General features: G+C 40.2%; 1 long non-coding RNA gene and 8 pseudogenes across 1 annotated transcript, besides 2 other annotated features; 7 read left to right on the forward strand and 2 right to left on the reverse strand.

The window, feature by feature from the left end:
* The first annotated feature begins 2,690 nt into the window (after positions 1 to 2,690).
* ANKRD20A4-ANKRD20A20P (ANKRD20A4-ANKRD20A20P readthrough) lies at positions 2,691 to 102,539 on the forward strand. The gene is made up of 25 exons (NR_146419.1): positions 2,691 to 3,174; positions 6,484 to 6,598; positions 6,761 to 6,934; positions 10,818 to 10,924; positions 11,971 to 12,108; positions 14,701 to 14,756; positions 21,301 to 21,331; positions 24,014 to 24,083; positions 28,038 to 28,119; positions 30,854 to 30,882; positions 30,974 to 31,046; positions 37,014 to 37,084; positions 41,142 to 41,305; positions 42,732 to 42,927; positions 44,081 to 45,004; positions 46,547 to 46,696; positions 53,514 to 53,643; positions 60,907 to 61,188; positions 61,785 to 61,996; positions 63,906 to 64,128; positions 67,556 to 67,601; positions 68,768 to 68,821; positions 69,622 to 69,740; positions 71,275 to 71,445; positions 102,254 to 102,539. It is a non-coding gene; the product is annotated as an ANKRD20A4-ANKRD20A20P readthrough (long non-coding RNA).
* Positions 13,491 to 13,597, forward strand: RNU6-1193P (RNA, U6 small nuclear 1193, pseudogene; annotated as a pseudogene).
* On the forward strand, positions 51,407 to 69,456 carry ANKRD20A20P (ankyrin repeat domain 20 family member A20, pseudogene; annotated as a pseudogene).
* SNX18P9 (sorting nexin 18 pseudogene 9) lies at positions 72,329 to 73,448 on the forward strand (annotated as a pseudogene).
* On the forward strand, positions 97,926 to 98,248 carry CYP4F45P (cytochrome P450 family 4 subfamily F member 45, pseudogene; annotated as a pseudogene).
* Positions 98,773 to 99,055, forward strand: CYP4F25P (cytochrome P450 family 4 subfamily F member 25, pseudogene; annotated as a pseudogene).
* LOC100419691 (zinc finger protein 114 pseudogene) lies at positions 106,334 to 107,043 on the reverse strand (annotated as a pseudogene).
* Positions 112,043 to 112,569: an enhancer, noted in NCBI's record as "OCT4-NANOG-H3K27ac-H3K4me1 hESC enhancer chr9:69491164-69491690 (GRCh37/hg19 assembly coordinates)". NCBI's record gives its function as "activates a minimal SCP1, AML or CMV promoter by ChIP-STARR-seq in naive H9 embryonic stem cells {active_cell/tissue: H9 hESC(naive)}" and the evidence as "EXISTENCE:reporter gene assay evidence [ECO:0000049][PMID:30033119]".
* CNN2P3 (calponin 2 pseudogene 3) lies at positions 119,264 to 120,404 on the reverse strand (annotated as a pseudogene).
* Positions 121,832 to 123,282, forward strand: GXYLT1P6 (GXYLT1 pseudogene 6; annotated as a pseudogene).
* Positions 131,536 to 132,493: an enhancer, noted in NCBI's record as "H3K4me1 hESC enhancer chr9:69510657-69511614 (GRCh37/hg19 assembly coordinates)". NCBI's record gives its function as "activates a minimal SCP1, AML or CMV promoter by ChIP-STARR-seq in primed H9 embryonic stem cells {active_cell/tissue: H9 hESC(primed)}" and the evidence as "EXISTENCE:reporter gene assay evidence [ECO:0000049][PMID:30033119]".

The following is a 144,179-nucleotide window of genomic DNA, read 5'->3' on the forward strand; positions in this document are numbered from 1 at the left end:
GGCATGTGCCACCATGCTCAGCTAATTTTTTATTTTTAGTAGAGTTGGGGTTTCTCCACGTTGGTCAGGCTGGTCTCGAACTCCCAACCTCAGGTGATCCACCCGCTTCGGCCTCTTGAAGTGCTGGGATTACAGGTGTGAGCCACCATGCCCAGCCAGAAAGTTTTAAGGCTATGATTATTAGACCATCACACACACACAAAGTACTTAAAAAGTCTCAGGAATGCTGTCCCTCATTGGCCTGGTATGACAAAGATAAGAAGTCGGTCGTGAAAATTTCTGAATGTGGTTTAGGACAAGGAACCCCAGTAAGAATCAGAGACAACCTAGAAAATTGAAAGAAAATTTTACTACTGAAATCATCCTTCTATAAAAAATAATAGAAGATGTCAAATATGAAAATAAAACTGTCCTCTGGGCCCTCAATTTTCTGTGTTATGGGAGAAGGCAGACAGCTACTCAGCAGTTATATCCCATAAGAATGGATAATACTAAAACAACTGACAGCATCAAGTATTGGTTAGAAAGTGGAACTGATTCTCTCATTTTCATTGTAGTTTAAGATGGCATAACCACTTAGGAAAATGTCTCCCCATTTCATACAATGCCAAATATATACTTATTTTATAACCCAGAAAATCCACTCTTATGTACTTAAACTCAAGAAAAGTGAAAATATTATTACAGAAAAAAATATGTATATCTGATTTGTTCGTAGCAGGTTTATTCATGATAGCCTCAAATCGGAAACTGCTTTTGTGTCTATCAATAGTGGAATGGATTAAAAACAAAACAAGCAAAGGCCTCAAACCTGTGGTACAGTCATAAAATTGAATATTACAAAATAATGAATAATCAGTAGGAGCAAAATGATGTGTCACAAGCATGTTTAGTGAGTGAACATAAAAATTATATAATTTATAGTTTCACTTACATAAATGGTGAAAACAGACAAAACTAACCTTTTGTGGAAAGAATCAAAACCGTGGAAGCCTCTGTGTTCAAATACTGACTGGAAATGGGCAGGAGAAAACATGTTTCTGCCAGATCTTCTATATGCCTGATGTGCATTCACTCGATGTATTTTGCGTATACTATTTTTGCAAATAAAACTGAGATAAAGGCAAAATAACTCAAGAGAAAATAGGTAGAAATAGGTAGAGTTGGGATAGAAGCCTTGGAAGCTACCCCCGTACCTTGCCCACCTGGCACAGGCCGAGGAAGTCCTGGGACAATGCTGTGAGCGACCTGAGGGCCGTCCAGGGGAGCCCCGCCAGCCCATGCTGGCGCCCGAGCTGCCCGCCGCCATCTGAATATGTTGCAAAGACAGTGCTGGCCTGGCAACCGGTGACGCTCCACGCCCCACCTCGACCCCCACTTCTACCCAAGTAGTGGCAACGCTAGAGACAGATGCCTGGGCGGCAGCGGTTAAGTCTGGCAGTTGGCCAGGCGGCCAAAGGACGGGAACTGGCTGTTCACCCCATCCCAGTTCCACAGAGAACTCAACCACTATGGCCCCTGAGCGGACCTTCAGGCCTGGTGGGCTGTGCTCTGTGCCCGCAAACTTGACGCCATCCAGGGGAGCTCCGCCTTCCCGCGCCAGCGCCTCAGCTGCTGCAGAAAACTGCAAAACTGCAAGTTGCACACGGGCAGAGATGACGGAGCAACCCCCGACCCTCCGCGCCACTCACCCTACCTGCACACCTGCCGCGCGGACCCTGGGGCGGGTGCCTGGGCGCCCAAGTCAGGCAGTCCGCAGAGCAGTGGCACCAGGGTGAAAACCTGCTGCTCGGTACCATCCCGGTTACCACGAAGAGCCAGTCCCGGCGGCCCCTGCGTTCTTGAAGGAGGACAAGTCAGAGCAACCTCTCAAGTGGGAGGGCGATGCACTTGACCCTGAGGACATCAGGTACCAGGCCCGCCAGCTCACGCCGGCATCGGAGCCGCAGCTGCAGTCTAGACGTGGTGCACCGGCAGCAAGTGACTGGACACTCCAGACCAGGCCCGCCCCGCAGTAGCGTGGATCCTGAGGCCAGACCCCCAGGCAGCAAAATCAGGCAACCGGCCCCGCCAGCAGCCGCTGTTTCATCCGTGTGGACACAGAGTGCCCAGCGCCAGGGCCCAGGATCCAGAAAGATGTCCAAGAGGAGCGGACCTTGAGGCCAGGTGGGCTGTGCGCTCTGCGGCCCTGAGGCCATCCAAAGGAAGCTCCGCCATCCTGCGCCAGTGCCAGATCTGCAGCTGCAAACCGCGCGTGTGGCACTGGCAGCAGTGAGGGCGGGTGGGGGAAGGAGCAGCCCCTGACTCTGCCTCCATCCCTCTCCAGCTACCTGACACTAGCCACACAGACTTCAGGGCCAGAGCCTCAGCGTTCAGCCAATCCGCGAAGCCACTCAGGTGGCCGCGGAGTGCCCTTGCCAGCACCGTATCTCCCTTCCGAGGAGGAGCGGGGCGGGCTGCAAGGCCAGACAGGCCCTCCTTCTCAGGCCGGGCTGGCTGCGCGCCTGCGATCCTGGGGCCGCCCGGGCGATCCCAGGAGAACCGGCGAGCCCATCGGCGCACGCCCAGAGCTGCAGCCCCACCTGCTGGCGCGCGCCGCTAGGGAGCGTCTTCCGGGAGCCCGGCAGCAACCGCGGTGCAGGCGCGCGCCGCCAGGGAGCGTCTTCTGGGAGCCCGGCAGCAACTGCCGTGCAGGCGCGCGCCCAACGGCTTTGCGAGGCTCACTCGGTCTGAGAGGTCGGAGGCTGCGAGTGTCGCTGCTGAAGGCTGTGGTGGACCGGGCTGGATCGCGGATTGTGGAGTAGATTATAGATTTGAAATAGCGGAGTTGGGGTTGGATCGGGGCTTTGGGGTTGGATAGGGGATTTGGGGCTGGGTCGGCCGGGGTCGGGGAGGGGGGTGGTGAAAAGGTGACAGGGAGCTGCCCTCGCTCAAGAGCCGGTGGTTGGGGGTCTGAGAAGAAGTCACCAATATGAAGTTATTCGGCTTCGGGAGCCGCAGGGGCCAGACGGCCCAGGGCTCCATAGACCACGTCTACACGGGTTCCGGATACCGAATCCGGGACTCCGAACTGCAGAAGATCCACAGGGCAGCTGTCAAAGGCGACGCCGCGGAGGTGGAGCGCTGCTTGGCGCGCAGGAGCGGAGAACTGGACGCCCTGGACAAGCAGCACAGGTAGCGGGGGCTCAGCCCGGGGTGGGAGGGGGCCCCCAGGCCCGGCTTCCCCGCAGACCCTGGGACGGGGCCGTGCAGGGCGCCGGGCACCCTCGGAGCGGCGGAGCCAAACGGACTCTCAGCTGTTTTCCATCCCTCATAATTCCCTGGCTGGAGCAGTTGGAGAATTTGAGTGATTTAACTCACAAAGTTAAGCATATACAGCGTTGTTATTTTTAACGTACACGTTTAAAATATGGTTTATATACATTATAGGAGGTGCCTAATGAGAGTACTTGTTCCCCTATCAAAAATAACCGTGAGTTGTTTCAGTGGGCGAAAAGTTCTCAGATAAGAGAGCTTACTTGAAAAATATTTACTATATTATATATATATATATATTTTCAGATGAAAAGTATGTTTTCATTTTATAGGGAATTCATTATATTCTTTTTTTTTTTTTTGAGTCGGAGTCTCGCTTCTTTGCCCAGGCTGGTGTCCAATGGCACAATCTTGGCTCACTGCAACCTCTGCCTGCCGGGTTCAAGCAATTTTCCTACCTCAGCCTCCCAAGTAGCTGGGATTGCAGGCAGGTGCCAGCATGCCTGGCTAATTTTTGTATAGTTTCACCACGTTGGCCAGGCTGGTCTCGAACTCCTGACCTCAAGTCATCTGCCCGCCTCCGCCTCCCAAAGCGCTGGGATTACAGGTGTGAGCCACCGCGCCTGGCCTATGTTGTTTATTATATATCATAAGATATATATATATTACTGATATGTATACATATATAACACATATAATATGTTATATATATCAGTTATATATACACATTAGATGAAAAGTACCTCTTCATTTTACAGGAAATTCTTTCAAATCAAATCATCAAACACTCTAAAAGTGGGCAAAGTACCTTTTTCCAGATCTACAAGTTACTTATATACATAGGAAAAAATCCTTCGCATTTCTGGTATAAGAATTTAAACTAAAAGAGGAATGAAACAGTTTTCTATCCACAATATTTGTGAGGATGTTTTATACTGCTGCTTAAAGTTGCTGATTACTTTTCAAAGTACTCATTTGAAAATGGTAAGTACTACATTTAAAAAATGTGTATGCCCTTTACCCACCAATTCCATTATACTAAAATACCCTTAGGAAATAAAGATACATGCACTTTATTTTTCACAGTACTTACTTTAAAGAGAACCCATAGAATGGATCCTATAAATAAATTTCAGTTGCATCCATAGGATGGAATAATATGTGACCACTGAAGGTGGCAGTAGATACAGAAGTACGTTGATGTGCAAAGATGTATTTTGTTATAGCTAGCAAGGAGAAAAAATTAGTTAAATTATACATACACAAACATACTATGGTCTTGTTTTAGCAAAAATATGTACAAAATATAAAATTTGTAATTTCTGAGCATTTGTATTTTAAGTAAAGTTTTTTTCCTTTTTCTTATCTGTGATTGCTGCAGTGAGTACAAAACTTCTAGTAAAAGTTTATTATTAATGGACTAATCCTTGGGAAGAGAGGAATATGAATCTTGCGCTGATGAAAATAATTTCTCACTTTCTATTTTTTGTCATTATTGTGTGTGTTGTTATCTTCTTTGAGCTTTTAGCCTCTTCAGAAGTAAAAAAGGAATGTTTTTATCTGTTTCCAGATTTTATTATCTATATATTTTATTATGTACATATGTTTTGCTTATATACTCATTCCATTTATGCAAACATAATCATTTCATTTTAATTGTGTTCTTTAAAAATAAAACAACACATATAAATAATTACTATTGCAAAAATATTGCTTTATAGGAGTTTATTTAAAAATAATGAACTCCCCAACTGTATTTATCCATTCTTTCATTCCATTTATGGATCAAGCATAACCTGAGTACCTGCTATGTAGCAGACATATTCTATCATCTCTCAGGACCCGTCCATCCTTAAACACTTCATGTTTACCTGCCCTGCCTGCACAAGCTGAGAGATTTAAAATAGGAATATTGGGACTTAATCTCCTTGAAACTTTATCTCCCACCTTTCAAACAAAAGCATTTCTGAAGTTAGAAAATAGTAGAAGATAACCTTTAACTGCTCTTTCGAAAGTTTATCAGTCTTAAATACTAATATTAATCATTGGAAAGTCTTATTTGCATATATTTTCTAAGTATAAATATTGAATACAATGAGCCATATGTATTCATTTGAATCATGAGTTTCCTTTGGTTTCAAGTTGTTTGAAAATCAAAGAATTAATTTGTTTAAAAAATGCATTATTGTTATTTCAGTGCTCTTTCCCCATAGTACCTTTAAGAACTAAAATGTATTTAAGTTTCAGTTACATGCCTAGAACTGCCCTAGACCTGCTGAGTATACCATATTCTACTTAATGTAAGGTCTCATGGATTGCGTGATGCCCCGATATTTTATATATCAATAAGATAATTTTTAAAATGCTACCAATTATAGTTATAACAAATCATGAATTATAAGTGGCATTCCAATGTCAGAGGTGTTAAAATGTGACCTACTCGTTAAGTCATCTTGCAAAGTAGGTATAATTGTATCATTCTACCTAATTAAAATGGTTTTGTTAAGTAGTAGTAATAGTAATAATTATAATATCTGGCTGGGTGCAGTGGCTCACACCTGTAATCCCAGAACTTTGGGAGGCTGGGGTGAGAGGATTGCTTGATGCCAGGAGTTTGAGACCAGCCTGGGCAACAAAGTGAGATTCTTACTCTACAAAAATTTTTAAATAAATAGCTGGGCATGCTGGTGCTCATCTGTAGTCCCAGCTACTCAGGAGGCTGGGGATGGAGGATCATTTGACCCAGGAGTTCCAGGTATAGTTACACCATTGCACTCCAGCCTGGGCAAAAGAGTGAGACTTTGTCTCAAAAAACAAAAATCTTACAATTATTGAGTTGTCGTAGGAACTGTTCTACATACTTTACATAGCTTCTCATTTAAGCATCACGATGGTGTCCTATGAGATAGCTACTATTGTCATCTTTATTAATGAGGAAGTTGAGGTACAGAAAGGCTAAGCAATAGTTGGTAAGTGTCAAGGCTTAAAGTAGGACTCAAGCCCTAGTTGAACCGAATCCAAAGACTGAGCTCTTTCTACTCAAATAGGCTGCTGTTTTCATTAAGGCAGTGAGCAATAAGAGCTAGTAAGTATTGTACTTTCTTCAAAAAATTTATTTGTTTTGAAGGCAGAGGAAAAACATGCTATTCAGTTTTTACATTACATGAATGATTGTATGTTTTGAGATATTGTACTACAGTTTCTTAAAAAATCCTCTTACTCTCATAGAACTGCTCTACACTTGGCCTGTGCCAGTGGCCATGTGCAAGTGGTCACTCTCCTGGTTAACAGAAAATGCCAGATTGATGTCTGTGACAAAGAAAACAGAACGCCTTTGATACAGGTATATTAGAGCCAACTCTTTTAGCATGACATGGATTTGATTTACATATATAGAATTAAAATAAATTGATCTCATTTACATATAACTAGTTGGTGAAACCTGTGGAATGTGTATTTTGAATTCTTGGAATTTACAGTCTGTTTCTTGGTCTAACACGGACAGGCTGTCCATTGCCAGGAAGAGGCTTGTGCCGTTATTCTGCTGGAACATGGCGCCAATCCAAACCTTAAGGATATCTACGGCAACACTGCTCTCCATTATGCCGTGTATAGTGAGAGCACCTCACTGGCAGAAAAACTGCTTTCCCATGGTGCACATATTGAAGCACTGGACAAGGTATAGGTCAATCAACTTTCTTTCCAAAATATTTGTTTTAACATTGACATAGGTAAGGGTCAATTTTTTATATTTGGAAGCTCAACCATTCCCTGAATGCAAATACAAATTAAGTTATTTTGAAATAACTTAATTGTCTAAGATTTTATTTTAAATATTGATATTTTTAAAGAAGCATTAAAGGGCACAGCTTTATAAAATGCACTTTGGAAAATATTTGTGAATTTGTTAAAGGTAAAACCTTTTCAACTTTTTTTCTACACAGGCTTATTCTTTTTTTTTTTTTTTTTTCTTAATTAATGTAAAACAACACAGGAAAGAAAATATTCCCCGGAATTAGGCTTTATCTTAAAACTCAAACAAAACTAAAGCAACTTACAATAAAGGGACATGTTGCTGTTGCTGCTAATTTTCTGAAAAACTGATGTATCATCTTTCAGTGGCAAGGCTTAAGAGGGAAAAATGGGAGGGGAGAAAGAGAGCAATCAGAAATATGCAGGTCACTTGGATATTAGATAATGAGGGAAAATGCCAGGAAGACTTTTTTTTTGTTTTAAAGTTTGTTTTATGTGTTGAGACAAGGTGCTGTTTAGCTTTGGGTCTAATAATTTTTGGTTTGAAAAAGAATGAATTGCAACTTGCCTAGAGATGAATTTTAGGAGGACTCTGAGGAAACCAGATTGGCAGTGAATATGTGGTGACGAAGTGAGAAACACTTCAGCAGAAGGTGGAACAAATTATTAACTGACTTATTGCTCATCCTGGCAGAAACAGCCACTTAGATAAGAACCTAAAGCCTCCTCTCAAATCTAGAATGTCTTAGTGGGAAGGTGGGAGATAAGGAGCTTGTAAATAGCAAAATCAAGTGGGATTTTGAGTTTACTTGTCCCTGTTCTACCCATAGCCAGGAAACTTAACTGGAGTTTTAATAAATGACACTATCTCTTACTCTTTTCTCTTTTTGGCCACATCTCCAACTGATAAAGGAATTAGCCATGTGGGTGAGAGGTGAGACTGAAGTGATTGTCTGCTGCACTGATTCTCAGAATTGTGCATTACAGTGACCTGAGGACATTTTGTTAAAAATCTACAATTGTAGGCTTTCCCCTGAAGATTTTGATGTAATAGACCTATTAAGGCCTGAACGTGTTTAAAAATGTTTTCTTGAAGCTGGGCACAGTGGTGTATTCCTGTAGTCCCAGCTTGAGCCTAAGAGTTTGAATCCAGCTTGAGCAACATAGTGAGACTCTTGTCTCTAACAACAATAATAGCCAAAAAAAAAAACCCACAAAAAAACAAAAAACCTTCAAGGTTGGGATACACTCTTGATTAAAAACCCCAGAATAGATAAGTGCAATATATAAATTTCTGTATCTCAAAAATGTAAGAAATCTCTAGAAGAGTTGGCATTTGATAGTTGCCACTTCCTTCAGAGTTCTCCTTTTCAATTATATTAGCCTGACTTATCTGTCTTTCTCTACATCTGTGACTGGGAAGTGAAAGGAAATATCATTGGCAATATCTCTCAGCTTACAGAATAACATGTTTTGCTTCCCACCATGAATCATTCACTACCATTCAGAGAGTCTTCAGAAATTTGCTTATGAGTAATCTTTCAATAGGTAGAGGCTGACCCTTTCATGATTTCATGTCCCTTTGTCACCACGCAGGTGATTATGTGTCAACAAATGTTCATTACAAGTTTGGCTTTCTCAATTAGAATAGCAAATCCTAAACTATTTTTTTTAGTTGAAGTTTTATTATGAACTATCTCAGTATGTTTGTTAAGTTTATAGAACTTTAGCATACCCAAAATGTCAGTTTTAAACACTGAAATCCATGAAGTTAATAAGAATATAGATAGGAATTCTTTTAATAATTTAGTTTTAGCAGTCTTGTGAACCAATTATCTATTTGGTTAATAATCTGGGAAAATTATATACAAACATATTTTAAATGAATACATGTTGGAAAAATTCTTGAAGCAGGTATTGTGAGTCTTTTTAGCAATTTTTATTATATATGAGAGCCTGATTTTTTGGTAGAACATATGATACCAGAGAAAGAAAATATTTTACATGCAAATACTTGGATTATACACAACCATTTAGTAACACATTAATAGCGAATATAAAAAAAACAAGGGCTATATTCTAATGTGGTACACAGATTTGTTTGTTTGCCTCTATAAGTTGAATCAACATGTAAAATTTAGAAGACTCGTGAAGAAATGTGGACTTCAGGCATATCCTAAAAAGTCAAATCTGGTGTCCCCTGAGTTTCTATCATTCTTTGGTCTGCTGTGCAGAAGTTGCCCCTTTATAGAAGGCAGGTATTCTCCAGTTTGCTACTGTGCCCACCTTAGTACTTCCCTTACTCAGGCAACCTTCCTTTGTCCTTGTAAGTATCTGAGTTTACAACTCCTATGTTATAGTATATTTTGATAAAAATTTCAAGGTTTTTAAGTCAGCATGTATTTGTTTATAATATATAGTCTATAGAGTATATAAATCCCTCAGTTATGGAGTTGAATTTTAGAGTTTAGAAGTTTTTAACTCTTTTCTTTATATATACCACAAATAATTCTCTGCCCATAAGAATGCCTAGAAGCCTTTTTAGGTTATTCCTGGTTATAGTTGGATAATTTATGAATATTGCAGACAGTACATCTTTCTCCTCAGTGCTCTTCCTTAAGGATGCAAGTGACTTATTGGCTTGTATTATGCCAGAAATAATCCATATGGATCAGTATGAGAACTTCTATTGATAAGCCATTATGTTTTTATTTCCGATTTATATTTTGTCTAAAATAAAAAATAATTTTAAGTAGCCATTTAAGTGGAAGCCAGTAAAAATGGATTTAAAAAGTAGAGCTGCACTAGGGTCCCGGGATTACCATTATAATTGAGAATAGTATTTCTTACTGAGTTTTGGTTTTTAAAATATTTCCTCTTAAGTTTTTTAAACCTATCTCTCTTACACAGAATATACTGAGCTTTCTAACAGTAAAGATAAAAATCTCTTCTCTTGTATTAGGGGAAAAACCCATGGACTATTTAATAATAAGGAAAATAAATGCATTTGAAGCCAATCTGTCTTAATTCAAAGCTCATTTCCATGGTGACCCATTTGGAGCAGGAGTGCCTGACATTGGCATCTGGGATCCTGACACCATTGATAGAAGTGAATCAAGCAAGTTTGTACCACCCAGAGGGAACTGCCACCTGTATTGGGAAGCTCTGGCAACTGTATCTCTGAAACTCTTAATTCCTCAAATGTTAATGTTTGCCACAAATAGTATTGTGAAAGGGGATTAGGTGAAATTAAAGAGATTTCTTGATTATTGGACATAAAATACAGTTTTGTAATACTTCTCAAATACAGATGGTCATGGAGTCTTTCTCTTGCGGTATAATACTTCTGATAAAGCAAATATTCTTTGGAATATAGTTTAAGAGACACTGCTTTAGAGATAGTAATTTAGATCATTAATTAATGTAAAAAACTTAAAATATTTGCTACTGTGTCTTAGGGTTTTAGGCCCTTGCCTCAAGAAGCTCTTGGTTTCAGTGGGAAACAGTGAAATGACTACAATGTACCATGATAAGTGCTGTGATCAAAGCAAGGATTCTTGGGACTAGTAAATGTTTAAAGTGAGTTTTGGCAATGACCACAGTTAATCCGGGGAGACAGAGGAGGGTTGTTTGCAAGGCAAAGCACAGCATATCAGAAAGCACAGAGGAGTGAGAATGAAGGGACTGCTTTTCATTTACTTCCTTTCTGTATTGTATGTTGAAGTTCAAAGCATCCTAGAGAAGATTTTCAGTTCAGTTGAGAAATATGTAATTTTGTGAATTATTAATTTTTTTCTGCTGTTTTATAGGACAATAATACCCCACTTTTATTTGCTATAATTTGCAAGAAAGAGAAAATGGTGGAATTTTTATTGAAAAAGAAAGCAAGTTCACATGCCGTTGATAGGCTGAGACGGTACAGTAGTTCTTTTTTTAAAAATAAAACCTGAGTATTCTAGAGTGGTCACTCAAGTCAGAAATATTAATAAGAAGATTAACATAATTATTGGCATATAATGAAAAATATCACCATGAATAATCAGGTAGACCAGCCAATATTTGGACTGAGTAACATAAAGAATAGTATATAGTAGGATTCATCTTCTCTTATAATATACAGAGTTTGGTATTTATAATCAGATGTTTTTGGTACTGTAATCTTTTATTAGCTAAAGGGTTTTGTATTAGTTTTATTAATTTTTTTTTTTTTTGAGATGGAGTCTTGCTCTGTTGCCAGGCTGGAGTGCAGTGGTGTGATCTCAGCTCACTGCATTCTCCACCTCCCAGGTTCAAGCGATTCTCCTGCCTCGGCCTCCCAAGTAGCTGGGACTACAGGTGCACGCCACCATGCCCAGCTAATTTTTGTATTTTTAGTAGAGATGGGATTTCACCATGTTGGCCAGGATGGTCTTGATCTCTTGACCTCGTGATCTGCTCTCCTTGGCTTCCCAAAGTGCTGGGATTACAGGCATGAGACACTGCACCTGACAAGTTTTATTCATTTTTAAAGTGTGGACTTTTAGTTTATGACTACTAGCATTGTCATTATTATTGTTGTTGTTGTTGTTGTTTTCAGCCTGCAGATAACTCTTATCTGACCCCTAGCTGATTTGACTAGGAAAGCAACGGGGAAATCTTCATCTAAATCTTTGCCTACTTTAGATAAGTGACCTCAGCACAGTTTCTTGGCCATCAAAGGACTATAAGTTAGCAACTTGTATTATGTCTTACCCCAGTGGGACAAGAGGCTTCCCTGTTGTCCCTTTCTTTTAGCCTTGGTGACAATTTACAAAGATGAACACTTGAGCACCCTAGATGCTTATAGACCCAAGCTAGTACATGCAAATGGTTATTACATCTATACTGACAGGCGGATATTAAACTGGTAAAGTGTATCAAACTAGCTTTTTAAAAAAGTCTTTATTAAAGTTCTTGAGTGGAGTTATTTCTTTGTTGTTTTAGGTCAGCTCTCATGCTTGCTGTATACTATGACTCACCAGGTATTGTCAATATCCTTCTTAAGCAAAATATTGATGTCTTCGCTCAAGACATGTGTGGACGAGATGCAGAAGATTATGCTATTTCTCATCATTTGACAAAGTAAGTGTTTATGTTAAAAGGCCAGTTAATGCTAAATTGAAGTTTAAAATAATTGCAACTACTCCATCTTATACATTAGGTGAGAGTTCATAGTTTGGTTCAGATAGTTTGAAATAGCGAAGAGTTAGTCTACCTTTTAGCCAGAAATCAAGCAGAAGTCTAGATTAGTTAGAAGTAGAGTGCGAGATTTTTTCTGGATTTTTGAGACATTTATCCCTAGGGATCTCAATGTTATTCATTTTATTCTAAGTATAATCCCCATGCATGGGATAAAAAGAGCCATGTCTTTGATTTCTTTTCCTTTCCTTTCCTTTTTTTTTTTTTTTTTTTGTAGAGACAAGGTCTCACTCTGTTGCCCTGGCTGGTCTTGAACTTTTGAGGTCAAGTAATCCCCCTGCCTCGGCCTCTGAAAGTGCTAGCCACCATGCCTGGCCTGACTTTTCTAATTAGTTATTGAGTCTTGTAATGTCCAGTTTAACAGAAAATCTTGTATTGTCCCCTGGGGCTCTCTCCTGTGTCTTCCTTCTTTGAATTTTCCAAGAAGCTAAGGGGTTTCCTAAGTCCAAGGAAGGCAATCTTTCTTTACAAGTCAGAAGAAGGGGAAAAAAGGCCATTCTAATCATTCTGTTGTTTCCATGGACTCACTTGCTGTATTATTGCCATTATAACCGGTCCTGCAATCTGATAATGATTGACCTTTGCCACCAGGATGCCTTCACTGATTCAGACCCCTCAGTTTTCATGGTGATTCATATATAGAGGTCAAAGCTACGGTGTTTATTAGTTTATGTACTTGTGCTCAGTCATTGTTCCCAGCACCCTGCTCTGGCAGCTAGGCCTCCTAGCTTTATCCACACAAATATTGAGCAAGTTGATGCTCACCCTACACTAAAAACCTTATTTGGAGCCCACGTCTTAGCTAGACTTTGCCTAGGCCTTCATGGTATGTTATCCTTTGAGAGCCATGTTTGTCTTTCCTTTAACCAATATTAGTTGGGATTGTTCTCAATAGTCAGGGATGTTCAAATAATGTTGCAGGAAGAGATCAGAGTTCCCTGTCTCTTTTGCTATCAGATCTGTACCTTGAGGCTTTTTTATATCCTGTGCAGCAGCTTTGGTTAGATAGCGGAATGTTCCATGTTATCTTTCCACTGAGTAGTGGGAACCAGCTTGCAGTTGGCCCCTCAAGTAATGTGTCTCTATAATCATGAAAATCTCCTGGGCTACTTGCAGCTCTTCCTCAAGTTTTCAATATATTTTAAAATTCTACCTCACAGGAAGCCATTCAATAAAATTCTCTGAATCTGAAGTAAGTGAGTTGGATTTAATAGAGCTAAGCCTCATCCATGACTCATGAATATCCATGTATCAAACAGGGCTTTGTACTTATTTCAACAGCACATATTTTAAAATTGGATCAATACAGAGCAGATAAGCATGGCTACTGCCTAGGGATGGCACACAAATTCAGAAAACATTCCATATTTTGCCTAGTCCCAGGAAGGCCATTTGACTATTTGTTGAGTAGCTCCAAGGAAGCAGTGTGAGCAAAACCAAAACAGGTGACACACAATATTGAAATTGTGATTATTGCTATGAAACTATTGATGTATGGTGATCTCTGAAATGGGAACAGAGCTGAGTAATAAGGGGATGTTACATGTTGTTAGTACATGTCTTGGAAATGAGAAAATGTCAACTTGTATTTCCTTCATGGAACTGAAAAACAATCAAAGCAGGGTTTTGTCTTGTCTGTTAGTTGGAGAGGACCATGGAGATCCAGCAGCCAAGCACAGATCTGCTGGCTCAGAGTTTGAGGAGGTAGAGAAGGAGTGGTAGTTGTCCAAGCCAGGTTTTGACACCTATTAGTTTTCTGCCCTTGGTGTGATTGATGAGCTCAGTGATGAGCTCACTAAATTTATATATATAGAAATTTAGTAATAAGTTATGAATTAGGTAAAATGCCCTGAATTACAAGCCACAATGAATACAAGTAATAACCAAAATTAGCACTTAATAACATTTTCTGAAAACTGCAACATTTGAGTATTAGAACTTACAGAAAAACACACACCGAGCATTATTTGGGATTCCAAAATGGTTTCAGCAATAAAGTTCAAGAATAAATTATTCCATTGCTTTACTATTTCTCTGAACATATAAACATGTAATCTCATTACATCTTCCAAACAACCTAGTGAAGTAAGGTAGCAGAATCCTTGTTTTTTAGAAGAAACCATGGAGCCTAAGAGAAGCAACTTGTCTGAAGACAAAATACCTACAGAGCGAGGTATTTTGGTTACAGAGCAAGGACTTACTCTGAGTGCAGGACACTTTGCATGATATCCAGCTAACTAGAGTTCATTTACTGAGCTGTGCTTCCTCCATTTATGAGTACTTCACTTTCTTTTCTTCTTTAATTATAAGCTTAATAAGCTTGTAAGGTTTACAAATTTGAAGTGTATGGGACATTAAAATTCTGAGATTAGGTCTGATATTGCTTGAAAGTGTTTTGGAATTTAATATGTTTGGTGAATATTTTTTATTTCATTATAAAAATGGCAATTTTATTTATTACTTTTGTATACATAGAATTCAACAACAAATTTTGGAACATAAAAAGAAGATACTTAAAAAGGAGAAATCAGGTAAGACTTCTGATTGTGAATTTCTTACTTGTCTTGGTGGTCCTACTCTTGATAAGAAAATACAAAGTAAGATGTAAGATTAAGGTAGTTTCAGTCAAAAAAGACCAGTTTAAAAATATGTGTAAATTGAATGTGTATATATGTATATACATATGTAAATTAATTTTTAAAATTTAACTTCTTTAGTTTGAAATTCAGATTTATTTAAGAAGGTAGTTGTAGCTAATTTACAATCTCAAACATTATTGTCTGAAAACATTCATTTATTTAATTATGATCCCTAAAATCCTATATAATATTTTTGCATAAATAAGAAAAAAGATTTTTAAGTTAGTATGTTGTATGTTTCCTCTATAGTCACATTATAACAAATTGGACTTGTTATACAAATGGATCTTCAATTTCATTTTTATAATAAATTGTTTATATTTAGTAAACAAATAACTACAGTTGACCCATGAATAATGTGGGGGTGAGGGACTCTGATCCCTGTGCAGTTGAAAATCTGAGTATAACTTTTGATTCCTTCACCTTAGCTACTAATAGCCCACAATTGACTGGAAGCCTTCCTGATAACATAAACAGTTGATGAACACCTATTTTGTTTGTGCTGCATTATTATATACTGTTCGTACAATAAAATAAGCTAGAGAAATGAAGCTGTTAGAAAGGAAATCATCAGGAGAAACATATTGACTTTTCATAAAGCATAAGTAGTCCTGACAAAGGTCTTCATGATCTTCAGGTTGATTAGGCTGAGGAGGAAGAGGAGAGGTGGATCTTGCTGTCTCTCTGTTGCAGAGGCAGAAGAAAATCTGCATATAAGTGAATCCCTGCAGTTGAAACCCTTGCTGTTCAAGGGTGAACTGTATTACATATTGATTTGTGTCACTAAGAAAGTAACTATCTTTAGAACCAGGAACTCAGCAATCCCTTTCTGGTACCATAAATAAATGGCAATAAGAACTGTAGAACTGAACCAGTGTGCACCCATACAAATAGGAGATTATTTTTTGAAGACAGCTACTGAGCACAGGAGACGGAAAAGCAATTCCTTTGTGAGAAGCACAAGTTATATTACATATTCGTACACAAGCAAAATGATTTTATCTGTCATAGTTTACATACATACACATACACACGTGCACATGTGCACACACCTGTGCACACAGACACAAAGTTAAAAGTCCTGCTGATTCTTAATGACCAAATCCAACTGTTCACAGAGAGCGGTGGATAACGCATCCTACTGTTTGGATGCAATTCTTTTGACTTTTTGACTTGTTTTGTGATGAACTGCCTTTAATGGGTTTAAATCATGTTTTCAGTTTTATGAGAAATGAAGAAAAAGATTAGAAGCAAGTAAACAGGAACTCTATGGTCAGTAGTAGACTATAATAGTATATTCAATAGTCATATGTTTTTCTCCAGTTACACAATTTACTTGAATGATGCACAATTAATCAATTATTATTATCATAGGAGATGGGGTCTCTCTATGTTGCCTAGGCTAGAATACAGTGTCTATTCATTGGTGCAATCATAGCTCACTGTAGCCTTGAACTCCTGGGCTCAAGCAGTCCTCCTACTTCATCCTCCTGAGTAGCTGGGACTACAGTTTTGTGTGGTTACATCTGGCCTGATACACAATTATTTATTTGTTTATTTATTTTTAATACAGGGTCTCCCTCTGTTGTCAGTACTGGTGTGCAGTGGTGCCATCTTGGCTCACTGCAACTTCTGCTTGCTGGCCTTAAATGATCCTTTCACCTTAGCCTCCCAAGTAGCTTGGACTACAGGCATGCACTACCACACTTGGCTAATTTTCTTTTTAAGGGATTTTTGTTTGTTTGTTTGTTTAATAGATGAGGTCTCACTATATTGCCGAGGCCGGTCTGGAACTTCCGGGCTCAAGTGATCCTCCTGCCTCAACCTCCCAAAATGCTCAGATTTACAAGTGTGAGCCACTGCACCTGGCCTTCAAAATTATTATAAAAAGGAATGAAGCCCAGTTGAGTTGCAGAAAATTGACCACTTTTTCATTTTTTTTCTAGAAACATTCATATTGTAGAACATATTGTCAATCACCCAGATTCTCTATTTTTTATTCAGATAAAAGAGGATTGCTGCTCATTTCACATTATTTTCTGACATTATTTTTTCATTTATTCCTTCTATGGCTTTATTCAATTGGATAGATATAGAAATACAAGAATCTCCAAGTCAAATATCAAGACAAAAAAAGAAAAGAAAAACAGATTAGGTAAAGTTATTCTGTGAAATAACCATCTGATTACAGTTACACGTATCATATCAACTTAATACAAATCTTACACAATGAATTTGTGTCAAGGTTTCCCAAGACCACCCCAGGTTTGGTGGTTCATTAGAAGGACTCACAGGACTCAACAAATAGTCATACTCAGATCTTTAATTGATAACAAGGAAGGGGACAAGCAAAATTAGTAGAGGAAAAAGGTGCATGTGGTCAATTCTGGAGGAAACAAGGCACAAGCCTCCAGGAGTTCTGTCCTGTGGAGTTCCCGGGATCTGCTTAATTCTCCCAGGCTCACATTTTGACAACATATGTGCAGTGATGTCTACCAGTACCAGAGTTTCATTAGAGACTAAGTGCCCAAGTTTTTCTATGGAGGTTACTCTCCCTCACATGTACCCAAATTCCAGACTCTTACAAGGAAAGCAGCTGTTTAGAGTAAATACACTGTTTCTATAAGCACTTTAGACACAGTGAGCCACTCTTCTCAGGGAATGGTGGAAACCCTCCCATTTCCAATTTCCTAAACACCAGCCAAGGGCCAGCCTTGCATGCAGGCCTTTCTAAGGATGGCAGCCTCTTGCCTGCTATATGAAATCTTTTCTGCACAACACTTGTAACCCCAACTTAATTTTTGGTGTTGTTTTAAAATTTCATTTTAATAACATAATATTATAAGATAAGGTAACTTGGTACTAATTTCTGTTGTATGATCCATCTTAAGTTGCAGTGCTTGTTACTTTTTTGACTTTTGGTGATGAACAGCTATTTGTATATAAGTTACCATAGCAATGTTAGGTAATTATAATCTGTCCTATTTATCTCATTAACCTTTCAGTAAAATTGTTAAATTAAATAAGCAAAATAATTTCTGAGTTAACATTAGAATAAAAATTGTCTTTTATTTTGATTACATGAATAGTCTAGTTTTCATATTGTGTTAAATCCCTGTTTAGAATTATGAAATAAGATAAAATATTCAATTATTTTTATCAATATTTTCTTATCTAAGCATGCAATTAAATTTATTTATTTTATATATTTTATATAGTTCAATTTGAGAAGTAATGACCACATGTTGTTACTTTGGTCTTCAATGATCTCTAATTTTTAGGGTCACCGTGTCTTGCTTAAATATATCATAGTAACAGGTTCAGTGAATATCTTTATTTTTTATTTTATTTACTTATTTTTTTGAGACGGAGTTTTGCTCTTGTTGCCCAGGCTGCAGTACAATGACATAATCTTGGCTCATTGCAACTTCCACCTCCCAGTTTCAAATGATTCTCCTGCCTCAGCCTCCTAGGTACCTGGAACTACAGGCATGCACAATCATGCCTGGCTAATTTTTTGTATTTAGTAGAGATGGGGTTTCACCATGTTAGTCAGGCTGGTCTCGAACTCCTGACCTCAGGTGATCCACCTACCTCGGCCTCTCAAAGTGCTGGGATTACAGGCATGAGCCACTGCCCCCAGCCATTTATTTATTTATTTATTTATTTATTTATTTATTGTAATTGTTCTGGAGATCCTGGGATGCATAGACAGTGAATATCTTTTTGTTTTTTGAGATGGAGTCTCACTCTGTCTCCCAGGCTGCAGTGCAGTGGTGCGATCTCAGTTAACTGCAACCTCCACCTTCTAGGCTCAAGCGATTCTCCTGCCTCAGCCTCCTGAGTAGCTGAAATTACAGGTGCCAGCCACCATGCCCAGCTAATTTTTGTATTTTTATTAGAGACGAGGTTTTGCCATGTTGGCCAGGCCGGTCTTGAACTCCTGACCTCAGGTGATCCACCCATCTTTGCCTCCCAAAGTGCTGAGATGACAGGCATGAGCCACTGAGCCCAGCTGAATATCTTTTTTTAAATCAATAACCTTATTTCTTAGAGCAGTTTTAGGTTCACAGCAAAATTGAGAGGAAGGTACAGAGATTTCTCATATATCCCATGCCTCCCACACATGCATAGCCTCCCCCATTATTACTATTTTCCACCAGAGAGTGGTACATTTGTTACAACTGATGAACTTACATTGACACATTATAATCATTCAAAGTTCATAGTTTACATCAGGCTTCACTCTTGATGCTGTACGTTCTGTGAATTTGGACAAGTGTATAATGACATGACATGTATCTATTACTGTAATATTATCGACAGAACAGTTTCACAGCCCGAAAAATTCTCTGTGCTATGCCTGTTCATCTTTCCCTTTCTCCCTAGTAACTCGTGGCAACCATTGATGTTTACTCTGTCTTCATAGTTTTACTTTTTTCAGAAGAGTCACATAGTTGGAATAATACAGTGGATATCTTTTTGAATAGTTAAAAAATTAAAGCTCCATGGCAGTTGAATGTAGTCATTTAAGATGTTCTTTGTCCTTTTGTTTTTCTTTTGCTTCTTTATCATTGTAAAGAATGATATATTCTGATGACATATGCTTTACATACTTAGAAAACATGATTTGTATAGATATGTGGCACATAATAGAAAGGGTTGAGGAAAAGGACACCATGCTGTACCACACAGCACAAACTGGAGCATCTTGCTCTGTGAGGTGGGTCCAGATAGATTCTCTAGCAATGGAAGGGGACAAGTGCAAGGGGTTGTACTTTATAAAACTGGAATCACAAAGTCTTTCATACTTACCTTCGGTTGGAAATAAGACCAGACAGTGAATGCTATAGGTAAGTACATAGGTTCCTCACTGATCCTCTTCCTTTGAGGGATGAGGTTGACAACAGCCTGTATTATGATGATGTGACTCACCTACAACTAGATTCTGTCATGAGGGATAGCAAGAGAGTTTTGCTTTCTGTGAGGTGAAAAAGAATTTTTTTCCCCTACTAGGGAGAAGGGCAAGCACTGGAACATTCCGGTAGTAAAAGGGCATTGATGGTTTTCTTTCTATATATTTTTCACATCATATAGTACTGTCCAGCAGCCTGCCACACCTCCCTGGTGTTTCTTCAGCTTCTCTGAATGTGAGGTGTGGTTCCTAGCGTATAAGCTCTTAAAGGAGTGATCTTTCCAGTGGTTTTTCTGTGGGAGGTAAAATGGCAGGTGAATTTGGGCCTTGCTATATGTAGGGCAGAGCAAATAGCTACAACTAAGTAAACCACCCAGCACCTTCCCCAAAGAGTAGTAGCCAGAGTAATACATTGATCTCTTTTGAGCTCTTTTCCACTAGCGGCTGGAAAGTCTTTGCAAGGATTCCTGTTTCTGGTCTGATTCCTATGTTTTGCTGACATCTGGTGTTAGGGTGTTTTATTCTAAACTGAGCAGTTTGAACTGAAGAGCTAGAGAGGCTGTGTTGTGTTATAACAAAATAAGTGCAGTAGCTCCCCCTTAACTGTGGGAGATACATTCCAAGACCCCCAAGTGGATGCATGAAACCATGAATAGTACTGAATCACAAACTGTTTTTCCCTATACATACATATGTATGCTAAAGTTTAATTTATAAATTAAATTGAATCTGATGTTACCAGCAGATAAGGTGTGAGAATTGAATTGTGTCATCAGCAGGAATGATTGCTTGCTTGTTGGTGGGGAAAAACCCTCCACACATTTGGTCACAGAAGCCTTCTTTGTTGATGATTGTTGCTGTGGTGTGACAGCAGAGAAAAATGTGTCAAGTATGTCTTTCTGCACGTATAGTGGATAAGGGGTACTACTGTGTACTCTGTTTTAATGGCGCCTCATATTTTGGTCCAGAAATCATGCTCTTTGACACTGTTGACTCATCACACCTGTTCTGCTAACAATACCATTTTTACTCAACCTCATAGGGTTTGGCTAAGATGACTTGCATACTGCAGTTCACTTGTAGATACCAAATTTTAATAAATTTATTCTTCTTTGCATCTAATAAATACAAAGGGAAGAGTTCTTACTGCATTAATTACCTACCAATATGTATAACGAATGTTAATTCTAATAAGGTCCCAGGCATGCTCCCAAAGGAATGCTTTGTAACAAAGCATCAGTCTTATGCTTTAAAAAACCAAACCAAACCAAAACAAAAACAACAACAACAACAAACAGGATCTAAAGCATACATACAAGTGTGCACAATTTTTTTATGAAGGTAGAGTCTTACTATGTTTCCCAAGCTGGTCTCAAACTTCTGGGCTCCTCAAGTGATCCTCCTGCCTCAGCCTCCCAAGTAGTTTGGATTAGAGGGATGCATCACTGTGCATTCTTATGCTTTTAATATTCTGTACATTTGTTATTGATTTAAAATGCATTTTACCTTTTTCTTTAATAGATGTTGGAAGTTCTGATGAATCTGCAGTCAGGTAGGATTTTATAGATTTAAAAAATTATGTTAACTAAGAAAATATAGATGGAAGAAATGAGTATCTGTTGAGTGTTGTATTCTGGGCTAGACATCCTAATATGTTCTATGCATATATCATCTCATAAAGCCATCACAACATCTGTGTTCCTATAACCTACTGTTTATTAAATAAACAACTATGGATTAGAGCTGATTAATTGCCTCATGATCCCATAGTTAACAAAGTAGCTGGCCTACAGTTTGACCATCAGCCTGCCTGCCTTCCAAATCCTGTCTCTTGCTCCTCAGCATAGATTGACAGATATCTGTGCAGCCCTTGGATCAAGGTATAGGTCTGAATCAGATTAGTCAGATTGATTAATTTGATTAATGTCTAAATTAATGAGAGTTTAAATACCTTGAACTCTCATTTAAGTTTATCATTAGAATGTGGTTAGTCCAAGAGTTTGTCCTAATAAATTTGACAATTTCAGTGGTAACCAGTATCTTATTTTTACCATCAAAGGCTCTAGGGCAGATCTTACTTAGCTTTGCCATAGGGGTGTAAGTTTTACAAAAGCAAGTTTAGGCAAGTCTTAGAGACAAATTATTTGACTTCCCAGTTTGGTTTTCCATTTAGGCAAGTATTTCTGCTTACTTCCATAATACATTTTTTAGTCTTGTTGCTTTTTCCGTGACTTTTCTATAATCTTGCCTTCATTTTTTAAAACTTTCTTCTCTGCTTTTCTTGGTATTTCTTTTGTTCTATTATTTTTTCAAACTCTGCTGGCTATGTATTCTAAGTTTTTCTATAGACAGAATCAAGAGGACATAGAATTACAGAATTTTAAGGAATCTTGGAATGAATTAAAATACCTTCTAGTATTTTTACCTGTGTTGAACATTCTGGTCAAATGATTCTCTAGATAGAGAATGTGAGGCTCAAAGAGTTTAGGATGCTTTTTTTTAGACATAGGAATTGGCAGAAATGAGATTTGAACTCATGTTAAAGCCCAGTACTCTTGCTTCTTTTTATATCCTATTGGCGTGTGTTTTAATAATACAAACGGGAGTGAGTCTGTGGGTAGAATGAGAATGGAATTAGCCGGGGAACCCAATGGAAGTAGATAAGAATGGAATGAGCAGGGGAAGTCCAAGTTTGAAGATAAACAACACTGGATTGGATAGGAGTACAGACTCTTCTATAAGAGATCAAAATATTGGGGTTTATGACAAGTTTGATAAAGATAAATTATAAAAATGAAGGACACAAGATGTTGGGAATTATCTACGAAGGCACATTAAAATAGAAGGTTCAAGGGAGCTCTAAAAAGTTTGCTGCTTTTTTTTAAATCAAGGACTGACAAACTTGAAGATTTTTACTGAAAGATGCTAAAACATTTTGAGACACTGGGAGGAGCGTCTGCAGCAGATAGAAATGTGGTGTCATCTGCTTCCATCCTGACTTAGAAAGGGGTGGCTTAGAGCCCCTGGAGTACTAAGGGGCTGGAGATTGCTGAACTACATAGATCTGTGGCCCAGTACAGGTGTCTCCTCACCTCTGCCTCTTTTCCCGATTCACTGATGTCCTTCCCATGTCCATGTGGGCTGGGTCAGGGGCATGATTGGCTGGCAAATCAGTCATGGAGTTCAGTTGGGTAGTTGGTAGTGTGTCTAGCTGGGGGCAGGTGATGGAGACTCCAGTTAGCTTGTTTTTCAGGAGCAGGGATATAGAGAGCTCCTAGTCCTGGTCATTTGAGGCCATCCTTTCAGGAATCTGTGCTTTCATAGACTGAAGATTTAAAGATTGGAGACTTCTGTGGAGCCCTGCAGAAGTGGAATCTGGAAGTGGGAGCCCATAGGAAGACAGATACTTAGAGAGTACTTAGGGAAATAGAGGTACACCTACCAGGACTCTGTTTTTTTCTGACAGTCTCTCTCCTTGGGTGTCTGAGTGCCTATGAAAAGTTTTAAGGGCTTGCTAGTTTATGTGGACCTGAATAAGGTAGGACCTATAGGTTGAAAATAATGGGATTTTATAATTGTTAATATTTCAATCTTTCTGGGAAAAGTATTCTCAATAAGAACATACACCTTTGTTATTTGACTTCTGTACATTTAGCTTTCATACATTTCAAATATTGTAGGGGCTTTCCTGTACTGATTTAGGGCAAAGGAAAGCAATAGGACCTTCCTAAGTGGGTTCCATGCTGAGGAATCAAGACTGTCATATTGAAGTGATGCAGATTAGTCTTTTATCCAGAGACAGATCATGGAAAAGAGACAGTGGATCTTTCTACCTTGTTTTAGGTTATTAGTTTTCTTCCAGTTTAGGTAACAAAATTTATGTCATCCATTAATTGAATTTTAAGTTCAGCTTCAGGACAGATAATTTGTGAGGGCAAATCATTGTCAGGCTCTGCCAATTTATTGACTGTCACTATTTGTTATAAAGCTCAAGGTTAGTTTTCATTGAATATTTTATAGATTTAGACAAGTGGAGGCAGAAATAGGTAACTAAAATCTATTTTTAGAAGAGGACATATTTTAATTATATCAAGAATCACTAATATATAGATTGCTGACCTTTCCCTAGATTATGGTTTCTTTTTTTGAGGGGGAAGCTGGATATAAACTGGCAGTTAAAAAAATTGTAAAGAAATCAACTTGCTCATTTTCGTTGTGTGTTTTTGCTCTCAAGCATTTTCCATGAACTGCGTGTGGATTCATTGCCTGCATCGGATGACAAAGACTTGAATGTTGCTACTAAGGTAAAGTGGTCTCTTGTAAAATTAATTTTCTCACTCTGAATGTACTTTTGCGTAGTATTTACTTTTCAAATTTAGCAGTGGTTTACCTATCATTGTTTTATGGTGGTAATGGAAAGTTGGTCAGAGAAAAACATACATATGGCTAGTTGATTCAAAAAATGTGTTTAACTTTGGTAACTAACAAAGATTGATAAGTACTGTGACAGGGTGGGAGCTGAAAAAAAATGAACTGGAAAATTAGTAGTGACAGGAAAATCACATTAGGAAATGCTTTCTCCAATAGAGGAAATATGAAATTTGCTTAAGGTTTATTTGGATAAATACTAATACTTTGACTTTTAAATCATACGAGTGTGACTTTCTTAATATTTATGCCTGTATAAATCTTCAGTGGATCAAATTATTTGCAGTAATCATGGGATCCTCCTGGTGATTTTTAGTGGCAAGAATATTCAGCACATAGCATATAGCTTTTGTTCTTGGAAACTTATTATTTTGGTATCATATTGTTTTTACGAGAGATTGTTTTTCTACTTATATTATTGGTTCTGTAGTGAGACAAAAAAAATAAAAATTGTAGAAAAATAACTGAGTGTGGTGGTGTACACCTGTAGTCCCTGCTACTTGGGAATTTGAGGCAGGAAGATTGCTTGAACCCAGGAGTTTGAGAACAGCCTGGGCAACATCGTATCTGATTTAAAAATATAAATTGTGGAAATATAGAAATTTAAATTTATGTTCTCAAAATGTGTATTGCAAAGGAATTTTTGTGTGGTTTATGAGTTGTCCATGAAGAGTTTATATAAGGCACTTCATCTAATTGAATAACATGTATTTTGCTGCAAATAACCAGTTCTAGAAGCAGAGACTCTTAATACCAATGGATGGTAAGACTTTATCATCATAATTTTGTCATTGTAGTTTATTTAAAATATTTACTTCACCAGGCGTGGAGACTCACCTGTAATCCCAGCAGTTTTGGAGGCCGAGGTCGGTAGATCACCTGAGGTCAGGAGTTCAAGATCAGCCTGGCCAACGTGGTGAAACCCTGTCTCTAAAAAAAACCAAAACCAAAACAAAACAAAACAAAACAAAACAAAAGCAGAAAAATTAACCAGGCGTGATGGTGCATGCCTGTAATCCCAGCTGCTCAGGAGGCCAAGGTGGGAGAATCGCTTGAACCCGGGAGGCGGAGGTTGCAGTGAGCCAAGATCGCACCATTGCACTCCAGCCTGGGTGACAGAGCAAGACTACATCTTAAAAAATAAAATAGCCACTCAAAGTCCTCATATCATATTCTGAAATTTTGAATTTCAGAAGGTTTTCTATTTAGTTGTTTAAATAATCATTGGAAGCTCCTGCATACCGTAAGCTACTGGAGGTCAGTAAACATATTTGTGTGTATCCTGGAGTACCTAGAATACAGTCTTCCATGTAAGAAGCATTCTAGTTGTTGTTTTTTGAGATGGGGTTTCACTCTGTCCCCCAGGCTGGAGGGCACTGGTGAGATCTTGGCTCACTCCAATCTCCATTTCCTGGGCTCAGGTGATCCTCACACCTCAGCCATCCAAGTAGTTTAAACAATAGAGCTATGTCACCATAGACCTGTGTCACCATGCTCAGCTGAGTTTTGTAGAGACAGGGTTTTGCCTTGTTGCCCAGGCTGGTCTTTAACTGTTGGGCTCAAGTGTTCTGCCTGCCTCAGCCTCTCAAAGTGCTGGGTTACAGGCATAAGACATTCAGCCTTAATAGTTGTTTAATCTGAATAAATAGACAAATGAATTTTTATATAATGGAATGTTATAAGTAATATAATAAACCTAATGTATCTAATAATTAAATATTGTATTTAAAATATTGCTTACATTGTATTTTTTAATATTTAAGGGTGTATAAGTTTTGATATGTTATGTTGAGAAATTATGCCATAATTAAAAAGGAAATAAAATAGAAATAGGTCATCAGTAGCAAATAGGGTTACAATATATTTTCTAGTATCATTCAACTGGAATCTTAACATTGAGATTTTAGATTAACATTTCTTAAGCTTTTTATTAGCTCTAACTCATGTTCTATTAAATATATGTTTTCAAGCCATACATTACTCTTTATTATTCTTATACTGTAAGTTCTAGGGTACATGTGCACAATGTGTGGGTTTGTTACATGTGTATACACGTGCCATGTTGGTGTGCTGCACCCATTAACTCATCATTTACATTAGGTATATCTCCTAATGCTATCCCTCCCCCCTTGTCCGCCCCACGACAGGCCCCAGTGTGTGATGTTCCCCATCCTGTGTCCAAGTGTTCTCATTGTTCAATTTCCACCTATGAGTGAGAACATGCAGTGTTTGGTTTTTTGTCCTTGCGATAGTTTGCTCAGAATGATGGTTTCCAGCTTCATCCATGTCCCTACAAAGGACATGAACTCATCCTTTTTTATGGCTGCATAGTATTCCATGGTGTATATGTGCCACATTGTCTTAATCCAGTCTATCATTGATGGACATTTGGGTTGGTTCCAAGTCTTTGCTATTGTAAATAGTGCCGCAATAAACATACGTGTGCATGTGTCTTTATAGCAGCATGACTTATAATCCTTTGGGTATATACCCAGTAATGGGATGGCTGGGTCAAATGGTATTTCTAGTTCTAGATCCTTGAGGAATCACCATACTGTCTTCCTCAAAGGATGAACTAGTTTACAGTCCCACCAACAGTGTAAAAGTACTCCTATTTCTCCACATCCTCTCCAGCACCTGTGGGTTCCTGACTTTTTAATGATCGTCATTGTAACTGGTGTGAGATGGTATCTCATTGTGGTTTTGATTTGCATTTCTCTGATGGCCAGTGATGATGAGCATTTTTTCATGTGTCTGCCATACGTTACTCTTTAGAATTCTGGTGACCAATTTTTTTCTGGGTGGAAAGTTGATTGAAAGTTCTAGTTTTCTCTCTGTGTTATAATAATGTTCTTTCAGGTAGTGGTCGATGACCATATTTAGCTAATTGAATGTCTTATAGTAATAAACTGTATCACAGAAGTACTTACAAAAAACTAATTGTAGCATAAATATTAATTAGTATTATCAGGGATATGAAAGAGCAAAAGGCTCTGTTATAGATCTATTTCCCCATGTACTTTATTGTACTTCATGTTGTTTCTTTTCTTTCTTGGCTTAAGCTCATATTTCATTGACCAATTAGGCTTGTTTTTTGTTTGTATCTCTCTTCATTCTCATATTTTAAATTGAAATTTTTGGGGAGTCAGGGTCTTGCTCTGTTGCCCATGCTGCAGTGTAGTGGCATGATCTTGGCTCACTGCAGTATCCACCTCTCAGGCTCAAGTGATCCTCCCACATCAGCTTCCCAAGCAGCTGGGACTACAGGCGCACACCATCATGCCTGACTCCTTTTGGTATTTTTTGAGTAGAGATGTGTTCTCATTATGTTGCCCAGGCTGGTCTCAAACTCCTGAACTCAAGCAATCCACCCACCTTGGCCTTGCAAAGGGCTGAGATTACAGGTGTGAGCCACCATGCCTGGGCAACATTGAGATTGATTTAAAGAAATTGATTAGGGCTGGGTGTGGTGGTGCACACTGCTTATCTCAACACTTTGGGGGGCAGAAGTGGAAGATTTACTTGAGCCCAGGAGTTTGAGACCAGCCTGGGCAGTATAATGAGGCCTTGTCTCTGCAAAGATAACAATAAAAACATTAGCATGGCATGAAGGGACGCACCTGTAGTTCCAGCTATTCAGGAAGTTGAGGTGGGAAGATTGCTTGAGGTCAGGAGTTTGAGACAACAGTGAGCCATAATCAGGCCCCTGCATTCTAGCCCTGGGTTGACAGAGTGAGACCCAGTTTCATAAAAAGAGATTGATAAGAAACTCTTGATGCAACTCATTATAATTTTAAAATGGAAACTAATTCTTGATATTACCTTAGCAGTGTGTCCCCGAGAAAGTGTCAGAGCCTTTACCTGGATCTTCGCATGAAAAAGGAAACAGAATAGTCAATGGACAAGGAGAAGGTGAGAACCGTATTTTATTTAAAAAGTCTTTTGATGGAGGCCGGGTGCGGTGGCTCACGCCTGTAATCCCAGCACTTTGGGAGGCCGAGGCGGGCGGATCACGAGGTCAGGAGATCCAGACCATCCTGGATAACATGGTGAAACCCCATCTCTACTAAAAATACAAAAAACTAGCCAGGTGTTGTTGTGGGCACCTGTAGTCCCAGCTACTCAGGAGGCTGAGGCAGGAGAATGGCTTGAACCCGGGAGGCGGAGCTTGCAGTGAGCGGAGATACCACCACTGCATTCCACCTTGGGTGACAGAGCGAGACTCCGTCTCAGAAAAAACAAAACAAAAAAAGTCATTTGATGGAATGTTTCTTTGAAAATATGAGCTAAAGAAAGTGTCCTATTTCTTTAGCTAAAATAGCTAAAGAAAGTGTCCTATTAACTGTATAATAAGTAAAGGAGAAGTGAAATGGTGATAAGTTGTGTCTCTAACCAAGGGTCAGCAGTTGATTCTATTGGGAGTACCACTAAAGGAGCTGAGTTGTGAGTTCCATTTTAAGATACTCTAAGACCTGAGGCAAGTCAGGAGAGAGGGAAGAGGAAATGAATAAAGAGAAAGAAAGAATGAGGAGAGCGGATTGTACATGGAATAAATAAAAAAGCATATGCAGAGGTAAGTAAGAGAGGATAGTAAAGGCAAATTGATCTGTAGAAGAAGGAAGAACATGGTGTTAGAAACAGGAAAGAAGATAAAGTGAGCTTCCAGTACCAAAATGTGTCAGAGAATTACAGTAACATTTTCCTTCTCTTGCTGTCATCCTCACTACTGGGGAGGCATTAAGGATTGAGGCACCTCACCACACAGACCTGTGTTTTATCTACCATAGATGAACATCACCAAAGATGGTCAGCCATGTATGGCTATAATTTGTTTTTATAGAAAATGTTGTAACCTCATAGGATAGTATCATATAGGCCAAATTAACATAATTGAATAGTGTTGGGTGATTTATGGAGAAGAAATTAATTCAAGAAGTTATTGCCTGATTAAAAGTTCATTAGAAACATTATGGCTTATAATGTAGTATTAAATTGAGGGACATAATAGGGAAGAAATTGAGGCTAGGCCAAAAGGGCAATTAGGGGAAACCAATATGGAAGCACATCAGTGTAGAACAGGGCATTCAAATTGTCATGAATGAGTTGAAGAGCTTCTGGAAGGTGCACATTCTGATTCAGCAGGTATGGGAGTCTGCATTTCTCATGAGTACTCAGGTGATTTTTGGTGCTGGTCCTTGGACACAGCTCTGAATAGCAAGGGAATAGCCTTCCTTTAGAGAACTCTGGAAAAAGAACCATTGGAGAGCAATTTAAAAAATAACAGAATCCAGGGAAAGCATTAATTTCCTTTTATTTCTGAGCATGATTCTAGCCACAGGGGAAGGAGAATGAGATGAAAACAGAGAGATTACAGGTGTATACTACTGCTGAATACAGATGAAAAAAGTGGTCACAATTATCCATAAAAAGCAGTTAGGAAGGGAAGCATCAGGATGACAGTTCTAAAAATCACTTTTTCAAAGGAAGAGGGATTGTGAAAGGACACGGAGGGAGGAAAGAAAGACATTTGCTGGGGTCTTGGGAGTTGAAGCCAAGTAAACTTGAGACAACTCACTTCCAGTTGCTTCAGCATATGCCCAGTCTCACAAAAGAGGTTATTGCTGTGGAGAGTACTGGAGGCAGGAGGGAGTGCTAGAGTTGGGGTAAACCACAGCAGCTCATTTCACTTGATAACTGTCAGGCCTCAGAGAGAGAAGTTTCACTGACATGAGTGAATAAGATGTGATTAAGTTGCATATAGATGCTTTGGCTAATTTTTTTTGATATTACAAAATTCATTCGGTGAATACCAAAATTCTCTTTTTCAATAAATACTGCACTGATTTTGAAATATAAATATGTATTCATATCCAGCAAGTCTGTGGTAATTCAGTGTTTTCTTTTTTGATAAATATTTTGATATCGGAAGCTTATTCGACATGGTTTATTTTATGTGTTTTATGGACCGCCTTGCATGAGTGGATCAAGGAGCTCTAACTCAAGGCCAAATGAGGGGATAGGAGAAATGTAGGTGCTGCAGTAGCCCATGTGATCATGGGAAAAATGAGTAGTTTGATTAGCTGTCATTTCATAAGTGTGTATACTAGCTGATCAATGTAGAACACTTTCTTTGATGAGAGGTGAATCACACTTTCACCTGAACTGTCATCCCAACTGTGTATTTCCTCAGTGACAAGACGAGGGGAATTTGTTTGTGGCATGCTGGCAGCAATGCCTCTGCTGTGTTGAGTTAAAATACTCTGTACATTCACCATCAGCTTTGACGTCGATTCCCTCAGGTTTGATTTGCTCCTCTGTTTAATGGTCCCTTTTCTCCTCATCAGTCCACGTGTTCACGGTGATATCCATGCTTTTCTATTTTAGGTATAGGCATTTGAAACATAATCTCACTACTGAAATGTAAACTGTGCATTTTAGGAATCCTATATTCCTATTTTCCTCATTATGTTTCTGTCATGTTGCCGTCCTAGGCAATGAAAAGATGCCAAGAAGAACCCTCAAAACCTTAAGTAATTATTTTTATAGCCAGGCATGAGAATTCAGCTCGATAGTACCACTGCATGAATGTTTGGTTGGCCCTGTCATACTTACATATAATTGATGACATATCCCCTTTGCTTTGTAGGGCCTCCTGCAAAACATCCTTCCTTGAAGGTAATTAATTATGTATATTTTTGAATCACTAACTCCATGTTGTATAAAATATATATGATTTATGAATCATTTTCTTTTAAAACCCATTCAGCCTAGCACTGAAGTGGAAGATCCTGCTGTGAAAGGAGCAGTACAAAGAAAGAATGTACAGACATTGAGAGCAGGTACATTTAATGGAATACTGGAAATAAGTACATTCAATGATTGGAAGTACTCACATTATTCTTATTCCTAATTCTATTTGTTCAAAATTGAATGGAAGGCATTGACATAAATGTTATTGTTGGTATCCATATTTGAATAAAAATAAATTTAGAAGCATAAAAAAGATTTTAAAAATGTAAGCTTTAACTCAGATGTTTCTCTTTTAATGTTTTTGAATAGCATGAAGTTTTCAGTATAAAATTTTTATACCTGTCAGGGATTCAAAGAAGTGAATTTTGAGACTCTGAGATATTTCCAATGAGTTAAGTGCTACTTGGAGTTCTGAACTTTACCTAGAGGAAAGCTTTACTTATTAACATGTCAGATTCTGTTTTAACTTTAGAGGCTTGCTGCTAGTGTTATTACACTGATGATCTGAAGCCAATCAGATGTTCTAATGAGCAAGACTGTGTGTGTAGGTGTATATATAGCTGTGTGTATGTGTGTGTTTGTGGTATCTTTGACTATTAAAAATGAGGAAAGTAATGATTCATTTATAACTGGTAGACACAGTCTTTTAAAATGGTGATTTTGAGACTTTTTGGTGTTAAGGTTTTTAAAACATGATTGCATAGAGGCTACCGACATCATAAGTTGGTTGTTTTTCATTTCAATGCCCTTTTGAAATCTTTAACTATATTGTGATGCTCAGAAATAATATGCAGAATTTTTTATTTGTGTCCCAAAATGGTATGTGAGTGGTTATACACTTTACATACCTTTCTGCCACTTTCTTTGGTGTATTTTGTATTATATTTTCCAGATGTATCCACATTGATATGATTATCTCTGGTTTAATTCATTTTACACTTTTCATTGTATTCCCTTATACCACTTTACCACATTTAGTTAGACTCTCCTGTTGCTGATAAATGAAGAAAGAAAGAAAAAGAAAAATAATGTCAGATTAAGTGGGCTTTTCTTTAATCAGTTTGTATCTATTAATATTTACTATATGAGAGTTTAAAGTTGAAAAGTTCAGAATACAAGCATGCACCACCATATTTTATAAATGCCCTTAGAACTGTGACTCATGAGCCTTTAGCCTATGAAGTTAGGACAATTCATTTCTCTGAAGAAGTTTGTTGTGCTGTTCTCAGAAAAGAAAACTGAAAATAGCAAATGATATTGTCTTATTTGACCTCTTGGACATCTTTGAATGAAACTGCAACTCCAGGGATACTCAGATCAAAATTCAGAACTAATGTTTTGAACAATATAGTTTGTGAATGTCCAGTGGATCATGAGCCCTTGATGGGAAAATGACCTTTCAAGTTTCACTTTTGCATTTTTTTGCTCTTTTCCTTGACTTGTCTTAAAAGCTTAAATTCAACCGTTTTATTTTTACAGAAACCGGGAATATAACTTTTAAAATTTATGTCTGTCCTGTCTCACGGTGTTGTGTACTCTTCAGATCTTGTGTGAATATAGACTTATGTGGGAACAATTAGGTGTTTTGTTTGTTTGTGTTTTTGAGACAGAGTCTTGCTCTGTCACCAAGGCTGCAGTGCAGTGGCTCGGTCTTGACTCATTACCACCTCTGCCTCTCGGGTTCAAGCAATTCTCCTGCCTCAGCCCCTCGAGTAGCTGATACTACCTGCATGTGCTACCATACCCTGCTAAATTCTCTATTTTTAGTAGAGATGGGGTTTCACCATGTTGGCCAGGCTGCTCTCAAACTCCTGATCTCAGGTGATCTGCCTGCCTCAGCTTGCCAGTATGCTGGGATTACAGGCAGGAGCCACTGTGCCAGGTACAAATAAGATTTTTAAGGCTATTATATTTTATACAATTCTTTGGTCTATGTGAATTCTGAAGGTATTCATGCATTGAGGGAAGATCATCTCAGTTTAATGAAAGCAGTTTTTAATGTATATTCATTAAAAATTTTTTTGAAGTTTTTGTCTCTAGTACACAGAAACACACAATATTGTCATGGGTATTTGACCTTAATGTGTTTATGCACAAACTTAGTTATTCAAATATTTTCTTATCCCTGAAGAATCCTAATTATTAATAAAAAAATTTCTCATGGAAAACAACATATATAATAGAGATTATTGAGTGATAAAGTAAATTGTAGTAAATAACAGAAGCTTAGAACAAGTTAAGTAAACTTGTCTGAGTTAATAGCAATTACAGGACTTTTAAGATACATTAGACCATGAGGGAGTAGTGTGTTTGTGGGGTAGAGGACATCATGGTCCTGCTTCAGTGAAGAAAGAACTTTTACACCTTATTACAATTTGTATTACTATTTACATTCTAATAAAAACTTTATTTTCAGATATTTTAGATTATGTTTCTACTAGTTGAACCATCAATAGTAAGACTTTTCAAAGATTTGGGAAGTTGTGAGTTGATGATAAATATCTGTATCACCATTCGTGATCAAAAATCAGACAGCAACTACAAGACTTTGGACACACGAACTTCATAGTTAAAGAAAGGATTAATCTTGGAGCTGTGTTTTTATCAGGGAATTATACTCTTCATTACCTCTGTGAATCGCACTTATTAGAGTAGAAAGAGAGCAAAGAAGGGAAACAAACATAGAAAATTTTATTCTAGATTACCTCAGTTGGCTTCATGCTACCATAGTTCTGGCTTTTAAAAAGTCATCTTGTGGTCAAATGTACTTTGGTTTACTCCCTTTATGCAGCCTACAACCAAACAAAATGCTTCTTAGCAAGGCATTTGTATTCTTCCCTTAAGGAAAGCAACATATAAATAACAAAGAGAATGAGGAGAAAGAGTAATTTCATTGAAGTTGGTATTTAACATAAATTTGTGTGCGGGTACCATGATTATATTTAGAATTTTGGGCCTGGAATAGAAAACCAGCTAGACGTCTACAGATTTCCTACTCAAACACAATGTGCCTTTGTTTTATTTTTACATCTGTAATTTTGCAATTATTAGGTACAACTGTATGCAGTGTCACTAAAAATACCTTCCAAAACCAAATATTAAATAATGCCTATGGTTTTCTGTATTATAATGTTGATTTCCCCAATATTAATGGGAACCATTGAGCATTTGCCTTGGGGTGTCTCCTCAGCTGTATTCACACATTCCATCACCTTGTCTTAATGGATAATCATGCACTATGAGTATGGGTTTTCAGAAGAGCTGTATCATTTAAAGATAACACAGGAGCATCAAATTTAATTCTGCTAGAATACTTGGTCTATTGATTAACTGCAGCTAATATGGGGTCTACTTCACATACAAGTTAAATTCAGTGCCCTTAATCAGTCATATGGTCAGGTCAACAGTAATAAATTATGCAATATTTTTTCACCCCTATAGTTTTAATTTCTCTTTCCCCTTATGTCTAGAATTAACATTTTATTTTACAAAACATGATGATAATCTTCTAGAGTAGTGATGACAAAGTATAAATCCAAAGTTTCTTACCTATGCAAATGACGTGTTTGCTTCTATTTTCTCATGAGCTTGGTAGATCCAGGAAACAGAACTTTTAAAACAAAATCCCCATATGTGGCTGGGCGCGGTGGCTCGTGCCTGTAATCCCAGCACTTTGGGAGGCTGAGGCGGGCAGATAACCTGAGGTTGGGAGTTTGAGACCAGCCTGACCAACATGGAGAAACACATCTCTACTAAAAACACAAAATTAGCTGGGCATGGTGGCACATACCTGTAATTCCAGCTACTCGGGAGGCTGAGGCAGGAGAATCACTTGAACCTGGGAGGCAGCAGTTGCGGTGAGCTGAGATTGCACCACTGCACTTCAGCCTGGGCAGCAAGAGTGAAACTCCATCTCAAACAACAACAACAACAACAACAACAACAGCAACAGCAACAACCACCACAAAACCCAAATGCATTTCCTTGGCACAGTAAAACTGAAACAGAAAAAGTGTAAAGTAAATACAAGTAACTGAAACAGTTTATGTATATTATTTTACTTCTCATTTGATAAAATTTGTAAAGTAATGAGCAGAGTGTATTTCTCCAGGGACCCAGATATATACATTTATTCATTCAATAAAAATTCATGCTTACAATGGCCACTGATACTTATGTCCTAAATATTTCTGAAAACATCTCCTCAGGCCTGCATCATCTTTGCAACACTGCCTTATATTTTATCTTTGTTCATTGATTTATATGCCTCAGAATTTTATGCTCCTCACAATAATTAGAGTTAATTATCTCTAATGCAAATAGAACTGTGAACCACTCCTGAATACCTATGTCCAAGCATCTTAAAGTTTTATATAAGGATTTCAGAAACTGATTTCTGGGTTGGGCATGGTGGCTCGTGTCTATAATCCCAGCACTTTGGGACGCTGAGGCAGGTGGATCATTTGAGGTCAGGAGTTCAAGACCAGCCTGGCCAACAAGGTGAAACCCCATCTCTAATAGAATACAAAAATTAGCAGGTGGTAATGGCACATGCCTGTAATCTCAGCTACTTGGGAGGCTGAGGCAGGAGAATTACTTGAACCTGGGAGGCCGGGTTGCAGTGAGCCAAGATCATGCCACTGCACTCCAGTCTGGGAGACAGAGTAAGACCTTGTCCCAAAAAAAGAAAAGAAAAGGAAACTGATTTCTGCCCAAATCTCCATCTGTAGCCCTTTCCCCATCTGCCTTTTTCTCTGGAATTACTGAGCTGCTGGTAATGGCCCCCTCACCATTCCTCTTTTGCAGAGAAATATATACTCTCTTGGAGGCTTCTCTCCCTCTCTTGTTGCTGCCTGGCATGTGCTCACCCTTTCCTGCCCTCTGCCTCACTTAATCTGGCTAACCTTACTCTCTAAGTCTCAGCTCATGCATGATCTTTAGGAAAGCCATCCCTGACAGCTTTTATTTTCCTTCCTTATACCCCAGTGCCTAACACTTAGCAGGAACTCAATAAGTAATTATTTAGCAAAATTAAGACTGTTTATACAAAGATGATTCAAAAGATTGTCCTCTACAGTCTAACAGCAAAGGGGATCAACATGTAAAGACATGATGTGCAGTTCAGGTGGTAAAGTGACGCTGGAAAATTTGACAAAGTACTAAGGGACTCCAATGAAGCAGACACCTGTGTGTGTGGAGAAAGACAGCTAGAATCAAGGAAGACTTCACACAGCATTCTGAGCCTTTTTTTTTTCTTTTTCTGTTGTTGGAGACAAGTTCTTACTCTGTCACCCAGGGTGGAGTGCAATGGTGTGATCGAGACTCACTGCAACCTCAAACTCCTGGGCTCGAGGGATCTTCTCACCTAAGCTTCTTGAGTAGCTGGGACTACAGGCACATATCACCATACCTGTCCAATTTTTTGTAGAGTCAAGGTTATCTATGGTTCCCAGGCTGGTCTTAAACTCCTGGCCTTGAACAATTCCCCCATTTTGGCCTTCCAAAGTGCTGGGATTACAGATGTGAGCTATTATGCCCAGCCTACTTTCTGAGTCTTAAAAGATGAAAATAAATTTTTCAGAATAGTAGGGGAAAACATTTGCGATGTAAAAAATGGGGTGCACACTAATTAAGGTATAAACAACAATAATTTTGCAAATTATTAGTAACTGCCAACTCAATTAGTGTCTTGTTAAAAAGATACTGTTATGAAGTAAAGTGTTACATTGTATATTTTGACTGTATTTCAAAATTTTGTTTTGTTTCTAACAGTTTTGTTGATTTATGTTGGGTGGAACAATTTGTGAGTGACCCTGAGATTTCATATGGCTTGAACCTGGTGATTTCTAATGTCTCCCCAAGTGGTTTGTTGAAGTTTTGGATGATTAGAAGTATTTCTTAAAGAACTAAATATTTCAGTAAACATTAAGCTTCATTGAAACTCTCAAAATATAAAATACAAAGAAATGTTATTCTCTATTTATTTTTATATAGATTATAGTCTTTATCTAACTGTTCTTAGTTCATTTGAACTAAACCAATGAATTTGTCAACAGAACAAGCCTTACCAGTGGCTTCAGAGGAAGAGCAACAAAGGCATGAAAGAAGTGAAAAGAAGCAACCACAGGTATATGAAAATTTAAGTTTCTTGTTTAATATTGGGTTTTGTTTTTTTGCTTCAGTAACAAAGCATAGTCCAAATGACATGACCTTTTAGACTATACCTTTAGAATCCAATAGCTCATAATTTTATATTTAATTTTTAAAACATTTTAACCAGTTATGAAACTTAAGATATTCTTACTATCTCTAGTAACTATTAGTTATTCTGGTAATTCTTACTATCTCTAGTAACTCATAGCTGTCTTTACCCTTGGAATTGAGGCAAGACATTTTCAGAATTATCTTGCTCTTTTATTGTTATAACCTTACTCATAATACAGAAGGTAACATGAAATATTGGGTCATATTATTAAGGAATAGAAATTGTGAACAATTTAACAATGATGGCCACTGAGTTAAACTAGTGTTAAAGGAGTCATCATTGCCAGTGGTTCAAATGTTGCAGTTTTACATTGCTGGTCATCAGTGCCGAGGTTAAAGATTTATTCTGTTTTGTGGTCACGATTTGACTTCTGTGTCTGTGTTCAGGGAGTGAATGGGGTCATAAAAGTCAACCCAGTTGCCTATTAAGAGAATCCTACCTTGTGGAATGGGACCTTTGGTGTCAGGGTACAAACAATAACTTTATTTTGACATAAATACATAGTAAATGTTACTAAAATTTAAAAAATCCATCCACTATCACTAGTGGAACTTAAAATATATTAGAAGTGGATATAAGCAGATAATCCATCTAGATACATAACACTATCATAGTATATTATTTGAATTAGAATTTAAAATTTTGCTTCCCTTTCTTATTGGTGTTCAGTTTGGCTCTTAATAATTCAGTGTTTGCCTAGTCTGTAGTTAATCTTCAGAAATATACACGTACTGTAGGGGCTCACTTTTTCTGGTATGATGAGGTAAAATCTTTGTAAGAGAGGAAGATTTTATAATACTACCTATCAGCTTTGAATTCATTTCTGGTAGATTTTACACATAATGCATTAAGTTTAATCCAAACAAATGCTAAGAGTTCAGCTTGCCAGTTCATATTTCTGTCCTATGTTAAGCCAAGGCAAATTATTTTTCACTTTTTAGTTACAATCCCATAATTTAAGAGTGGCAACACATAGATTAAGTTTCACAGTTAAATTTTAATTATTTTCTAGTATTTTTGTTTATACTTGATTAAAGCTAATTTTAAAACATGCACTCTGACAGAAAAGGCATCTGAGAAACAAAACAAGCAAATTTGTTTTCCATTTTGCACCTGCCCAAAAAAAAAAAAAAGTCTCAAGAACCAGAACTGGGTAAGAATTGTGATAAAGGGAATAATCTGTCTGTATATTCACGACTTTCTTTAAAATTCATTACAAACAAGTTCAAGCTGAATATTGGTGAAAGTTTTGAAAACTCCAGAATTACTGCTTGCCCTGAGGAAGAGCTCCTACATAGTAACTCTAAAGAGGGATGAACAAAAAAGGAGTGCCCTCTAATCTGATGAATCAGGTCCCTGATTGTGAGGAGGAAGATGCATCTGGAGGGTCTAACTCTGTGGCATTCCAGGCAGCGCCTGAACAGAGGAAGCCCATGTCAAATGTCTTTTTATTCCATTCATACTCCAGGTCCCTGAAATACAGTTACCAGTCATCTTCTAAGCTTCATTTAAATGAAAATAAATCAGACTATAAAAATGATAGCAAACCAGACACATAGCTTGTTTCTAACACAGATGATGAAAATTTTTGTAATGATACTGAAACCAAAAAATTAAGGAACCCAGTAATTATGATTGAAATGAAAGATGATTAAGAGTTTGACATGCAAATGGCAAAAAATGTAAACCCAGATACCACTAATTGGAAATTGGACATTAGGCATTGGCCTCAGTCTAGAGATCCAGAAAGTCTTTTTGATTTGTTGTTTACCCACCCCAAAGAAATGAAGCATATGATTCAGATAGAAAGCCACAGTATTTCTGCTGCTACAGATACTTATAAAAACAGAAAACCAATACAGCGTTTATTCCAGCAGCCACTATATGGCAATCCCAGTGCTAACAACTACAGAAGCATGAATCTTGAATTATAAAATGTGAGTTATTCTTTGCCACATAGTGAGAGAACATCAAAAATATAGCTAGAAGACTTATGGGAAGATATTCCAAGGTCACCAACATGGCACATGAATAGATATGTAACAAACCTGCATGTTGTGCACATGTACCAGAACTTAAAGTATAATAATAATTAAAAAAAAGAATGAGGTAGGCATGTTACAAGTTGAGTTCCTGGCTTTGGAGAAAAGCAAGTCCAACTTCAAAAAGACAGAGGTTCACTTGCTGCTTCTTTTTCCTCTTTATCAATTATTTGATTTAGTCAAATTTTCTATTCAAGAAAATCTCATGTGTACAGTTACAGTGGGGTTATCTAAATGTGTAATTATGTGTCAAAGTAGATTAGTTCTGCTATCTAAATAATGGTTCTGGAGAATGTTCTCATAATGTTTGTTCATTAATCAACCTATGTCTCACTATCAGTCTTCCAAGTGGCGTATGAGCTGGGAAACTAATTAAGCCACATACCATGTGACCTTCTGAACCAGATCAACATAAAGAAATTGCTAAAGAAACAAGCTCTAGATTCTAGATTCTTTTTTCTTGTATTCATTTAGAGATGATTTACATTTATTTAATGATAGAATGGGAATACAATGGGAGGGAAGCAATGACTGAGACAAGCCACAAAAACACGTCTAGCCTTGAGAGTTGCAACGAATATTCCCAGCCAAATGAGTCTGTTTAATGTGTTTTCATGCATGCAAGTTTATCTGCTTAGCTCGAACTGTTTGAACTTACAGTCCCATCATGGTTATTTCCAATATTTTTGAAAACAAACATATACTTACACATATTTTAAAAAATCACCACTCTGCAATATTTCTGTTGTATCAGACCTTACGTTATGTTGTTTAATAAAGTATGGTAAGTTTTGGCATGTATGATTTTTATCATATAAGAAGCATAATTTCTTAGCCAAAAATTTAGCCTTTGACTCTAGTAGAAAGTTGAGTTCTGTACATTGTGTTCTAAAGATAGACAAAAATCTAGAGATTTTCTTCTTTCAAAGTAAAAGCAGATGAGGCCTTTTTCCACCCTCTGAGGCATTAAATTGCTTTGCTCAAGTTAGACTTTTAATATATCTAATTTGATAAATTTATCTGGTAATTTATGTAATTCAGCAATATGGAATTGTATCATGTTATATGGTGCCATGAAATGCTAGTGAATGCCACCTCAAGAGCTCTGGATGAAACATTTAATATGTCTTGGTTGGTTTGACTCCCATTATCAGTAGATAATGGGGTTAAAGTAGGTAACTGTACCATATGTTTTCCACCTATAAACTTTTGTGGTAATTGAATGTGAAATCTGGGAAGCATCTCATTTTCCAGAATTCTGCACTAGAAACTCAGCAGTTTCACTCTGCTTCTTTTGTTGTGGCAAACGTTGGTTCCCATAATTCAAAGAGAACCTTTACTTTTTTGATATCACAGGATTCAAAAAAAAAAAAAGAGAGATAAAAGGCAGTGGGGAAAAGAGTAGCTCAGTACAGAAAAGGGAAAACTTCTTTACTGTTCCTGAAGGCCTACAAGGTCACATCCTCTTAATCTGGCTATTTCATGTAAAATCCAGGTAGTAAAGACAGAAGACATATGTTATGCCTGTGTCCTTTTATTTCTCTGTTTCTGCCAGCCAGATAGCATAAAAATTTATACCAGATAGCAAAGAGTGGATGGGAATAAAAGCACAAAATGGAGAAGAGCCCTTTTTGAAATTTTAGAAAATGCTTCTATTCCCTCAAACAGAAATGAGCAGATTTGACAAAAATTTCGATGATAAAATAAAAGTATCTTATAATGATAATAATTATGTATAATGATAAAATTAAAGTAAGCACAAAATACTTTTATCATTAAAGTGGTGATAGTTAACCTGAATCAAGTAAAAAAAATCAGGGAAAAAGTTCTTTTTATTGAATAAAATAATAACAATTATTATTCATCTTTTATTAAAGGTCAAAGAAGGAAATAATACAAACAAAAGTGAAAAAATACAACTTTCAGAAAATATATGTGATAGTACATCTTCTGCTGCTGCTGGCAGATTAACCCAACAAAGAAAGATTGGGAAAACGTATCCTCAGCAATTTCCCAAGAAGCTGAAGGAAGAGCATGATAGGTAAGCCTATAGCAGTGTTTTTTTTTTGTTTGTTTGGTTTTGGGTTTTTTTTGTTTGTTTTTGTTTTTTTGAGATGGAGTTTCTCTCTTGTTGCCCAAGCTGGAGTTCAATGGTGTGATCTCAGCTCACTGCAACCTCTGCCTCCTGGGTTCAAGCGATTCTCCTGACTCAGTCTCCCTAGTAGCTGGGATTACAGGCATGTGCCACCATGCCCGGCTAATTTTTTGTATTTTTAGTAAAAATAGGATTTCACCATGTTAGCCAAGCTCGTCTCGAACTCCTGACTTCAGGTGTTCTGCCCACCTCGGCCTCCCAAAGTGCTGGGTTTACAGGAGTGAGCCACCGTGCCTGGCCGCCTATAGCAGTATTTCACAGGAGATAATTGTCATTGTGCTATAAACTAATTGAAAATTGGACTAATATTCCTTATGATTAACAAGTTTTATATTTTTACCAGGGGTATTTAGCCCTGCCTGGTAATCAGAAAAATGCAAATTAACATAAAATAAGATATATTTTGTAAAGTCATGCTGATATTTAAAAAGTAATTATTAGTGTTGGCAAATGTGAGGAAAAAGGCATTCTCATACACTGTTGGTATAGGAAATTAGTAAATTATTTCTGAAGGGTAACTTAGTGCTGTGTATCAAAATTTCAAATAGCCTGACATCCCTTTAACTCAACAACTCCACTTCTGGGGCTAGATTTCACAGGAAAACATAACTGGTGTGAACATACACACACTTATTAATATATAATTAACATGCATTAATTATATATTACACATAATGAACAATAGGTTAATGAATATATAAAATATATGTAATAAGAAGGTGAATTGAAAGTATTAAGAAAGAAATATAAAAAGTGTGGGGAAACAGATGTTAGACTCTTTAGCCTAGTTTTGGATGACAGTCATCTGCAGATATAGTTTGTGTGAGAGACATCTGAAGGTGTCATCTCACTCTGTAAATCATTTGGAGAAACACCTGCAATATTTCATAAAGATGAAAATTTATTTCTAGTGAACTTATATGCTTGTCAATAAATAGTAACTTTAAAAATTTAGTTGATTGTAAATGATCTTTTCTAATTAGGGAGTAATTATGACTGTGTGATTTAAAAAGGTAATTTTGAACCTGTAACTTTACTGAATTATCTCTGGTATCCTTTTTTATAATGTATATTAGAGTGACTAGTAACAAAAGCTTTAGCAGAATATTCTTTCCTTACTACTTTTCAAGTATATGCATTCATTTGAAGATGTTGAAGTGAGAAATTAAATATCTGAGAACTGCAAAGGAAAAATAATCCAGAACATAGAAATTTTGTTAAGATAATAAACAACATCTGCAGAGGTAGATAACAGGATGAACTCCTTATTTTTTAACAAAATGAATTTTAAGATAAATGTCTTTATCTGCAGATGCACCTTAAAACAAGAAAATGAAGAAAAAACAAATGTTAATATGCTGTACAAAAAAAATAGAGAAGAATTAGAAAGGAAAGAGAAACAATATAAGAAAGAAGTTGAAGCAAAACAACTTGAACCAACTGTTCAGTCACTAGAGATGAAATCAAAGACTGCAAGAAATACTCCAAATTGGGTAAATCAATCTTTGGTAAAAATTCTATATTTTAAACTTTATCTTATCACTGTTACTTATAATATCCACTTGATTTAATATATATTGTTTAGGTCTAAAACCATAAATGTTATCTCATTTTTAAAAATGAATGATGACACTTACAGGTACAATTATTAATATTTATTATAAATCTTGGCATCCACATAGGATATTATTTTATTACAAAGAGCTTTTGAAAACAATAATATGCCATAATTTATACTTAGTGATAACCTATTGATAAAAATTTTGTTCCAGGTAAAATTTTTCCTTGTACTTTCCCCTATTTCATATTGATTACTGCACCTAATATTATAAAGAGGAAACAGAAATTATTGCAATCGCAAATAATCTCATGATATTCTAAGAAGAGCTCTATAAATTTTATCTTATTTACTATTGGCGTTTTGAAATAAAAGTTTTCTTTCGTATTGATGTATTTACACCACAGAAGTAACTGTGATCTGTTGGAGAACTAGAAGTAGAGTCAGAAGTCCTGGGGAAAATCCTGTAGCTTGCTTATATTTTTAACATTTCTTTTTCAAAATTGTGGTAACTAGATGAGTTCATCAATGAATGTATATAGGAGTGACTAGTATAATGTCTAGTTTATGATTTAGTGAATGTAATTCTTATAACTGACTATAAAAGTGTTAAAAGAGTCAAACTGAAATAGAATGTTATCAGTGAAACAGAACTGTAATAACTCTGGGAAATTTTATCTGTCCAAATACGTGTGAACAAAAGTTCTTACTGTAGGGTGGTGTATGGGTTAGATATCAAAGTGTAAATGCAATTTTTTGATATATCTTAATTTAGCCAAATTTGTTAATGCTTTAATTTATGCTTTTGAGTTTGTTGTAATTCAGGGAAAGGCTTTTCCAATTCTGATATTCTTAAAAATTCTCTGGGGTGTGTGTGTGTGTTTACTTTTATAAATTCATTGACTCTAAATACATTTCTGAACTTTCTGGAATTTATGCTCTATAAGGTTCAAAGTTTTGCTTCAACTTTTTCTCCAGGTGGATATCCACTTATGGTAAACTTTTTAGTGGTACGGATGTGCAGGTTATTCTTTAACTTCAGAGGTAATCATGATATGTTATTTTATTGAGTACTAGCTAAAACTTTCTTTTGTTTTATTTAGGATTTTCATAATCATGAAGAAATGAAAGGTCTGATGGATGAAAATTGCATTTTGAAGGCAGATATTGCTATACTCAGACAGGAAATATGTACAATGAAAAATGACAACTTGGAAAAAGAAAATAAATATCTTAAGGACATTAAAATTGTTAAAGAAACAAATGCTGCCCTTGAAAAGTATATAAAACTCAATGAGGAAATGATAACAGAAACAGCATTCCGGTATCAACAAGAGCTTAATGATCTCAAGGCTGAGAATACAAGGCTCAATGCCGAACTGTTGAAGGAAAAAGAAAGCAAGAAAAGACTGGAAGCTGACATTGAATCTTATCAGTCTAGACTGGCTGCTGCTATAAGCAAACACAGTGAAAGTGTGAAAACAGAAAGAAACCTAAAACTTGCTTTAGAGAGAACACAAGATGTTTCTGTACAAGTAGAAATGAGTTCTGCTATTTCCAAAGTAAAAGATGAGAATGAGTTTCTTACTGAACAACTTTCTGAAACACAAATTAAATTCAATGCCTTAAAAGATAAGTTCCGTAAGACAAGAGATAGTCTCAGAAAAAAGTCATTGGCTTTAGAAACTGTACAAAACAACCTAAGCCAAACACAGCAGCAAACACAGGAAATGAAAGAGATGTATCAAAATGCAGAAGCTAAAGTGAATAATTCCACTGGAAAGTGGAACTGTGTAGAAGAGAGGATATGTCACCTCCAACGTGAAAATGCGTGGCTTGTACAGCAACTAGATGACGTTCATCAGAAAGAGGATCATAAAGAGATAGTAACTAATATCCAAAGAGGCTTTATTGAGAGTGGAAAGAAAGACTTCGTGCTAGAAGAGAAAAGTAAGAAGCTAATGAATGAATGTGATCATTTAAAAGAAAGTCTCTTTCAGTATGAGAGAGAGAAAACAGAAGTAGTAGTAAGTATCAAGGAAGATAAATATTTTCAAACTTCTAGAAAGAAAATTTAAACATTTGGTTCTGGATACATGTTGAACTTAGTTGAATATAAAAATCTAGATTAAAAGTGTGTTTACCATACTGTATAATTCCATTTACATGAAGCATCCAGAAAAGATAAATGTATAGGGACAAAAAGTAGATTCATGTTTGCAAGGGGCTGGGGCTGGAAGCTGGTAGTGACTGCTAATGGGCATGAGGAATCTTACAGTGATGGAAATGCTCTAAAGTTGGATTGTAGAGATGGCTGCACAACTCAGTAAATGTACTAAAAATCTTTTAACTTTAAGTTAAAACAGATACATTCTATAGTATGTAAATTATATTTCAACAAAGCTGTTTTAATAAAAAAAGGAAAAATGTGTTTACTATATCGGCTTAGAAACATGCCTCATTTCTAGGAAATAAAAGATAGAGGTGAGAGATGATTTACTTTGAGAAAAGACATTGTGTCACCTATGAAATTTTATTAGGCACAGAGTCATATTTTAAGGTAGATAGTTCTGTACTGCTGAAATAGTAATTTTAATGTCTTTATGTTGCCACATGTTAAGACCATAATGTAGTTATAAATGGAAATGTTTACACCTGAAGTGAGTATTTTCAAATTAAAATTTAATTAAGTGATTTTCTTCGACACTTAATTCTAGATTCCCCAGATGAATTGAAGTGTATTGCTGTGTCTTGTAATACCTTGCTTTAACTAGCTTTTTATGTATTTTAGTTGGTATAGCTTTGTTATTATTCATATTAACAAATCTGAAAATATGTCAAATTACGTATTTTTATGACCACGTAATGTTTTAAAGGCACCTACTGGTTATAAAATCATAATTTAGGATAAATGTGGTAAAACTTAGCAAAACTATATTTGGTTTAGTTTTCCCACTGGTATTTATAGTTTACTTTGAATATTTATATTAATAATTAGCTCATAATTTTTATTGCAAGGCTCAATGACTGTCATTGGAATATAATTTTGTTCAGTACAAAGATACTTGTAGCTGTCTGTGATTTACGAGTTAGGCACTACATCTCCATTTTCAGACTGAGGGGTGGCAGGCTTCACATACAGTGGGAATGGAGTAATTACAGGAGGGAGTTGTAGGAGCTTTGAAGTCAGAGAGGGAGGTAGAGGCCTTTTTACCTAGGGCATCAAAGGCCATTGGAATTTTACTTTTATTCTGAGATAGGAATCTGTTGGAAGGATTTGAACAGGTGATTGAATATGTTAGGAACTTTGAGGCTGAGTTGAGCTTCTGAGATGATTGAATGTTGGAATGAATCTGTTGTGTAAAAGAGAATACCAATTTGGCAGGAAGAGAACATATTCTGCATCCCTCACTGAATTCAGTAATAAATAAAAATGTGTACATGTGATTAAAAGAAGGTGAATTGATATGTGTGGTGATAATTTTCAAAGTAGATATGTTAGAATTAAACATTATTAACATAATTTAATAAGGCAGTTTATAAAATCAGTAACAAAAATATTTTATCAGGTGGTTGTGAGACAACTTCAACAAGAAGTGGCTGACAGCGTAAAAAAATTAACGACGTTAGAGTCTCCACTGGAAGGTATATCACGTTGTCACATTAATTTGGATGAGACACAGGCCTCAAATAAGAAATTATTTCAAGTGAAAAGTCAAGTATGTATGGAATTTAACATGTCAACAGTTATTCTGTAGCTAGTTGAATTATATAACGTGTTTTAGGATACTAATTTTGGCAGAAGCTTGATTTTTTATTTTCATTATAATGAATGATTTCCATTTTACTATCTTTATAATGTACTTATTTTTTTATATTGTGACTTTCATTCTACCATTTTGAAAAACCATTGCATACCTTTTCTCTTACAATATGTACCCTTGGAAAAGTTGAGAATTATACATCATTCCTCATAGAAAATTGACTTTTTTCCTGTTAAACAGTATTTTTAAGTAATTTTTGTATTGCTCTGATGAGGCAGGCCAGATTAAATCAGAGGAGAATGTTTCATGGAATGTTCCAGAAAATTGTCTTATTTCTTCACTTTTGTGAATGGACACAGAATCTGTGTCTATTTGTTTCACAGATTCTAGGTTAACTTGTACAGAAAGGCCATTATACTATTCTTTGAAATGTGCATGTTTTAGGTTAATTTACAAACTATTTGAAAAGTTAGGCATTTTCTTTATCTATCTTTTATTTAAAATATACTGTAAAACTGTAGAAATATTTAGATTTTATATAGCATGTACATCAAAAATTAAGAGTTGAGAAAATTATCTTGATCCTGCCTTTGGATTTTAAAAAGATTCACTGAGATGTCATTCACATATCAGGCAGTTCAACCATTTAAAATGTACAACTCAGTGTCTATTAGTATGTTCACAGCATTTTCGTCACCCTGAAAAGTGACCCCACATCTCCTAGGCATGACTGCAGCCTTCCTCCATGTCCCTCCACCTACCCCTGTTGTAGGCAACCACCATCTACTTTTGTCTCCATATGTTTGCCTGTTCTGCATATTTCATATACATAGAGTTATACAATATGTAGTCCTTTGTGACTGGCTTTTTCACTTAGCATAATGTTTTCAGAATTCATGCATGTTTTAGCACACATTCGTAGTTTATTTCTTCTTATAGTTAAATGATATTCTATTCCATGGCTATACTGGTTTTCCATTCGTTCATCAGTTGATGGACCTTTAGGTTAGTTTCCACTTTTTAGCTATTATGAAAAATGCTGCTGTGAACATTCACTTACAGGTTATTATGTGGACACGGGTTTTTATTTCCCTGCCATTGGACTTTATCCTCAGAGTTAATTGGGCAGATTTCAGCACTTGTCTTGCTCATGCTATTCTTTCTGCCTTCTCAGTTTCTGTTCATCTAGCCTCATTCATTCAGACCTGGCAGACAATTTTTTTGTTTTCATGAAGCTTTCTCTGACTGTTCTGTCATTGACCTTATGTGTTAGCAATCGTTGTCTAGTCTGTGCTGAAAAACTTAGTCCTTAATTTTACATGGCTTTTATTTTTTTATGGAAGATAATTTTCTCTCATTATAAATTTGCTTAATGGGGGAATAATATATAATGTGTATGCCACCTATCCTTGCATACATTGAAAATATTTTAGCTTAGAAGTTTGTAGCATACAATTCAATCATTTATACCATACCAATTATTTCTTCCTTGAGACCTTGACACAGTAAGGTTATATTCTAAATATAGTTTTAGCAATTAAATATCAAATCTAACCCAATTAGTCTAACACAGGAGATGCGTTCAATCACGTGTTTATGTTTTTCTCTCTATGAAAAAGAATATAAATTGGCCTTTTTTCACTATGCAGCCATTACTGTGTTTCTGGACTGCTCCCAGTCTGTCAGCTGAACAGTTCTGGTTGCAGCTTGTCTGATGAAGGATAGCACAGCCCCTCAATCTGAGTGCTCAGCAGAGTGCTTGTGAAGGCAGCACCACAGCAACAGTTGCTCAGAGGGAACGGATTCAGGAGCCTTGACTTAGCAATAGAGTCCAGGGTTTTCAGCTCAGTGTCTTTAGCCTGTCTCTGCTGGTCATGTCAGTTACGTACTATTCCATCCAGGAGGTGCTATTTACATTGTAGTACATACACAGTCATTGCCTAATGAGTCATACAGAGAGAAAAGTAAGTTATAAATTATGTCCCCCATTTGCTGCAACTCTCAGTGTTAAGAATGATTCAGTGCAGCTATAGGAGACTACTTCCATTGGCATGCCACCTGCGTAAAATACACAATTTTGTTAAGATATACAATAAAATTATTATGCTAATAGCAAATATTTTATGTAGCTCACTATGTTCCATGTAGTCTTCTAAGTGCTTCATGTTAGTCCCCAGTTAAACACCTGGTTTTGGAAGGCTGAGGCAGGAGGATTGCTTGAGCCCAGGAGTTTGAGACCAGCCAGAGCAATATAGTGAGACTCTGTCTCTAAAAAAAAAAAATTTTTTTTAAACACTTAGCTGAGGCATGGTGGTGCATGCCTGTAGTCCCAGCTACATTGGGAGGCTGTGGTAGGAGGGTCGTTTGAGCTTGGAATATTGAGGCTGCAGTGAGCAGTGATCAAGCCACTGCACTCCAGCCTAGGTAGCAGAAGGAGACTCTGTCTCATAAATAAAACATGTTGTATAGATTCCCATAGAAGTGAGTTAGACATCAGGCATAGAATTATTAGCCGCTTTGATGTCTGCCTTGGGAGTAAAACACATAATAAGGGGCAGCTTTAAACCATCTCAATCAATAGCCTCTAACTTCTCCAGAAGGTTCTTATTTCATGAATTTCTAAGCAAGGGACTACCTGGATTAAGACATTTGGTAGACACCATTTTGAGATGAAGAATCTTGAATGGGAAGAAGGGAGATCTCTACTTACTGAAGCTTCCCGATGACATAGTTGAGTGTCCCCCAAAAGGAACTTTAGAACAAGATGTTCATCATGCCATATCTCTATGGAAAAGGAAATTATTTAAAAGAAAACAAAGGCAAACAATTGATAATCTGATTTTCATGGGAAAGTTTTCATTATCAAAGAAAAAGAGGGCTGGGTTCCATGGCTCACATCTGTAATCCCAACACTTTGGGAGGCTGAGAGGGGTGGATAACCTGAGGTCAGGAGTTCAAAAACAGCCTGGCCAACATGGTGAAACCCTGTCTCTACTGAAAATACAAAAATTAGCCAGGCGTGGTGGTGTGCACCTGTAGTCCCAGCTACTTGCGAGGCAGAGGCAGGAGAATCACTTGAACCCAGGAGGTAGAAGTTGCAGTAAGCTGAGATGGCTTACTGCATCCAGCCTGGATGACACAGTGTGACTCCATCTCAAAAAAAGAAAAGGACAAAGTATATTGGTCCAAAAAAGAAGAAAGAATGAAAAAAAGGACAAAGTATACTGGTTAGTATCGTAACAGTGAGATAGTCCCCCTTTGAGATTAGAAAATAACAGTATACTCAAAGTAACATCAATAAGAACCAACATAAAATAGACAAGATTCACTATCTACAAAAGTAATCTGCACCAAGTAGCAATGTATGAGCATGTGGTGGAGAATATTGTCTATAATATGTGTACTAGAAGGAAGAGACCTCAAGAAAAAGGTCAGAGCTGGAAATGTAGATTAGGGAATCTAGGTCAAAGTTTTGAGATTTTAGGAGTCCTGAGAGAATTTAAAAAGCGAAATAGCCGCCGGGCGTGGTGGCCACACCCGTAATCCCAGCACTTTGGGAGGCCAAGGCAGGCAGATCATGAGGTCAGGAGTTCAAGACCAGTCTGACCAACATAGTGAAACCCCGTCTCTACTAAGAATACAAAAAATTAGCTGGGTGTGGTAGCACATGCCTGTAATCCTAGCTACTTGGGAGGCTGAGGCAGGAGAATCGCTTGAATCCAGGAGGTGGAGGTTGCGGTGAGCCGAGATCATGCCACTGCACTCCAACCTGGGTGACAGTGGGAGACTCCATCTCAAAACAAAAAACAAAAACAAAACAAAAAACCAGAAAAGTATAGGGCTGAAGAACAGAGGTTGCTGCATTTAGAAAGGAGGCGGGGTCAGAGGAGCAGAGGGAGCATTTGGTCACTGCTCTGCTGAGTAAAGCAGGGTAAAGTCCTTCATGACCGTTGGACTTTTTTATTGGAATTATTAAAAATCAGATTTCAGTATAAAAAACACAATAATTGATGAAAAAAGATTTCTGAATGAGACCATGTGTCATAGAGTCCAATGGAAGGGGAGAAACAGGATAATAGAAAAGCCACAAAAAGTAGACGAAAGTTGTTTTTGTTTATTGTAGAAAAGATAAACTTTATTTAAAGAGAAATGGTTAAGAGAAAGGGAAAAACTGAAACCTGTGGGTGAATACTTAGAATGACAGTATTTAGCTCAGCCTGAAGACAGATGAGGATGAAAAATGTAATGGGAACTAGATAAGAGTTTTCTAAAATTTGTCTTAGTAAGATGTAATTTAAGAAAACTTGGAATATCTTAAACTGTTAAAAACAATATTTCTAGAGCATCTTTAAAAACTAAAATGTAAATATAACTACTCTTTTTTTTAAACTAACCCTTAGTATTTTGTGTGTAAAAACCCTCATTTGTAACAAACATTGTTGGCAGTTTAAATTTCAGAAAAGATAATGATGAAAATTTGAATCATTTTTAGCAGTTTTAAGAAAAGTGACTATTATTGAAATCTGACCTTATTGGCGTCAGGTTTATAAAATGCACTTTATACACCTGCATAAATACGTATTACTAATCCACTTATGAGAAATAATATTTTTGAGATGAGGGTTTCCAGATTTTACAAAAATAATTTTAAACACTTTTTTTAAGCCTAAAAAAGAAAATGAAGAATTAAGAAAACTTTTTGAGTTAATATCATCACTGAAATATAATGTGAATCGAATAAGAAAGAAAAATGATGAATTAGAAGAAGAGGCAACTGGGTATGGTTTTCATATTGTAGAACATGTTAGCCATTTATTAATTGATTTAACTCTAATTTTACTTGACTAAAACCTAGATACAAATTCATTTTATGTTTGCATTTTCATAATTAAATGAATTCTATTTTAAAATGTATTTCAGAAACTCACAGCACAACTTTTTAGACGTGTGTCATGGGGGTGGGAGTCAGCTGAGCTGCTGGGGCAAGGTGAAATTTTTTTTGAATGCCAAAATATTCTTTTTTTTTTTTTTTTTTGAGAAAAAGTCTGGCTTTGTTTCCCAGACTGGAGTACAATGGCGCGGTCTTGGCTCACTGCAACCTATGCCTCCAAGCAATTTTCCTGCCTCAGCCTCCTGAGTAGCTGGCATTACAGGCATGTGCCACCACACCCGGCTAATTTTTGTATTTTTATTAGAGACGGGGTTTTGCCAAGTTGGTCAGGCTGGTCTCGAATTCCTGACCTCGTGATCTGCCCGCCTCGGCCTCCCAAAGTGACATGAGCCACCATGCCCGGCCACTTATTCTTTAATGATTTTGAAAACAATGACCACGCCTTGGACATATACTGTCCAGTGCACTCTTCATTATCTGGTTTGAATTTTTATTTCTGAAGATATTTTTTGCTGTCTGTGGTCATTTTTTCTTCCTTTTTTAGTATCCTCTGCTGCATTCAAATTGTTTAAAGAAGACCTGTTTGTGTCATTCTTTAACATCAAATTTATCTTGATATGTAGCTTATATTTTGTTTCTGCTTTTTCTTTTAGATATAAAACGTGGAAATTTACTCATTGTACATGAGTACCTCTGTTGTATACATGAAGTATACATGTTATTAAACTTGTTTTACATAAATAAATTTCATATATATAAAAATATATGTATAACTTAAAGAAAAAGTAAAATGAACATTCATGTTTTGATCACAGATTTTTTTTAAAACAATGGAATCTGTCTTTGAAGCCCTGAACACAGCTACTTTTCTATTTATTTACTGAGCACTTAATTTGGTTTTCTGATTAGAATCAACATTTTTCTGTCATTGCTTTTCTCTACATGGTTTTGTATCTCTTTCATTTTGTTGACATTATGTCAGCAAAGATGTCTAGATCTCTTCTTCAAAGTCTCTAAATTGTCACACATCTCTCTGCCCCTTTCCTTTTTTCTAAAACTGCCTGTATCCTTTTTCTCCTCAACTCAGATATTAAAGATGTTTTCTTCTCTTTTTCTACATTGAATGATCTCCTTGATGCTTTTTGTGTGTACTTTTTTTTCTTCTGATAGACTGTGGTCAGTGGGTATCAAAATGTACTTTTGTGTCTTTTTAAATGTATGTGTTTTACTTTTTTATCTTGGTTACTCATCTCTGGGTTATGGCTTATATTTAGTAACACGTTATTTTACTTAGCATACCAACATGGATATGAGTAGTTTATTTACAAAAAGTGTATGGTTAGGCCAGGTGTGGTGGCTCACACCTGTAATCCCAGCACTTTGGGAGGCCAATGTGGGTGGATCATTTGAGGTCAAGAGTTCAAGACCAGTCTGACCAGTGAAACCCCGTCTCTACTAAAAATACAAAATGAGCCAGGCATGGTGGTACACACCTGTAATCCCAGCCACTTGGGAGGCTGAGACAGGTGAATCACTTGAGTCCAGGAGGCAGAGGTTGCAGTGAGCTGAGACCACACCATTGCACTTTGGCCTGGGCAACAAGAGTGAAATTCCATCTCAAAACAAAACAAAAAACAAAACAAAAACACTGTATGGCTATAATATCACTTTACCTGCCCTATATTCCATAAAATTATTCTTCATATTATTTATCTAAGATTATAATTTCATATAGAATGCTTTCAAACTATGTTCAGTTGAAACTGAAAGTAACATAGTTTATAGATTTGTTTCTTTGATATGCCATAACAGATGTTTAAACAATTATTAAATATTTACTCTTAAAAATACTTGACTTACTAATTCTGTACATTTCTGCAGATATAAGAAACTCCTGGAAATGACAATAAATATGTTAAATGTATTTGGAAATGAAGACTTTGATTGCCATGGAGACTTAAAAACAGATCAACTGAAAATGGATATTCTGATTAAGAAGCTAAAACAGAAGGTAATTTAAAAAAAATATTTTATCTTAAGGTCTAGATTACATGTGTGAGACGTGCAGGTTTGTTATATAGGTAAACGTGTGTCATGTTGGTTTGCTGCACCTATCAATCCATCACCTAGATATTAAGCCCTGCAGGCATTAGCTATTGATCTTGATGCTCTCCCTCCTGATCCTAACAGGCCCCAGTGTTTGTTGTTCCCCTCCCCGAGTCCATGTGTTCTCATCATTCAGCTCCCACTTCTAAGTGAGAAGATGCAGTGTTTGTTTTTTTCTTCCTGCATTAGTTTGCTGAAGATATCAGCTTTGAGCTCATCCATATCCCTGCAAAAACATGATCTCATTCATTTTTATGGCTCCATAGTATTCCATGGTGTATATGTACCACATTTTCTTTATCCCGTCTATCACTGATGGACATCTGGGTTGATTCCATGGCTTTACTGTTGTGAATAGTGCTGCAATGAACATACAAATGCATGTATCTTTATAATAGAATAATTTATATTCCAACGTATGGTAATTTTAGATCAGTTTTGGTATTAAAAATCATGTAATTTTGGAAAATATTGATAATGGAAAAACCCAAATTCTGCCAAAATATGTTGAGAAAATAGAGGGTAAATATATCTTTTCAGACTTTAAATGCCTCAGGCTCTTAGTTAATCTTCCCCAGATCTGGGAAGAACTAGAAGGGGAGAGATTGGGCTACGTTAATGAGGGCCATTTCAATCTCTTGGCCCTGCAGCAGCCATTTCAAAATATGACAAAAAAATATATTTGGGGGTAAAATATTTTGATTTCCTTCAGCTTCTTCTCTCTGTGATGCTGCACCAGAATCAGGTTAGAAAGGAAGCCACATTATAAGAGTTAATAAAACCCATCTGATGAGATTTGATAGTTTGAAGGGTGTGATTCCCAGACCCTTTAGATAGAAATTGGGGCCAAGGAAAACAAGGTCTTATTCCTCAATATAAATCTGTCAGTGCTTTAAGCAGTGAAAGATTTTTCATTTAATTTTACAGACTTGAAACTAATGAAAAGGATAGCTTTTAAAATATCAATCTCTTTTTCTATGAAAAGGACATGCTGTTGATTCTCTTAGGCCTTGAACCCTGGCCAGTGATCTGAAACCAAGCAGTACCTGTCTCCAGATCACTACTACCAAAATCACTAGTACCAAATTAATTTGGGGTGGGGGTAACAGGTTTATTGAGAAATAATGAACACACCATGCAATTCACTCATTTAAAATATACAATTTATTAACTTCAGTATTTTCAGAGAGTTATGCAGTCATCATTACAATCAATTGTAGAACATTTTCATCACCCTAAAAACAAACCCCACATCATTTAGCTATCTTCACTAGTTTTCCCTTCCTCCCTCAGCCCTAGGTAACCACCCACCTTCTTTTATAGATTTGCCTATAAGCCTCTGAAATGAAAAGCAAGTGGTCTACTGTGACTGGCTCATTTCACTTAGCATAATTTTCCATGCTGCATCTGTGCTGCAGCAGGTATTGATGCAGGGTTTTTGCTCCTTAGTTCAGCTCAATCTGGGTTCTTCTCTCATGACCAGGAAAAATTAAGCACACAGACACATTGAAGGGTGAGGAGGACAGAATTTATTAAGTGAAAGGAAAGCTCTCAGCAAAGAGGGGCGTCCTGCAAACAGGTTTCCACCTCTCAACTGAATACCAGGAGCACAGGAGCTGAAGCGGCCAGGCTCCTGCTCTGCATAAGGCGTGAATTCCTGGTGACTCCACCCCATCTCCCCAGTGCTTGTGGGCCTCGGGTCTGCTGCCGGCATGTCCAGGCAAGACAAGTCCAGGTTCCCTTATCTGCACATAACGTCTGGTGTAAACACTTGTGAGGCTTGTTGGGGATTCTCCGGGGACCCTTCCTTATCTGCCTAGGCATTTTGCTGTCTCCTCCTAATACAGTATCAGTACTTAGTTTCTTCTTATTGCTGAGTGATATTCCATTGTATGGATACATCAAACAGTTTATTTATCCATTCACCAGGTGATGGACCTTTGGGTTCTTTCCCACCCAAAGGTGATGGACATTTTGGTTCTTTCCACTTTTCACTCTTACTAATAATGCTGCTGTAAACATTTATGTATGAATTTTTGTGCTTGCATATGTTTTTGATTTTCTGGAGTATATACTCATGACTGGAATTTCTGGGTCGTGTGGTAACTTCATGCTTAACCTTTTGAGGAGCTGCCAGTTTGTTTTCCAAAGTGGCTGCACCACTTTACATCCCCAGCAGCATTGGATAAGGGCTTTAATTTCTTTACATTTTTCCTAACACTTATTTTCTCTTTTTTATTGAATAAAGGTTTCATCCTGTGGTGTGAAGTGATACCACACGTGGTTTTGATTTACTTTTTCCTAATGACTAATTACATTAAGCATCTATTAATGTGCTTATTATCCATCTTTATATCTTCTTTGCAAATATATCTATTCAAAATCTTTGCCCATTTTTTAAATTGGGTTATCTTGTTATTTATGAATTGCAAAGGTTCTTTATATATCCTACATATGTAAGTCCCTTATCAGATACATGCTTTTCAAATACTTTCTTCTACTCAGTATCTTACCTTTTCACTTCTTGATACTGTCTTCTCAAGCACAGCAGTTTTCAATTTTGAAGTTCATTGAATCCATTTTTCCTTTGGAGTCATAGCTAAGAAAACACTGCCAAATGCAGTCACAAAGATTTATGCCAGGGTTTTCTTCGTACTTTATTTATTTTTTGCATGTGGATATCCAGTTGTCGCAGCACCATTTGTTGAAAAGACTATTCTTTTCCCATTCTGTTCTTTTGTTAACCTTGTATAAAATCAATTGACTGTAAATGTGCAGGTTTATTTGTAGATTATCAATTCTTAGTTTGTTTATATCTATTCTTATGCCAAGGCCAAATTGAATTTAATGAGAAGATTTTTTCAAGCATGTTGCATATTACCAGTTGTCTTATATCATAATAAAAATTAAATTTAGTGGAATATCTTTAACTTCACCTTTTGTGCCTCAAAGGAATCTCTGGCCAGCTTATACCTTACTTACTCTAAGACATGATGGCAAGTCAGGCTTACAAGACACTCTTTCTTTTTTTCTCTATTCAAACCTTTAGTCTCTTTTCCATTGCCTCCCTCTATAGTTATATTTTCAGTAAGTTTTCATCACAGGATCTGCTGATGTAGTCTAATATTTAGTGTATTATGTTTTGTTAACTCATTATAATTCATAGAATCTTCCATAGATGTTTACCATCCAGGAAGGAGAAGTCTGAGCTGCCAGCTTTCCTCAGTGGAAATCATGTGAAATCATCATGTTGTAGTTCGCAGATCCTCTCCACCTGGTAGCTGGTTCTCTTGGGTAGCTCTGCATCTAATCCTTTACTTGGTGCAGATCTTGCATTCTCAGAAACCACAGTTCCCTGTATTGACCTCCTTTTACTGAAACAGAGATGCACAGCTCTGCTTTCTAGCTCAGTAGAGGATTCTTGGGATATAAAGTTTAACTCATTCCAAGAAAAAGTCTTAGGAGTGCAGCACTTCAAAATCAGGTAATGTTCAGGCAATTTATCAGAGACAAATAGTAGATTAGTATTTTGACTTTTGAAATTTCGGAGCCAAGTTGTGTGCTGTAGAGAAGCATTGTGGTATAATACAGAGATGGGATGGTCTTAACTTCTCCATACAAACAAGCTTGAAGTAAGATAAAGGAGAAATTGCATTTGATGTCTTAACACTCAAAGCATATTGTGCTTATTTTACTTCTGTGAAGACTAAAAATCATTCCATAATGTTCTCCTTATTTCCTCATTGAGAAAAGGAAAATGAAAATTGAATACTAGATTGATTAATAAATACTCAAAGCTTATTCTTTTAGAATTTTCATTAACTGAAATCAGGCAAATGTCTGATTTTGGTTATCTAACCAAGTATTTCTAGTTGTTTTTCAAATCATACTTCTTCTTTCTTTGCAGTCTTATTTCCTAACTTGAGGGGAAATTGTAAGGAGACACCCTTGTCTTGTTATCAGAGTTCATAATTGAAGGGGGTTTTAGGAAATGTTCCTCCTCAGCAGCTTATGTCTCTCTCCTGGTTATCTACTGCTTCTCAATAATGTTTGTCATCAATAAATTAATCTCAACATTTATTAGATCCTACTTTAAAGGAGACTCTTTTCTCTGCATAAGTTATGTTTCCTGTTGTCTCTTTTTAAAACTTATTTTTCTAACAATTATCCAGGGTTTTGTGGCTTAAAAGAAAAACATTTATTTTGTTCATGAACCTGTGGTTTGAAAAAAGCTTAGCCAGGACAGGTCATCTCTGCTCCCCTCAGCTTCCCTAGGAATAGCTTATCAGTTGGGGAAATGGAATCCTCTGAAGCTTTGCTCACCCATGTGTTTGATGGTTGATGCTGGCCATTGGCTGGAACCTTGGTTGGAGCAGGCAGCATGAATATTGACACTGACACTCCCAGGCTGTCTCTCTGGCCTGATCTCACTCACAATCTGGGGGCTGAGTTCAAAGGGAAAGCAGTCTGAGATAGGGAAGCCACATGATATCCCTTTTACTGCATTCTATTCATTAGAAGGAAGTCAGTAAGGATTGCCCATATTCTGTTTTTTTAATGGGATAAATATAGCTTCTCTTTTGTTTTAATTGACATGTATATACATAATTTTGGCCAATAGAGTGATATTTTGATACATATATATATAGTGTGTAATGATCGAGCTAACTAGCACATTTACTACTTCAACCATTTTTCATTTTTTGAATTGTGAACATTCAAAATCTTCTGCCTTTTTAAAAATATACAATAAATCATAGTTAACCATATTCACCCTACAATGCCACAGAACACCAGAACTCATTCCTCTTATCTAACTGTAATTCGGTATCCATTAACATCCTCCCCTCCCCTACCTCTGTGAGCTTTTTTGTTGTTGTTAAGAGACAGGGCCTTGCTAGTCCAGTCTGGGCTCTGGGCATCTGTAGTCACCCAGACTAGAGACAGTGGCTTGATCATAGCTCACTGCAGCCTCAAACTCTTGGGCTCATGTGATCCTCTGACCTCACCCTCCTGAGCAGCTAGGATTATGGGCATGCACCATTGCACCTGTCTGATTTTTGACTTTGTAGAGCTATCTACCTATGTTGTCCAGGGTGCTCTGGAACTTTGGCCTCAAGTGATTCTCCTGCCTTGGTCTTTCAAAGTGCTAGGAAATTACAGGCAATAGCCATGTTGCCCAGCCCTCAGTTTTTCTTTAGCTCCCACATATGAGTGAGAATGTGCAGTGTTTATCTTTCTGTGTCTGCACTTAACATACCATCCCTCAGACTGATCCACATGGCCACGAATAACAGGATTGAATTCCTTTATACGGTGAATAGTATTCTACTGTGTTTGTGTGCCACAGTTTTTTGTCCATTCATTTGGTTATGGACATGCAGGTTGATTCCATACATCAGCTATTGTGAATAGTGCTACAATAAACATACGAGTACAGGTATCTTTTTGATCTATTGTTTTCTTTTCTATTGCCTGAATACCCAATAGTGGGTTTGCCGGATCCCTTGGCAGTCCCATTATTAGCTTTTTGAGAAAACCTCATGTTGTTTTCTATAGTGGCTGCACTAATTTACCTTCCCACCAACAGCATGTTAGAGTTTACTGTTCTCTGGAACCTCACCAGCATATGTTATTTTTTTGTCTTTTCAATGATAGCAATTTATTCAAATTGAAGCAAGATTGTATCACATTGAAGATTTGATTTTTATTTCCCTGAGGATTAGTGATACTGAGCGTTTTTAAATTTATTTATTGGCTATTTGTATTTCTTTTTTCTAAAGAAAAGTATAGTTAGATATTTTGCCCAATTTTGAACTCAGATTTTTTTTTACTGTCAAGTTTTTTGAGTTTCTTGTATATTTTGGATACTAGTCCCTTATTAGATGAATAGTTGACAATATTTTCTCCCATTCCACTGGTTTTCTCTTCACTCAGTTTGCTGGGCAGAAGCTCTTTATCTTAATGTAATACCATTTGTCTATCACTTGGTTTTTGCCTATGCTTCTGATGTCTTACCCATAAAAATCTTTGTGCAGACTAATGTCCTCAAGCATTTTTCCTCCATTTACTTAGAGTGGTTTCATAATTTTAGGCCTTAAATGTCAGTCTTCAATCAATTCTGAGTTTATTTCATTATGTGCTGTTACATAGGAAGCTAGTATCATTCTTCTCCATATGGATATTTAGTTTTCCCAGTGCCATTCATTTGAAGAGACTGTCCTTTCCCCAGTGTATGTTCTTGGCACCTTTGTCCAAAATCAGTTGGCTGTAAATATGTGGATTTATTTCTGGGTGTGTATTCTATGGCCTTTACCCCAAGAATCATTACTTCTTAAAATGCAATTCAAATTAGCATGAAACATTTGCAGTTTAAGGAAAGGCTTATGGCATCAGAATCCTTATTTACAGGATTCATTATTTTGTGTTTTTTTGAGATATGGTCTTTGTCTGTCATCCAGGCAGAAGTGCGGTGATGTGGTCATAATTCACTGCAGCCCTGAACTCTGGGTACAAGCCATCCTTTTGCCTCAGTCTCCCAACTAGCTGGGTCTACAGGCATGAGCCACCATGCCCAGCTAATTTAAAAAAAAAATTTTGTAGACATGGGGGTCTCACTATGTTGCTCTGGCTGATCTCAAATTCTGGCCTCAAGTGATCATTCTGGCACAGGCTTTTAAATTGCTACAATTACAGGAATGAGCCACCATGCCTAGTATAGAGTGTTATATTATTTTCAAAGTCTTATTCTGAGAGCCATTTATTGACTTTGGCCTAAATAACTCAATATGATATCTCTGAAACTTTTTTTTTGACATATTATGGGGAATGATAATGAGGGAAGGTGGTTAGACACTTTTTACTAAGAGATAACTTAGTGCCATCTAAGGAGGAACAAAAATGAATTATCAGAAAAATAAAAGTAAGATGAAGTGCAAAAGTTCTGTGGCAAAGATGATGATAGCAAATAATATATTTTTGTGACTCATGGTAGCTTTAACTTTGTTCTTAAAATTCTGAGTAATTTAAGGGTTCACATTTGAAGAATCCACTGCATTACAGATAACATTTTATTGCAAGTAAATGCATTTCAAAATTTGCTATTGGTTTTGTATTAGATTATTCTCAGCCTACTTCATTATCAAGCTATATTATTTTATTCATGCAGTTTGATGATCTTACAGCACAGAAGGAAGCTTTATCTTCAAAATGTGTCAATTTGGCTAAAGACAATCAAGTTCTTCAACAGGAGTTTTTATCTATGAAAAAAGTACAACAGCAATGTGAAAAACTTGAGGAGGATAAAAAGATGTTGAAAGAAGAAATATTAAATCTTAAGACACATATGGAAAACAATAGGGTAGAAATTAGTAAACTACAAGAATATAAATTGGAGCTAGATGAAAAGGCAATGCAGGCAGTAGAAAAATTAGAAGAAATCCATTTACAGGTTAGTTTTTTAAATCAGGTAAGTTTATCTGTAATGTGCTTTCATTTATTTCACCACAAATTATATTTTGGATATGTATATATTATGTTTCCTCTGCCTCTCTTGTAGCAATTTGCTTTGTAGAGTTCTAGAAAAAAAATGGCATCTGTTTTTTCTTTTAAATATTTACATTTCCATTATTATTATAACAAAATCAATCTTTCAGAGTAATGATTCTCACTGTGGAGTCATTTGATGATTAAGATCAGTTGGCATAAGAAACAATTGTGATTTCAAAATTATGTGATACTTTTGAATTGGTCTTAAGCTACATTGTTCATTAATCACTTTTTAAAATTATGAATGGATTCTATTACTTTTTATATGACCAGATTACATTAATACTAACATAATTATGATTTCAAATTTTTATAAATCAGACAATTCTAAATTCAGTTATTAGTTTTGATCTTGCTGATAAATATTTTAAGCTTCAGCCTCTTTTACTAACATATTCACAATTGCTCTTTGAATCACTGACTCAAAATGAAAGGCAACAAACATATAATAATTAGGTTATAATTGTTTTAAAAGTGTATTCTTTTCCTTTGTTTTAGGAACAAGCACAATATGAAAAACAATTAGAGCAGTTAAACAAGGATAATATGGCTTCACTAAATAAAAAGGAACTCACACTTAAAGATGTGGAATGTAAATTCTCAGAAATGAAAACTGCTTATGAAGAGGTTACAACCGAATTAGAAGAATATAAGGAAGCCTTTGCAGCAGCATTGAAAGCTAACAATTCCATGTCAAAAAAGTTAACAAAGTAAGTCGAAACATACACTCATAGAAAATGAATTAAGCTCATTAATTTGTTTTGAAAGCATAATTTTTAGTGAGATGGCTTCAGGAGATTAGTAGGAAGTGAATGCTAATCTAATAATGTAATTTCAGAAAATAATGTTAGTAAATAATCTTACCTTTAAAATGTTAGTCAAGGATAGTTTCTGTCCCATTTCTTTCTCTCTCTCTCTCTTTTTTTTTTTGCTTTTGTATGACTTTTTTCCCCTGAAAAGTCTCATGTAGTTAACCTGATCTGTTAGTTTTTGTCACTAAGTACTTTCGAAGCTTTATAATTAATAATGTGATCTTGTTATAAAATTGCTTGTCAGAATTTTCCTAAATAGAAATATTAATGAGTTTAATTTATTTTTTGGTAGATCACAACCTAAACCCAAAGTTTCAAGTGGTACTGCTACTCTGGGCACAATCATTTTTGATTGTGATCTTTAGTATTATCACTAGAGGGTGCCTCAAGAAAGACTATTTGTGTAACATTTTCAAGATGTTACAGAAAGGCATCCTTGTGAAATAGGGAATAATTATCAAGGAATTTAAAGAAGTGTAATTCACAAAGTGGTTAAAACATAACTAGAAATACCATTTGACCCAGCAATCCCATTACTGGGTGTATACCCAAAGGATTATAAACCATGCTGCTATAAAGACACATGCACACGTATGTTTATTGCAGCACTATTCACAATAGCAAAGACTTGGAAGCAACACAAATATCCAATAATGATAGACTGGATTAAGGAAATGTGGCACATATACACCATGGAATACTATGCAGCCATAACAAATAATGAGTTCATGTCCTTTGTAGGGACATGGATGGAGCTGGAAACCATCATTCTCAGCAAACTATCGCAAGGACAAAAAACCAAACACTGTATGTTCTCACTCATAGGTGGGAATTGAACAATGAGAACACATGGACACAGGAAGGGGGGAACATCACACACCGGGGGGCCTGTCGTGGGGTGGGGGGATGGGGGAGGGATAACATTTGGAGATATACCTAATGTTAAATGATGAGTTACTGGGTGCAGCACACCAACATGGCACAGGCATACATATGTAACTAACCTGCACGTTGTGCACATGTACCCTAAAACTTAAAGTATAAAAAAAAAAAAACTTGTTCAGCCTGAAGGGGTGTGTGGAAGGCAGAAGGAAAAAGCCCCACCTCCAGTGCCTTGGTCACAGTGCTGGGGGCTAATTGCCTTCAGACATGCTTTAGTTCTTTTTGATCACCAACCAGCCAATCTAGTTCTCCCCCAGGAGTTGTTGTTCTGAATTATTCCTCAGTGCCAAATGCTTAATTGTTCCTAGATAATGGGTGAAATGCACAAGGGTGAAACCTAAAATTTGTTTGCTAAACACAAGTATTCCTAAATTTTTTTGTTGTTGTTCATTTTAGTTTTCTTAACCTACATTAAGGAGTACAACATGATGTTTTGATACAATTATTTCTAGTGAAGTGGTTCTTATAATCAAGCAAATCAACATATTCTTTTCTCACATTGTTACCCTTTAAATATGAGTATTTCTAATGGAATCTTCAGAATCTCACAAGTAGAGCCCTTTTAGAAGGCAGCAAGTGTTACCTGTCGAGCCATATATCGCTGATAGCCATTTCTCTTCCCTGTCTACTTTGTTTGTGCTGCTTGTTCAGTATAAATCACCTTAGAAACACAGGTGCTTCTTTAGAATGATTTTAAAATTATACTTGCTTACAACAGGTATGCTCTCACACATCTTCAGTGTGAAAACACTGTTTAGTGGATAATTTGGTTTGCTCTCAGGGCAAGTTTTTAAAAACTGTAAGTCATTAAGAATCATTAGAGGAAAAATGAAATACTAAGCGTGTGTTTTTGCTATCTTTACAGATCAAATAAGAAAATAGCAGTGATTAGCATGAAGCTCCTCATGGAGAAAGAGCAGATGAAATATTTTCTCAGTGCTCTTCCTACAAGGCGAGACCCAGAGTCACCTTGTGTTGAAAATCTTACTAGTATAGGACTCAACAGAAAATATATTCCCCAAACACCCATAAGAATTCCTATTTCAAGCCCACAGACTTCAAATAACTGCAAGAACTCCTAGACTGTGGTTAGTTACATGACCATTTCTCTTTTGGGTTTCATTTCTCTAATATAATTCTTGTTTTTAATTTGGTGAAATACTGAATTCTGTTGACTTATGCATGTTTAGTAAAGATCATAATTAGCTGTGTTAACACAGAAAGGAAATGGGAACTTTACATTTTTTAATTCCCTGGAGCTCTCATTTTCAAGAGATACCCGTTTACTAACTTTATTCCATAAATGTGACTAAACTGACACATTTAAAATGTCTTTAAAAGCTGCATTTAAGTTAGGTTTTAGAAATTGCATATTATTGCCTGATAACTGATGATATAGTTTGAGATGCTTTGGCTTACTCTCTAATTGATTATAGTTTAGCTGTGGTTCATACTGCCCCCCTTTTTTTTTAATTGAGACAGTGTTTCACTCTATTGCCCAGGCTGGAGTGTTGTGGCACCATCTTGGCTCACTGCAACCTCCACCTCCCAGGTTCAAGCGATTTTCCTGCCTCAGCCTCCCAAGTAGCTGAGACTACAGGCACCTGCCATTACACCCAGCTAATGTTTGTATTTTTAGTAGAGACAGGGTTTCACCATATTGGCCAGGCTGTTCTCAAACTCCTGACCTTGTGATCTGCCTGCCTCAGCCTCCCAAAGTGCTGGGATAACAGGCATGAGCTACCACGTCCAGCCCATGTCACTTTTAAAGTTTCTTTGCACCAGCCAGGTGTGGTGGCTCATGTCTGTAATCCCAGCACTTCGGGAGGCTGAGGCAGGTGTGTCACAATGTCAGGAGTTCAAGACCAGCCTGGCCAAGATGGTGAAAGTACAAAAAGTAGAAAAAAAAAATTAGCCAGGTGTGGTGGAGAGCACCTGTAATCCCAGCTACTAGGGAGGCTGAGGCAGAGAATTGCTTGAACCCAGGAGGCGGAGGTTGCAGTGAGCCGAGATCGTGCCACTGAACTCCAGCCTGAGTGACAGGGTGAGACTTCATCTTGAATATAAAAAATTTAAAAAAAAGTTTATTTGCACCATCTCAACTCTTCCCACCCATAATCACAACTGAATGATTGGCATCCAAACAGTTTGCCACATATAGATGTTTATTATTTAGTAGAATCCAAAATAATTGCATTTTATGAATTAAACAAAACACTAAAATGTTCATTTCCATTTTTATGTTCAAAGCTTTGTGCTTGGCCAGGTGCCGTGGCTCACACTTACAATCCCAACATTTTGGGAGGCCGAGGCAGGTGGATCACCTGAGGTCAGGAGTTTGAGACCAGCCTGGCCAACATGATGAAACCCATCTCTACTAAAAATACAAAAATTAGCAAGGCATGTTGGCAGGCATGTGTAATCTCAGATACTTGGGAGGCTGAGGCGGGAGAGTCACTTGAACCCAGGAGACAGAGGTTGCAGTGAACCAAGATCATACCACTGCACTATAGCCTATGTGATGGAGACTCTGTCTCAAAAAAAAAAAAAAAAAAAAAAGGTTTGTGCTTTTCTTACATAAGAGTACATCCTCTGACTATAAAAATCCTGGAAGAAAACCTAGGAAATACTCTTCTGGACTTCATACTTCTCAATTAATTTATGGCAAAGTCCTCAAAAGCAATTGCAAGAATAACAAAAATTGACAAGTATGATCTAATTAAGCTAAAGAGCTTCTGCACAGCATGAGAAACTATCACAGGATTAAACAGACAGCGTAGAGAATGGAAGAAAATATTCACAAACTATGGATACAGCAAACACCTATTATCCAGAATCCATAGGAGATCTAAACAAATCAACAAGCAAAAAATAAATAACACCATTAAAAATGGGAAAAGGACATGAACAGACACTTCTCAAAATAACACATGTAAGTGGCCAACAAACATATTAACAAATGCTTACCATTGTTAATCATCAGAAAAGTGCCAAACAAAACATCAGTGAGATACTATTTCACACCAGTCAGAATAACTTTTGTTGAAAAGTAAAAAGAAAAAAAAAAAGATGTTGGGGAAGCAGTGGAGAAAAGGGAACACACACCGTTTGTGGCAATGTAAATTAATTCAGCTACTATGGAGAGCAGTTTGGAAATTAAGAACTAAGGATGACCGTTGGATGCAGCAATCCCATTACTATACTAGGGGTATACCTAAAGGACAATAAATCATTTTAATAAAAAGATGCTTGCACATGTGTGTTCATTGCAGCACTATTCAAAGCAGCAAAGACATGGAGTCAATCCAGGTGCATCCAAAGCAGATTGAAAATCCAAGGTAGATTGGAATGTTCCATACATACCATGGAATACTATGCAGCCAAGAAAAGAACAAAATCATGTCCTTTGCAGCAACATGGATACAGCTGGAATCCACTATCCTAAGCAAACTAACACAGAAACAGAAACCAAATATCTCATGTTTTCACTTATGTGGGAGCTACACATTGGGTGCACATTGTCATAAACCTGGGAACAATAGACACTGGGAAATAAGAACAGGGAGGGACAGAGTGGGCCAGGGTTGGAAAACTACTTATTGGGTCCTATGCTTACTACCTGTGTGATGGGTTCCACTGTACTCCAAACCTTGGCATCCCTCAATATTCTCTTGGAAGAAGCCTACACAGGTACCACCTTAATTTAGAATACAAACTAGAAAAAAACAAACAAACAAAAAAAAAAACAAGAAAAATTTACTATTAAAAAAGTTTACTATAAGTAGAGAATAGAAATTTTAAGATAAAATTTATTGATGTAAAAAAATTGGATTAAACTTGTATAAAGGGCAGAGTTTTGCTAAGAATTTCAAAGCAATGCATTCATTGAAAAGATGACTTTAATTATTTAATTTTTTTTTTTTTTTTTTTGAGACAAGGTCTCACTGTATCACCAGGCTGGAGTGCAGTGGTGCAATCTTGGCTCACTGCAACCTCCACCTCCTGGCTTCAAGCAATTCTCCTGCCTTAGCCTCCTGAGTAGCTGGGACTACAATTGTGCACCACCATGCCCAGCTAATTTTTGTATTTTTAATAGAGACAGGGTTTCCCCATGTTGGCCAGGATGGTCTCGATCTCCTGACCTCATGATCTGCCTGCCTTGGCCTCCCCAAGTGCTGGGATTACAGGCATGAGTCACCACACCTGGCCATTGTTTAACCTTTGTACTAATAAAACACTACCTTTCTAAAATCATGTATATGCAGTAGACCAATATTAACTGTATTTTTGTCTGATTACTCTAAACAGCATTACACAGGTGTGTCCTCTGTTATCTAAACTTAAAATAAGTAGAAATTTTACTTTATTTATGTGATTATTTTTCTATTTAAGCAAACTTCAAGTTATGTCTAGTCACTAAAAATACTAAAGGTCACATTTTGTAAGTGATACATTATTTGCATGATAATGTTTCTTGTTTAACTTAAACATTATTATTATTTTTACTTATTTTAGATGGAGCTGGACTGTGTAGAACAAATAACTAGAGAAACAAAGAGAAGTATGTTGCCAAAATTTATTAATTACATTTAGGTTTATTTTAGAAATTAAGTGTAAATAACAAATGGCATTCCTTTTCATTGTTTGGTTAGTAGATACTATGTCAAGTATTTTTTTTCTTAGACACATTTAATGCAAGATGTGAAAACAAAAACTTTCACAGAGAAGACTGTACTTATGCACCATAAATTCATCATGTTCCATAGCTTAAAAAATTCCCAAGAAGTCTGTGCATCTGTTTTTTACTGGCTCTACACTTTCTTAAGTTTTGCCATCATCATGGAACTGTCAGCCAGCACACTGAAACAATTCTCAGAAAACAAAGGCATCACCAAGTTCTCAGGGTTTTGGTACAGATTGAAGGCCAACAGACCTCAGACTCATTTTGAAATCCTTAGCTGGGCAATAACCCTTCATAAGCAGTCACTTGACAGGTGACATTTTAAATCTCCTATCATTTACTGTGTCATTGGCTTACATCTGTTCTCAGGAAAAGTTCCAAAATTTTCACCATGAAATAAAAACACCCACGTCAATGTGATTCTTGTCAAGTTACTCAGCCTTGTTTTTTGCCACTTACCGCACTCTACCCTTTGCTCTAGCACCAAAGTGGAGGAGAGTAGAACTCCGCAGGGCTCTTCCTCACCTCAGGCTCTTTGCCTTCGCCTCTTCCCTCTATCTGGCAAGCTTTTCCTTGTCCTTCAGGTATCAACCTATGTTATCTCCTCCACCAGAAAGCCCATGATATTGACATAAAAGTGGGATAGATGTCCCTTTTGTGTGTTCCAGTAGTGCCCTGCTGTATACCTGTCATGGTATCTATGACACTATGTGGACATTGCCTACCTGTCTGTGTTTTTAGGTTATAGCATATGACTATTGGGAGGTGGACCATGCCATCTTCATCTTGGAATTCCAGTGCTGGTTCTAGTACCTTAGCACGTGGCTGTTGATTACATGAATGAAGAATGAAAAACCTCTGATATTTAAACACAATGGAATTAATGCCATGTGTAAATTATTTAATAGTAATTTTGTATTGTAAATGTACATAGATATTTCTCATTCTTACTAACTCTGATAAAGTTCTCAACTCTTTAGTATTTAAACTCACATTTAGTTAACTGAAATGTTTTAGGTAAAGAACATAATTCTTTCTCTTTCCAGTTGTTGCTGTGTTGAACACTTGCTCCCGTCTACTTACTTCTCTATAATCCACTGGTAAGCCACATCTAATGAAGAGAATGTTTAACCATAAAGTCTTAAGGAAAAATTTTATTATTTAAAAGATTATAAAACTTTATTACTGGGCTGTTTACACAACATTTTAATTGTTTCTCATAAAATATATAACATTACAATCTTTACTGAAGTAGGATGTTTTTGTATCACATGTGTGATGATAATTTATAGGGTAATTTAAATGATGTTTTTTAGCCTCCTTAAGTTTTAAGTGGATCTTGCAAATGAACACCAGTATTATTGAGTTTGACGTACTCAAATTGCCCAAATGCCAGCTGTTTAAACAGCCAAAGAACCAAGTCATCATTGATACTTTAGTAAAGGTCATCGAAGGCTTCTTTGCATTTTACAGCTTTTACTACTTAGGGGAGTTAAGGAGTACCTGCCAGGCTTGTCCATGCTAATGTGACAATTTTCTTTTTGTAGTTGAACCGTATTTTGTGGGGAGATACTTTGAGGCTCTGTAAATATCCAGTTACTCCCAGAACCCACTAGATTTAGCATTTCATGGATGACTTGTGTTTGAACAATTATTACTATGATGGTTTCCAGATGATTATTTTCTTCTCTTCTTTGCTGTACATGGAGAAGTAAAACCAATAAATAACTGAGAAGGGAAAGCTCATGATTCTGGTGCTCCAATTCCCCAAGATTAGGCCAGTGGTAGACATTTCAAGCTGACTTCTTGTCTTTTTTATTTGTCTTCGTTACTCTGTCAGCACTTTTTTAGTTTCAGGAACAAGATGTTCTAAGCTAATGTTGTATTTTCTCTGCTCCAGCCATGGAATGAGTGATTTTTCTTAGAAGCAGAGGTGGAGCCACTGAGGAAGCACAGGCGAGCCCTCCCCAGCACGTGATCACTGGTCCCCAACAGAACAACCGCTGCCGCATCCATGAGGTATCAAGAAACTAGCAAAGGGCCTTCTGGCTGTCTGGGCACAGTCCTCATGTGGTCCCTGGCTCAGCCTCAAGGGTCCTGCATTAGTCTTCCTGTAGCCTCTGTGCTGTGTCTGTAGATCGGGACTCTGTGGGAAGGGCCCTGGGATGCCCAACAGCACAAGATGTCTCATCTGCCAAATGTCCCTGCCTTCCTCCCACTCTGACACTCAGGAATAGGCTACATGGCATGTCCAGGCAGTGCCAGGCCACCTCACTATCTCCTTTGAGATTGGCCCAGAGGGCTTTTGGGGTGAGTGTGGAGCTGGGCACCTGGAGCCTGAGGCCAGCTGTCTCTCCCTCTGTCTTGGAGGAAAAGCCATGTCCCAAAAAAAACCCCAGGGCCTGACCTCTGGACACACATACAGGGAGGGAGGGTCTGTGGGCTGAGGGGGGCATTGTAATGAGACTTTGAGCACGCTGCTCAGGGGCCTGGTCAGTGGACCATGCTCAGAGATGACCTGGTCATCAGGACCTAGTCAGTTGGGACCTGGTTAGTGGTGGCCTCCTCAGTAAACGCCTCCTCAGTGGGGACCTGGTGACCTAGTCATTGGAAGCCCGGTTCATGGGGACCTGGTCACTGATGGTCTTCTTAGTGAGGCCTGATGGGCTGGAACATAAACAATGAAAAACTGGTTGGTGGGGCCTATGCAGTATACTAGGGGCCTGGTCAGTGTGGGGCCTTAGTGGCTTGGAGCCTCGTCAGTGAGGGCCTGGTCAGAGGGGGCTTGGTCAGCTGGGGACTGATCCATGGAAAATTGTTTAGTGGGGGTCAGGTGAGCAGCGACCTGGTCAACTGTGGTCTTGTCAGTGGGAACCTGGTCAGTGGGGACCAGGTCAGTGGGAAATTGGTCAGTGAGGTCTGGCCTATGAGGCCTATTAAGTGTGAGCCTGGTTAGGAAGACATGGTCAGTGGGGACTTGGTCAGTGGGAACTGGTAAATGGAGGAGTGGTCATTAGAGGCCTCATCAGTGGGAAACTGGTCCTGGGCGGCTGGTCAGTAGGAACCTGGCCAGCTGGCCACTGTGTGACCTCAGGCAGGGGGTTTGTCTGTGGAGTCTCCTTGCCTCCATCTGCAGGGAAGGTGAGTCAGGGCACCTTGGAGGGTGGCTGGAAAGAGAAGGTGAGAAGATGTGTTGAATCCAGCACCACTTGGCAGACCTACAACTTTACACATGACCTGTGTGCCACCTAGAGGGGGTGCCAGCCCTCTCTGCTGTGCCTTGGTGCCCCTCCTCTCTCTGCATCCCCAGGACCACCATGGGTGGGGAAGGCAGAGATTGGGGAGCACCTGTAGAAGCTCTAATGCTGGCCATGAGCCCTCGGTGATGACCTGGGTGCACCTGTGAGTGGAGAAGCTAGGCCTGGCCAGAGAAGCAAGAGAAACACACACACACATATGTGCACACACACACGCATGCACAAACACACTTCATCCACACATGTCAGTTCAGGGGATAGAGGACACTGACTCTGGGCCCTGTTGACCCATGCAGGCTCCCATTGTGGTGGGTTGTGTCACCCCACAATGTCACTGTTGCTGAGCCCCCATCGCCTCTGTGTTGTGGAGCAGTTAGAGACACACTGTGGTGTCTGAGTGGCTCTGTGTGAAGGACCGTTTTCTAGGTGAGAGGCACATCTCAACACAGCTGACTGATCAGACTCAGGTGAGTGGGACCTGCTCTCTTCTCTTCCTCCTAGCTTGGGGACAGTCGCTATCAGTTGGGTGGTTTTGGCCTCTGAGCAGCTACTGAGGGTAATCCCTGAACACTCACCGGATGCCTATTCTGTGCTGACAGTCATCTCGTTCATCCTCGCAGCAATTCCATTCTGCATCTTTTCTGATCACCCCCGTGATTACCCAGGACAACCCCATCAGGCCCTCTCACCCAGGCCCAGTCCAGCTCCATGATAACAAAGACACAGGTCCAGAGACAACTGCCCTGCATGGTGCCTGCATCTGACCCCCCTTGGTGGGTAGTGACCAGCACAACATGGAAGAAGCCAGGGCAGCATGCAGGCAGCTGCCCTGCAGCCCCAGATGGCTCCTAGGCCTTGGGAAGTCATTCTCAAAGGGGAAGCTGGTCATTTTGAGGTCCCTGGAGGGAAGGGTGAATGTGTCATCCCAACAGCCCTGGAAGCCAGCAGCATGCCATACATCTTACCCAACCTGTGTGACAGAGGCCCCCTCCTGGGGCACAAGTCCCATACCTAAAGGGTCCTGTCCCAGTTGAACCTCATCCTGAGCCCTGGGAGGGGAGGAGCACCATGGGCCTCCCTGCAGCAGCCAGGATTACCACCCAGGGGACTCAGCCTTCTGTGGCCCTGGCCAGACTTAGAATTTGGCCCAAGACAAGACAAGCTCACTCGGAGCAGCTTGTCAGTACCCGGGGCCTGTGCATGCCAAGTAAGTCCAAGCTGGCTCAAAGAGCAACCAGCCACCTCTGCAAGGGTGTGCCAGGAGCAGGTGGACCAGCCACCAACCTCACCCACTCAAGGAAACAGGGATGGCCAGGTTCCCACACCCCGAGTGACCACCACCTGACAGCTGATGGAGTGGAGGCCTGAGGAAAAGCAGATGGCACTGGGGCCCTACCTCCAGGGCAGAATAACTGATTTACCCCGACTGGCAGCAAGTGAGGTTGGTGGCTGGTCCACCTGCTCCTGGCACACCCTTGCAGAGGTGGCTGGTTGCTCTTTGAGCCAACTTGGCCTTGCCTGGCATGCACAAGCCTCAGTTCAACTGTGCTGCAAATGGAGCCACATAGAGGAAATGAGCAGCAGCCTCAGGAGCAGGGTTTGCGCTGCCTTTGGGCTCCAATCCATGCATCAGGGCTCCTACAGCACTGTGGGCTTCTTGGGTGCCAAGAGGCAGACCACAGGCCCTCTTGAGGAGGATTCTATGTTCAAGTGCAGAAAGGGTCCAATCTGGTGGATGAACCACACGGCCAGCTTCTGGGTGCAGGCACAGTGCCACATCTTCCATCACTTCCTGATGTGCCACACCAGCACTGAAGAGACAGCCTGGAGACAGGGCAAGAGGAAGGCTGAGAAGGATGAGATGGTGAGTGCCAGATTCTCCCTGGCTCTGAGCCCACCTCCAGGGTGACACTCAAACTTTAGGAGTGGGAGAGCGAGATCAACAGCTTCAAATGCTTCACCAAGAAGATGAACAACAGGGCACTCGGCTCAACTTCACAGCCAATGAGTTGACATGCAAGCAGGTGATGGTGACAGGCTTTAAGAAGGAGCATCAGAAGGCTGCCAGTTCTTCAGCCTCAGCCAGGCCTTGGAGCTGGACCAGCCCATCCACTTCACCACAGATGCCTTCAACACTGTCAGTGAGCTCTTTGCCAATCATCCCAGGCAGAACCTGGACCCAGTCATGGACCTATTAGTGCTGTCTCAGGGACACCAGACCAACATCCTGAACATCATCCACATACACAAGCAAGTTCTTACCAAAGTCGCGGAGGGCAGGCAACATGTGGCAGAAGGGAAGATAGAGATGCAGAGGCTGATGACATCAGAATCACAGGAACAGGAATTCTTTCACCACTTCAGTGGAAATTCACCACTTCCATCCAATTTGAATGAGAGACATGAAATCACAGATGCAGCATTTCTTGCAATAAGAGATACTATTTTTTCAAAAATCATCCAGGAATTGATAATGTTGAATGACTAGATATTTGATTGTGGACTGTTTCCAGTTCAAGGATACTTTCTACACAGAATAATAACACTAGCAAGGAGCTAGTGCCAGCTATCCGTGGTAGCACAAGGATGGTTTTGTGCTCAACTGAAATCCAGCTGAATACAGAATTGTGTAGGAAACAGTTAATATGTTGACAGAATAGAAACAGTAGCAAACATGAACTAAATCATGCCATGAATGCCTAAACTACCATTGGGACTTTTGGAAGAATGATAATACCACTTTACTGCTCTTTGAAGTGTGAATATTTTAGTGTATATGCTGTAGACCACAAACCCTATAAAGAGTCCCAAATAAGTTGGCTGGATAAAGCCTGCTGTGCATGTCTTTATACTCAAAGTCTGATGATGCAATTCGAATATGTGTCCCCACCAAATCTCCTATTTAATTATATTTCCTAATGTGGAAGGTGGATCCTGGTATAAGGCAATTGATTTATGAAGGCAAATTTCTCATGAATGGTTCAGCACCATCCCCTTGTACCATCCTCACAATCATGAGTGACTTCTCGTGAGATCTGGCCACTGAAAGCTATGTCACCTCCCTACTCTGCGTGTTTTCCTCTTGCCATGTGAGACAACTCACTCTTTCTTTGCCTTGTACAAAGATTGAAAGATTTCTGAGGCCTCCCAGAATCAGAAGCCCTGTGCTTCCTGTCCACCCTGCAGAACCATGAGCCAATTAAACCTCTTTTTCAAAATGAATCAAACAGAAAATGGCAAATGACGATTGCAGCATTGCTATAAAGATACCTGAAAATGTGGAAGCAGCTTTGGAACTAGGTAATGGGCAGAGGTTGGAAGAGTTTGGAAGGCTCAAAAGAAGACAGATGAGAAAATTTTTGGACTATCTTAGAGACTGGTTAAATGGTTGTGATAAAAATCCTGGCACAAACATGGATAGTGAAGGCCAGGCTGAGGAGGTCTCAGATAGAAATAAGAAGCTTTCTGGAAAAGGTCTTCCTTTTGAATATGGAAAGCTTACACAATGCCTGTACCATCATTATACGTTAGAAGCTGTGAACTTGCTTTTTATTTCAGAGACTCATAGGAAAAAGAGACCGTAGCCTTGACTCAGATGAGATTTTGGACTTTGTAAGTTTGAGTTAATGCTGAAATGAGTTAAGACTCATTCTGGCAAGGCATGATTGTATTTTGCAATGTGAGAAGGACATGATATTCATGGGATCAGGGACAGAATAATATGGTTTGTCTCTGTGTCCGTATCAAAACCCATGTGGAATTATACTCCCTAATGTTAGAGGTGGGGCCTAGGTGGAAAAAGATTTAGTTATAAAAGGGTGCGGGTAGGTTCTCCACGAATGATAAAGGACCATCACCTTGATGCTGTCCTCCTGATAGCGAGTGAGTTCTCATGAGATCTGGTTGTTTAAAAGGCTGTGGAACCTCTTTCCTCACTCTGTCTTCCTCCTACTCCTGCCTTAGGAGGTATCTCATTGTCTTGGCTTTTGGTATAATTAGGAGGCTTCTTGATTCCTCCCAGAAATGGAAGACACTATGCTTCCTTCACAGCTTGCAAAACCATGATTCAATTAAACCTCTTTCATTTACAATAACAGAGAAAATTAGAACTGCCGAGAGAGCTGTGCATGTCTTCAAGGCCTTTTTCCCTTTGTCTTGGCTATTAGCACAGGGCTTCTTTATATGCAAATTTCTGAAGTCTTCTTGAATTTTTCCCCTTAAATGGGGTTTTGTGTTATTGCTACATAGCCAACCTGCTATAGAGATACCTGAAAAAGTAGAAGCAGGCTCAGTAGTGGGTAGCAAACAAAGATTGGGAGGGTTTGGAGGGATTAGAGCATGACAGAAAGATGAGGGAGAGGGAGGAAGTGATTTAATCATGGATGGGCAGGGGTGGGTGTGGATGGAAAAAGGGGTGGTTAGGGTGGGAATGAGTAGGCTGGCTGTAGGGTGGTGGGAGGGTCGTGGGTAGTAGGAAGGGGGAGTAGCGTGCTGCAGAGGCAGAGCCTCATGTAAAACCATTACTAGGGCAGTGCACCTGTGGCTTTGCAGGTTTGAGCCCCCATGGATGCTCTCATGGACTGGACTAGTGTTCAGTGCCTGTAGCTTTTCCACACTGAGGGTGCAAGCTGTTGGTGGGTCTCTAAATCTGGGGTCTGTAGGGTGGTAGCCCTGTGTGGGGGCTCCAAGTCCGTATTTTCCTTCTGCACTGCCCTAGTAGAGGTTTCCCAAGAACTCTGCGTCTGCAGCAGGCTGCTGCCTGGAAACAGTGGGAGATGGGGGTGGGAGGCAGATCCTTCACCAATGGTTAAGCACCATCTTCTTGATGCTGACCTAGTAACAGTGAGTTCTTATGAGATCTGGTTATATAACAAGGTGTGGCACCTCTTTCCTCTCTCAGTCTTGCTTCTATTCCAGCCATATGAAACATCTCCTTGCCCCTTGGCCTTCTGGTATGGTTGTGAGGCTCCCTGAGACGTCCCAGAAGCAGAAGCCACTCTGCCTCCTTTACAGCCTGCTGAACCATGAGCCAATTAAACCTCTTTTCTTTATGATCATACAGAAAATTAGTGCTATGAAGTGGAGCTATGAAGTGCCTTCAAGGCCCTTTCCCCTTTTCTTGGCAACCAGCACTCAGCTTCTTTTCATGCAAATATCTGGAGCCTTCATGAATTTTCCCCCTGAAAGTGGACTTTTCTTCTTTTACCACACAGCCAGGTTGTGATAAAGATAGCTGACAATGTAGAACCAGGTTCAGAAGTGGGTAAAAGACAGAGGTCAGGAGAATTGGGAAAGCTTGGAAGACAGCAAGATGAGGAAAATTTGACCACTGTAGAGAATTGTTAAATACTTGCAATCAGAAGGCTGACAGAAGGATAAACACTGAAGTTCAGACTTAAAAGGTCTCAGATGAAGATTAGGAATTTCCTGTGAACAGGAGCCATGGTTACATTTGATTGGCCTTAGCAAAGAACGTGGCTGCACGGTGACCCTGCCCTGGACATCTATGAAACTATGAATTTGGGGGTGATGATTTAGGATGTATCTGGTGGAATGAACATCTAGGCAGCATAGCGAGGTGTCCTGTCTGCATTGAATAGCCTGTGTTCTTATGCGTGACCTAAGAAATGACTTCAAGTTGGAACTTCTATTGAAATGAGAAGTGGAGACCTAAAGTTTGGAAAATCTGCAGCCTGGCCAAGTGGTCAAAAAGAAAAGATGATTTTCCGGGGGAAAATTCAAGGAGGCTTAGAGTATCTGCATAAAAAGAAGCCCAGTGCAAATAGCCAAGACAATGGGAAAGAGGCCTCGAAGGCATTTCACAGTCCTCTGCAGCAGCCCTTGCTGTCACAGGCCCCCATACAGGGAGGCATCATTCTCCAAACCCCAGATTCATAGACCCACAAACAGCTTGCACCCTCAGTATGGAAAAGCTACAGGCACTCAACACCAGCCCTGTCCATGACGGCAGCTACAGGGGCTGAACACTGCAAAGCCACAGGTGCAGATCTGCCCAAGGCCTAGGAAGACCAGCCCTCATACACCTGTGCCATGGATGTGGGACAGGGATTCAAAAAGGATGATTCTGGAGCTGTAGGATTGAGTGACTGGCCTGCTGGGTTTTGGACATTTATGTATCCTATGAATCCCATCTGTGTTTTGTGCTGCTTTCCAGCAATTTTTTTTTCTATTGGTTGAGAATGCTTACCCATTGCCTGTACAATCATTGTAGCTTGGAAGTAGTTAAGTTGCTTTATAATTCACAGACTCATGGCAGAAGGGACTGTAGACTTGTCTCAGATAAGACTTTGGGCTTTGGATATTTGAGTAAATGCTGTAATGAGTTAAGATTTGGGGGACTGTAGGGAAGGCATCATTGTATTTTGCAATGTGAGAAAGACATGAGATTTGGGGGACCCGGGACAGAGTAATATGATTTGGCTCTGTACCTCTCCCAAAACTCATGTGGAATTTTAATGGGGAATGTTAAAGGTGGGGGCTGGTGGAAGGTGATTTAATCATGGTGGAGAGTGGAGGTTGGATGGGAGGGATGGGGAGAGTTGGAGGGTATTGTGGGGGTGGGGAGAGTTGGGGGGGATTGTGTTTGGGTTTATGGGTAAAAGGCAGGAGTGGGGGTGGATCCTTCACAAATGGGTAAGCACCATCTCCTTAATGCTGCCCTTCTGAGAGTGAGTTCTATTCATGATTTTGGAGCTGTGAGATTGAATGAACAGTGTCCTGCTGGGTTTTGGATGTGCATTGGGCCTGTGGTCCCACTTGTGTTATTTTTCTTGGAAATTTCTTCCCTTTGGATTGAGAAAACTTACCCAATATCTGTACCATCATTGTACCTAGAAAGAAATGAATGCCCTTTTAACTTCAGGGCCTCATAGGCAGAAGAGACTGTAGCGTGATCTCAGATGAGACTTTTAACTTTTCACATTTGAGTTAGTGTGGAAATGAGTTAAGGCTTTTGGAAACTTTTGAAAAGATGTGATTGTATTTTACTGTGTGAGAAGGACATGGGATTTGGGGGGGTCAAGGTCAGCATAATATGATTTGGCTGTGTGCCTCTAGAAAAACTCACATGGAATTTTAATCCCAAATGTTGGAGGTGGGGCCTGGTGGGAGATTATTTAATCATGGATGGGAGGTGTGGGGGTGGAAGAAAAAAGGGGTGGGTAGGGTGGGGAACAGTATGCTGGCTGTAGGGTGGTCGGAGGGTGGTGGGTAGTAGGAAGGGGGAGTAGCCTGCTGCAGAGGCAGAGGCTCATGGAAAACCTCTACCAGGGCAGTGCACCTGTGGCTTTGCAGGCTTTAGCCCCCATGGCTGCCTTTATGAGCTGGGCTGGTATTGAGTGTCTATCGCTTTTCCAAACTGAGGGTGTGAACTGTTGGTAGGTCTACGAATCTGGGGTCTAGAGGATGGCGGCCTCCTGCAGAGCGACTCAAAGCCCTTGTTTTCCTTCTGCACTGCCACAGAACAGGATTTCCAAGAGGCTCTGCCTCTGCAGCAGGCTTCTGTCTGGAAACAGTAGGGGGTGGAGGTGTGTTGGGGGGTGGATCCTTCACCAATGGTTAAGCACCATCTTCTTGATGCTGACTTAGTGATAGTGAGTTCTCATGAGATCTGGTTGTATAACAGGCGGTGGCACCTCTTTCCTCTGTGAGTCTTGCTCCTACTCCTGCCGTATGAAACATTTCATTGCTGCTTTCCTTCTGGTATGATTGGGAGGCTTCCTGAGTCTTCCCAGAAGTAGAAGCCACCATGCTTTCTTTACAGCCTGAAGACCCATGAGCCAATGAATCCCCTTTTCATTATGACCACACAGAAAATAAGTACTGCAAAGTGGAGCTATGAAATATCTTCAATGACTTTTCCCGATTGTCTTGGCTGTTAGCACTGGGTTTCTTTTTAATGCAAATATCTGAAGCCTTCTTGAAGTTTCCCCTGGTGGAGAGTGGAAGTTGGATGTGTGGGAAGGGGACAGTTGGAGGGTATTGGGAGGGTGGGGAGAGTTTCGGGGGATTGTGTTTGGGGTTACAGGTGAAAGGCAGGAGTGCCAGGCTGCAACAAAGATAGCTGAAAATGTAAAGCGGTTCAGAAGTCGGTAACACCAGAAGTTGGAGAGTTTGGAGAGCTTGAAAAAAGACAGGAAGATGAGGGAAAGTTGGGACCATTGTAGAGACTTGTTAAATAGTTTTGATTAAAATGCTGACAGAAGGAAGGCCAGGGAAGGTCAGGGAAGGCCAGGCTTACAAGGTCTCAGATGAAAATGAGGAACTTACTGGGAACAGGAGCCACGGTTACTTTTGTTTTGCTGTAGCAAAGAACGTGGCTGCAGGGCGACCTTGCCCTTGAGATCTGTGAAACTTTGAACTTGAGGGTGATGATTTAGTGCATATCTGGTGAAATGAACTTCTAGGCACCATAACACAAGAGGGATCCTGTCTGCATCAAACAGTCTGTGCTGTTATGTGTGACCAAGGAAATGACTTCAAGTTGGAACTTATATTTAAATGATAAGCAGAGCTCAAAAGTTTGGAACATTTGCAGCCTGGCCAGGTGGTCAAAGAGAAAAGCTGATTTTCAGGGGGAAAATTCATGAAGTCTCCAGAAATTTGCATAAAATGGAGGCCAGTGCTAATAGCCAAGACAATTGTGGGGAAAAGGCTTGGAGGCATTTCAGAGATGTTTGCAACAGCCCTTGCTGTCACGGGCCTTGGGACCTAGGAGAGAAGAATGGTTTCCTGGGCCAGCCCCATGGCCCTGCTGCTGTGTGTAGCCTCAGGACACTGCTGCCTGCATCCCAGCAGCCCCAGCTCCTGCTCCGACCTTGGCTGAAAGATGTACAGGTACAGCTTGGGTCACTGCCTCAGAAGGTGCAAGCTATAGGCCTTGGTTGCTTCTACATAGTGTTAAGCCAGTGGGTGCACGGAGCACTAGTCTAGAGACTTGGGAGCCTCCATATATATTTCAGAAGATGTATGGAAATGCCTGGTGTCCAGACAGAAGGCTGCCAAAAAAGCAGAGTCTCATGGGAAACCTCTACTTGGGCAGTGCAGAAGGAAAATATGAGGTTGGAGCCCCCACACTGGAGGCCACCATCGTGCAGACCCCAGATTCATAGACCCATCAAAAGCTTCTTACCCTCCATGGGTTAAAAACTCCAGGCACTCAACACCAGCACAGCCCATGTGGGCAGCTGCGGGGGCTGAACACTGCAAAGCCACAGGTGCAGAGCTGCCCAAGGCCTTGGGAGCCCACCCTCATGCCCTTGTGCCCTGGATGTGGGACAAGGATTTAAAAAGGATGACTTTGGAGCTGTAGGTTTGAATAAGTGGCCTGCTGAGTTTCAGAATTTCGTGGGACTTGTAAGTCCTGTTTGTGTTTTGTTCTTCTCTCTGGCAAAAATCTTCCTTTTGGGTGGAGATTCTTACTAAATGCCTGGACAATCGTACCTTGGAAGTGGTTAACCTGCTTTGTATTTCAGAGGCTCAGGGGCAGAAGAGACTGCAGCTTTGTCTCAGTTGAGACTTTGGGCTTCAGACATTTGAGTAAATGCTGGAATGAGTTAAGACCTTGGGGGTCTTATCCAAGACGATGGGGAAAAGTCACTGAAGGCATTTCATAGCTTAACTTCACAGTACTAATTTTTTGTGTGTTCATAACAAAAAGGGGTTTAATTGGCTTATAGTTCTGCAGGCTGTAAAAAAAGCATAGTGGCTTGGGGAAATGGCAGGTAATGTATCATTTCATTTTGCAAAGTGAGAAGGACATGAAATCTGGGTAGGCAGGGACAGAATGATAAGATTTGGCTGTGTGTTACAGAAACTTATCTGGAATTTTAATTGGAAATCTTAAAAGTGGGGCCAAGTTGAAGGTGATTTAATCATGGAGGGCAGTGGGTGTTGGAAGGTGGGGATTGGGGAGAATGGGTGGATTTTGGTGGAGGTGAGGGGTGAAAGGTAGGGTTGGAGGCAGGATCCCTCACAAATGGTTAAACACTGTCTCCTTAATGTTTTCCTCACGATGGTGAGTTCTCGTGATGGTTTTGGAGCTGTGAGATTGAATGGATACTGGCCTTCTGGGTTTGGACTTGCGTTGGCCCTGTCATCTCATTTGTGTTATTTTCCTGGCAAACCTCTACCCTTTGGATTGAGAAAACTTGCCCAATGCCTGTACCATCATCATACCTTGAAAGAAAAGAACTCCCTTTTAAATTCAGGGACTCATAGGCAAAAGGGACTGTAGCCTTTTCTCAGGTGAGACGTTGAACTTTTTACATTTGAGTTAATGTTGAAATGACTTAAGACTTTCAGCAACTTTTGAAAAGGCATGATTGTATTTTACTCTGTGAGAAGGATATGATATTCAGGGGATCAGGGTCAGAATAATATGGTTTAGCTGTGTATCCCTACCTAAACTCATGTGGAATTGTAATCCTGAATGTTGCAGGTGGGGCCTGGTGGGAGGTGATTTATTCATGGATGGGAGAGGGGTGGGGTTGGAAGTACAAAGAGGTGGGTTAGGTGGGGAGGAGTAGGTTGGCTGTAGGGTGGTGTGAGGGTGGCATGTTGTGGGAGGGGAGTAGCCTGCTGCAGAGGCAGAGGCTCATGGGAAACCTCTACTAGGGCAGTGCACCTGTGGCTTTAGCCCCCATGGCTGCTCTCATGGGCTAGGCTGGTGTTTAGTGTGTGTAGCTTTTCCATACTGAGGGTGCGGGCTGTTGGTGCATCTATGAATCTGGGGTCTGGAGGATGGTGGCCTCCTGCATAGGGGCTCCAAACCCATATTTTCCTTCTGCGCTGCCCTAGTAGAGGTTTTCCAAGAGGCTCTGCCTCTGTCTCAGGCTTCTGCATGGAGACAGTGAGGGGTGGATATGGGGTGGGGGGCAGATCCTTCACCAATAGTTAAGCATCGTCTTTGTGATGCTGATCTCCTCATAGTGAGCTCTCATGAGATCAAGTTGCATAACAGGATATGGCACCTCTTTCCTCTCGCTGTCGTGCTTCTGCTCCTGCTATATGAAACACTTCATTGCCGCTTGGCCTTCTGGTATGGTTGTGAGGCTTCCTGAGTCCTCCTAGAAGCAGAAACAACTATGCTTTCTTTACAGCCCGAAGAACTGTGAGTCAATTAAACCTCTTTTCTTTATGTATATACAGAAAATTAATGCTGCAAGGTGAAGATATGAAATGCCTTCTAGGCCTTTCCCGCAATCTCTTGGCTGTTAGCACTGTTTTTTTTAATGCAAATATTGGAGGCCTTCTTGATTTTTCCCTTGATAATGGACCCTTCTTCTTTTACCACATTGCCAGGCTGTGACACAGATAGCTGACAATGTAGAAGCCAGTTCTGAATTGGGTGACGGCCAGAGGTTAGAGAGTCTGGAGGATGGTAACCTCTTGTGTGGGGCCACCAAGCCTTTTTTTTTGTTTTTTGTTTTTTTTTCTGCTCTGTCCTAGTAGAGGTTTTCCTAGTGGCTCTGCCTCTGCCTCAGGCTTCTGCTTGGAAACAGTGGGGGTTGTGGGTGGTACGGGGCAGATCTTTCACCAATGGCTCCACCAATGGTTAAGCATTCTTGATGCTGACCTTGTGTTAGAGAGTTCTCAGGAAATCTGGTTGTATAACAGGGTGTGGCACCTTTTTCCTCTTTCTGTCTTGTTTCTACTTCTGCCATATAAAACATACTATTGGTGCTTGGTCTTCTGGAATGATTGGGAGGCTTCCTGAGTCCTCCCAGATGCAGTAGCCTCTATGATTTATTTAAAGCGTGCAGAACCATGAGCCAGTTCAACCTCTTTTCTTTCTGATTATACAGAAAATTAGTGCTGTGAAATGGAGCTATGAAATGCCTTCAAGGCCTTTTCCTTATTTTCTTGGCAATGAGCACTCAGCTTCTTTTCCGGCAAATATCTGAAGCCTGCCTGAATTTTTCTCCTGAAACAGACTTTGCTTCTTTTACCACATTGCCAGGCTGCAACAAACATAGCTGAAAATGTAGAAGCAGGTTGAGAAGTGTGTAACGGCCAGAGGTTGGAGAGTTTGGAGGTGTTGGAAGAAGACAGGAAGATGTGGAAAAGTTTGGACCAGTGTAGAGACTTGTTAAATAGTTATAATTAAAAAGATGACAGAATGATGGACAGTGATGGCCAGGCTTAGAAGGTCTCACATGAAAATGAGGAGCTTGCTGGGATGAGGAGCCAAGGTCACTTTTGTTTTCCCTTAGCAAAGAACGTTACTGCACGATGCCATTAACCTGGAGATCTGTGAAACTTTGAACTTGAGAGTGATGATTTAGAGTGTATCTGGTGGAATGAACTTTTAGGCAGCAAAGCTCAAGAGGTGTCTGGTCTGTGCCAAACACCCTGAGGTGTCTTATATGTGACCAAAGAAATGACCTCAAGGTGAAACTTATATTTAAATGAGATGGAGAGCTTAAAAGTTTGGAAAATTTGCAGGCTGGCCAAGTGGTCAAAAAGAAAAGCTGATTTTCCGTGGGAAAGTTCAAGAAGATTTCAGAAATGTGCATAAAATGGAATTGAGTGCTAATAGCCAAGACAAGGATAAAAAGGCCTTGAAGGCACTTCAGAGACTTTTGCAGCAACCCTTGCTGTCACAGGCCCCCAGGCCTGGGAGAAAAGAATGATTTCCTTATCCAGTCCCATGGCCCTGCTGCTGTGTCCATCCTCAGGACACTGCTGGCTGCATACCTGAAGCTCCAGCTCCAACCATGGCTGACAGATACAAAGGTACATCTTGGGTTACTGCTTCAGAGGGTGCAAGCTGCAAGCCTTGGTGGCTTCCACATAGTGTTGAGCCAGCAGGTGCAAAAAGGCCAAGACTAGAGGCTCAGAATCCTTCATGTAGACTACAGAGGATTTACAGAAAAACCTGGGTGTCCAGGTCGAAACTATTCAAAGAGGCAGAGCCTCATGGGAATCCTTTACTAGGGCAGTATGGAAGGAACATATAGGGTTGGAACCACCACACAGGGAGCACCATTCTGAAACGTCAGATTCATAGACTCACTAACATCTTGCATCTTCATTGTGGAAAAGCTACAGGTGCTCAACACTAGCCCAGCCCATGAGGGCAGCTGCGGGGGCTGAACACTGCAAAGCCACAGGTGCAGAGCTGCCCAAGGCCTTGGGAGCCCAGCCCTCACGCCCTTGTGCCCTGGATATGGGACAAGGACTTAAAAAGGATGATTTTGGAGCTGTAGGTTTGAATAACTGGCCTGCTGGGTTTTGGAATGTCATGGGAACCTGTAAGTCCCGTTTGTGTTTTGTTCTTCTCTCTGGCAAAAAATCTTCCTTTCGGGTGGAGGTTCTTACTCAATGCCTGGACAGTCATACCTTGGAGGTAATTAACTTGCTTTGTATTTCAGAGGCTCAGGGGCAGAAGGGATGGCAGTCTTGTCTCAGAAGAGACTTTGGGCTTTGGACATTTCAGTAAATGCTGGAATGAGCTAAGACATTGGGAAACTGTAGAGTAGGCATCATTGTATTTTGCAGTGTGAGAACAACATGAGATATGGGGGGTCAGGGTCAGAATAATACGATTTGGGTCTGCATCCCTACCAAACTCATTTGGAATTGTAATGGTGAATGTTAAACGTGGGGCCTGGTGGGAGGTGATTTATTCATGGAGAAGAGTTGGGGGTTGGAGGTAGGGGTGTGGGGAGAATAGGGGAGATTATTTTGTGGGTGTGGGTAAAAGGTAAGGGTAGGGGGGCAGATCCTTCACAAATGTTTAAACACTATCTCCTTAATGCCGCCTGCATGATAGTGAGTTCTCTTGATGATATTTGCAGCTGTGAGATTGAGTGAATACTGTCCCGCTGAGTTTTGGACTTGTGTTGGGCCTGTGGGCCCGTTTGTGCTATTTTTATGGGAAATTTCTTCCCTTTGGACTGAGAAAGCTTACCCAATGCCCATACCATCATTGTACCTGGAAAGAAAAGAACTCCATTTTAAATTCAGGGACTCATAGGCAGAAGAGACTGTAGCCTTGTCTCAGGAGAGACTTTGAATTTTTTTACATTTGGAATGAGTTAAGACTTTTGGAGATTTTTGAAAAGTCATGGTTGCATTTTGCTCTGTGATAAGGACATGAGATTCTGGGATATCAGGGTCAGAATAATATGGTTTGGCTGTGTGTCCCTGTGAATCTCATGCGGAATCGTAATCCCTAATGTTGAAGCGGGTGACTTAATTATGGACGGGAGGTTGGTGGTGGTGGAAGGTAAAAGGGATGGGTAGGATTGGGAGGAGTGGGTCGGTAGTAGAGTGGTGGGAGGGTGGGTGGTAGTAGGAAGGAGGAGTAGCCTGCTGCAGAGTGAGGGACTCATGGAAAACCCTCTACTAGGGCAGTGCACCTGTGGTTTTCAGGGTTTAGCTCCTCAGCTGTTCTCATGCGCTGGACTGGTATTGAGGGCCTGTAGCTTTTCCTCACTGAGGGTGCCAGCTGTTGGTGGGTCTGTGAATCTGGGGTCTGGAGGTTGGTAGCCACCTGCGTGGGGGCTCCAAGCCCATATTTTCTTTCTTTACTTCCATAATAGTGGTTTTCCTAGAGTCTCTGCATCTGCAGGAGGCTTCTGCCTGGAAACAGTGGGAGTTGGGGTGTGAGTCAGATCCTTCACCAATGTTTAGGCACCATCTTCATGATGGTGACGTGGTGATAGTGAGTTTTCATGAGATCTGGTTGTATAATAGGGCATGACACCTTTTTCCTCTCTCATGCTTGCTCCTGCTCCTGGCATATGAGATATCTCATTTCCCCTTGACATTCTGGTGTGATTGGGAGGCTTCCTGAGTCCTCTGAGATGCAGAAACTAGTATGCCTCCTTACAGCCTGCAGAATCATTAACAATTAAACTTCTTTTCTTTTTGATCATTGAGAGCATTTTTAATGCAAAGAAGATCTATTAGGTGTCTTCAAGGCCTTTTCCCCCATGTCTTGGCTATCAGTACTCAGCTTCTTTTCATTCAAGTCTCTGAATCCTCCTTGAATTTTCCCCCTGAAAATGGAATTGTCTTCCATACCACATTGCCAGGCTTTGACAAAGATAGGTGATAATGCAGGAACAGGTTCAGAAGAGGGTAGCAGATTGAGTTCAGGAGAGTTTGGAGGGCTTCCAAGACAAGAAATTGAGGGGAAATTTGGATCTTTGTAAAGAATTGTTAAATACTTGTGATCAGAAGGCTCACAGGAAAATAGACAGTAAAGATCAGACTTAGAAGGTCTCAGATGAAGATGAGGAACTTACTGGGAATAGGAGCCAAGGTTAGTTTTGTTTTGCTGTAGCAAAGAATGTGGCTGCACATTGACCCTGCCCTGGAGATATGTGAAACTTTGAACTTGAGGGTGATGACTTAGTGAGTATCTGGTGGAATGAACTTCTGGGCAGCAAAGCTCAAGAGGTGTCCTGTCTGCATCAAACAGCCTGTGCCCTTTTGTGTGACTGAGGAAGTGACCTCTGGATGGGTCTTACATTAAATGAGTCACAACTCTTATATTAAATGAGAAACAGAACTCAAAAGTCTGGAAAACTTGCAGCCTTGCCAAGTGGTCAGAAAGAAAAGCTGATTTTCAGTGGGAAAATTCAAGAAGGCTTCAGGAATTTGCACGAAAAGGAGCCCGGTGCTAATAGCCAAGACAATAAGGAAAAGACCTTGAAGGCATTTCAGAGACCTTTGCAGCAGCCCTTGCTGTCACAGGCCCTGGGGCCTAGGAGAGAAGCATCGTTTCCTGGGCCAGTTCCATGAGCCCCCTCTATGTGCAGCCTCAGGACACTGCTGCCTGCATCCCTGCAGTTCCATTTCCAACTCCAGTCATGGCTGAAAGATGCACAGGTAGAGTTTGCATCCCTGCTTCAGGGGTGCAAGTTCCAAGCCTTGGTGTCTTTCACATAGTGTTAAGCCAGCAGCTGCACAGAGCACAAAACTAGAGGCTTGGGGGCCTGTGTCTAGACTCCAGAGTATGTACGGAAAAACCTGGGTGTTCAGGCAGAAGCTTTTCCAAGAGGCAGAGCCTCATGGCACACCTTTACCAGGGCAGTACAGAAGGAGAAAATGGGGTTGGAGTCCCTAAATATGGAGACACCATTCTCCAGACCTTAGATTCATAGATGCACCAACAGCTGGCACCCTTAGTGTGGAAAAGCCACAGGCACTCAACACAGCCCAGCCCATGAGGGCAGCTGTGGGGGATATATCATGCAAATCCACAGGTGCAGAGTTGCCCAAGGCCTTGGGAGCCCAGCCATCACATGCCTGTGCTCTAGATGTGAGATGTAGATTCAGAAAAGATGATTTGGAGCTGCAGGATTCAATGACTGGCCTGCTGGGTTTTTGACTTCATGGGGTCTGTAAGTCCTTGGACTTTTCAGTAAATGCTGGAATGAGTTAAGTCATTGGGGGACAGTAGAGAAGTCATCATTGTATTTTGCAGTGTGACAAGGATACAAGATTTGGGGACCAAAGGCCAGAATAATATGATTTGGTTCTGTGTCCCTACCAATACTCATGTGGAATCGTAATGGGGAATGTTAAAGTTGGGGCCTGGTTGAAGGTGACTTAATCATGGAGAAGAGTGGGGGTTGGAGGTAGGGGTTTGGGGAGAATGGGGGAGATTATTTTGTGGGTGGGGGTGAAAGATGAGGATAGGGGGGTGGATTCTTCACAAATGGTTAATCACTATCTCCTTAATGCTGTCTGCATGATAGTGAGTTCTCTTGATGATTATGGAGCTTAAAGATTGAGTGAATACTGTCCTGCTGGGTTTTGGACTTGCATTAGGCCTGTGGTCCCATATGTGTTATTTTTATGGGAAATTTCTTCCCTTTGGATTGGGAAAGCTTACACAATGCCTGTACCATCATTGTACCTTGAAAGAAAAGAAATCCCTTTTAAATTCAGGGACTCATATGCAGAAGGGACAGTAGCCTTGTCTCAGGTGAGACTTTGAACTTTTTACATTTGGAATGAGTTAAGGCTGTTGGAACTTTTGAAAAGGCATGATTGTATTTTACTCTGTGATAAGGACATGAGATTCTGGGATAGCAGGGTCAGAATAATATGGTTTGGCTGTGTGTCCCTATAAAAATTCATGTGGAATTTTAATTCCAAATGTTGAAGTTGGGGCCTGGGGGAGATGATTTAATCATGGACTGGAAGGGGTTGGAGTGGAAGGAAAAGGGTTGGTTAGGGTGGGGAGGAGTAGGCTGGCAGTAGGGTGGTGGGAGGGTGGTGGGTGGGAGGAAGGGGGAGCAGCCTGCTGCAGAGGCAGAGGCTCATGGGAAACCCTCTACTAGGGCAATGCACCTGTGGCTTTGCAGGGTTTAGCCCCTGCCGCAGCTCTCATGGGCTGGGCTGGTGTTGAGTGCCTGTAGCTTTTCCACACAAGGTGTGAGCTGTTGGTGGGTCTATGAATCTGGGGTCTGGAGGTTGGTGGCCATCTGTGTGGGTGCTCCAAGCCCATATTTCCCTTCCACACTTCCCTAGTAGAGTTTTCCAAGAGGCTCTGCCTCTGCCTCAGGCTTCTGCCTGGAAATAGTGGGAGTTGGGGGTAGGGGGTGAATCCTTCACCAGTGGTTAAGCACCATCTTTGTGATGCTGACCTTGTGATAGTGAGTTCTCATGAGATCTGGTTGTATAATCGGGTGTGGGACCTCTCTCCTCTCCCTGTCTTGCTCCTCCTCCTGCCACATGAATCATCTCATTGCCCCTTGACATTCTGGTATGACTGGGAGGCTTCCTGATTCCTCTTAGATGTAGAAGCCACTATACTTCCTTATAGCCTGCAGAATCATGAGCCAAGTAAACCTCTTCTTTATGATCATAGAGAAAATTAGTACTGCAAAGTGGGTCTATTAAATGTCTTCAAGGCCTTTTCCCTATTGTCTTGGGAGTGAGCACTCAGCTTCTTTTCATTGAAGTCTCTGAACCCTTCTTGAATTTTCCCCCTGAAAATGGACTTGTCTTCCCTTACTACATTGTCAGGCTGCAGCAAAGATAGCTGATAATGTAGAAGCAGGTTCAGAAGGGGGTAGCAGACAGAGTTCAGAGAGTTTGGAGGGCTTTGCAGACAAGAAGTTGAGGGAAAGTTTGGATCTTTGTAAAGAATTGTTACATACTTGTGACCAGAAGGCTCACAGGAAAATGGTGAGTGAAAGCCAGACTTAGAAGGTCTCAAATGAAAATGAGGAACTTACTGGGAACAGAAGCCAAAGTGACTTTTGTTTTGCCTTAACAAAGAATGTGGCTGCACGGTGACCCTGCCCTGGAGATCTGTGAAACTGAACTTGAGGGTGATGACTTACTGAGTATCTGGTGGAATGAACTGGGCAGCAAATCTCAAGAGGTGTCCTGTCCCCATGGAACAGCCTGTGCTCTTATGTGTGATGGAGGAAATGACCTCTGGATGGGACTTACATTAAATGAGTCCCGTCTCTCAGAACTCAAATTTAGGAAAATTTGGAGCCTGGCCAAGTGGTCAAAAAGAAAAGCTGATTTTCAGGGGGAAAATTGAGGAAGGCTTCAGAAACTTGCATGAAAAGGAGCCCGGTGCTAATAGACAAGATAATAGGGAAAAAGGCCTTGAAGGCATTTCAGAGACCTTTGCAGCAGCCCTTGCTATTGTAGGCCCTGGGGCCTAGGAGAGAAGCATGGTTTCCTTGGCCAGTTCCATGAGCCTCCTCTATGTGCAGCCTCAGAACACTGCTGCCTGCATCCCTGCAGCTCAAGCTCCAGCCATGGCTGAAAGATGCACAGGTACAGCTCAGGTCACTGCTTCAGAGGATGCAGGCTAGAAGCCTTGGTAACATCCTCATAGTGTTAAGCCACTGGTGGACGGAGTGTGAGACTAGAGGCTTGGAAACCTCTCTATAGATTTTGGAAGATGTATGGAAATTCCTGGGTGTCCAGGCAAAACATCCCAAAAAGGCAGAGCCTTATATGAAACTTCTACTAGGGCAGTGCAGAAGGAAAATATGGGGTTGGAACTCCCACACTGGAGACCACCATCATGCAGACCCCAGATTCATAGACCCCCCCCCAAAACTTGTTTCCTCAATGTGGAAAAGTCACAGGCACTCATCACCAGCCCAGCCCATGAGGGCACCCTTGGGGCATATACCCTGCAAAGCCACAGGTGCCAAGCTGCCCGAGGCCTTGGGAGCCCAGCCCTCACACCCCTGTGTCCTGGATGTGGGACAGGGTTTCAAAAAGGGTGATTTTGGAGCTGTAGGATTGAATGACTGGCCTTCTGGGTTTGGAGTTTCATGGGGCCAGTAAGTCCTATCTGTGTTTTGTTTTTTTTCTGGCAAAATTCTTCCTTTTGGCTGGGAATGCTTACCCAATGCCTGTACAAGCATTGTACCTTGGAAGTAGTTAACTTGCTTTATATTTCAGAGGCTCATGGGCCTAAGGGACTGTAGCCTTGTGTCAGATGAGACTTTAGGCTTTGGACATTTGTATAAATGCTGGAATGATATAAGATTTTATGAGACTTTAGGGAAGGCATCATTGTATTTTGCAATGTGAGAAGGACATGAGATTTGGGGAGTGAGGGAAAGAATAATAAAATTCAGCGCTGTGTCCCTACCAAAACTCATGTGGGATTGTAATTGGAATGTTAAAGGTGGGGCCTGGTGGAAGATGATTTAATCACGGTGCAGAGTGGGGGTTGGAAGATGGGGGTGTAGGGAAAATGGGGGAATTATGGTGGGGGTGAGGGGTGAAAATTGGGGTGGGGGGTCAGATCCTTCACAAATCATTAAACACTATCTCCTTATTGCTGTCCTTGTGACGGTGAGTTCTTTTCATGATTTTAGAACTGTAAAATTAAATGGATACTGGCCTCCTGGGTTTTGGACTTGCATTGGGCCTGTGGTCCCATTTGTGTTATTTTCCTGGGAAATTTCTGCCCTTTGGATTGAAAAAGCTTACCCAATGCCTGTACCATTATTGTACCTTGAAAGAAAGAACATCCTTTTAAATTCAGGGACTCATAGGCAAAAGGTACTGTAGACTTGTCTCAGATGAGATGTTGAATTTTTTACATTTGAGTTATTGTTGGAATGAGTTAAGACTTTTGGAAAATTTTGAAAAGGCATGAATATATTTTGCTCTGTGAGAAGGACAAGAGACTGCAGGGTATCAGGTCAGAATAATATGATTTGGCTGTGTTTCTTTACCAAAACTGATGTGAATTGTAATCCTTAATGTTGGAGGTGGGACCTGGCTGGAGGTGATTTAATCATGGATGGGAGGGGGACCGGGGTTGGAAGGAAAGGGGTGGGTAGGGTGAGGAGTAGGTTGTTAGTAAGGTGGTGGGTACTAGGAGGGGGGAGTAACCTGCTTCAGAAGCAGAGGCTCATGGAAAGTCTCTACTAGGGCAGGGCACCTGTGGCTTTGCAGGGTGTAGCCCCCATGGCTGCTGTCATGGGCTGGGCTCGTGTGGAGTGCCTGTAGCTTTTCTGCTCTGAGAGTGCAAGCTGTTGGTGGGTCTATGAATCTGCAGTCTGGAGGATGGTGGCCTCCTGTATGTGGGCTCCAAGCCTACATTTTCCTTCTGCACTGCCCTGGTAGAGGTTCTCCAAGAGGCTCTGCCTCTGCAGGAGGCTTCTACGTGGAAACAGTGGGGGGTGGTGTGGGTGGATCCTTCACCAATGGTTAATCTTCTTGATGCTGATCTCCTGATACTGAGTTCTCATGAGATCTGGTTGTATAACAAGTGTGGCACCTCTTTCCTCTCTCTGTCTTCCTCCTACACCTGCCATATGGAACATCTCATTGTCGCTTGGCCTTCTGGTATGGTAGGAGACTTCCTGAGTCCTCCCAGAAGCAGAAGCCACTATGTTCCCTTTACAGCCTGCAGAACCGTGAGCCAATTAAACCTCTTTTTAAAATAATACTACAGAAAATTTGTACTGTAGAGTGGAGCTATGAAATGCCCTCAAGGTTTTTTTCCTGATTTTTTACTATTAACATTTGGCTTCTTTTATATGCAAATATCTGAAGCCTTCTTGAATTTTCCCCCTGAAAATGGACTTTTTTTCTTTTACCACACTGCCAGGCTGTCACAACGATAGCTGAAAGTGTAGAAGCAAGTTCAGAAGCAGGTTCAGAAGCTGGGTAACGACCACAGGCTGCACAGTTTGGAGGGCTTGGAAGAAGACAGAAAGATGAATGAAAGTTTTGACTATTGTAGAGACGTGTTAAATAGTTATAATTAAAAGGGTGACTGAAGGATGGATAGTGAAGGCCAGGCTTAGAAGGTCTCAGATGAAAATGAACAACTTACTGAGAGCAGAAGCCAAGGTAACTTTTCTTTTGCCTTAGCAAAGAACTTGGCTGGATGGTGCCCCTGCCCTGGTGACCTGTGAAACTTTGAACTTGAGGGTGATGATTTAGGGTATATCTGGTGAAATGAACTTCTAGGCAGCAAAGCTCAAGAGGTATCTTGTCTGTATTGAACAGCCTGTGGTGTTCTGTGTGACCAAATAAATGACCTCAAGTTGAAACTTATATTTAAATGAGAAGCAGAGCTTTGAAGTTTGATTTGCAGCCTGCCCAAGAGGTCAAAAAGAAAAGCTGATTTTTAGTGGGAAAATTCAAGAAGGCTTCAGAAATGTGCATAAAATGGAGCCCAGTGCTAATAGCTAAGACAATGTTAAAAAGGCCTTGAAGGCATTTCAGAGACCTTTGCAGCAGAGCTTGCTGTCAAAGGCCCTGAGTTCTAGGACCAAAGAATGGTTTCCTGGGTCAGTCCCATGATCGCGCTGCTGTGTCCATCCTCAGGACAGTGCCGCCTGCATCCCTGCAGCTCCAGCTCCAGCTCCAGCCATGGCTGAAAGATGCACAGGTACAGCTTGGGTCACTGCTTCAGAGGGTGCAAGCTGCAAGCCTTGGTGGCTTCCACATAGTGTTAAGCCAGCAGGTGCACAGGCTTGGGAGCCTTTGTCTAGACTCAAGAGTATGTAAGGAAAAACCTCAGTGTCCAGCTGGGCAGAAGCTTTTCCAAGAGGCAGAGCCTCATGGGAAACCTTTACTAGGGCAGTGCAGAAGGAACATACAGGGTTGATGCCCCCATACAGGGAGGAACCATTTTCCAGACCCCAGATTCATAGACCCACCAACTGCTTGCACCCTCAGTGTGGGAAAGCCACAGGCACTGACCACCAGCCCAGCCCACGAGGGCAGCTGTGGGGAAAGACCCTGCACAGCCACAGAAGCTGAGCTGCCCAAGGCCTTGGGAGCCCCGCCATCCACTCTTGTGCTCTAGATGTGGGATGTAGATCCTTTCAGGAAAGATGATTTGGAGCTGTAGGATGGAATGACTTTCCTGCTGGGTTTTTGACTTGCATGGGGTCTGCAAGTCCCATCTGTGTTTTGTGCTTCCCTCTGACAAATTTCTTCCTTTTGGCTGGGAATGCTTACCCAATGTCTCTACAATCATTGTACCTTGGAAGTAGTTAACTTGCTTTGTATTTCAGAGGCTCGAGCAGAAGGGATGGCAGCGTTGTCTCAGATGAGACTGGGCTTTGGACATTTCAGTAAATGCTGGAATGAGTTAAGACTTTGGGGGACTGTAGAGAAGGCATCATTGTATTTTGCAGTGTGACAACGATATGAGATGTGGGGGGACCTGGGTGAGAATAATATGATTTGGCCCTGTGTCACTACCAATACTCTCGTGAAATTGTAATGGGGAATGTTAAAGGTGGGGCCTGGTGGGAGATGATTTAATCATGGAGAAGAGTGGGGGTTGGAGGTGGGGGAGTGGGGAGAATAGGAGAGATTATTTTGTGGGTGGGGGTGAAAAATGAGGGGGGACGGATTCTTCACAACTGGTGAAACACTATCTCCTTAATACTGTCTGCGTGATAGTGAGTTCTCTTGATGATTATGGAGCTTAAAGATTGAGTGAATATTGTCCTGCTGGGGTTTGGACTGACATTTTTGTCATTTTTCTGGGGAATTTCTTCCCTTTGGATTGAGAAACCTTACTTAATGCTTGTACTATCATTGTATCTTGAAAGAAAAGAAATGCCTTTTGAACTCAGGGACTGATAGGCCGAAGGGACTGTAGCCTTGTCTCAGATGAGACTTTGAATTTTTTATATTTGGAATGAGTTAAGAATTTTGGAAACTTTTGAACATGCATGACTGTGTTTTGCTGTGTGAGAAGGACATGAGGTTCTGGGGTATCTGGGTCAAATAATATGGATTGACTGTGTGTCCATATAAAACTCATATGGAATTGTAATCCTTAATTTTGGGGCCTGGTGGTAGGCGATTTAATCTTGAATGGGAGGGGGTTCGGGGTGGTAGGAAAAGGAGGGGTAGGGTGGGGAGGAGTAGGTTGTCAGTAGGGTGGTAGGAGGATAGGGGGTAGTAGGAAGGGGGAGTAGCCTTCTGCAGAGGCAGAGGCTCATGGAAAACCTCTACTAGGGCAGTGCACCTGTGGCTTTGCAGGCTTTAGCCCCATGGCTGCTCTCATGGGCTGGGCTGGTGTTGAGTGCCTGTAGCTTTTCCATACTGAGGGTGTGAGCTGTTGGTGGGCCTATGAATCCGGGATCTGGAGGATGGTGGCCTCCTTTTTGGGGGCTCCAAGCCCATATTTTCCTTCTGCACTGCCATAGTGGAAGTTTCTCAAGAGGCTTGGCCTCTGCAGGAGGCTTCTGCCTGGAAACAGTGGGTGGTGGTGTGGGTGCAGGATCTTCTTGATGCTGATCTCCTGATAGTGAGACCTCATGTGATCTGGTTGTCTAACAGGGTGTGGTACCTCTTTCCTCTCTCTGTCTTGCTCCTACCCCTGCCATATGAAACATCTCATTGCCACTTGGCCTTCTGGTATGATTAGGAAGGGCCTGGTCAGTGTGGGCCTGGTCAGTGAACTAGTCAGTTGGGACTTGGTCAGTGAGGCCTATTTACTGGGGGAATGGTCAGCCAGGGTCTGCTTAGAGAGGGTCTCATTAGAGGGATCGAGTAGTGCAGGTCTTGGTGAGTGGGGACCTAGTGGCAGACAAATGTTTGGTGTCTGGTCAGTGCAAACCTGGGCTGCAGGGCTTGGTGAGTGGAGACCTGGTCAGCTGTGGCTTAGTGGTAGCCTTGTCAGAATGGGCTGGGTCACTGGTGACCCGGTCAAGGGGTGCTATTCAGTGGAGGCCTGGTCACATGGCACCTAGTCAGCAGGGCATGTCCTCATCAGTGAGGCCGTTGTCAGTGGGACCCTGGTCATGGCAGCCTGGTCAGGTCAGTGGAACCTAATCAGTGGGGGCCTGGTCAGAGAGGACTTGATCAGTGGTGGCTTTTGTAGCACTGGTCTATGGGGTGACCTGGTCAACGGGGGTCTGAGCGGTACATGCCTGTTCAGTGGTGCCTAGTCACTAGGTTCCTGGTCGGGGCATCTGGTCACCGCAGGCCTGGTTAGTAGGGACCTGGTCACTGGCAGCCTGTTCCCTGGAGACCTGGTCAGTGGGGCTTCATCTGTGGGGCCAGGCAATGGGGTCATGATTGGTGGAATGTGGTCAGGGAGGTCTTGTCAGTGAGGCCCTGGTCAGTGAGGCCTTGTCAGTGAAATCCTTGTCAGTGGGGTCCTGGACACTGTGGGCCTGGCAGCGGGAATCTAGTTAGTGGGGCCTGGTGATGGGGGCCTAATCAGTGAGAGTGTGGTCAGGGAGGACCTGATGTGCGGGATCTGGTCAGCAGGGACCTGGTCAGTGGGGCTGCTGAGCACTGCTGGGAGGTGTCAGGGGAAATGCATGTTATCAGGGGCCCTATGGACAGCTGGGATGGCCCAGTGGTGTCCAGTGGCCCAGTCAAAAGTGGACAAAGCAGGTGTTTGGATGGACCTGGGAGATCTTGCTCAGAGATTCTGAAAGAACAAAGGTAAAGGAAGGGCCAGAGTGGGTAGAGAGATGGTCACAGTCTATGGGCTGCACAGGATGGAGGAAGCCAGGGAACAGGCAGGGTGGGCAGTAGGGGTGCAGGGAGAGGCAGGTGCATGCTGGGAGGTCGGACCCTGTGAGGGCTGTGGGGGCGTCAGGTGGGGTGGGCTCCAGGTGCACTCTCAGTGTGCACTGGGCAGGTCTCGGTCCAGGCTCTCTGGACCCTGGTCGGGTGATGTGGTCACTCCCTGGGGGACTGCTGTCAGGCCTAGCCACCCACCCTTGGCAGCACTGTCCCATCTCAGGACTGGACTTTCTCAGATCCTGCAGAGGGCACAGCCTCCAGCCCAGGAGGGGCAGCCCCTTGGTGCAGCCCAAGCTCTCCATGGGCCTGGAGCATCCCTGCCAGCCCTGCGCTCCCTCTACTCCCAGGTCCCGCTTTTCAAGTGTCAGCCAGCAGAGAGGCTCCGTCCTCCCTTCCCTTTGTGTCTCCTGGGCTAAAACTTGGGGCGCATTGGGACAGGGATGGTGCTTTCCTCAGGCCCATTTAGGGAGGGGACTGGCTCCCAGCCTGGCACAGGTCCTCAGCTCTGCCTTGGTTGCCTTAGAGTGACATGGATCAGTCAGTGCCCTGAAGGTAAATGGAAGAGACTGTCCCTGCTGTGTGGGAGGCTGGTCTAGGGATGGAGGACTTGGCAGGTCCTCCCAGTCTGTCAGGCCTGGACAGCACTGTCCTGTCTCAGGACTCAGAAAATCCGGTCTTGGGATGGAATGGTGCTGCCCAGGGTGGGTGGCCAGGGCTTGACAGCAGTCCCCCAGGGAGTGACCACATCAGCCAACCAGGGTCCAGGGAGCCTGGCCTGAGACCCACCCAGTGCATTGAGGGTGCACCTGGAGCCCACCCCACCTGATGCCCCCACAGCCCTCGCAGGGTCTGACCTCCCAGCATGCACCTGCCTCTCCCTGCACCCCAGATGTCCACCCTGCTTTTTCCCTGATTTCCTCCATCCTGTCCAGCAGGATGGGCTGGTCAGTGGGATAGCCTCTGTGCACATTTTGTGGCAAGTAGGAGTGACACATCATTCCTGGGAGGCCCCGTGGTTCCTGCCAAACCCAACCCCAGAATTCTCCCTGAGGTGGTTTTACCAAACCCATAACCCAGAACTGCTATTGTGGTTTGGAGGTCAGCACCCACCAGTGCCAGGGCACTACTGGGAGGCTGGGACCTGACCAAAGCCCATGGTGTCTGTGGCCTGAGGACAGGGTGTCTTGGGGCCATGAGGACAGGCCACCAATGGCCGTTGGGTCATAGGGCCTGAGCCCCAGTGTTTGTCCTTCCCTGGCTCCTTCTGGTTCAGTCCCATCAGGGCTCTGGATCCCAAGACGCAGCATCCAAGGTTCCCTCCAGGAATCCTGGTGGCTCGGCTTACTTTGTCATGTTTCATCTGATAGCAAAAATATCAGATCGGCTGCACAGAAAAATGGCTCAAAGTGCTTAATGACCAGAAGAAATCTGGGAGCAGCAAGAAGGTAATGTGGAGAGGGGAGGACCTCCATGACCGGTGTCTGCAGAGCCAGGGGTACAGGCACCCAGTGCAGTGAGCTGGCACCACCTGCCTCTCAGAGGGTGGGTAGCACACTGTCCTTACCTGGGGGACAGCAGGCCTGGTCACCGGCTTTTCTCCCTGTCCCTGCAAGCATCACATTGCTGGAAGAGAATCTCATGCCAGAGCTTGGACCATCCCTAGCTTGGGGGTTAGGGGTTGTCTCTTGGTGACCTAAATGAAAAAATAGGTCCAGATCAGAGTTCGTGATGCATAGCACTCACCCACTCTTTGAAGCATGGGAGGGGAGGCCTAGTCCTAGGTAAACCTAAACTCTTTGAGGAACCACAGAGCCCAAGGCTGGAAACCTCCAGAATCCTCCAGCCCCTGATCCCACCCCCCCCCGGGGACCTCTGTGGCCTGTCTCACCAGAGCACTCTTCTGTCTGTAGAGGTCTCAGGTGCTCTACAAGGGAGTCCCATTTCAGGTGTGGGGCTGGGTATGGTCACTCCTGCTGGATGTCTAGAAGGTGAAAACCAAGGACCTAGGAAAATACCAGATACAGCCTTTCCACCGTCATCCAGAGCAGGACAAACACGCCAGGTGGTGTCAGGAGCCCAGGTCTCCAGCTGGAGGGAATGTCAACCCTGCAGTGGGAGCCCATCATGCATCCTAGGCACAGATGCTAACGTAGGCACCGCAGGTAAGCTGGGTTTGGTACCCCTTCCTGGCTTCAGAAAGAAGCCAAACAAGGAGCTTTCTGCAGAATGAAACCTCTTTTCCATCCAGAAGCACTGCTGACTGTTTGGTGGTTGCTGTTAGGGCAGTGAGCCTTTTGTCCATTCTGAGATTGGGCTGGTTTCTCCTCTTGGCCCTGGCCTACAGACCATAAAGGAAAACAGCAAGAGGTCCCCAGCAAACATCTACAGATGGCCCTGGACATCAGCCACATTCAGAGAAACGTGTCATGTTCTGGGAGGGCTAAGGCATCGAGTAAGGCCTATGGGGCTGGAGGATCACAGGGCAGGTGGGGCAATCCAGAGCTGTGGGGGCTTCCATGGGAATTGGGAGGTCCCAAGGCAGAGGTAGGGGTTCCACAGGAGGAGTCACAGAGCCACCAAGGGCTCTCCTGGCCCAGGGAGCAGTCAACACCATGGACTGAACACCCACTGGGCTAAGCCCTGGGCCAGGCTGGGGCATGTGGGGCCAGGAGGCAGCTCAGAGTGGGAGACAGAGAGACAAGTGTGCTCAGAGGGCACCCATATCTGCATATAACGTGGTCCTGAATTTCTGGCTGGGAAGTGCTTCCAGGGTTTCATATGTGTTATGGAGATGCTTCCTCTCTCCAACCTCACCGTGCAGGAATCCCAGTGAATATATTGCCACCATCTTGGAGCTCAGTGCCCTCATAGTGTAACAGCACCAGCAGATCTGCCTGTGCACAGACTTCCTGTACTACCTCACTCCTGAGGGGAGATGCTTCTGCAGGGCCTGCGACCTGGTGCACAACTTTAGACACCATCATCCTGGAGCGGCACTGCACCCTCACTAGCCAGGGTGTTGATGACTTCCTCAATGCCAAGGCCACGTTCAAGATTTTCGACTTCAGTGATGCGTTTGTGCTGAGCAAGGTGGGCTTCTCCGGGATCTTAATTCAGGAGGTAGAATGCAGCTTGAGATCTAGTGTCTGATCAAAGAACTTAAACTTGACCTGGAGGGCTCTGGGGAGCCATGGAAGGTGCTGGATAAAGGAGGGACAGTCATATATGTTTTAGAGATGACTGTGGAAGGCTGCCTGGAAGGAGTGAACAAGAGCCAGGAGACCAGGGAGGGAGTTTGTGGGGCAGGTCTGGAGATGGCAAGGGAGGGATCCTGCTTGGATGAAAGGTCTTCAGGGACTGTCTCAGGTTACACTCAGGTGCCCTCAGAGCTACTGTGTTCAGGGTTCTTGTCTCCAGGATGAAAATAAGGAGGAGTTGTCAGACAAGGACATATACATGGAGGCTGGCATCTTCATGAGTGCCAATCGTGGTCCTGGTGTGGACTACTGTGGGAGCAGGGGTCTCTCCATCCAGGGACATGGTGGGTGGACCCTACATCACTCCATTCTGCCCTTCCTTTCCGTCCCATTCTCCTGAGGGACTCAATGCATGGGCACTGTCCAACCTCTGGTGCTGAAGCAGCCAAGAGACCCAAGCCTGCCTTGCTGCCACTTAGGATATGACAGCACAGCCAGTGGCCTCTACTGGATCCTGGTACCCCTCAGAAGACACCCAGACACTGGGAGTGCTGCCACCTCGTGGTGCAAGAGTTCTGAGGGACGGCAATTCTGAAGACATTGAATGGTGGGTGCTGGGCCTCATGGCTGTTCTCCAGCCCCTCTCATTAGCTCTGCTCCAGGTGGAGAAGGGGGATGATGTCTCTGTCAGTTCTGCTGTTTTAGCCTAGCAGGAAAAGAAGCAGAGCCCAGAAGCAGGGCCTGGTACCCAGCCTGCCTAACAAGGGAGAATTTGTAGGCTTTGTGGACAGAAAGATCTGGGACTCCATGTCACCCACCAACTTGCTGAGACATTAGTAAAATCAGTTTTCTTTTCTGAACTATGTTTCTGTCATCTGTACATTGAGAGGAATTTCTTTTACTCCACGAGGCTGCTTGGAGAATTAGTGACAGTGTGTGTAGAGCATGTGCCACCCAGCAGGCATTTGGTGTCGAGACCACACCTCCTCCCCCTTCATTTTCAGCCTAAATTTGCATTTTGTTCTTAAGACTTTCACTCGCCTTAATTTTACTCTTTCCTCTGATTCCCACCTTATCGTCTATCCCATGGAGTCACTAGGATCTAAGTGGGTAACAGTCATGTATGCATGTATGTGTATGTACGTATATACTTTGTTGGTGTTGGAGTGTGGTGTGTGAATGTGTGTGTGTGTGTGTGTGTGTGTGTGTGTTGGAGTTACTGGGTGACTGAAACTGTACACATCAGGCTGTGGTTCTGCTCATTGCTGGAAGCGCTGTCAGGGGTCCTGCCCTCAACCCCAGGTCTGACCCTTGCAGCGCAGGCAGGACATTCTGGAGGAATCATGCCCTTGGGAGGATCCCTGAGGAGTGACTGGTGGGTATTGGTGGATAAATACCCCTGGTCCCTTGCTCTGGGTATGATGACTCTGAAGCACATGTTCTGTGCTGTCTCTCAGAGGTACCTGGCAGGGCTGAGTCCTGGCTGCCACAGTGGAAACTTTCTTGATGAAGGTCCCTTTAACTGCTGCATTCCTTTCCTGTCTCAGTTCCCCACTCCTCCACTGATGTTTCCTGGGATTAACACCCTAAGGAAGAACTGGCAGTCGAATTAATATCCTAGCGTTATCTCCAAACAAAATTTTTGTATTTGAATCTTTGCCTCGGGATCTACTTCCAGGAAATTCAGACTAAGACACACATTTTTCTTTTGGCTCCTTGAATCCCCATAGGCCTGACATTTTGCTGTTTTTATCAAAAAGGAACATGAGGATCAGAGAGGGAAAGTCACTTGCCCAAAGTCACCCAGCTGAACAGTGGTAGAGTTCAACTTTGATCATGAGATGTCTGGCCCCAAGGTGGAGGCTTGCTCCTCTCCCATGGGACTCCTTCCTTATCAGGGTCAAATGAATGAATGGAGGATGTTAAAAGTGGGGTCTCTGATGCCTTTGCCAGATAAACCCCAGGCTCATGGCTGGCGCCTGTTTTCTCATTCTTACCTCATTAAGAGTAGTAATGAAAAACATGCTCAGTGCTGACCGTGTGCCTGGGGGTGTTGTAGGCACTCCACTTACTTTAATTCATTTAATTTTCACAATAACCTTGTTTTTACTTCTGGTTGTTATATGAAAGAACTGAGGCAAAGAGCAATACAGAGAGTTGCAAAAATTCATACCGCTGGTCCAGGTTTGAACCAAACAGTCTGCACCTGGAGTCCTTGTTTGTAACCATGGCACCCTGTCTTCACACATATCTCATCGTGGAGTTCCATCTTGTGTTAGGCATGGCACTGAGCAGCTTCTTTTAAGAACATAATTTGTAGCCAGGCGCAGTGGCTTATGCCTGTAATCCCAGCACTTTGGGAGGCCGAGGCGGGCAGATCACGAGGTCAGGAGATCCAGACCATCCTGGCTAACTTGGTGAAACCCCGTCTCTAATAAAAACACAAAAAATTAGCTGGGCATGATGGTTGGCGCCTATAGTCCCAGCTACTTGGGAGGCTGAGGCAGGAGACTGGCATGAACCCGGGAGGTGGAACTTGCAGTGAGCCGAGATGGCGCGACTGCACTCCAGCCTGGGCGAGAGAGCAAGACTCCATCTAAAAAAAAAGAAAAAAACATGATTTGTAATTATGTAAATTACTAATTCTACTTCAAAGTGCCACACAGCCTTCATGTGATAAAATGAAGCAATTGGTAAGTCTAAGCATTGAGAACAAACATTATTTTTCCCAGCTCCATTGCAACAGTTGGGACAGTGTTTTCTCTGTGCCTATAGAAACCTCAGCTAGTGTGCCGAGGAATCTGGTCCCTTTGGGGAATGTGGCAGTCAGGTTCTGGCAGGGACCTCGAAGTGGCTGGTAATGTCTTTCATTACCACCACCACGTGACCTGGTCTTACGACCTGTTAGCTTCCTTCATCAGGCATGAGCACCAGGATGGCAGGGGCCTCATCTGTCCTGTTCCTCCTGTGGCCTGGGTCCTAGCACCATGTCTGGTACAGTGTAGGTGCTCAAGGGAAGTTTACTTTATAGAACTGTCTACCTGGGAGATGTTGCTGTTAGTCTAACCTGTACCATTTTGTAAACCTGCAGCCGTTTTGCACACCCTGGTCAGAATGAAACATTCCTTGGGAACTCGGGCCGTGAGAAGCATCCTTCCTGATCACCTGACTGTAGAAACATCCTTATCGCACCCTCCCGGGCAAAGGCCCAACAGCCTGACTGCAGGAACATCCTTGCCATATCCTGCCGGGCAGCAAGCTCTACCGCCCACACCCCTCCTTCCCAGTCCCATGATCACCCCAGCCTGTGAGAGGCAGTTGGTGCTGGCAGTAAGCTGGTTTCCTCCTCTGCAGGGTTTTGCTAGTAATAAAGGTGTTGCTGTTGAAGCCGTCAACTGTCTTTCTGTGTCTTTCTTTAACCCTTGCCTTGCCTTCAAAATCTAACAATAGCTCTACCTCTCCATTTTACCAAGGAGGATATGAGACTCAAGGAGAGCAAGAGACTTACCCAGAATTACAGAGCCAGTGAGTCACAGAACCTGAACTTGAGCTCAGTTCAGCTGAATCCAGAACTCATGTCTTCCTGAGAGTCCAGGGAAGGAAAGGTGGAACTGCAGCCAGTGGGTGCCCACAGGCTTGTCCTAGGAGACCACATGCAGCCTCCTGGGAATTGTGTCCTCTTGGGCACAAAAGAAGAACTGTTCACCTGTGCTGCATCAGCTAAGTGTCCCCATTGTCCCAAATTGTTATATTTTTTCAAAGTTTCATTTTAGTAACTAGATTTCTCACAGCTCAGTGTTGAAAACAAAGCACAGAGGCATATAGAAAGCCGTGTTTGGGTTTTTCTCATTTTTTTCCCAGTGACTATACAAATGAATGTACAAAAGAGCACAAATACGCTCATACTTTTTATATAGAGATGAGGCCCCCCCCACTCATATTCCTCTGCCACTACCCTTCCTTTTTTTTTTTTTTTTTTTTTTTCATGGGAGGACCTGTCTTTCAATACTAGTCCATGTGATTTGGGAAGGCTGACCCACCCTGGGCAATCAGATCAGCAGGGTAATTGATTCAGGAGTGGTCATGTGATCCAAGCTGGGCTCATGGAAGTCATCCCTGAACTTTTGATGAAACTGCTGGGAATGAGGTGCTTTCTTTTTATTGGCATATCTATTTGTAAGGAAGTAAGTGATGTGAACTTTATGGAGCCATTTTTGCTGCTCTCTCAAAACAGCTTGCCTGAAAAGCAGAGCTGACATAGGAAATGAAGGGACAGAATGAGCCTTGGTTGATATTAGTTGACCCCTGATCCCACTGAGACAGAAGCCCATCTACTCATGTACATTTTTAGTAAGTAAAGCCAAATAATTCAATGTTCCGCTGGATCCAGTTAGGTTTCAGTCACTTGCAGTCAAGAGAGTCCTGCATAATAGCACTTTCTGTGATGCTTAGGTCCCACCTGCCAGAGCTTTAGAACTGTAGAAGGGTAAAGTGAACCCAGGCAGTGCTGAGCTAGCCAATCTCCTGGCTAAGTGTGCAAAGGAACCCTGGAGTCACTACCACTTTGGTCTGAAAAATAGCCTTGCCTGCTGCTTACCATACAGCCATAGGGGTATTGCTTCCCTGAGCCTGTAGGCATTATACCTCTTTTTAAAAATGATGTTTATTTAAGAAAATGTTTTGTGTAGATGGTGTCTTGCTATGTTGCCCAGGCTTGTCTTGAATTCCTGGCCTAAAGTGCCAAGATTATAGGCATGAGCCACTTTGGCCAGCAGTATACTTCTATTAGTTGTCAATGCTTTTTTGTTCTGTAGTTTCTAGTGTGTGCTTGAGGATGCGTGTGTATGTGTGAGTTTATGTGTGTGTATGTATGTGTGTGTATGTATGCGTGAGAGTGTGTGTGTGAGTTTGTGTGTGTGTGTGTGTGTGAGTTTTTACCTTTATCTTGCAGGGTTATTGCAAGCATCAAGTGGGATCCTGTAGGCGCAGTACTCAGTCCAGTGACTGGCACATACAGTGAGCTCTCTCTGTTCTCTTTTCTCCTCCTGATTCAGAGATTGACTTAAGGATCTGTGATGTGTGCCAATTTTCAATGCCCTGCATAAATAATGGGGAGTACTGTTGCCATAACTTTGCACTAGTTTTAATTCATTTTATCTGTTTAGCATGAGATACCTCAAAGTCCCTGAATAAATTTATGTCATATATATATATATATACACACACACACACACACACACACACACACATAAGTATGTTTCTTGAGAGCTGACAAGCTTAGTTTTTGTTCCCTGATGCTGCAGTAGAGGCCACTGTGTTCTGATTTTTGAGTGATGGCTGCCAGCTCTCCAAGTGTCACAGTCAGTGAGGCATCCATGGGGGCAAGCACCAAGGATGAGTGTGGCCAGTCAGCATCTGCAAGCCCGTTTTGTCTATCCTCTTTATTTTTATAATATGTTTTATTCATTTTTTAGGTTTATCATTTAATCTGTTGTAAACTTCTCTCCTAAAATGTTTCTTAGTTCTACTAGGGGTTAGTTTCATGAAACAAGTCCAGAAATAGTCCACGGCAGCCAGGGATACACAACATGCCATTGGGGAGGGAGAAATCTTGTAGATTGAAGGTTTTGTTGTAGGGACAATCTTTCCAATGGTCTTCAAGTTGCTAAACCCAACTCAGGGCATTTCATCCTATTTCCAGAGAGGAGCAAGCAGAGAAAGCAAAGGGAAATTGGTCAACAAAAAAGAGGAACAATAACTCTCCCCTTTCCAAACAGATTTTCAGAAATCCAAAGCAGTGAATTCTGCATTTCACATTGGCCAGGACTATAAGATTCGCTCACTACAGTTACAAGAAAAACTGGGAAACTCATTTAAAGACGTTAACCAGGGCCAGGCATGGTGGCTCATGCCTGTAATTCCAGCAATTTGGGAGGCCAAGGTGGGAGAATCACTTGAGCACAGGAATTTGAAACCAGTCCAGGCAACATAACGAGACCCAGTCTCTACAAAAACAAAACAAAACAAAAGCTGGGTGTGGCGGTGCACACCTGTTATGCCTGCAGTCCTACCTACTCAGGAGTCTGAGCTGGGAGATCACATGAGCCCAGGAGTTCAAGGCTGCAGTGAGCTCTGATCATGCCACTGCACTCCAGCCTGGGAGACAGAGTGAGACCATTTTTCAAAAAAAAAATTGTAAAATAATAAAATATGCATAAATAAATAAATAAAGACATTTAAACAGTGCTCCTTGGAAAAAGTGAATCTATGTTCCCTTAGTGAAGAAGATGAGAATAATGGATATAGCAGGGAAATGGACAGCATTGGCCACATTAGACCAAAATGAAAGTCATAACAGGTACCCCAAATCAGTACCATTAAAACCACATAATGTGACCATAATGCAGTCAAATTGTGACCAACGAAAAACAAACTGACAAAAAAGGTATCATGGAGCATACGAATTCTAAATCTAAATTGAATGGAGCTCAGAAGGGCTTCTCACTGAAAATGAAACCATGTGTATGTAAATGAATTGTAACAAAGCTACTACATAGCAACATTAATGTGGCAGAGCGGAAAGGTTGCTAAGACAGATATCTGTCATCTTGTACCATTTTTTAAGAAAGGAAAAACTACAAAATTATGAATTTGAGTTCTAATTGAGGGATAAGACAATGATAAAGTCAATAATTGTTAACGTTTACTGTGCTTCAGTCCTACCCTGTGCTCATTCATGCCCAATAAGTGAAGAGCTGGAACTGAAAGCTTTCTTATATTTATTCAATTGTAGTCTCCCTCCAGGGTGTGGAATCATGTATAAAGGAGGGATAGTGTTTAAAGAGGTATTTTCTGCATTTTTTACTTCCATAAGCAGTCTCTGCTGTGTGAGTTCTTGTATGAACTATGAGTCTGAGACAACACTGAGGCTTTTTTTATATTCCTTACTTTCATAGCTTCTCTCCAGTGTGAGAACAAATATCTACTCACGATGAATGAAGATGAAAGGCTTTCCATAGACTTTACCTTCAGAGGGTTTCTTTTCACACTTCTGTAAGATAGGAGAGTTCAGGAAAGATGTTCTCATGCATGTTAACTCATTGAGCTCCCTTCCAGTATGTCCTCCTCACATGTTCAGTACGGTGAAAAATTAATGATGATTTCCCTGCCACTCACAGGGCTTCTCACTATTGTGAATCTTAAGATGGCTTTTAATTCTGGTGACTTTGCAAAGTCTTTTTCACATTTATCACATTTATAGGGTTTCTTCCAGTGTGACTCCTTATATGTGCATGTTTTGAGCCTTGCTGAAGGCTTTCCCACATTCCTTACATCCATAGGGCTTCTCCAGAATGTTCTTTCTTAAATGTTTATTAAGGTGTAGGGAATATCTAAAGCCTTTCTCACTTTTGTTACATTCATAAGGTTTCTCTCCAGTGTGAAGTTTCATAATGTCTCATAAGAAATGACTGATAACGTAAAGGCTTTCCTTCATTTGGGACATGTATGGCTTTTCTCTCCAGTAGTACTACTCCTGTGTGGACCAGAATTTGGAGCAGGACAGAGGTTTTTCCACTTTGATGATTCTTATTCTTCATCTCTACAGAACAGAACTGCATCTGGACAGCATGGACTGAGTTATTTCTGAAGATGTTTTCACATTGAGTAAAATTATACATTTTCTCCCTAACATGAGTTATGTGTGCCCTAAGGCACATGTCTTCACTACAGGCTAATTCAAATGGACTCCACTCATGAATGTTTGTCCTTGTATTAATTTTACTATGTATATGATGGACATTGTTCTGACTGCCTGTCCATGTGTTTGATTTTAGCTGTTTTTCTCCCATATGAAACCCAGTGAATGTTGCACTTCAAGACTATCATGTTGATTGTTTTCATATATATTACTTTATTGCAATAGTTTTTGGGAAACAGGTGGTTTTTGGTTACATGGAAAAGTTATTTAGTGGTGATTTCTGAGATTTTGGTGTACGCATTACTCAAGTAGTGTACATTGTACCCAATGTGTAGTCTTTTATCCCTCACCCCCCTAACCTTCCCTCTGAGTCCCCAAAGTCTATTAAATCATTCTTATGCCTTCACTCTCTCATAGCTTAGCTCCCACTTATAAGTGAGAACATACAATATTTGTTTTTTATTCCTGAGTTACTTCACTTACAATAATCATCTCTAACTCCATCCAGGTTGCTGCAAGTGTCATTATTTGATTCATTTTTAGGGCTGAGTAGTATTCCATGGTGTATCTATAACACATTTTCTTTGTCCACTCATTGGCTGATAGACATTTAACCTTGTTACACATTTTTGCAACTGTGAGTTGTGCTGCTATGAATGTGCATACATGTGTCTTTTTCATATGACTTCTTTTCCTCTAGGTGGATACCCAGGAGTGAGCTGATACTAATTTAAATAGAGATAATTATAAAATAAAGTAATGACCAAGTGAAAATTACCATTTCTAGTAGTAAAACAAGTTACCTTTATTGAGTAAAGCTTGAACATATTTCTGCCCACATAAAGGACATATAACTTTTGTATTTTGTATAAATGATATGCTTTATCTCACTAGACTCATCCTATGGTTAATTGGTGGGGGAGGGTTGGAGAAAGTAACATATCTTTAAATTTAGCTTCTTGATTCACATTTTTCTTCAAGTTTCAATAGCTCTCTTTTAGTTAAATGCCTCCAGGAAGATGTTCAGATGCTTTGGGCTTTCTGTGGCCTCAAGGCAAAGGGAAAGTGAATCTGAAGTCTCTTATTGTCTTCATGCTGTTCTCTAGACCTCTGCTTTCTCTGTGGCACAGGGTCTCTCTGGTCTGATCGCTGGGGCCATTGCATTGCTATTCTCTGAGATGAAGCTTGTACTCTCGCATCAGAGTACAGTGGAGTTCTCTTGCTTTATTAGCCTCCTGTTGGCTTGGGTAAGATCTTCAGATCTCTGTGAGTTTCAGCATCCTTCTTCCACAGTATGTCTGGAATGGTCACATGGGACTTTTTGGCAGGATCATTTTGCCCCTTGGTGCAGTGGCCCCATGTTATGTATGTTAGTTTTCAACTCAGTTAAGTTGCTTCTTATTTACCTCTATGACACTTCCACATTGCATAGATTCATAGGTCTAGTAGGAGGTTTTTTATATAAACCAAGCTGCCAGGAACAGAAGAATGCTCGCACAGTAAGTCAGACAAACCAAATTTATTACTCACAGAGGAGCAGGAAGAATCAGCAAAACCGTTAAGTTCTATGGCAAGCCTGACCCTTGAGGTCAGAAAAGTTGCCCAGCGTTGGTGGAGTCTCCTCTGCACATGCCCCACTGTGTACTGTGCTGAGGAACCCCTGAGTGCTCCGCCCTAGGTTTCACACCCCACGTGCACATTGGCTCTCTGAGTTTAAGGGCTGCAGTAATATCCTGTTCTAGGAACAACAAGGACAGAGCCCAGACTGTCCCAGATGGTTTCTACTCATCTCAGGATATTGTCTTCTTGGAACATTCTAAAGTTATTCTGAGAACTAGGAGGTACAGAAAGCTGAGTTGGTCAAGGCCATTCAGGTCTTGTCCTCCTGACCACAGAAACAAAGTAGACTATAAAACAATAAGCATTGGCAGAAGTAATCATATTGCATTATGATAGCCATTCTTCATTATGATAAAAAGAATTTATCCTCCAAAAAGTTATCTGAGTTCTAAATCTGAATGAACCCAGCAAAACATAGATTTGGGACTGTTGTTACAGTTTAATAAAATATATACTAAACCAATAAATTTAATTAAATACATAAACTCTAGAAGTATAAAAATCATAAAGGCTCATTTCAGTAAAGGTTGGCATACAAAGTTATCAGATGTATGACAGAGTAATAGAAAATGTTGACACTGCTTAGGGCAAAGTGAATATGATTGATATTCAGATGAACAAAGAAGATAGTAAACTCAATAGAAAAATGGGCCAAAAAATTCAATACATTGTTAACAATCTGACAAATGCAAATGTACACAAATAAAATGAGATCTGTATTTTCACCACTTGCTTAGAAAATATAAGAATCCTAGATAACATTGAGTGATGAGGATATGAGGAAAACAACCTTTATGGGCAATGGATGGGAAATTAAATGGTTTTAACCATTTCAGAAAATAACATGACAGGACCCATTTGAAAGTATGCATACTCTACAACCTGTCTCGATGATGGGTACATATCCCTGATATAGTTTGGATGTGTGTCCCCTCCAAATCTCATGTTAAAATATGATCCCCAATGTTGGAGGTGGGGCCCAGTGAGAGGTATTGGATCATGGGGTGGATGCCTTATGAATAGCTTAGCACAGGAATGTCCAACTTTTGGCTTCCCTGGACAGCATTGGAAGAAGAATTTTCTTGAGCCACACATAAAATACACTAAAAATAGCTGATGAGCTAAAATAAATAAATACATAAATAAATAAAAATAAACACACACACACACACACACACACACACACACACACATACACAAACTCTCTTTTGTTTTAACAAAGTTGACAAATTTGGGCCACATTCAAAGCTGTTCTGACCTGCATTCAGCCCACAAGCTGTGGGTTGGACAAGCTTGGTTTAGCACAATCCACTTGAGTGAGTTCTTCTCAGTGAGTTCATAGAGATCTGATTGTTAGAAACAGCCTGGGACTGCCCCCTTGTCTCTCTTACTCCCTCTCTGACCATGTGACACACTGGCTCCCCTTCACCTTCTGCCATGATTGTAAGCTTCTTGAGGCCTCACCCAGAGCAGATAGCATTGCTTCCTGTGCAGTCTGCAGAACCCCGAACCAAGATAAACCTCTTTTATTAAAAAATAATAAATAAATTACCCAGCATTGGGTATGTCTTCATAGCAATATAAAGAGACTAACACAGCCCCTGACAAATTGTAACACATGACCAAAAAGTGTTTTCATAAGGATACCATAAGGAAGTGAATATTTCAGTAGCAGGATATCAGTGTGAATTCTACTGCAAGACTGGATAGGGAAAATGTGGTTGATTCATTTTATTGAAAACTATGCAGCAGCTACAGGGGAATAAACAACCAAAAATAACCTACAGCAATGTGGGAATGTATGAAGGATGTTATGCTCTGTGAAAAAATTAGAAATAAAATTAGATTTATAGCACAATACTCTTTAAGCAAAATGTATACACTCACGTATATACACATACACACACTCAGAAAACAACCTTCTTATCTTGTAAGAATTCTTTAAGAGTAAAGAACCTATATCAAACACATTAGCATGCCTGTCTGTGACAAGGGATAAGGAATAAAAAAATGAAACAAGTAAAACCAGAGAAACTTGTAGGAAACAATAATGATAATGTCTCATGAAGTAAAGAATGTGATTAATTTTTTGCAACTGTGGTATAAAAACAGATTGTCAAAATCAAATGTAATGAGCTTTAGCATAGAGCTTATTGTAGGGAAAAAATCAAATTTAAATACTTAGTTTATATAGTTTGATGCAGGAATGGTCTCCTATGTGAAGTAGTAAGATACACTAAACAATCCATGGGTGTATGGGAAGAAAATACTCAAAATGCTACTTATATTTATTTTTTACTCATTTTTCCAACAGTTTAATATCTAAATGCTAGGGAAGGCCAGATGTGATGACTCACACCTGTAATCCCAGTGCTTGGTTGGAGAGGGTGGGGTCAAGGCAGGAAGAACACTTGAGGCCAAGAGTTCTAGACCAGCCTGGGAAACCTAGTCGGTTTTTGTGTCCACACACAAAAAAATTAAAAATTAGCCAAGCATGATGCCATGCACCTGTAGTTCCATGTACTGGAGAGGCTGAAGCAGGAGGATCACCTGAGGGAGGAGTTTGAGGCTGCAGTGAGCAATGATTATTCCACTGCACCATAGCCTGGGTGACAGAATGAGACCCTGTCTCTTAAGTGGAAATAAGTAAGTGTGAGGAGAACACGTGATCTTTCTAGTTTTCAGTCCCTCTTGCAGTTCCCTGTAGATTATTTTGCTTATTCCCAATGTTCCAGCTGTCTGCACATTGTAGGCTTGTTCTTCTACCTACTCAAGGCCCCAGATCCAGCAAATGTCCTCAGAGATGGGCTCTGCTGCTAATCTGTGATCACCAAGGAAGGGCTTGTTTTTCTCTGAAATTTAGTTCATTGACACTTTAGACCCACAATTTTTTGATGGCTTTAAACAAAAAAAAAAATAATTTTTTAAAGTTCATCCGATATTTTCTCATTATGGCAGGAGCAATTGTCTTTGGTAACTTTATTTTAATTGGAAGAAGAATTTCTAACATTGGCATTGTAATGAGGTTTTTGGTCTTTGACCCTAGTGGAGCAATTAAATCCACATCTATTTCTTCTGTTATGCATGTATTGAAGGATCAAATGAGAAAATATATGTAGAGTGCACAAAGTGTCTAATGTACACTAGTGATATACAGTTGTATTATGACTACACACCGAAAACACATAATCAACCAGATTGCTTCCTGAGAACTAGAGCCAGGCTTTTCCAATGATACTTAACTGTCAAATAATTCTATTCAATTTTTCATGGGATTTAGGGTTTGGTCCATGAAGTGCTGCCACAGTATGCAAATCAATTATATCAATAAATGTGCTAATTTATTCAGCAAACGTATTCTTGTAGCAATAGTTAATGAAAGAAGTAACATTTAATTTCTAGTAGAAGCTACTTCTCTCATTGTGAACTCGTTACAAAGCTTGAATGCTCTAGCTATTTTGAGGAGCATTAATAAGCATTACCTAAAGAAGATGATATATTCCCTAGACAACAAGAACTCTTATTTCTCTTTATCTTCTTTTTGATAAATGCTACAGTCTCTTGGTAGTGAATCCAGATTCTGTGGTGTGGGGAAAAGAAAGAGAGATCAGACTGTTACTGTGTCTATGTAGAAAGAAGTAGACATAAGAGACTCCATTTTGTTCTGTACTAAGAAAAATTCTTCTGCCTTGAGATGCTGTTAATCTGTAACCCTACCCCCAACCCTGTGCTGGCAGAGACATGCACTGTGTTGACTCAAGGTTTAATGGATTTAGGGCTATGCAGGATGTGCTTTGTTAAACAAGTGCTTGAAGGCAGTTTGCTTGTTAAAAGTCATCACCACTCTCTAATCTCAAGTACCCAGGGACACAATACACTACACACTACGGAAGGCTGCAGGGACCTCTGCCTAGGAAAGCCAGGTATTGTCCAAGGTTTCTCCCCAAGTGATAGTCTGAGATATGGCCTTGTGGGAAGGGAAAGACCTGACCATCCCCCAGCCAGACACCCATAAAGGGTCTGTGCTGAGGAGGATTAGTAAAAGAGGAAGGCCTCTTTGCAGTTGAGATAAGAGGAAGGCATCTGTCTCCTGCTGTCCCTGGGCAATGGAATATCTCGGTGTAAAACCCGATTGTATGTTCCATCAACTGAGATAAGGAGAAAACTGCCTTAAGGCTGGAGGTGAGACATGCTGGCTGCAGTACTGCCCTTTAATGCACCGAGATGTTTATGTATGTGCACCTCAAAGCACAGCACCTTTTCTAACCTTGTTTATGGCACACAGACATTTGTTCACATGTTTTCCTGCTGACCCTCTCCCCACTATTACCCTATTGCCCTGCCACATCCCCCTCTCTGAGATGGTAGAGATAATGATCAATAAATACTGAGGGAACTCAGAGACCGGTGCCAGCGTGGATCCTCCATATGCTGAGTGCCGGTACCCTGGGCCCATGTTTCTTTCTCTATACTTTGTCTCTGTGTCTCTTTCTTTTCTCAGTCTCTCATCCCACCCAATAAGAAACACCCACAGGTGTGGAGGGGCAGGTCACCCCTTCATGTGGGATGTACAAAACAATCCTCCACAAATTTAAATTTATGCCTATGATCATGTGTAATGAAATTAGCCCTCAAGAGCCAACTTGAGACCATGTTCAGAATGAAAGCTTCAGAAACTCATGGCAAACACATGAATATAAGGCCATTTTAGACACAGTCCCCAGATTACCTCTGAATTCAGTGGGGAAAAAGTGACAAGGAGCAATATTTAGGGCATCTAGGATAGTGCTACCTTCTCATCCCTAACATAAGCCAAATTAAAACTTCATACTAATGCTCTGAAGCCTAATAATAACTAGTAAGGTTTATGTCTGTCAAAAAGCCACTGCAGGCTACTGTTAAAACCAGCTACACAACCATCTGGAAGACATTTGCCTCCTTCTGGTTAAAAACAGTCCCATGTCTACTGATGATGTAGTTAAGGTTGTATCAAGATCTTCTATCTCTCAGCAGGGATGTGGTTTCCCAAATGCTAATATTTGACCAACAAAAGTTTTGCAGCCAGAGTTTGTGCAAGTATTGGTAGATAGAAAATACAAAATCCAACCATTTCTCATGAATGATTAAACAAAAAAAAGAATGCAAGAAGCCTGTGTGCATGTGCGTGGGTATATATGCATGTGTGTGTGTGTATTCAGGTTTGTTAACTTTATTAACTTTGTTTAAAATTTAATTTAAAAATTAGATTGGGGAGTAAAATATCATTCTTCCTCTCTCATCATAAAACTTTTGGCTCACGGGATTCTGACATTCCATCATGCTTGGAAAAGTTGGATTTATGAAACCAGTCGCTGGACTGAGCCTGCCTATGCAGTTCTTACACAGGTGTTCCCTATTTTGTGCACAAGCATCCTCAAGAGACCAAAGATAGTGATTGAGAGAGACGGGCTCTGAAGTCTTTTTATTTCAACTTCTTGGAATCACCACCTTGTTAATGAACATCAAAATCTTTTGTGTCATTTATCAGATTAATTACTTTTTCCATAAAAAGAGTGAGTTGAGAGGATAACAAGAAACTCCCTGTCCCTGCTTCATCCTGAAAACAGGAGAATCAATATCTTAACCCTGTTTTTGAGAGATGAATGGGTAGGTCAACATTGCTTGGCTATTTGTCCTTCCATTTGGGACAGATTACCACTGCACTTTCCCCTCAATCTCTAGAATCATGGCTTATAGAAAACAATTTTGTACTGAATTACTAAATGCATCAAAACTTTATTAGACTTATTATCAAAGAGCATGCTCAGATGTATCTATTATAAATAGTAATAAAAATATAAAAACCTAAAAACAATATTATAAATAACAGAGAAAAGCTATGCACTGTTATGAAAGCCTTTCATATTTAGGGATATCAGGTAAGGTTTCCCTTGGTGGGGAAGATGAAGAGCAAACCAAAATAAGAGTAAGAGCTGGCTGGGTGTGGTGGCTTACGCCTGTAATCCCAGCACTTTGGGAGGCTGAGGCAGGTGAATCACGAGGTCAGGAGATCGAGACCATCCTGGCTAACACTGTGAAACCCTGTCTCTACTAAAAATACAAAAAAAAAAAAAAAAATTAGCCAGGTGAGGTGGCAGGCGCCTGTAGTCCCAGCTACTTTGGAGGCTAAGGCAGGAGAATGGCATGAACCTGGGAGGTGGAGCTTGTAGTGAGCTGAGATCACACCACTGCACTCCAGCCTGGGCAACAGAGCAAGACTCCATCTCAAAAAAAACAAACAAAAAAAACCCAGTAAGAGCTAATTATATAAATCTGGGATGGTAGTGGGAAAAGCATATGAGTAAGAAGACCAAAGTCCAGGAGACAAGAAGAAATACATCTGAATCATTTAGTTCAACAATGTTCATGCCACAAGAGGGGGGAAAGAGAAAGGAAACAAATTTTGTACTGCTTGAACCCATTTTTGGACTCTTGCTATTTATCCTGTACTAATGTGAAGTCTTTGGGAGTTTTTAAGCAAAGCAATTTACAATGCAAATTGTATTTACATTTCAAGTAATCATTCCAGATATAACACAGAACCATTTTTGGAGAGAGAATCAGGGAGAGCACTTTAGAGGTGCTCACCATAGCCCAGGTGAGAGAGTGATGGGCTGGAATCCATGATGGCAATGAAGATAGAAAGAGAAAAATTCATTCAAGAAATAGAGAGAAGGTAAAATCTGACAATACTTGGTGATTTGAAATGGAAATGTGAAGAACAAAATGTCAAAAATTAATTGAGATGTCAGGTGTAGGTAGAAGTTGACATCATTTGCTGCAAAAAAAAAGACACACAAGAAGAATACCACTTTCAGTGAAAGAGACATCTAGGTTGCTTAAAGTATGAAACGGGACTTTTCCAATTTCATGCAGGTAAATTAGGAGGGCTCAACCTTGAAGCACAAAAGATGGTGATTATGGTAACACTGGCCTTGAGACCAGGACCTGTATCAGACTCTAGAAAGATCAGTGTGATTTGGAGCTGCTACAGACTGGAATATTTCAGTGAAAAACAAAACAAAACAAAGCATTCACCCTTATTCTTGCAGTCTTGTTTTATTTGAAGGAGTAAATAATTGGGCCTTATTCAGAGCTGCAAGTTTTGGTAAGCCCTAAAATGAACAAAAAATTGTATAAAATGGAAGCAATTCACCAATTCTATTCACTTAACATTTACTGATTTTCTTCCAGGTTTAAGTATTATGATAGGCATTGTACAGTAATTACTTTATTGACCATCTTCTCTGGTGTTTGTATTAATACACAAAGAAATCTAACTTTAAAAGTGTAGCATTGCTTTCAGCTGACACCAATCATTACCCGTTATCCCAATTCATTAAATCAGATTGTTTCAGCAATAAGTTACATTTTGAAGTTAACGAAATACTTAAAAGGCTGTGATGTTGTAGCTGCAGATGTAGTATGCAAAACACATTTGATTCATGTCGTTCAGCACAATTTCATCTTAAAATCTTATCTACAAAACATTTTTACACATCTATTATTCTCTTGCTTTATGTAAAGTTTATGTCATTTATCTCTATCAAGTTAAGTTACATTTCTAGTTTTTCTCAACCATAAAAGACAGCATTAATTTTTACAAACATTAATGATGAACTATATTCACTCATAACTATTTGTGTCTAAGTCATCTTAGATTTACTGAACAATTTCTGAGTAACTAATGGCTAGCCTTTTATTATTCTATGATGATAAACATTTTTACAGTATCCAGGCTTCAGACATATTTTTGAAAACATTTCTATATGGGTCAAAATTTAAATCAGTTGTAATATGTGATCCACTCAAATATATTCTCCAGGATGCGCTATTAAAATGAAATACCGAGGTGGTTCCCCAAGACACCAATTTAAAGTGTATATGTGCAGTGCAGGGTTACTGGACCAAGGCACAGTGTAAACAGCGAAATTTTATTTTTTGTTTTCTTTTTCCTAAGATGTTTCTTATTCCCCATTATATAAAAATGTATATTACAGGCAAAGAAAAATTAACACGAATAGAAGTAAATATAAAGTATATTCACATTAATATCAGCTTTGCTTTATCTATTAAGGGATGTAACACACTTGTGGTTTTCAGGACCTTGTAACTCCTGGTTCATTGGAAAGCACAGAAATTCTTCAGAGCCTCAAGAGTTGTGTTTAACGCATTATTTAAATAGTGTCCAACCACTAGTTAGATAGCTTAGCACTCAAATAGCCTTTGAAATCTCTGTAGACTCACCTCAATTGAAGAGTCCTGATAATTTACAGAAGTGTGTAGTGCACTAAGAGATCCCTGATGGATAATGTCTTTGCCTGTGGAGTGTTTTATGTGTTGATCCACTGGAGTGTGTGTGTGTGTGTGTCTGTGTGTAGGTGGGTGAGTATGGGTGGGCGTGGATTGTGTGTGTATGTGTTTACACTGTGGTATGTGTCTGTTGGGGTGCCGCCATTTGGGATTTGGAAAAGTGAGGACCATAAACTTGTCAACATTCCTACATGCCTGCTTCATAAGAAGTGTACTGAACATGGCCAAAAGTAACTAAACCAAGTAAACAAATTAGACATTAATTAAATTTAATGCTGGGCAGGAAAGAAGTAGTCAAGGCCAGGTAAAATGAAGAAATATAACCAAATGAATGAAATTTTTAGATTGATTCATAGAATGAGACAGGAATATTTTTTAAAATTTGTAGTTTCTAATGAATAACAGCATATAAAATAAGAATCATATGGCTGTCAATTGACTAAAAACTGTACATAAGATTTGAGCTAGTGAAACAACCATATATGATCTTCTAATTCCACTTTTCTATCTCAAGAATGACTTGTTAAAATGATTTTTTTTGAAATTTTACATTCTCATCTTGAAAGAGCTTCACAAAACTCACATGAGAATCTGGATTGTCATAAGAGGTCTGATTTTTTAATGGTATGTTTGTATTTTTGTTATGTACATCAATGTCAAGCATTCGTTTCCTGAGCTGTTCTCTACAACACAATTTAACTTGTAATGGACACTCAGTAAATGGTCGGTTGGATATTCAAATCAACACCTTAGTTCCATCAATTTTCACTTCATATAAAAATGCCTGATCTTCTATACTCATCAATGAAACAGAGAGATGAAGGAGGGAGAGCAGTTGAGACTGAGAGGATGACAAGCAGACCTCATTCTGCAGTGGATTTCCTACACTCTCCACTTCTGAATGCTTGGAAACACTTGCCATGCTCAAAAAATATTGGTATTTCCTAGGCAGCAAATGGGAGTTAAAGAAAGTCCATATTTCTATATTACAATAACTTACACTATAATACACAGATGGCATACATTTCTAAGCAATTTCAGTTCACAGAAAATGTAGATAAATTTAGGTGAGCAAGATGTAAGGGAAGGGTTAGTAATCAAGCTGAGTGTGATTGTGAGATTAAATCTAATATTATCTTATACAATTATTGTATAATTGTATCAGTTGACATATCTGTTGAAACAGAAGGTGGGAGAGTTTTGCATGCGCTTCCGAAATGTACTGGATGATGTTAGGAGAGAGACAGGTCAACGTGGCTAGGCCATAAGTGTTTACTAATTGAGGCTTAGGAAAGTTAAGCTCCTAACCAGAGACTGGGAGATAGAGGCGCTAAAGTGTATAACATTTATATTTAATATATATTTAATAATATATAATAAAGTCTTAAAATGCCAATTTTAAGTCTTTTCATTTTCTTCTTAAAAACAGAGGTTTTATTGCGTTTGGTCCACAGTCGGTATTTCACATTATCTCATAGCGCAGGGCGCCTGGGTGGAGGGCTCTGTGCAGTACTTGGCGTGGCCTGGAGCCAGGAGAGATAGAGCAGTAGACCTGGTCAGGCCCGGAAGGGGAGAAGGAGGGCCGGGGCTCCTTAAGACCTACTGAGGGGCTGGGCGCGGTGGCTCTCGTCTGTCAACCCAACACTTTGGGAGGACGAAACAGGCGGATCACATGAGGGAAAGAGTTCCCGACCAGCCTGGCCAACATGGTGAAATCCCGTCTCTACTAAAAATACAAAAAATTAGGTAGGCGTGGTGGTGGGCGCCTGTAGTCTCAGCTACTCTGGAGGCTGAGGCAGGAGAATCGCTTAAGCTGGGAGGCTGAGGTGCAGTGAGGCGAGATTACTCCACTGTGCTTCAGCCTGGGCGACAGAGTGAGACTGCATCTCAAAAAAAACAAAAACAAAAACAAACAAAAAACCCTACTGAGGGCCACGGGGGTGGAGGAACTAGGATGGAGAGGGGTCAGACTTAATCCTGGCAACTCAGAATTCCACTAACTTGTACGGGTCTCAGTTTCCTCACCGGGCCCCAGCATAGGTTTGAGGGTCTGAGGTCTGTTGGTCTGAGGGTCCTAGGGAAATCCAGCCACTCAGGAGCCTGAGATATTTTAGCATCGTGGCTGGGCCCCCTCTCCCAGGGGACTCATTTCCCAGCACCCTCTCCACTGTCTCCGCCCCATTCCTCGGAGAAGAAAAAAATTTCTTTCTTTTGTTAATACTTCCTGAAACTTTTGCAGGTACAGAAACCACAAACTGATCGGCTGACAAAAAGGGGAAGAGGAGAGGCAACCAGAAACCTTCGGGGACTGGTTCCCTCCATGCCCAGGTCTCTTCTCCCCAGCACAGCTCAGCCCACAGCCTGGAAGTGCCAGCGGGGACCTTCACCCTACACGCATCAGGATACGGCCTTGATCCCTTCCCCCACAGCCCGGTGTCTCAGTCCTGCCAAGGAACCAAAGCAAGGGGAGGTGGGGAAAAAACCCTGCTGCCTGATCCCACGCTGCCACTCACAGACCCTCGGTTGACTGGCAGCACTGAACAGGTTAAAAAAAAAAAAGATGAAAACACAGAAAAACCCAACACCCAGACGGGGAGACCATGTGTGGAGAGAGCGTGCTGGGAGCCTCAGTAGCCGGTCTCCTCCTGGTAGTAAGGGGCCTCCCCTGGCCCTGGGCAGTTGCCGGCGGAGGGAGCCCCGTGGGCCACTGGGCCACCCGGCTAGTACTTGGGTTCGTATATTTGCCGGCCTAGGCCAAAGACCTGGCCGCTGTGATTGGCAACCTGCGTGTAGCCCATCTTCAGGGACATGGAGGAGTTCTCACACTTGTCGATTCCCAACTTGGTGTCATAGATGTGCCGCTGGGTCCCGGGAGCCTTCATGCCCACCTGGCTGGCGCACTTGTTTGTACCCATCTGGAGGCTGATGGTCGAATTGTCCATGGGGGGCAGGATGCGGTTCTTGGGGTCGTAGAGATGCCTCCTCGTGCCATATGCGGTCATGCCTGACTGGCTGGCACATTTGTTGGTAATCTGCAGCCGGATGACACACTGGCTGGCCTTCATGGTGGTGTCGTGGAAGTTCTGCTTCTCTGAGTACTTGTCACGGATGTCCACCCCGCTCCGCAGCCCCTTAGTCTTGGCCTTCCCTGCCAGGGCGAGAAGAGACACCCGCACTTGCATATTGTTCCCACTCTCAAACAGGTCGTTGGCCTCAAATAGGTCCACGGGATCATGCCGTAGCTGACCATTGCCTTGAGGAAGTTGGAGAGGTTTTCTAGCTAGTGCCAGTTCTACACGGAAGCCGTTGATCTTGGGGACTGAGCCCGGCTGCAGTTTGTTCACGAGTGTGCATAAAATAATCCCGTCCTTCAGGCCCTTCTGGAAGTCGGGGAGGATGGAGAGGCCAGTGAATCCCTTGATCCAGCTGCGGAGCTCTGCCTCCTTCTGGGAGTCATATTTGGGCAGAAGCCTGTTCTGGACGTCCGCCAAGAGCCTGTAGGAGGGGCCCTTGTTGAACTGCGTGGAGCTTATGGCTGGAGGGCGCCGCCGCGGGGCGGATCCGACAGGACCAGCGGCTAAGTCTTTTTTCTAGTTCGCAATGTTTTGTTTTCACCACACCATTGTTTTACTACATATTTTATTGTATGTGTATTGTGTTAAATATACATTTTGTGTATTTAAAAATGTGTGGAAAATGTTAGACCATCTCCCTTTTTTCCACCTTCCCTTTTACCCTTTACTGCCATTTACATCCACACATCCACACACACATACATCCACACACACACATACTGACCAAAATTAATTTCAATATACGAATGGGTTATTTGAAGCGAAAAGTCAATCTATATTAGTAAAAGTGTCATGCCAGTATGAATTATATTTATAATCCTTTCAAGAAGAAAGAACTTCCGGCCGGGCGCTGTGGCTCACGCCTGTAATCCCAGCACTTTGGGAGGCCGAGGCGGGCTGATCATGAGGTCAGGAATTCAAGACCAGCCTGGCCAAGATGGTGAAACTTCGTCTCTACTAAAAATACAAAAAAATTAGCTGGGCTTGGTGGCGGGCGCCTGTAATCCCAGCTACTTGGGAGGCTGAAGCAGAGAATTCCTTAAACCCGGGAGGCGGAGGTTGCAGTGAGCCAAGATTGTGCCACTGCACTCTAGCCTGGGCGACAGAGCAAGACTCCGTCTCAAACCAAAAAAAAAAAAAAAGAAAAAAAAAGAAAAAGAAAAAGAAAAAAGAAAGAACTTCCTTAATTTTTTGAAGAGACTATTCTGTATCCATTTTATAATTTTGTGGCCACTGAAAAAGGTATATTAAATCACAGACACAGTGAATGTAGTAAGTGGTAGTTTAAAATGTTAAAATGTTAAATCACGCCTGTACTCCCAGCACTTTGGGAGGCTGAGGGGGGAGTATCGCCTGAGGTTGGCAGTTCAAGACCAGCCTGGCCAACATGGTGAAACCCCTTCTCTACTAAAAATACAAAAATTAGCCAGGTATGGTGGCACAAATCTGTAATCCCAGCTACTCAGGAGGCTGAGGCAGGAGAATGTCTTGAATCCTGGAGGGGGAGGTTGCAGTGAGCTGAGATCAAGCCACTGCACTCCAGCCTGGACAACACAGTGAGACTGTCTCAAAAATAAAATAAAGTGTTGAATTTTTACAAGTCGTTGTTCCTATTCTAATTTTTGAATGCAACCACAGCCTCTAACAAAACAGCCTCGTTACACTAATTCGCTGATAATGAATTCTTAAGTAAAAGGGGAATTCCATAGAAATATATATGGCTCTTTTATGTTTAAGAAAAGTAAGAGCCTGAAAAACAGATGTGTTCTGTAAAACTGAATTACTTTCTATCCAGTTCCACTGGTTCCACTGTTTTATATCTTTATATTAAAACATATATAAATGATTGATTGATGAATTTTTTTCTTTTAGACACTGCTGCTGAATCCTTGGAGAGAAAAAGGATAAATTTCCAGAACTATGGTCCCTGTGCTCCAGTTCGCCAGGCGGGCGCGGCGGAGACGGAGACCGAGGAACGCCGCTGGGGCCATGCGGCGCTACCGTGCGTGGTGGCTCTGTGTCTGGCCTGAGGCTTCTGCTCGCTCCTTTACGCCTTCAGCCAGCTCCCCGTGTCCCCGGAGGAAGGAGCGGGCAGTGGTGGCTGGAAGCCGCAGGCCGCAGTGGCTTCGTGGCTGGCGGGAGGCGGATGCGGTGCGGTGAGAGGCGCGAACAGCGCTTGTCCCGCTGCGCATCCCCGCAGGTGGGACAGGTGTAGTCTGAAAATACAGCCCGTTGAGAAAATGTATCTAAGTGAAAGACTGGAAGAAACTATGACCATGTTGAAGTCAGCTATTATTTTCAGGATCAAACCTCTTCAATTCCAGATTTTTGCTGAAGATCAACTACATCATAGCTTTAAAGGAAGGCTTGACAGGGGTCATTCCTACAAATATTTAATTATACAGTATACTCCATAACCTTTCCAAGTGAGAATGCAGCAGAGTGGAAAAACTCTTTAAACCATGTAGTTTGCAGAGATTGTCCTTGCCGTTATTCCTGAAAGAAGTTGACTCTCACACTGATAGCCTTTTTAAAAGACCAGCTGATAATATTTGGTCTTTACTAAAGAAATTTAATTCCACACAAATTCTGAAATGGCCCCAGAACACAAGGAATGTCAAATAGGATGGTATAGTCGCTTTGCTAGGCATCCATAGTGTGGAAAAGCTGGAGTAAACTCTGGAGTTATGTTGACAAACATGACTTGAATGAGAAGGAAGTATTTCAAGAATAATATGACAACTGTATGACTACAATGAGGAGATATACTTATGACATGGCTTAAAATATACAAGTTAAACATTACATGGGCGATCAAGATCTGTTGGATATCCTGTTTTTTCATAATCCAGAAAGCCTTTTTGTCTTTCTGTGTCAATGGAAGTGTCGTCCAGATCATTGTCTATATGGAAGCAGTTGCCAAGAAGCAGAAGAAGGAATCTTTATTTTTCACGGGAACAGAGGTGTTTACCATGATGATAAGCAACCAGCATTTAGAGCTGTTTTTGAAGCACTCAGAAATTGTTCTTTTAAGATGACAATATTCATTCATTAATAAAACCTTTAGAATTGGAACTACAAAAAATAGTGCATACATACCGTGGAAAAATTTACTAAATATTTATCAAACAATTAGCAAAAACATAAGAGATCGCTATGTCAGATCACCAAAGGAAAGGTGATTCTTGTTGCCTGCTACATCAAATGGATGAAAAGAACAAAGCATCGGAGGATAAGTATGAAGGAACTGTCTTGGGTGAAGCATTAAGGCAGGAATTATTCATCTACAGAATTTTTTTTTTTCCTGAAGAGGTTAAATGAGCAGTATTTTCAGGTAATGAAGAATAAGTTAAAATCTTGGGCTTCAACAAAGAAAAATTTTTGGCCTCTGATGTTGTGTAATGTTACTTACTATCATTCCAGTATTGATGAAAATATTATTGAATGGTTTTAGCCTGCAAACTTCTGTTGACTCATACTCTCAAGAGTGGTGGAGCTGTGAAAATGAAGAAAATGTACCTCAAACACAGTGCAAACACTCAGATGGTGAGTAGAGCAATAATTTTATGTCAGCACTAACCTCACTTTAAATGTGTGAGAGAGGTTTGTCTACAGGAGTAGAAACAGTTCTGTTTCTAAAGAAATGTGATGTAACCAATGTAACCATGGATGATCTATATCTGCCTTTACACATTTCATCTCTGTTTTAAAATATTTTTATGATAATCATATTTAAAATTGTTTTTAGATTATAAGGAAGCTGCATGTTAAAAATTGAGCTGTATAAGAAAGAGGAAATATAGTGAAAACTTTGGGGTTTTAATCTGTGCATGTGAGAGAGAATGAGAAATATAGTGTTTTCATTGTGTATGCATTAAACTGTCTTGCTAAAACTCAGATCTAAGATTGTTAAGTAGATATTTGGGGAACTTTTTTATCACTTTAAATGAAAAATTTCAGCTTTACTGGGCATTCTGGAAGCAAAATATGTTATGCTGATGATAAAGTGAGAACCTTAAGAATACACTCATTTGATGGCGGAAAATGTGATGGACCAAAATGCAGAAGCTATACACGTCCTGTGAGTAGTAATTTTAGTTACAATGCAGTAGGAAAATGTGGCGCATTTAAACATTTCTTCTACCTCATAATGGCTTTGCAAGATACTTGTAAAGAAGCAAATGTCTAGAGCCTTACTTTAAGAAAGTTAAACAACTTTGGTGAATGATTTGGATTAAGATTGTTACATCCAGCTATAGAAATGTGGTTTCAATAGGGTTGATGTGAGTGAGTACCTTCCTTTTTTGAATACCACTTAAAACAGTTAACTTTTTAAGTCTTGAAGATGAGAAAAATATTACTTATCTAATATAACTATTTTAATAGTTATCTAATTTATAGTTATCTACTATAACTATACATTCTGAATACTTAGCATGTACTGTGCTGGGGCACATATCTTATTTTCCCAGCTGCTAAACGATTATCTTCCTTTTCTCCCTGGTATTTTAATGCTCAAGTAGAAAATGGAAAATCATGAAGGAAAAATATCACTTGTGAAAATCGTGTCAGTTAGCTTTATGAAGACACAGTGGCCTCTGTGGGGACATGGGATATGCAGAAAGAGATGGCTAGTACAGTTGTTCTGTCTTCTGCAGTTCAGTCAGGGACATATTGAGAGAGGAAAGTTTAAGCAGGTACATTAGAAATTGATAACCAGCCCAGCATTCTTAGAACAGATGGGTTTAGAGAACACGAGTTGTAGTTCCTTGGCAGAATGCCATGGTGGATATGAGAAACTGTGAACTGTGTTGAAATTGAGCTTGAGCAGAAAATGAGAATACTAAAAATTTGAAGTTCAGAGGGTATGCATTAGATTATTTCTAATGGTCCCCATATATGATCATTGCCTGCCTGACTATATAAGACTCCTGTTGGGAGCTTGAGAACAGATTGCTGAGCTTAGCCCTTTGGAGACTCTGGTATGCTGTGTCTGGGATGGAGTCTGCAAAAAAAAATTTAAAGAAGAGACTTAAAAATTATACAAAACTAGAATAGTGCTTTGGTACTATCAGATTACTTGGGGGCTATTCCCACTTCGATTCTTCATATAGAGGATGTGAACAGAGAAACATGCAGATAAATCAGTCAATGCCAACTGCTGGGGGAAACGACCATAGTCTGCAGGTTCCCACAGAAAGGATAGCACTTCCATCCTCTCCCATGAGGGAAAAACAAAGGAGAAAAGCTTTTGGCCTCTCACCATAAGCTCATTCAGTCCTCCCCTTGGGAAGAGAAATGACTTAACTGAGGAATGTGCTGTACTGGTGAAACTCATCCTCTGTGGGTTTCTCTCTCTTTCAGAGTCAGCTCTCTTCAGGATGCGCATTTATTTCTCCCTTTGGAGGAGGCCTCAGTCCAGCTCAGCCAAGGACTGAAAGGCACATCTGGCTAATTCAAGACTGAGGTATTGGGAGGTCCCCTTGGCCCCAGATCTATGATATGTTCTCGAGTCCTGAGACCTGCTGACTCTCGTATCTCTTTTCTCAGTTGGGTCATATCTTGGGGTTATTTGTGTTCCCAGCTCTAACAGGAAGGTTCCTAAGCACTCATTTCTTCTTAACCAATTTCTGAAGGTAAAATGTTGGTGAAGAGTGCTCTTTTCTTCCTGCTACCATTAATTGGTGTTTATTTTGTGTCAGGCACTGTTGAGTATTTTACATTTCTTATCTAGTTTGATCTTTACAGCAACTTTATATGACAGACATTGTTCCCCCATTTTTCAGGCTAGAAATCTGAGGCCCAGTGTCCCACAATGGCTGTGTGGTGACACTAGGCTTTGAGCACAGATGGTTGACTTCCAAAGCCTATGTTCCTAACCATTATGCCACTCTGTGTTGTGACAGCGCCAAACATACTTTCATTCATATATATCTTTTAACTGATCATGTTCTTGTGTGATTTCTTTCAGAAAGGCTTTTACATCAAATATTGATAATGATAATAATAATGAACACATGTTGAACACTTACCATGTCTCAAGCACTGCTCTAGAGCTTCCCATGAAAGAACCCCTCTAATCTTCAGAACAACCCTGTGAGGTAGGTGCTACTATTACTCTGTTTTCACAAGTAAAGAAACTAAGCACAGCAGATCCACAGTCATTCTGTAGGATGCTGTGTAGAATGGCTCCCGGGACACTGGGAAAACTCTTCTGCTCCTCAGTATCTTCTTTACTGGTTCATTAATGTCTGATATTCCTGCATGAGAAAGCACAACATAGACAGAAAGCTTAATATGTATATACACACACTGAGAGATAAGGCATTGACATAACATCTCATTATAGGTATTAGAAATGCAGTCTCAAGAGCAGGTTCTCGTGGGGTGACAGGCAGGGTATTCTAGGGGAAGGAATATCCCAAGAAAGGTGGCATTACAAAGGAAGAGGAGAAAGAAAGATGTAAATGAGGAGACACTGATTTTCTTCCATTGCAAAGTTTTCCAAGGCTGGCCCCTTTTCTATTACATTCTTACCCAGTAACTCATACTTTCCCTAGAGCTCTTGCAAGAAAGAACTATTGAGAAAGTAGCCCATCTGAAAGTATATTTCCTACTGTTTATCTGCTTCCAGAACTGACTGAAGTTTACTTTTTGGTTCTCCAGAGACCTAGCTTCTTCCAATGTGGTCTATTTAATCTCCTGTCATGTGGGAAATTATATTCAAAATCTCCATGATCCTCTGTCCATAGTAAGTTATGCATGTAGTGAGAAGTACATGCCACAAGGTCTTGAGATTATATCTGCAATGTGTTGCTGCTGGCTGTTGATCAAGATAGGCTGGGAGAAAATCATTTTCAGGTGTGAAAAACTGTCACCTTTATCAAATAATTCTTCTTGCATATTTCCCAAGACGTTGTAGCCTGTTTAAACTTGGGAGGTTAATTTTGTAGCATTCATTATGACCGAAAATGTAGTTCACACAATCATGATGCTCTCTTTATTAGGTGTTACTGTTAAACAATATTAAAATACACACAATGTGGCTGGTCTTTTGTAAGCTACATGGCATGTTTACTTCTTTGCCAGGTTTCTTAATTGCATCTCTTCATCTTTCCGAATACCAGTGTCACTGTCACCCACAATATTTGCTGTTTTGAGCACATGGTTTACCTTTTATTTTGCCCAATAATAGAATATGATGGGGACATCTTATCTGAGTGTTTCATAGTATGCTGTAGTTTGAATTCTTGGCTGTTGGTTTCCCAGAGTCCCAGCTCCTGCCACTGCATTCTGCCTTTGTAAATGGAGAATAATGGCTCTAAAAAAAGTTCACCTAAGAATGTCATGATAGTGGAGAGGGAGGACCATGGAAATGCTAAAGCTACCCACTCGGCTTCTGTAAATCATGCAGAGGATCAGGAAAATGATTGAAAGTAACGTATCCCAAACAAAGCAGTCAGCTGTACAATTCAAGACCTGTGTCTGGCTGTAAAAAAAACAAAAAACAAACAAACAAAAAACACAAACAAACAAAAAAATGGAAAGAATAACCTTGCTACTCATCTTGTTCAAAAAACTGGAGCAGATTGAGTATCTAGACTCAGTTTCAGAAGAAATGTTAAATACTGACAGGGGCATATTCAAGATCTTTAGGATTTTTTCGGGGGAGGAGAGGGGAACATAAAAAAGCAATAATAAAGATAAATTTGAATGCAGGAAAAATACACATAATCCATGAATCTAACACCTGTTTTCGCATGTTTATCATCTTTGTCCCTATGTAGATCTATGTTTTCTTTCATAGTTGCAGTCATAGAATATATTCTATTCTCTAAGCTTTTATCCTTCAACATTATAGGAGAATGTTGTTCCACGTTACCACATAGCCAACTGTTTCAAAACTTGTCTAGTAAATTCTGTGCTGTTGTTTTCACAGGGAGAAACATGCACATGTATATTACTTTTTTTTTTTCTGTTGAATCATACTCTTGGAATAAAATTTTTCAGTGAGGTTTTTGGTTCCAAAAAGTATAAACATTTTGGTGATCTTTAGTAAATTGTATTGCTTTCCAAAGAAGTGATAGGAATTATACTTGCCACCCCAACAGTGAAAGAATTGCAATTTAATTTCAATGTAACAGAGGATGCTACTGTTGCTATTATATTTTCTATTATAATGAAAACCGTTAAAGATTTAAACCAAGCTGGATTGTCTTTCAGGAGCTGCTGTTAAATGAACACCTTGATATCTTCGTTCTTGGAGAGAAATGAGCCAAGGAGGAAGACCATCTAAAAAAACCACTAGACAATTTGTGCTCACTGGAGTGGTCTCTGCTGGGCAAAAGGTCTTTAGAATGACTCGTGGATTTTCTGGCAAGTGGCAAACCATACAAGTGCTATGTCAGGCCAGGGAGACAGGTGCAGCCCTGTCAGTGTCAAAGAAGAACACTGGTAGCAGAAGAGCTAAGAGTGAATGAAAATTGAATTATCTTTATTTCTAGGACTTGTCTATTGAGAAACAACAGTGCTGGCAACGATTTACTACCAACAAGAGGCAGTTCCAAGAGAAGAATATAAAATATGCTCTGCTCAATCCCATGAAACTCAGAGTGTCTCACAATGGCCAATTTCTTATTTTTACCCTGTCCAGAGACAAGGAAGGATGCATCAGGGAGCTGCTAGCCTCTGTGATGAATAACTTGAGTCAGGCTGCAACATGTGAAAGAATTCAGCTGATCAGGATTTATAACACTAGCTGGATTTTTTGCTTTCTTTGGGGTTCATGAAACATGGTGTTGTGAGATACCACAGGAGTCCCAGAGTAAAGTTACATACCTATTTCTCTTCCTTATTTTTATTTTTTTGGCATGTTCATACTATTTTATTACCAACATCGTTGGCATCCCTGAGTATGAGAGTTCAGAAGAAACTTAGAGGCTATTGTCTGATTCAATCCTTGCAGCTTACAAAAAGAAATGTGGGGAGCAGTCACTGTGTGACTAGCCTAGGTCACTCAGGAAGTTAGAGGCAGAACTGCAGCCAGGGTCACCTCTCTTTACTGCTACTAGTGTGCTCTTTCTACTGCACCCTGATCATAAAACATCTCCCAACCCAGGAACAAGGTCTACCGCATAGGTGGGCACAGCAGCGTGATCACTCTCTCAGTCATCTGTACTCCTCCTTTGCTTTGACCAAAGACACAGGAAGGGACCTTTTGCCCCACATAAAACACCTCTCAGAGGCTTTGCAACAACAACAGATAATAGAGAGCATTGACCTAAGACCAACATTTCAACCATGGTGTCAAAACAATATTTTATTTCAGCAAAGAAAAACTATGTCACAAGTGGATTATTATTACTAATAATCAGACTAGTGGTACTTGTGAATGACTTGGTTTCATACTCACACTTGGACAACTATGCACACTGAGTATAACTGACCTTATGAGAACATCATTCTCACTAAGATTATGATGTGCTTTCTCACGTGGGAACTGTACATAATATTGCGTGTACACTTGGGAGGAAGTCCTGCCTGTGGTGTTGTCTTTCAGGGGAAGAAGAATGGTTGACAAGTGAGGGTATATTAAACATTTACTCCTCCAGATTTTTCAAGATTTCTGTTAAGCCAGATCAGAAGAAAGCCATCTATTTGGATTGCATCACTCTAACCTGGTAAGTCGAATTGTCTACACAGAATTATAATTTCACGATATGTCCAGATTACTTACCGAGAGCCAATTTGAGACACCAACAGGACTAGTAAAACATCTTTGCACTGTGGGTAGCGTTGCTATCAAAGACCTTATACATTATGTCATTCAAGAACCTTTATATTAAGATCCTTATGGAAAATCCTTCCCAAAGTTTAACCCTATGATAAAGGGTTTTTTCCTCCTGGTAACATAGTGGGCAATTGGGAACTGTTTAACCCAATGCATTGATTTCATTGATTGTTTTGGTTGCCGAGAAGTATGGATGCTCAGAATAGGTTTTCTTGTTTTCAACTGCTAATTCCTTTATTTAAATTGTAATAAATGTTTCCCTTTACTTCTTTCCTTTTTCTTTTTAAGAAATTTAATGTATTTCATAATAAATTATAAATTATCAATAGATCAATTAGCATAGAATAGTTTGGAATAATGCTTAGAGATCTCCCATTGAAAAAGACCCCAGTACCATAGGGTTCACAGCTGAGTGTTAACTGAACTTGAACAAATTCTGATTTTATTTAAAATGATCAAAGCCTAGAAAAAAAACTCCCGCAGATCACATGGGGCACATAATAACTAAAAAAAAAAAGAAACAAAGAGGAGTGGCTTTCTTCAATTAATTTTATAGTGTAATATCAAAGCTTAATAGTTAATATATTTCATCTAATGTAGAATGTCAATGTTTAGAAATCAGACATTATTTCATGTACCATTAGAGATATACTGCCAATTAAACTGTGACTTCCTTAGCAAAAGCAAAAAAAGGAATTTTAAAGATATTAAAACATGTAAAGAAGAATATAAGCACTATACTCCCAACCCCTTCAATTAACATGTTAATATTTTATTGCATTGTTTTTCAGTAATTACTTTAATAAAATAAATCATTATTAGCTAATGTTCCACCCCTACCACTCCAATCTCATTCTCCTTCTAGGTCCCCCAGGCCCAATTGCTAAAATAAATTTGTTGTACACTTTAAAGTTAATTTTCTATACATTTGCACATAAATATGTGCATTCGTAGAAAGTATTTTTGTGCTGAGAAGGTAGAATAAGCCCTTCAAAATTGTTGATGTTCAGATTCCAGTTGGCAAAAGTCTTACACATGTGGCATTAAATATTTTCAGTATTAAACATGCACATTCCACAAGTTCAGCAGTTCTGTAATATACATCCAGAGTCTGCCCTGAGGGATGCTTACAACCTTAGTATAAACTCTCACTCACCCCTTTTAGAGAATAAAACTTACACCTATGTAATGACCAGTCCAGGTACAAGGGTGTCCTCTAAGAACATTCATTCATGTATTCAAAAAATCTTTATTGAGCACCTGCACATTTCATGCCAGGGAGGTGACCTGTGTTCTCCCTACACAACAGGAGAAAGAGTGGTGGCATCGGCAGGAAAGTGCAGTGGAAAGGAGGAGCTGACTTTGGCAGGAAAAAGAACGATATTACTTTGAATTTATCAACTCTGACGTAACATCCTGATAAAAAGTGCCATATCCAAATCACGTTGAAGATTCTCAAAGGACAGTACCAAAGTTGAATAAAAACACAGTGCCTCAAATGGGAAGTGGTATAGAAAGGCCTGAGGCTGGGGTATGGAGGCACACGGTGTGCCGAGAACGAGGGAAGAGAAGAGTGAACAACTGCTCGGGGTCGGGTTGCATTGATGGCGAGAGATGGGTGTAACATGCATTTATGAGGACAGACATGATCAGGTTTAAAGAAAAAGAATTTTTTTTTTTTCCAGCAGTCCTACTATGGGGCATTTATCTACAGGAAAGGAAATCAGCATATTTAGGAGATACCTGCACCCTCATGTTTATAGCAGCCACTATTCACAGTAGCCAAGATTAGAATCAACCTAAATGTCCAAAAACATAATAGATTAAAAATGTAGTATCTATTCACAGTGGAGTACTATTTAACCGTAAAAATAATGAAATCCTGTCCTTGGCTGCAACATGGATCAGCCTGGAACACTACATTAAGTGAAATAACCTAGGCACAGAATTATAAATCTTGCATGTTCTCACTCATATGTGGGAGTTAAAAAAAAACGAACTGAGCTCATGGAAGTGGAGAGTAGAATTCTGGTTATTACAGGCTGGGGAGAGCAACAGGGAGAAGAGCACAGGGAGAGGTTGGTTAACAAATACAAACTTACAGCTAGATAGGAGTAATGAGCACACCTATGACACCAAGCTGGGAATCGACAAGTGTGACAACTCCTCCACGTCCCTGAAGATGGGATACACACAGGGCGCTCATCAGAGCGGCCAGGCCTTCGGCATGGGCCCACAGATATACGACCCCAGGTACTACTGGGGAAGCCCAGTGGCCCACGGCGCTCCCTCGGGCTCCGGCCCCGGAATATCTCCCTTACTACCAGGAGGAGACCGGCTACTGAGGCTCCCAGCACGCTCTCTCCACACATGATCTCCCCTCTGGGTGTTTGGGTTTTTCTGTGTTTTCATCTTTTTTTTTTTTAACCTGTTCAGTGCTGCCAGTCAACCGAGGGTCTGTGAGTGGCAGCGTGGGATCAGGCAGCAGGGTTTTTTCCCCACCTCCCCCTGCTTTGGTTCCTTCTCAGGACTGAGCCACCGGGCTGTGGGGGAAGGGATCAAGGCCGTATCCTGATGCGTGTAGGGTGAAGGTGCCCGCTGGCACTTCCAGGCTGTAGGCTGAGCTGTGCTGGAGAGAAGAGACCTGGACATGGAGGGAACCGGTCCCTGAAGGTTTCTGGTTGCCTCTCCTCTTCCCCTTTTCTCAGCCTATCAGTAAGTGGTTTCTGTACCTGCAAAAGTTTCAGGAAGTATTAACAAAATAAAAAAAAATTTTTTTCCCCGAGGAATGGGGCGGGGACAGTGGAGAGGGTGCTAGGAAGTGTGTCCCCTGGGAGAGGGGGCTCAGCCATGATGCTAAAATATCTCAGGCTCCTGAGTGGCTGGATTTCCCTAGGACCCTCAGACCAACAGACCTCAGACCTACGCTGGGGCCCCGTGAGGAAACTGAGGCCCATACAAGGTACTGGAATTTTGAGTTGTCAGGGTTAAGCCTGACCCATCTCCATCCTGCTCCCCGACCTCCGTGGCCCTCAGTAGGGTTTTTTGTTTGTTTTTGTTTTTGTTGAGATGTAGTCTCACTCTGTTGCCCAGGCTGAAGCGCACTGGAGTAATCTCGCCTCACTGCACCTCGGCCTACCGGGCTCAAGCGATTCTCCTGCCTCAGCCTCCAGAGTAGCTGAGACTACAGGCGCCCACCACCACGCCTGCCTAATTTTTTGTATTTTTAGTAGAGACGGGATTTCACCATGTTGGCCAGGCTGGTTTGGAACTCTTTCCCTCATGTGATCCGCCTGTTTCGTCCTCCCAAAGTGTTGGGATGACAGGCGTGAGCCACCGCGCCCAGCCCCTCAGTAGGTCTTAAGGAGCCCCGGCCCTCCTTCTCCCCTTCCGGGCCTGACCAGGTCTACTGCTCTATCTCTCCCGGCTCCAGGCCACGCCAAGTACTGCACAGAGCCCTCCACCCAGGGGCCCTGCGCTATGAGATAATGTGAAATACCGACTGTGGACCAAACGCAATAAAACCTCTGTTTTTAAGAAGAAAATGAAAAGACTTAAAATTGGCATTTTAAGACTTTACTATATATTATTAAATATATATTAAATATAAATGTTATACAATTTAGCGCCTCTATCTCCCAGTCTCTGGTTAGGAACTTAACTTTCCTAAGCCTCAATTAGTAAACACTTATGGCCTAGCCACGTTGACCCGCCTCTCTCCTAACATCATCCAGTACATTTCGGAAGCGCATGCAAAACTCTCCCACCTTCTGTTTCAACAGATATGTCAACTGATACAATTATACAATAATTGCATAATATTAGATTTAATCTCACAATCACACTCAGCTTGATTACTAACCCTTCTCCTACACCTTGCTCACCTAAATTTATCTACATTTTCTATGAATTGAAATAGCTTAGAAATGTATGTTGTCTGTGTATTATAGTGTAAGTTATTGCAATATAGAAATATGGACTTTCTTTAACTCCCATTTGCTGCCTAGGAAATACCAATATTTTCTAAGCATGGCAAGTGTTTCCAAGCATTCAGAAGTGGAGAGTGTAGGAAATCCACTGCAGAATGAGGTCTGCTTGTCATCCTCTCAGTCTCAACTGCTCTCCCTCCTTCATCGCTCTCTGTTTCATTGGTGAGTATAGAAGATCAGGCATTTTTATATGAAATGAAAATTGATGGAACTAAGGTGTTGATTTGAATATCCAACCGACCATTTATTGAGTGTCCATTACAAGTTAAATTGTGTTGTAGAGAACAGCTCAGGAAACGAATGCTTGACATTGATGAACATAACAGAAATACAAACATGCCATTAAAAAATCAGACCTCTTATGAGCATCCAGATTCTCATGTAAGTTTTGTGAAGCTCTTTCAAAATGAGAATGTAAAATTTCAAAAAAAACATCATTTTCACAAGTCATTCTTGAGACAGAAAAGTGGAAATAGAAGTTCATATATGGTTGTTTCACTAGCTCAAATCTTATGTACAGTTTTTAGTCAATTGACAGCCATATAATTCTTAGTTTTATATACTGATAGTCATTAGAAATTACAAATTTTAAAAAATATTCCTGTCTCATTCTACGAATCAATCTAAAAATTTCATTCACTTGGTTATATTTCTTCATTTTACCTGGCCTTGACTACTTCTTTCCTGCCCAGCATTAAATTTAATTAATGTCTAATTTGTTTACTTGGTTTAGTTATTTTGGCCATGTTCAGTACACTTGTTATGAAGCAGGCATGTAGGAATGTTGACAAGTTTATGGTCCTCACTCTTCCAAATCCCTAATGGCGGCACCCCAACAGACACATACCACAATGTAAACACATACACACACACACAATCACACCCACCCATACTCACCCACGTACACACAGACACACACACACACTCCAGTGGATCAACACATAAAACACTCCACAGGCAGACATCGTACAGCAGGGATCTCTTAGTGCACTACACACTTCTGTAAATTATCAGGACTCTTCAATTGAGGTGAGTCTACAGAGATTTCAAAAGCTATTTGAGTGCTAAGCTATCTAACTAGTGGTTGGACACTATTTAAATAATGCATTAAACACAACTCTTGAGGCTCTGAAGAATTTCTGTGCTTTCCAATTCACCAGGAGTTACAAGGTCCTGAAAACCACAACTGTGTTACATCCTTTAATAGATAAAGCAAAGCTGATTTTAATGTGAATATACTTTATAGTTATTTCTATTCCTGTTAATTTTTGTTTGCTTGTAATACACATTTTTATGTAACTGGGAGTAAGGAACATCTTAGGAAAAAGAAAACAAAAAATAAAATTTCGCTGTTTACACTGTGCCTTGGTCCAGTAACCCTGCACTGCACATATACACTTTAAATTGGTGTCTTGGGGAACCACTTCGGTATTTCTTTTTTTTTCTTTTATGTTGTAAACCTTTCTTGTAAAAATAAACAAAAAACAAAAAAAAGACAAACAAACACATTAGACTATGTCAACATGAGGTCAGGATAATCAATATTACTGTCTGAACCTCCACATCTTGTCCCACTGAAAAGGCTTCAGAGATAATTACACTCATGGAGTTGTTATTTCCTATGGTAATGATGCTTCTTTCTGTAATACTTCCTGAAAGATTTGCTTGAGGCTATTGTACAGATTTAACTGTTTTTCCATAAGTAGAAGGGGTAATTCTAATGATAAAAATTGTAATATATAAAACACATAAACCAGTAACAGAGTTTATCATTATCTAATACTATGTACTGCACACAATTGCATGTGTACTTTAGTATCACTGAAAGAAAAGCAAATTTGTTTACACCGTCATCACCACAAACACTAGCAATACATTTTGCTACAATGTTAGGTGGCTTACAATATCACTGGATGATAGAAATTTTTCAGGGCCATTAGAATCTTATGAGGACAACATCATACATATATGGTCTGTCATTGACCAAAACATAATTATGTGGCACATGAGTGTATATATCAGATACATCAATCAATATATTCAACATTTCTCCCCTGCTTATCCTAATGATAAAGATGATATAAAATGTAATTTAAAAATATAAGAAGAAATGGTGTAATGGTCTCTATATTAAAAACTAGAGTTAAATTGTTTAAAAAATTATAAGTAGATGCTAAATACACAGATTGAAATACATTAAATACATTAAGAATGTTTGTTCTGTTTCTTATATATTGCTGGTTTTCTGTCATTGAAAGTTTAATTTAGACCTCCTTATTTCATGTAATCACCCCAATAATTTGTCTTACAAACAATTAACAGAAGTTAACACTATATAACATAGTTGTATATTGTCTTACTCTTACAATGGGATACTTTACTTTTCATGAGGGAAACAGTAAGCTATAAAGTTTACACAATCTGAGATGTAGATAAAGATTGTTGTGCAAGATTGCTTCTAGATATATCACTTTATAATGGTAACATAAAAAAAGGAAAGTAATGTGTAAAATATCTTCTAATGCAACCCTTTCCACTCTTCCTGACTCATTGGCCTTTTTTTTTTTTTTTTTTGACTTCTCACGAGTACATTAGGAGGCTCCCTCACCCTCTGGCTTCAGGTTAGGTTCAGCCTGTGGAGAACCCTGTAAGAAGGCAGAAAGGAAGAGGAGAAAAGGGTCACGGTGTTTATTCGTGTTTATTCTGTTGGTCTCTTCTCCATGAGGCTGTCTTCCCTACATGTGTCTCTTTACAGAAGGTTACTTTTGTTCTCCAGGTGGTCTGATCTTCTACTCCTTCTTTTTCCAGGTTTTGTTTTTATCCTCACTGAGCGCCAGTTCCAGATTTATTGCTTACAATTCTTTCATGCTCCTTCCTTTGTATGGAAGCATTCCTCAAATTATTCTTAGTTGTATTTACCAACTGTTTTCTGTTGAAATTCTGACTAATCCAGAATATAAAACTTTATAGAGTCCAGTCATTCTTTGCCATGTTCTGTTTCCCCCCATCTCTGTGGCTATGAAAACATGTATCAAATATTTTACCTGACTCGCAGGAAGGGGAAGTCCCACTGCTTTGCCTGTTTTGGATAGGTGGCATCAGTTAAACTAAACCTTTCATAAACTACTGATACATCAGTGGTTTCTTGTTACATAGAATGAACAGTATTCACCAGAATAATATCCTGACTAGCAAACACATCAATTGCCACTCAATGTTCTAAGTGTTATGAGTAAAATAAAAACTGAATAAAGATTTTGCCCTCAGGATGTTTATGTTCTCCTACGTGAGAAAGATAATTAAAAATACAAAATATAATATCAATTTTTGAATCATAAGTGTTACGCAGAAAGTGAATTAGGGTAAATTTCCATGCTTGTAGTTTTGCTTATGGTTTACTATTTGTATTCATTTTTTAGGACTGTCATACAAAATACCACAAACTGGGTAGCTTAAAACATCAAAAGCTTATTCTCTCAGTTTTGGAGGTCAGAAATTCAAAATCAAGATGTTAGCAATACCATGCTCCCTCTGAAACCTGAAGGAGAGAATCTTTCTTTACCTCTTGTTTTCAGGTGCCAGTTATCAATTCTTGGCACATTTTTTGGCAGGCAACTGCATCAGTTTGTGACTCTGTCATCACAGGACATTCTCCCTATATGTATGTATCTCTGTGCCCAATTCTTATAAGGACAGCACTCACCTGACCTCATCTTAACTAGTGACATCTGCAATAGCTCTATTATCAAATAAGTTCACATTTTAAGGTACTGGAGTTTAGCACTTCATTGTATCTTTTGAAGAGACACAATTAAGCTCATATGTAATAAATATTAGTATTCAAATTAAGTATATCCTACACTTAAAATATACTGATAAAATAATTTGTAATTTCTAAAGACCTCATAATCATACAATCAATATTTATAACAGATTTCTCTTCATTTTGTTATCTATAAATCTGTATTTTTGTTTTTAGTTACAACCATGACATCCCCAGAAAGCTTTTCTATACAGAGAAGTGGCTCTGAAACTGTTATCAACATCTAAACTTTTGTAAAAATTGAAACTATTGTAATTTCAATTTACCTGAAGAATGTTTTCTTTTGATGTATTTGAATTGAGTATCCCTGTGATTGACAGGATGAAATGTTTATGAAATAGATCAATATTGCTCATTGTGATATTCATCATTGAATAATTATATTTTTATTTTGTCAATTCTGAGTTATTTGGAAACAAAAATCCACAGAATGTTACCTTATATAAATATGTTAATACATTCTTGATTATTAATAAATCTGTTACTACAATGTCATATCCTCTCAGTAATAAAAGCATATTTAATTTATGCTTTTATCCATTAGAAAACAGTGAAGCTAGAAATTATTTAAAATTTTCCCCTAAGAAATATGTGGAAAAAATAAGAAAATTTATATTTTAAAATGAAATTGCATTAAGAAGCCAACATTGATGCATTTATTGACTAAAGACCAGAGTTTACATTAGGGTTCACTCTTTGTATTATACAGTTCTATGGGGTTTGCTAATTGCATGATGTCATGTATCCACCATTACAGAATCATAGATAATAATTTCACTGCCCTAAAAATTCCCTGTGCTCCACCTACTTATCCCCCACATGCCCAACTCCTGGTAATGACTAAACTTTGCACTAGCTCTATAGTTTCATCTTTTCTAGAAGATTATATACTTGGACTCATACAATATGTAGACTTTTCAGACTGGCTTCTTTCACATAGAAATATGCATTCAAATTTCCTCCATGTCTAATCATGACTGGATGGCTTATTTTTTTACCCCTGATAATTATGTCATTGTAAGGATATAGCAGAGTTTGTTTATCTAATTAAGGAATGATTACCTATTAAAGGATAAGCTGGGTGCTTCTAAGTTTTAGTAAGTAAGAATATAGCTGCACATGCAATAAACATTTGCATGCAAGTTTCTGTGTGGTACAGTATACTATTTCTTTGTTCTTAAATACTTTTCACTGGTGTGAACCAATGAGATGCTAACATTGCATTGCTCGTACTTGGTTGGTTTCTAAACTTTACTTACTTTTACAATTTTTAAAGAGAAGTTTCTATTGCCAGTTTTTTAAAGTGATATGCTCTGCTGGCCTTGACATAACAATACACCATCATTAGCTTTTAAGTCCTTAATATGCTCAAAAAATTAGAGAGCAACTATATCCATGAACCACCATCTAGATTGCAGGAATTAAAGGGAGAACAAATGTTCATTGAATAGATGCAATTTACCAGGACTTATGCTAAGCATTACAGATCTATAATCTCTTTATATATATATATATATGTATATATATATACACACACACACACACACACACACACACATATATATAAGAAAATTAAGGTGAGAAAGTAATAAACAATGCTAATTAGCTCTGTTTTTAAAAGTAACAATCCAAACTTAAACTCAAATTATTTTTACTGTAAAACCACTGTAGAAAAATAAAAACAATTAAATTCAGAGTTCTATATTGCATACTAACTGTAAACCACATCATTGTTCAGATTGATTTTTTTAACAGATCAAAACATATTTAATCCGTTGCATTGAATTTAATGCATTGTGTTGCTACTCCTTATTTTATTTTGTTTTATTTTACTCAATTTTATATTTTATTTTCTTTCTAGTAGAATATTAGCTGGTACATCTGAATACCAGAATGTAAAGAAAGGAAGAACAGATCCAAATAAATATTTAAAGTAATAATGGCTAAGAATTTTCCAAAATTAACAGCAGATACTGAATACAGATTCAAGAAGTGCAGAGAATACCAAGCAGAATAAATGTCAAAAATCTATACTTAGGTATATATTTTTTAAACCAAAGAAAATCAAAGACAGAGAGACATACTGAAAGGAGCCAAGGGTAAACAAGAAAACTTACCTGTAAATAAATAAGGCTAAGAATTACAGTTGGTTTTTCATTAGATGAAAGCAAGAAGAGAGTGGGGGGAAATACTTAAAGTGTTGAAAGTGAAACACACAGAGACACACACACCATCTACATTTCTTTTTTTTTTTTTTGGAGACTGGAGTGCAGTGGTGTAATCTCGGCTCACTGCAACCCCCACCTCCTGAGCAAGCAATTTCTCCTGCCTCAGCCTCCCGAGTAGCTAGGACTACAGGTGCATGCCATCACACCTGGCTAATTATTTTTGCATTTTTAGTAGAGACGGGATTTCACTGTATTAGCCAGGATGGTCTCAATCTCCTGACCTCGTGATCTGCTCGCCTCGGCCTCCCAAAGTGCTGGGATTACAGGTGTGAGCCATCGCATCTGGCCTACATTTCTATATCTAATAGAATTATCCTGCAATAGTGTAGAAGAAATAAAGACCTTCTCAGACAAACAAAAACTGAGAAAGTTTATGGTCAGTAGACATGCCTTGCAAGGAATGTTCAAAGAAGTTCCTAGGGAGAAGAAAAAGGGTATAGGTCAGAAATTGGTCTATATAAAGAAAGGAAGAATATCATCGAAGGAATGAATGAAACTAAAATAAAATGTTTTATTTTCTTATTCTTAATTGACCTAAAAGATAATATTTTGTTTAAAAGGAATAACTGTAACAATGTATTGAATGAATATAGTATATAAATGAATACATTAAATGGCAGTAGTGTCATAAATAATGGTAGGAATTGGGATTACTTGTATCTTAGTTTGCTCAGGCTTTTATAACAGGATACCATACACTAGGTGGCTTATAATCAACAAAAATGCAGTTTTCAGTTCTGAGACTGGGAAGTCCAAGGTCAAGCCATGTGCATATTACGTGTCTGGCAAGGGCTTGTTCATAGAGGATGGGTCACTGGGATTTCACACAGCAGAAGAGCAAATTAGCTCTCTAGGGTTTCTTTTGTAAAGGCACTAATTCTATCCATAACAGTTTGCCCTCATGACCTAATCACTTCCCACAGACCCATCTCCAAATACTCTTACCATAGGGATTAGGTTTCAACATACACATTTTGGGGGAAGAGGGGAATACAAATATTGAGTCTGTAACACTCTTGTAAAGTGATATTTGTGTTGAGTTATTCAAAGTCTTATTTAAAGGTAGATTGAGATTAGTTAAAAATGTGTATTGCAAACTCACATAAATCACTAAAACTGTTCTAAAGTATAACTGACATGCTAGGAGAGGAAATGTAATGGGATTATTTTAAGTGTCAATTAAAACAATAGAAATAAGAAAAAGAGTGATTGTTGGGAGGCAAAGAATAAATGATATGAATAGAAAATAGTTATAAACATAATAAATACCAGCCCAACTTTTTTACCACCCAATAATTACTTTAAATGTGCATGATCTAAATATACCAATTTACAAGACAGCTGTTGTCAGAGAAAAACAAAATAAGACATCTAGTTAACAATCTTTTTCTTTCTTTATTTAATAAACCTGAACAACATTTTACATCTAATTTAATCCCAGCACTTTGGGAGGTGGAGGCGGGCAGATCACGAGGTCAGGAGATCGAGACCATCCTGGCTAACACGGTGAAACCCCGTCTCTACTAAAAATACAAAAAAATTAGCCGGGCGTGGTGGCGGGCACCTGTAGTCCCAGCTACTCGGAGAGGCTGAGACAGGAGAATGGCGTGAACCCGGGAGACGGAGGTTTCAGTGAGCCGAGATCGCGCCACTGCACTCCAGCCTGGGCAACAGAGCGAGACTCCGTCTCAAAAAAAAAAAAGAAAAGTTGATGAGTAATTTTTGTCATATGGAGTTCAGTGATATTTATAATAAAAATTGCATACCACACAACTGATCAAAGCACAGCATATCCGTACCACCGTAGTCTTACTTATGGCTACCTGTCCAGAGCTCACTTTGAAAAGTCACTTCCCTACTGAAATTCATGACACTTATGGAATTGTCAGAATCTACAAAGAATGTATAAGGAATTTTTATAAATTATGAATTACTCTAAGTAAGATATTTTGTTAAAGCAGCAGGAATGTCCTAAAACACCATGTGATGGGAACAAGAAATGACATCCTTAGTCATAAGCAAAACTTGTTGATGAAATGGCTAAAAAATAAATATGCCCAACTCAGCATCATTAACAAGGGAAATCTCATAGGTGATAAGGAACAGAACCTGGCCCTAAGGTTTCTAATAGGGCCAAAGTCTCCCACTTCATGTTTTACTCCTTTGGGTGTCTCTATGCAGTAAACTCACTAGTTTATGTACTAGGGAACAGTTGGTTTAGAAAGGTCATGCCAAAAGGTCAATATAAATTTCTTCACTGGCCTTCTTTTAGAGTAATGAGACCTTTCTGTAAAATAAAGATGGTTTTGTTGCATATCCATATAGCAACCTATCATTTATAGGAGCTATTCTTTCTGCAACATCCATATTAATACCCAGGTGAAAAGTGAACCAAAATAAAAAGACGATAAAAAGATGAATGAATTTTTTTCTTAATTTGGGCAAAATTACTTCAAAATGTTTACAGTATATACAACATCTCAAAATATGTAATTGGAAAGAAAATTTTACAAACTAAAAATATTTACATTGTGCATGTTTTGTTTTTTTATTTAGAAATAAAAGCCAAACAGGTACCCAGAGAAGCCAAATACAAGATAATAATTACTTTGAACACTTTTTCATTCAAGCAAATTTCTAACTGTGAATGTAGGGTTACAAGTACATTCCAGAAAGTGAAGGTACATTCGGTCTACTAAATTTCTTGGCCATAATTTTCTAAATTTTACTGAACTTGGAATCACAGGACTGGGGAATATTCATTGGGGAATATAAAAAGTAGCTTTCTCATTTTTGCAGTGATTTCATATAAAAGAAGAAACATTATTTATATAAAATGTTTTCTTCACATGAAAATTTGGTTGGTATATCTGTGCTATTTTACCTTTTGCTAGATATATATTAATAACTTCAGAAAATATAATACATGACACATTTTGATTTATCTTCTGTCTTCATATATCCCAAAGCTTGAGTTAAAATGAAGATAAATCATAAAACACTCAATGATTTTGTATGTTATATTCAAAATAAGGCCACATTGATCCAAAATCACTCTGTAGTATTCAGTTACTTAGAGGAGCATGTTAAAGTTTTCATACCCATATAGGATAATCAATTGTAAGAATTTCTGTCATTTGCCTCAATGGTGGTAACAATGTTTATTTATTAGTAGAATAAAGAGAATTTATTTCCAAGAAATGCAAGAGTTTTATGTATTTTGCATTTAAAAATTAAGTACAGTTCAATGAGTGTTTTGATTTAAAAAAATAAAAATGAACAGAATTCTAAACTACACTTCTGATGTAGCCATGTGGCCAAAATACTAACAATCTGACTTAAAATATATCTTCATCTAATTATTCCTTCTGTGCAAAAGATGAATTGGATTTGTTGGGAAGGATGCTTTGAAAGCATGAATTTAATTTTCCTTCTTCCAGGGTATCTATTTCTTCCATCATTGTAAGTAGGAATTGCTTGCTCACATGCAAAAATGCAAACACTGGTTTTTAAGTGCTATCTGGAAGAAATACCAGAATACATATATTCTACATACATATAATATTTACAATACATATTCAAGATATCTATAGATACATAAAAATAAACATTTAATGAAAATTGAAAATATTAGAAAGGCCTAAGGTACTTCAGGTAGGTAATCTCATTTATTTTTACAGGAAAAGGATATTTCCCAATAACATTAAAGCTTATATAAAATTTGATAATTGGTTAAGTCAAGCTTCTAATAAGTGGTAAATAAAGATTTACTTGTTAGTATCCATTATATGAGTATTAGTTCATTCTCACACTGCCATGAAGACATACCCAAGACTGGAGACTGAGTAATCTATAAAGAAAATAGGTTTAATTGACTCACAGTTCTGGGGAGGCCTCAGAAAACTTACAATCATGGCAGAATGCAAGAGAAGCAGGTACCTTCTTCACAGGGTGGCAAGACCCAATGAGTGCAACCAGGGGAAATGTCAGATGCTTATAAAACCATCAAATCTCAAGATAACTCACTCACTATAATGAGAACAGCATGGGGGAAACCACCTTCATGTTCTACTTACTTCCATCTGGTCCTGCTCTTGACACATGAGGATTATGGAGATTAGAATTCAAGGTGATATTTGGGTGGGGACACAGAGCCAAACCCTACAGTATGTATGGTATCCTACTATGTATTGCTTGAATCTACACAATTCTGTCTCTTTAAATGGATTCCAGCTGAGGATAGTAAGGAACAAAATTGACACATAATATGTAGAAAATAATGTATCAACAAAATGTATTATATAATAATTTTCTTCATTAAATAATATTTTTTAGTAAGAATTATGTTAGGTGCTGTAGGAATAAGAGAATAAAACAAGTGTGTATTTTACTCTTTGGAGAAAAGTAATACAAAAAAGAAAGCCAAAACAAAGCAGAATCAA

The sequence above is a fragment of the Homo sapiens genome, chromosome 9 (assembly GCF_000001405.40).
Source record: "Homo sapiens chromosome 9, GRCh38.p14 Primary Assembly".
NCBI lineage: Eukaryota > Metazoa > Chordata > Mammalia > Primates > Hominidae > Homo > Homo sapiens.